The 144179-nt window shown below is 43.0% G+C and overlaps 12 protein-coding genes across 13 annotated transcripts in view; 6 read left to right on the top strand and 6 right to left on the bottom strand.

Moving 5' to 3' along the window:
- sash1b (SAM and SH3 domain containing 1b) overlaps nt 1–30353 on the top strand; it is a gene marked incomplete at both ends in the record, with an annotated part of 54726 nt that extends 24373 nt beyond the window's left edge. Inside the window, 19 exons of the mRNA XM_080545071.1 lie at nt 11654–11782; nt 12371–12421; nt 12892–12941; nt 14541–14581; nt 14900–14986; nt 15129–15241; nt 15489–15590; nt 18493–18625; nt 18898–19316; nt 19549–19626; nt 19981–20124; nt 20523–20655; nt 22749–22918; nt 23453–23656; nt 24157–24307; nt 26564–26695; nt 28173–29383; nt 29910–30041; nt 30279–30353. Coding sequence (XP_080401197.1) covers nt 11654–11782; nt 12371–12421; nt 12892–12941; nt 14541–14581; nt 14900–14986; nt 15129–15241; nt 15489–15590; nt 18493–18625; nt 18898–19316; nt 19549–19626; nt 19981–20124; nt 20523–20655; nt 22749–22918; nt 23453–23656; nt 24157–24307; nt 26564–26695; nt 28173–29383; nt 29910–30041; nt 30279–30353 — 3555 coding nt within the window. The remainder of the gene's footprint in view (nt 1–11653; nt 11783–12370; nt 12422–12891; nt 12942–14540; nt 14582–14899; nt 14987–15128; nt 15242–15488; nt 15591–18492; nt 18626–18897; nt 19317–19548; nt 19627–19980; nt 20125–20522; nt 20656–22748; nt 22919–23452; nt 23657–24156; nt 24308–26563; nt 26696–28172; nt 29384–29909; nt 30042–30278) is intronic.
- Nucleotides 30354–32265: 1912 nt separating this feature from the next.
- ddo (D-aspartate oxidase) lies at nt 32266–35582 on the bottom strand (the record flags this gene model as incomplete). Its single annotated transcript, XM_080537015.1, has 4 exons — nt 32266–32857; nt 32999–33175; nt 33285–33393; nt 35411–35582. The coding sequence occupies 4 exons, from the start codon at nt 35580–35582 to the stop codon at nt 32299–32301; spliced, it is 1017 nt and encodes a 338-aa protein (XP_080393141.1). The 3' UTR covers nt 32266–32298.
- Nucleotides 35583–38118: 2536 nt separating this feature from the next.
- zbtb24 (zinc finger and BTB domain containing 24) lies at nt 38119–42306 on the top strand (the record flags this gene model as incomplete). Its single annotated transcript, XM_080537363.1, has 6 exons — nt 38119–38941; nt 39280–39447; nt 40480–40563; nt 41018–41101; nt 41180–41261; nt 41346–42306. 6 exons carry the CDS (start codon nt 38119–38121, stop codon nt 42304–42306), a joined length of 2202 nt encoding a protein of 733 aa, XP_080393489.1.
- A 1937-nt stretch (nt 42307–44243) lies between these two features.
- On the bottom strand, nt 44244–57645 carry LOC308170196 (coiled-coil domain-containing protein 162; the record flags this gene model as incomplete). Its single annotated transcript, XM_080544958.1, has 24 exons — nt 44244–44345; nt 44866–45011; nt 45122–45187; nt 45318–45438; nt 46215–46424; nt 47141–47293; nt 47718–47852; nt 48835–48987; nt 49104–49271; nt 49525–49578; nt 49690–49839; nt 50347–50456; nt 50589–50709; nt 50918–51059; nt 51549–51970; nt 52471–52614; nt 53319–53414; nt 53951–54104; nt 54579–54717; nt 54821–54992; nt 55615–55732; nt 56147–56323; nt 56658–56707; nt 57589–57645. The coding sequence occupies 24 exons, from the start codon at nt 57643–57645 to the stop codon at nt 44244–44246; spliced, it is 3360 nt and encodes a 1119-aa protein (XP_080401084.1).
- Nucleotides 57646–72685: 15040 nt separating this feature from the next.
- Nucleotides 72686–81906, bottom strand: foxo3a (forkhead box O3A). The gene is made up of 2 exons (XM_080530563.1): nt 81148–81906; nt 72686–76556 (listed from the first exon to the last, which is right to left on the bottom strand). The coding sequence occupies exons 1-2, from the start codon at nt 81649–81651 to the stop codon at nt 75183–75185; spliced, it is 1878 nt and encodes a 625-aa protein (XP_080386689.1). The 5' UTR covers nt 81652–81906; the 3' UTR covers nt 72686–75182.
- A 934-nt stretch (nt 81907–82840) lies between these two features.
- Nucleotides 82841–90328, bottom strand: afg1la (AFG1 like ATPase a). Its single transcript, XM_080550518.1, has 13 exons — nt 90272–90328; nt 89614–89813; nt 89403–89454; nt 89203–89304; nt 88415–88545; nt 87546–87645; nt 87329–87387; nt 86825–86907; nt 86591–86661; nt 86314–86414; nt 84121–84261; nt 83838–83948; nt 82841–83397 (listed from the first exon to the last, which is right to left on the bottom strand). Exons 1-13 carry the CDS (start codon nt 90282–90284, stop codon nt 83269–83271), a joined length of 1293 nt encoding a protein of 430 aa, XP_080406644.1. The 5' UTR covers nt 90285–90328; the 3' UTR covers nt 82841–83268.
- Nucleotides 89906–98051, top strand: LOC308175945 (sex comb on midleg-like protein 4; the record flags this gene model as incomplete). The annotated part of the gene is made up of 8 exons (XM_080550519.1): nt 89906–90026; nt 92714–92946; nt 94575–94704; nt 95263–95463; nt 95726–95902; nt 96478–96699; nt 97305–97450; nt 97926–98051. Exons 2-8 carry the CDS (start codon nt 92719–92721, stop codon nt 98049–98051), a joined length of 1230 nt encoding a protein of 409 aa, XP_080406645.1. The 5' UTR covers nt 89906–90026; nt 92714–92718.
- A 4158-nt stretch (nt 98052–102209) lies between these two features.
- Nucleotides 102210–103536, top strand: vsnl1b (visinin-like 1b; the record flags this gene model as incomplete). Of its 2 annotated transcripts, XM_080550225.1 has the most annotated exons (3): nt 102210–102371; nt 102603–102818; nt 103339–103536. In XM_080550225.1, 3 exons carry the CDS (start codon nt 102210–102212, stop codon nt 103534–103536), a joined length of 576 nt encoding a protein of 191 aa, XP_080406351.1. The 2 variants fall into 2 exon arrangements, with proteins under 2 accessions (XP_080406351.1, XP_080406352.1); XM_080550226.1 differs by lacking the exon at nt 102603–102818.
- Nucleotides 103537–105949: 2413 nt separating this feature from the next.
- Nucleotides 105950–121584, bottom strand: smc6 (structural maintenance of chromosomes 6). Its single transcript, XM_080532083.1, has 26 exons — nt 121454–121584; nt 121235–121352; nt 120817–120922; nt 120526–120662; nt 120339–120400; nt 120145–120225; nt 119734–119835; nt 118904–119023; nt 118717–118812; nt 118127–118273; nt 117653–117741; nt 117284–117454; nt 116725–116903; nt 116310–116511; nt 115073–115187; nt 114673–114833; nt 114237–114372; nt 112849–112929; nt 112496–112666; nt 111854–111991; nt 111196–111341; nt 109851–109976; nt 109293–109398; nt 108218–108370; nt 107194–107291; nt 105950–106986 (listed from the first exon to the last, which is right to left on the bottom strand). Exons 2-26 carry the CDS (start codon nt 121302–121304, stop codon nt 106896–106898), a joined length of 3084 nt encoding a protein of 1027 aa, XP_080388209.1. The 5' UTR covers nt 121305–121352; nt 121454–121584; the 3' UTR covers nt 105950–106895.
- A 2305-nt stretch (nt 121585–123889) lies between these two features.
- tdrd6b (tudor domain containing 6b) lies at nt 123890–129319 on the top strand (the record flags this gene model as incomplete). The annotated part of the gene is made up of 6 exons (XM_080544843.1): nt 123890–123949; nt 124502–125916; nt 127486–127597; nt 127826–128462; nt 128803–128883; nt 129238–129319. The coding sequence occupies 5 exons, from the start codon at nt 123890–123892 to the stop codon at nt 128874–128876; spliced, it is 2298 nt and encodes a 765-aa protein (XP_080400969.1). The 3' UTR covers nt 128877–128883; nt 129238–129319.
- Nucleotides 129320–135714: 6395 nt separating this feature from the next.
- ankrd66 (ankyrin repeat domain 66) lies at nt 135715–137635 on the top strand (the record flags this gene model as incomplete). The annotated part of the gene is made up of 3 exons (XM_080547356.1): nt 135715–135853; nt 136436–136664; nt 137142–137635. 3 exons carry the CDS (start codon nt 135715–135717, stop codon nt 137287–137289), a joined length of 516 nt encoding a protein of 171 aa, XP_080403482.1. The 3' UTR covers nt 137290–137635.
- Nucleotides 137636–138199: 564 nt separating this feature from the next.
- adgrf3a (adhesion G protein-coupled receptor F3a) lies at nt 138200–139980 on the bottom strand (the record flags this gene model as incomplete). Its single annotated transcript, XM_080544727.1, has 3 exons — nt 138200–138262; nt 138492–138533; nt 138862–139980. The coding sequence occupies 3 exons, from the start codon at nt 139978–139980 to the stop codon at nt 138200–138202; spliced, it is 1224 nt and encodes a 407-aa protein (XP_080400853.1).
- Nucleotides 139981–144179: the final 4199 nt, after the last annotated feature.

The following is a 144179-nucleotide window of genomic DNA, read 5'->3' as shown; positions in this document are numbered from 1 at the left end:
CTTCTCGTTAATGTGCTATTCAATATCTAGAAAGTATCATAGAATGTGACATCTGTTTATGATATTATGATCATGTGATATCCGTTTTAGTGTATTTCTGTGAAATCGTATTTTGGAGTGTGATTTCTCTTGACGAGAGTATAATACAATAAAGACGTAGTGCTGGTGATATTTGTGTCTGATATTTGTCTGAGCTTTGTGAGGAGACTGGTTCAATATACTCAATGAATGTTTAGCAGGAGCATATCAGGATGCAGGGTTCCCGCGCTGGTCTTAAAAAGCCGTAAAGTCTAAAATCCAGCAATCCAATTTACAAGGCCTAAAAAGGTCTCATATTTCAGTTATTTGGTCTAAAAATGAGGTGCTAGGTCTTAAAAATGAGTCCCCTCAAGGAAATCAGTCCGACCACATCTATTTACGCGGAAATTAATCACTTAATCCCCAAAAAAAGCCAATTCGCTTCCTTTTTTGTCTGTATGGCAGTGAAATCCCTAATTTCATCACCTCGAGGATGACAAAAAGCTATCATATGGTGTCGCGAATAGGTCTAATATTCTATTCAACAAGGTCTAAAAAAGGTCTAGAAAGGTCTTAAAACTGACTTGTTGAAACTTGTAGGAACCCTGCTGACAGTGAAGAGGGTTTACAGTATCAAACACAACACCTCCTCTCTATCCCGTCTCTGCTTTTATCGTTTAACCATGTTTACTGTCACTCTGGGTTCTCATGCAATTCTTATGACGTAAGAGCATGTTTGGTTAGTGCTCTGCAGTCAGTAATGGATGTCGCCACGGAGCACGTCCTGGGAAGGATGGAGGAGGAGAGGGAGAGGCTGAGAGTTAGTCTGCTGTAGAAGGAAATAAAGCAAGACAGGAGAGCGTGTTGTCCGCTATGTTGGGATGCCTGCCTATCTGAGCTTGTTGTTGTCAAAGAAGCAAGTATCATCAGTGAACAAGTCTCCAGAAATGTCTAAGTACATTAGCGGGGTGTTAAAAGTCAGTGTTCTGAAAAATTTGGGGGAGAACCAAGGCCTAAGTTGGAGTGCTACCACTAGAACCTACTAGAACCACTAGAACCCTAGAGGGACTGTATCTGAGCCTGGACCAAGAAGCAGATTAGGAGACGTCTGTAATAGTCCATCATACAACCGATATAAGGGAGTCAATTAGTTTGACATGAGGGTCAATTGTGGGAAGCTATTTTTAATGATGGTTTATTGAGGTGGATTGACAAGGACAAGGAAAGGACAAAGAAAGGGGAAATTCAAGCTTGGAAGGGGATGAACACATTGGTGTGATCCCATTCATGGGTTACCTCTGTATAGTTACCTCTGTAGGGGAAATGCGGTTACTTTTACTGGGGCGGCTGTGGCGCAGGAGGTAGAGTCACCGTCTAATGATCACAAGGTTGGCAGATCGGCGGTTCGAGCCCCGGCTGGCCACATGTCAAAGTATCCTTGGGCAAGACACTGAACCCCAAATTGCTCCCAGTGAACGGGCCGGCGCCTTGCATGGTTGCTTGCCGCCATTGGTGTGTGAATGGGTGAATGAGAGGCTGTTGTAAAGCGCTTTGGAGCTGAAAAAAAGGCGCTATATAAGTGCAGTCCATTTACCATTTACTTTCTCTACATTTCCAATTGGCATCACAGCAGATCAACAATCTTAGTACCTGCTTGGTACTGCTCACACACACACACACACACACACACACACACACACACACACACACACATACACACACACACACACACAGAGGGAAAATCAACATCCTTCTCAATTTTCACACTGAATGACCTCATTCAGGAGTCCCATCATCTGTCATCCAGTTGTACATGATTGACAGCTGACCCTGACAGAAGGTGAGCTTGTGAAGATGTTGTGGCTAGGTGGCTAGGGGGTGATAGTGAGTAGCCCGACCCAATCCAAGAGGTAGTGAATGGGCCAGCCGTATACTCTCTCTCAGGGGACTGCGGTGCAGTGACACGTTGATAATTACGAGAGCAGAAAGGCAAATGGAATTATTTCAGCACCTCTGAATTAAACATGCCCCACGAGTCACGACCTGGGAACAATCCACAGGCGTCACCACAGCAACAAAGAAAAAATAACCCCATCTCTCTGTTATGTGCCTGAGACTTCTACTGCCCCCCAGCACTGCGTCTCCTGAAGACACCCGCTTTTTCCCCTTTACTGTGTCCCCTAAAACTTCTATTGCCCCCCTTGTACTGTTTCTCTGTTTTTCCAGTGTCTATATATAAAAAAATAATTTAAAAAAAGTATAGGTTTAGAAGATGGTGATAGAAGAAGATTTTCCCTTCTATCACAGAGACTGCCAATGGCCCCGGGCCTGAGCTGGATTGCTCTTCCTGCTACGACTGGTGGATTGATGATTCACTTGCTTAGTCAAATGTATTGATTGTAAGTCACTTTGGAATAAGGCGTCTGCTAAATGTCAAAAATGTAAATGTGAGTGCTGAATGTTAAAGGTGATCTCTCTCTAGATATTTTGGGGAATATCTATGCCCTGTTTGAACATTTTGAAAACGTTAGGCTCATGTCAAAATCCCTATTTCGAGGAGAGGGCTACTGGTGTAGAAAAATGGTGAGCATAACTTTTGTAAATGTGTGTGATCACTGCACTCAGAACAGGTCTGTTGACCTAAATGTAGCCTAGTAGAACTCTATAAAATAATGTAGCTTGTTCGTTCGCACTAAACAAAGAGATTTAAGGTTTCTTTTTAGTATTTAGTATTTACTTCATTCAGCGTTATAGATATACGTTTCAGCCTAAGCCTTTGTCAGTGTTGTCGTTCCTGAATAAATACTACTAAAGATTAACCACAGTGTTTCCTCCAGGATTTTTCACATTAGTGGCGGAGCGGTTATCTTTCGCGCGCAGAGCATAAAACGCGCACTGGCGCTCAAAACAAAGACGTAGTTTCACCAAAAACTAGAGGGTGGCAACAATTATAATTTCTTAAATAGCGGTTAAGTCATTAAAGCCGAGCAGGTGATTTTATATAGAAGGTGATCAAATACCAATATATCCTACAGCTGCAGCGGAACATGCGGAACGCGCATTACACACACACACACACACACACACACACACACACACACAGAAAGATCAATACGAAGTAGGCCTACATGAGAGTACACGCACAAAACCGGCTAACGTTACTCATTAACTGTTTACACAAGTAAAATCACAGTGTGACAGTCAGATGGAGCATTCGGTAAACAACAACAGCAAGGTAATGCTATCAGTTGAGTTAAAGAAAACCAACTCTTACCTTTGAGGACACCAACATGAGCCCTGCTTACCCGTACCTCCGCCGTTCTGTTCGTGGTGATTTTAGAGGCAATAGATTATTTTTGCCCTGCGCATATTGCTATGAATAGTTCGAAGCTAGGTGCTTGCACGTTAGGTGCGAGAATGCTCGGTTAACCCATTAGCGGGAACATTATTTGTTTCACAAAATAGGCTGATTTAATTGACCATGAACATCAGAGACATACATTACGAATGTTCATTTAAAATACTCTATACTGAGCACTGGTATAAGAACATGAACCAGAGAACAGCAGTAAATGCAATAACCCACAGTCGTTGCTGATGATGTTGCATTTTCGATTAGGATACGGGATTAAAGGCACCGGCGACGGGCTAAAAGAGAAATCCAAATGTCCCGCTAAATCGGACCAATCGCAAAACTGTTTTGAAAGCGCGTCGCCTCGCGCCGCGCGCCTGTTGAGAGCGATTCAGTCTCGATTGCAGTGCGAACACAAACGACGAGGTTAATTGCAACATTGTTACATATTGTAAATAACTACGCCCTAAATCGTAACGAAATGTTGGTCTGGAAGCGGCCTAAATCTAGCTTCAATCTGCTTTTTTTCTGTTCTCCGGTCATAATAACTCGCTGCCTTTCTGCGCAGCCTGAATCAAAGTGGACTGTCTGAATCAATTAGTGGCGGAGGAAATTCATTCGTGGCGGCCCGCCACGAATAAATGCATATAGAGGAAACACTGAACCATAAAGGGCTCTGCACACAGCGTGCGATTTCTGTTGCGCGTCAACATTCCATTTTGAAGTTTGAATGGAAGTCTATGAGAACATCGCATCTCAACACACACGCCCCGATTTTAATCGCACGGCGAAAATTCGATTCCATTCATTTTGAATGGGACAAAGCACACGGCGTGCGAGTTTTGTCGCACTGTCAAATTTGTGCTTTTTCCCATTCAAAATGAATGGAATCGAATTTTCGCCGTGCGATTAAAATCGGGGCCGTGTGTGTTGAGATGCGATGTTCTCATAGACTTCCATTCAAACTTCAAAATGGAATGTTGACGCACAACAGAAATCGCACGCTGTGTGCAGAGCCCTTAAGTCTCAGAGTGCAGACCAGCTACATTCTTTTTTCGTTTTCTGTCTTTTGTCATTCTGCGTCATTCCTGTCTACACTTTTTAACCTTTACTTTCTATTCTGTTTGTGTATCTATTGAAGAATTTATACTCCATTATAAATTGATGACCACCCGCTGTTTTGTGGCTCACTGGTTTACTCTGAGAAGTACCTCCCAGAGATGTGTGGCTCAGGTAGAATGTGTCTCTCTGCTGAATCTGTTGGCGTTAAGGAGAAGGTATAGTAATGTATGTCTCCGGTATTATGATGCTTGTCTACTGTCAATACAGAGTTTCTCTTTGAGGGGATGAGAGAAGGGGGAAGAGGGAGTTGGACTGAAGCATTTTTATATGCAGTGTGTGTGTGTGTGTGTGTGTGTGTCTCTAACTAGACAACGTCACAGAGTGGCCCCTCTCATCAACCCCATGCCTCATTTGGGACTTGTTGGAATCCACTTAGCAGTGAGGCTCAGCTGGTTAATAGAACAGCCTGTTTTACCTACTAAAAGAGCCGCCTCGCCCCCTCTTTACAATGGGAAGCTGCTACTTACACACAATGACCACTAGTTGGCCTACACTAGAACAGCCTCGAGGTGCCTGACTGACTGTGGTTTAACACTAGAACACCACATCACCAACTGTCAAATCTTATTTCAAATTTGAAAGTGACAGTTGAATATAAGTGACAGTTAAGCTCTGTCTCTCACTAGAACATCCGTGCCTTTTTACCTACTAAAAGAGCCGCAAAATGACCCCCTTTTTACAATGCTAAGCTGCTATTTACACACAACGACCACTAGTTGGCTGTCTTGTAAATTAGCCTGCTTCCTACACAGAAAAACTGCAAAATAGCTTCATACGAGCTTATCCTGATGTGATTTAGAAAATGTAAGGATACTGGGTGGTAGAACGCACATATCTAGGAAAAGTCATGAAAGGAGGGTCCTGAAATTTGATCGAGTGCAAAGATAGAATTTTCTTTTTACTCACAGTGGTCACCGTGACCCCTCACGGCTCTTCTAGTGTTAAGCTCTTCAACTGGTCCCTCTGTCTCTAGGAAAGCAAAGCCCCCTGGCTCCCTGACACACATGGTTAACAGGACTGTCAAGCACTTAGTTTTTTTTTCAGTTTTGATATTCTCATTCTCAACAGGCTCAGACCAGAGCAGTTGTGGATAACACAGTGTGTCCCTTTACATTAACTGTTACAGGTCAACCATTATGTTCACGTGGTCCAATGAATCTCTACTCCAACACACATCTATTATAGTACTTGTGTGTGTGAAAAGGAAACTTTAAACAAGATCAAACCACATACCCAACCCACCGTAGCAAATCACAGTAGTCATAATTGGGACTAGCCTTACCATATACAGGGTTCCCGCGCTGGTCTTAAAAAGCCTTAAAGTCTAAAATCCAGCATTCCAATCTACAAGGCCTAAAAAGGTCACAAATTCCAGTTATTCTGTCAGTTAAATGAGGTGCTAGGTCTTAAAAATGAGATCATGCAAGGAAATCAGCCCGACCACATCTATTTACGTGGAAATTAATCAAGCTGGAACCCCCAAAAATGACAATCCGCTTCCTTTTTTGTCTGTATGGCAGTGAAATCCCTAATTTCATCACCTCGAGGATGACAAAAAGCTATCATATGGTGTCGCCAATAGGTCTAAAAAAAGGTCTTAAATTTGACTTGTTGAAACGTGTAGGAACCCTGCATATACAAAACAAATGAAAATACAAAACAAACAAATTAATTTGTTGTGTAGACAAAAAGACAGATAAAGAGACAGACAGCGAAGGAGCAAAGCTCAGATGAACACACAACCTGCCTGGTCAGTGCCGATGAGGTCAGGTGAGCGCAGCTGGCCTGGAGACGTTAGATGGCCGTCCGTCCCCTGTCCTCCTGGGCATTAGGGTGACGTCCAGCCTGGCTGTAGCGAGGCAGAAAACTGGCCTTTCTGGCACTAGAGCCATGCCTGCCATGCCCTCTAGTCCTGTCTGTGTGAAGCCCACAACCCTCTCCACCTCCCATCTGCCTGGCTGCATAATCTCCATTCTCTGCCACTGATCTGATGGCATTGTAGTCCTGTTGAAGCGCTATGAAAAGTGGTTTTAAGATTAGACTCAGAGACAGTGGGGTGAAGATGAGATTTTTCCCACCACCACTAATCTCACAGCTATACTATAGAGGCAGTCAAAGGAGGAGGTCAGACAAAGACCACAGATATCCAGCTTTGCATTGGTTGGATTTCAAAATGAGATGTAATTAAGTCCAGGTGTGAAGCGCATCATAATACTTAATCTTACTCATTCAGTGTGTTATGTGTGCTATAGTATTCTCCAAAACAGGGAAATAAACCTAAATTGCATTATGTTGATTAGATGTAGCCTATAATACTGTAGATGTCAGATTTTTTCCAAGATGTTTCTTGACGTCCTTGTGGATAGTATGTTTTTCGTAAAACAAGACTGACAAGAGCAATCGTTAAGCTCTCCCTGTGACTCCTCCGCGGCAAACATGGCGAGTGAATAAAGGCCTTTTGCTGCTCTCTACTGGTCGCTAATAAGCTGTCGAGCTGAACGTTCATCCCTGAACCTTGCCCCTTTCCTGCTCTTACTTTTTACAATCTTTGCCCTATCCACTAGGAGTATCACATATTTGTGGTCAAAATAGTCTTACTTCTACTACTACTTAATGCTGAACCCATTTTCTGTGGTTACAGCTTGTGAAACATCGGGCTTGTAACATGTGCTTTATTCTCTCTATTTTTATCTCTCTTCCTATCTCACTGTCTGTCTCACTGACTTTTTGTCTCTCAGCATCTCTCTTTCTCTCTCTCATACACACACACAGGCACGCACACACGCACTCGCACACACACACACACACACACACGCACGCACACACACACACATGTACACACACACACACACATACACACACACGCACTCGCACACACACACACACACACACACACACACACACACACATACACACACATGTACACGCACACACGCACTCGCACACACACACACACACACACACACACACACTCGCACACACACACACACACACACACACACACACACACACACTAAATTAAACACACATCCTAAAATCCAGCAACGGTGGTTTATTTGAGCGAGTGACTCAGCTAGTCCCAGTGAGCTGCAGCTGCAGCAGGGAGCCCCACCCTTCCACCAGATTTAGCGTCATCTGTGGTTGTCCCCCTGGCAGACCTCCAGGCTGATTTATATGCGCTGGACACTCCACCTCTGTGAGTTAAGCGTGCATTGTTCTCCACTGAGGAAAAGTTGAGGAGAAGTAGCCTGCTGCCATTCCAGCTGTGTGGGATATGGGGAAGGAGGATATATAGGAGTCTTGCTGCCGACTCGTGGTGAGTGTACCATTGAAACCTTTCCCTTACTCTAAAACTGAAACATAAGTCAACTATTGCTGCTTGTTTTGTGTCGGTACTGTATGCTGAGGGGGACTTTTTGTTTCATTTAAGGCTAAGCCTTGTTTCACATGATATATGGCCAAAGCAACGGGATATGCTCATGAGTATTGTTGGATTTAGGAAGAATTATAGCTGTAGGCTACATAGAATGTTTAAAATCCCTCGACAGAAGAAGTTCGTTGTCAATGGCATACTTTGTGATTTCCCCCCTCACCCCATACATGAAAACATGTTGGCATCGGAACTGCTGTTGTGCTTTGTCTGTGGGTCCTTTGCTCTGATCTCTGTTTCCTACTGTTTCAACAAAGCTTAGATGTCTCAGTTGTTCACTCCAAGGCTGTGTTGATACATGTTACAAAGGGATATGAAGTGTGGGTGTTTCACAGATTGACTGTCTGGCTGCTGCATTGTCTACAATAATAGGCTTGAATGAATGAATGTGAAATTTGGGTGACTGGTATTTAATAACTCTGGTCCAACCAATGGTTTATGATTTAGGCTACTTGGAGACATTGGATATTGTTATTTATCTCCTGTAGGCTCCTCAGAAAGCCTCAGCCAGCAGTCTCATCGTAGCTACAGCGTGTGTGTGTGTGTGTGTGTGTGTGTGTGTGTGTGTGTGTGTGTGTGTTTTAGAGCAGCCCCAGTCAAAAGAGGGACGGAGAGGTCAGGTGAGGTGTTCACCATGGTATTGCCCCTTAAAGCAAAGACAGATGACTTGTGAAAGCTCCACCAGATACTCTGGCCTCAGGGCAGGAGGGCTCTTTGTCTGATCTGAGATGCTCGGTTTCCAATCATTGTCAGGATGTAATGTGACAGCGTCCTCTCCTTTTCAGACCTGGTATCAGACATGACATGTTCCAAGGTTGCCTCGCTCACGTTGCTGTGGAGTGCATGCTGCATTTTACAGGGTTCCCGCGCTGGTCTTAAAAAGCCTTAATGTCTAAAATCCAGCAAACCAAATCCAAAGGCCTAAAAAGGTCTAGAATTTCAGTTATTCGGTCTAAAAATGAGGTGCTAGGTTTTAGAAATTAGATCCTGCAAGGAAATCAGTCCGACCACATCTATTTACGCGGAAATGAATCAAGCTGGAGCCAAAACAATGCCAATTCGCTTCCTTTTTTGTCTGTATGGCATCCCTCATTTCATCACCTCGAGGATGACAAAAAGCTATCATGAGGTGTCACAAATAGGTCAAAAATTATGTCCAAAGAGGTCTAAAAATATATATTTAGATAAGAAATGGAACTTTATGTATGGTCATTCATACTCATAATAGCATGTAACAGGACAGGCAGCCTACATAGCCATAGCCTACAACAGCTATTACCAGTTGTTTTGAACAGGCACACATGTACCGTGGCTAACAAGCAGGGGCAATGAAATATCATATGGTCGTGTCACAATAGGCTGTTTATTGGAACTAGCGCTGGGCTCAGGGCCTGGACGTGGCTCCACACAGCGGTGTGCTATACAGTTGGCCACAGCCCTCCGTTCACCACTAGTGAAAAGCATTCGGATTTCAGGCCTTCTTTGACCCCAGGGCACGTCATTTAACAAATGAATGGCCTTCTTTTCTCGACAGTTGAGCCAGTCACAGAGGATCGTACCACGAGACAAGCGAGCCTACAGTGTTAGTGGTCACAGCAGAGCGCTGTTTGGGACAGACGCATTTGCATACACACAGGGAGTGCTATGACTGCTACATAACATAGCTGGTTTTCAGGGCATATGAATAACAGAGTGGCCACTTGCTCGTTTTAAGTGGAGGCATTACATTACACAACAAGGCAGTGTTTCTTTTGTAATAAAGTATTCATTCTCAGCGGTTTGATTGGCCAAAACGTTAAGGTTATGTAATCAACAGTATTCTGCTGGCATTAACTACTGTCTCATCCGGTAATTTGCTCTGACTACTCTACAGCAGATCCTGAGGACTTGCTTTAGTGATCCAGTACGTCAGCCTACCCTGGAGAGGCATACTCACGGTAGTATCATGTACATGGGTTTTTAAAAGCACACACAAATTAACTATGTTGACAGCTTTGCATTCATCTGACTCTTTACAGAGGTACAGTACAGTAGACAGATATAGTGATAATGTACAGTACTGTAGATAGACACAGAGAGAGTACTTGTTTTATTCATTTTGTAACACATATATTTATTGTTTAATGCACAATGTTTAATATGTGAACTGGTGTGATGACAGTGCTGTAGTGTATTCCTCAAAATGAGAGAAATGTTATTATATATTTATTTATATTATTGGATATCTTTAAAGCCTCTGGCAAACTGTAACCATGACGATGTACTAACGAGGAAAGATCTGAGATCAGCATTCATACGGTACTGTGAAAACAGAACACTGTCCATTCACATTTACATCTTTGACAGTTAGCATTTGACTAAGCAAGTGAATCATCAATCCACCAGTCGTAGCAGGAAGAATAATCCAGCTCAGGCCCGGGGCCATTGGCAGTCTCTGTGATAGAAGGAAAAAACTACTTCTATCACCATCTTCTAAACCTAGACTTAAAATTTTTTTAAAAATAATAATATATATATATATATATATATATAGATACTGGAGAAACAGAGAGACAGTACAAGGGGGGCAATAGAGGTTTTAGGGGACACAGTAAAGGGGAAAAAGTGTGTGTCTTCAGGAGACGCAGTGCTGGGGGGCAGTAGAAGTCTCAGGAGGAGCAGTTAAGGTGTAACCTGAAGAGACAGTCCAAAGCAGTCCCCTAGGCTCACTCTCAGTAATGCAAATATACAGTAAAACTACAAACGTATGTAAGTATACTGTACTGTATAATGTGAACCAAATATACAGAAGAAAAGGACATCATGGTCAAGAACAGCTCTTATAAATAGTTTCAGATATACTGCAAATTATGAAGTGCTTCTTTCTCTCCTGGCCACACAACAAAGGGCACATAACGTCAGGCAACACAATACCAGGAAGCGTCTCCGGGGGTAGATGTGGAGTTCTGGGTTCTGTCAGTGGAAAAGGCACCTCTCTTCCTGGTTTGATTGATGGGACACTGAACTGTGCTGTCTCAAGTTTAGCCCTGTTGACTCTAGCAGCTGCGTCACATGGTGCCCCCCTCCCTCGCCATCCTCCTTCCTCGTTCCCAGAAGTCTCAGGTCTGAAGAGAGGGAGTGTGTAGGGGTCATGGGTCAGTAGGGAGAGAGAGGGAGGGGGTGGGAACAGTAGCTCAGAGATACATACTATACCAGGGGTCTGGCTGTTGCTGGTCACACACTCCTTTGGCTCTCTGTCATGCAGACATTCGCAGGGGACTTCTCAAGGGATGTTTTAAACATGGGTTCATACTGAACATGGTCAGTATTTACTGTGCTGTGTTTTGCCTATAGGATGCACTGATTTGGGTCCTTTTGACAAACAAACAGTTTTTTTTACATATTGATGTGGAATGTACAAACCTTCCTCTCTGTTCATGGAGTATTGAGGGGCAGCTGTGGCGCAGGAGGTAGAGTCGCCGTCTGATGAACGCAAGGTTGGCAGATCGGCGGTTCGAGCCCCGGCTGGCCACATGTCGAAGTGTCCTTGGGCAAGACATACAAGCCATACTGAACCCCAAAATTGCTCCCAGTGAGCGGGCCTGGTGAGGCGCCTTGCATGGCAGCTTGCCGCCATTGGTGCGTGAATGTGTGTGTGAATGGGTGAATGAGAGGCTGTTGTAAAGCGCTTTGGAGCAGCTTTGGAGCAGCAAAAAAGTGCAGTCCATTTACCATTGTCTGGTCTCTTTTAGGACGGCCTGTTGGGGAACATTGCTGACTTGGCCCAGGAGTATTCTGAGTATTACAGCACCTCTGTCAACGACGTCTGTGAGAGAATGGAGGAGCTTCAGAAACGCAAGGTTGTACAAGACACAGAGCTGGTAATTACTGTACTCTGTTTCTACCATGTACCGAAGTGTGCATACATACCAGGCCATGTGAATATTCTATATGATAAAAGTCTACAATGATGGACAGCAGAAGAAGACTTGCAACATTTTGTTTTTGCGTTGTAGATACTGTAACCGTGATATCATCAGTAAAACACAGTAGGCTACTGTATGTCAAGATGTTTTGAAAGTTTGAAAGGAATATGCGTTAAGTCTCAACTCTCAACTCAACTTTCTTAGACACTAGTACCCGTATTAAAATGACTCAAATGTTGTCACTGATACTACTGGAAGTATTCATCATAAAAATCATAAAAAATTCTGGCCGGGGACATATCCTGCATGTCATCCCTCCTCTCTCTCTCACCCATCCTTCCTGTCTAAATCTCTACTGTATCTGTCAATAAAATTAGAAAATATGAGTGGGACTGCCCCACTCAGGAGAAAATAACTTCCAGTAAATCAGTAAACACAGGTTAGTAGTATATGTGCACTGGACACACCACCTTATGCCCATATATGCCCATTTCTATATGATGAGTCTAGTACTGACTTCCTTCCCTTGTCTCTGTGTCTCAGGGAAAGGTTGACTCAGTGGTCACGTCCCTCCAGCTCCGCTCTCAGCTCCAGGTGAGTGGCTCCTCTATTGTCTGTTTGACCTCCTGGGAAGGAGGGGCTTCCTGGGCCGTGCGTCAGTACGGGTGGGACTGCCCCGTCATGGTCATCTCAAGGATAACCAAGATGTCGTAAATCGAACAAAATGCCGGTTGAGAGAGAGTACGCTGGCGTTGCTTGTTCGCCGCTTCTCCGCCCCCGAAATCTAGGTGTAATTGCATTATCCAGAGTAGATTGTCCTACAAAGACACTTAGATTTAGATTTAGTCATCTAAAAATTAACTAGACCCCCTATACTTTCTTTTATTTATTTATTTATTTGTTTATTTTTATTATTACTACTCAATCTTTTCAGTTTGTAAAGCGTTTTTGAGTGTCTAGAAAAGCGCTATATAAGTCTAATGTACTACTACTACTACTACTATCAGTGTCTCTATTTCTTTGTGTGTGTGTTTGACTGAAACGGGGGGGGGGTTTCTTTACAGGAGTCTCTAGGCCTCAGCAGTGCGACGTCCACGCCGGAGACTGAGAGAAGGTAAGATGTCAGACTCACTCCTTCGGCAGATATGATCAGAACTCTCGGAGGCATGGCAGGGTGATCACACTGCCAGTCATTCTCTCCCTGTCAGCATGTGGAAATGTGTTGCTTTTCATATTTCCTGATGACCTGCAGTCACGTCACGTGTGTTAAGCATTCCTCAACAAAACCCCCAGGCTTCCTTCCCCCTATTGTACGTTTGGAAGGATGGAGTTAGAGAGAGAGAGAATAAATCTAGGTCATGCTGACTAACAACATCCGCAGTATTGTTATACACATCACCATTCTCAGTGATTTAAAAGGATCATTACAAATGTGCCTGATTTTCTATAGACGCCTAGAAAGTAGAGAGCTTGGACCTCCTGGAAAGTCAGAAACCAAAACATTTGGGTTACCTTACCTGTCCAGAGCAGCTGAGCTTAGCGTTAAACAGGGTTCCCACGGCTCCTTGAAATCCTTGAAAGTTTGTGAATTTGAGAAAAAAAAATCAAGGCCTTGAAAGTTTTTGAAAATAGACATGGGTCATTGAAAGTGCTTGAATTCCCCCCCCCCCCCCCCCCCCCTCTCTCTCTCTCTCTCTCTCTCTCTCTCTCTCAAAAAATAAAATATATTCAAAAATGTTTTATGTAATTATAGAGACCATCTAGTAATTTCAAGCCGCTACATTCAAAAGCCTCTCTTTTTAATTGTTGTCTGTGAGCGGATAGTTCCAATTATATAAATTCTCATCTAGATCTGTCTCACACTATGCCGTGTTGGGTCCTTGAATTTGAGGGAATTGAGTCTTGAAAGTCCTTGAAAAGTGCTTGAATGTGATGTTTCAGAAGGTGTGGGAACCCTGGTTAGAATCGCTGAGTAAAACAATGAGAGAGGTGGCACCCCTTTTAGCTTCCTCTAAACAACAAGCTTAAAGTAACACGACTCCATATGTGCTGGTCGGTCTTTTAGAGCCTTTCACCATCAGCAGCAGCACCAGAAGAACACAAGCCAGGACCATGTTTCTTGGCAAATCCATGTGTCTTTGTCCTAATCTTTGCCTAGGGGACAGGTATTTATTATTATCAGTGTTTCTCAGGTCGCCCTCTTGTGGTCGACTTGTAGACTGGCCCCGGTAGAAGCCGGATAGTCGCTAGCATCAGCAACAAGTGTCAGCTGATGTCAGAGGGGTGAGAGAGGAAAGGAATGCGGTCTGGGACCCACGTGAGCGCTGGTGTTGCAGTAAAACCCAAGGCTGAGTGTGAAAAGCCTCTATTGTTAACTAGAATGGCCACAGCGATCTGACCTCTGTTCAGAAACCCAGCGTGCATCTGTGTATCGACCACTGTGATTCGCCACCACTGTACGGGCCCTTCTGTCATGAGGGACAGAGCACGTCTGTCGTCTGTGTGGATAGGGACAAACGGGCAGGGAGGATAAAGAGTTGTTTTGTGTGGAAAATGGTGGTAGGATAGCAGCATTAACATGAAGAAAACTGCATTGGAAAACAGGTGAGGGTTTTCGATGCTCTCCATGAGTTTGTCTATGACTGTTTTACTTCTTAGATTTTTTTGCAACGGTTTGTGGCGTAGGTTTGACGCGTTATTTGATGATTTCTAGGTTGTCCATGCACAAGTCAAGCTCAGAGGATGGATCGGGGGGTATGTTTTTTTTCTCATAATCAGTTTGAATGAGTTTCTCCAAGCTATGACTATATACAGTTACCATGTACAGCTTTGTAATTACATTGTGGAATGACTCCTGTATATCGCATACCGTGTGTGAAACTTAAATGTTGTTGCAGTGCATGGTATGTGCCATACTCCAGCTCATAATATATGTGTACGTATTTTGTGTTTTTACAAAATGTTGTTTTAAATGATTAGTCTCACTTTATAGATGATCTTTACTACATAGCCATGGGCATTGTGTTTTTTCATGTCTCATTGTTTACCTAACACAACTATGCTCCTGTGTAGAAAAATGCGACGGAAAAAGGAAAAATAAGTCTTTCTGGCAGACTTTCCGGAAGCCTCAGAAAGGAGCCGTGCGACAGACGTCAAAGGGTATGTAGAGAATCGTCTCCGTCTTAAAAACGACATGTACATCACAGGTATCATTGCATAAGACAGGGAACGTTACTTAACCGTTCCTCCTCGGTTATGCATACTCATGTTGTCATGCACTTGCCTTGTTTCTGTTTATTAGGGGAGGATATCGGCTTTGTGGCCAGCGAGATCACTATGAGTGATGAAGAACGCATCCAGCTGATGATGATGGTGAAGGAGAAGATGATCTCAGTGGAGGAAGCCCTGGCCCGGGTACGATGATGTCATCCCCTCTGTGTTCTCTTCTCAGGATAGGGGCGTGTGCTGCCGCCATATCTCCTGCTCGATCGCAGTCGGTCGCAGCATCTAATCAGGGTTTTCCATACCGTCTGAGTTGATGACACGTTGGACTTCTTAAGCCGTCTCTCAAAGCCGTGTCGGACAGCCCTGCTCAGTCATGTACAGAGATATTTATTTATAAGAGTGTCCCTTATCCCTCTCTCTTCTTTCTTCTGCATAGTTGAAGGAGTTCGAGACCCAGAGCAGACAGTCCTGCAACACTGACACCACAGAATGGACTGACACATCCAGTCCGACCACGATTGAATCCTCCAACTGCAACGTAAGTGTGTTAACATATAAACTGGTGGAAACAAGCATCGTCACTCCTTCTTCTTCGTGTTGTTTTGATGTCGAGGCACGTCTTTGGGCCGCGTGCGGTGCGTCAGGGCCTCTCATTATTGCTTTGCAATAGAGCTAGAATGCTGTTGACACCCCCTCCCTCCCTCCCTCCCTCCCTCCCTCCTTTCCTCTCTCTATCTATCCATGTCCTGGGTGTGAACCGGGGCCCCTCTAACCCCCCCACCCCCCAGGCCCTCTCCCAATTGCAGGGCACCCAGGCAGACCTCTATTCATCCTGTCAAAGCGCTAACCCCCTATTGTGCTGTGTTGAGCGGGTGGATTCAGCACAGAGCTGTGTTATGCAGGCCGCAGCTCTTTTATGCGGGTGGGGTGATTAGGGGGCTCACGTTCAGACCACATTTTTCAGATTCGTCTGGATGGCCTCCCTATTTCTCTGTCCTCAGTGTCTCTCTCTCTCTCTCTCTCTCTCTCTCTCTCTCTCTGTCTCTCTCTTTCTGTGTGTGTGTCTCTCTCTCTCTCTCTCTCTCCCCTCTCTCTCTCTCTCTCTGTCTCTCTCTCTCTCTCGCTCTCTCTGTCTCTCTCTCTCTTTCTCTCTGTCTCTCTCTTTCTCCCCCCTCTCTCTCTCTCTCTCTCTCTCTCTCTGTCTCTGCATCACTCTCTCTCTGTCTCTCTCTCTCTCTTTCTCTCCTCTCTCTCTTTCTCTCCCCCCCCTCTCTCTCTCTCTTTCTCTCTCTGTCTCTCTCTTTCTGTGTCTCTCTCTCTCCCCTCTCTCTCTCTCTCTCTTTCTCTTTCTGTCTCTCTCTTTCTGTGGAATGGAATGGAATGGACTTTATTTGTCATTGCTACAGTACAGGTACCAAACAACGAAATTTAGGAGGGGTGGCTCCCCTGGTGTTAGGAAAGGGAAAAATAAATAAAAAATTAGAAAAAGCATAAAATCACAAGAAGGTAGGGAGCTGGTTTACATCAATAAAGGCTATGTACACAATCCACTGTACTATACTGCACAGATAGTCAACTAGGGTTGTCATATTGCACAAAAGTATTTTTCTCTCTCTCTCTCTCTTTCTCTCTCTCTCTCCCCTCAAATTGCAAAACTACCAACAACCAACATATTTGTGCTTTTGAGTTATGAAGCAAAGTCTTAATAATATAATCTTTTGAAATCACAGTTAATCTTCTAGATCCACTCTAGACACTAGCAGAAGGCTGTGTGAATGTACTCACACATTTAGCCATTAGTATTCTGACTGCTCTTGGCTCCATGTAGAACACCTGACTTCAAACTGAATTGTCTGCCATTCTCTCTGCTTTAAAAGAACATGCCAAACAACCACACCACATGCCGTACAGAATTGAACCTAAAAAAGTCCTCTGTACTTATTTAACACCAAACCAATTATTCAGAATGTGTTCACATAACAGGGTTCCCGTGCTGGTCTTAAAAAGCTGTGAGGTCAAAAATCCAGCAATCCAATTTACGGTGACGTGCTAGGTCTTAAAAATGAGATCCTGCAAGGAAATCAGTCCGACCACATCTATCTACGCGGAAATTAATCAAGCTGGAACCAAACAAATGCCAATTCGCTTCCTTTTTTGTCTCTATGGCAGTGAAATCCCTAATTTCATCACCTCGAGGATGACAAAAAGCTATCACACGGTGTCGCGAATAGGTCTAAAATTCTATTCAAAGAGGTCTAAAAAAGGTCTAAAAAGATCTTGAATTTGACTTGTTGAAACTTGTAGGAACCCTGACATAAGTATATGTATATATTAGGTGCATTATTAGGTGCATACAGCTCACCACCATCAGTCTGCATAGTCAACATATTGGTAGGCTATATGAAATAAATGACAACCACGGTATCCGTTTATCTTCTGTTACCTCGCTGTACCTTTCAAATGTGTTTTCTCAGTTCATGATTAGCACGTCTCTGGTCAGCCTATAAAAAGACAGTTGTGTGGGAAAGTTTCTGATCGTGTGTTTGTGGTGCAGTGCACAATGTGTGATGCATTGTGGGTAGTTGGGTATGCCAACCAACCAGATGACTATGGGCCATGCCACATTGTCTCACACTGCTTCACCCGGAGTAACACGACTGAGCAGCGGTGAATATGAAATACGAGAAACTTATTTTTAACTGCCGCTTAGAGTTGCCGTTGACCTCTGACCTTTGTTCATGAGGATAGGGGAATTCCTGCTGGCAAACCTTCTGTTTTCTCACGCAAGTAAGTTCGTCGTTAATCAGCCCTGTCTCCTTTCTGTGTAGCTTGTGTGAGGGCAAACCACAGTGTCTCTACATAGACTTCACGTCTTCACTCTGGTCTCACACTTCGATAGTTATAAGGAGCCCTGAGCTGAAAGGCTGCATGTGGTCTCCATGACAGTCATGAACAGAAATGAGGTTCCCATTGTGTATCTTGTACAACAAGTTTACAATGATGATAGATGTTAATTTAAATACTCTTGGGTCACAACAGCAGAGCTGGAGCTCCCAACTGACATTCTGAACCAACAGCTGCCTGGTCACTGGTACATACATTAGTTGTGAAGCTTTGGCCAACTTGAATTGTACTATACTCTCCTCAACCCTATGATACTTCTAGGACAGTTAATGTCAATTAACAGTGACGTGACAAACCTCTCTCCTATCATTTTTACATTGACATTTTTGGCATTTAGCAGACACCTTATTCCAAAGCGACTTACAATCAATACATTTGACTAAGAAAGTGAATCATCAATCCACCAGTCGTAGCAGGAAGAGTAATCCAGCTCAGGCCCGGGGCCATTGATAAAAGGAAAAACCTTCTTCCATCACCTTCTTCTAAACCTAGCCTTTTTTTTTTTTCTAAGCCGGTCATCTCGTTTTGTTTTACAGTCCTGCGAACTGTCAGACAACGAAGTGGAGGAATCAGTGACCTTCAAGCGGCTCCATAAGTTGGTCAACTCCACCCGCAAAGTGAAAAAGAAGCTGATTAGAATCGAGGAGTCCAAGAGGCCTGGATCAGAGGGTATGAGTCAGAGGATTAGCCAGAGTATTAGGCCAGATCTGATGCTGCTTTTACACAGTATACTGTAGTCCACATTCAACAGCCTGTTTGATACACGTTGGACTACAATTTACTGTGTAAAAGCACCACATCTGCCCTAATAGGCCTTTTTAAAGATGTTGTTTTTATCACAGGTGCACACAGTTGACTTCCATTCCACAATTCCACAGGCGTTCGTTCACCTTTCAGCAAACCTGTCCTTATCCCTGTCACCTTTTGCGTGTGTCTCGTAGAGTCCCTGAGTCTGGAGGGGCCTCCACCCCCTGGTGATGCCAGCGCCTCTCTGTTCTCTGGCCTGCAGAAGAAGCAGACTTCTGTGTTCCAGGTGGACTCCCTGGCCTCGGCTCTACAGGACCAGCTCGCCAACAGAGACAGAGACTCAGACAGCCTCACCACCTCGCCCTCCTCCAGCTCCCTGGACACCTGCAGCAGCCACAGGCTCTTCAGAGCCTTCAGCAAGTCAGGCAGCAGCCCGAGCCGTGCGGAGAAAGGCCCCAGCAGGGAGGTGAGGGCGGTGGGTGGCGGAGGAGGCAGCGGCTCGTCCCTGTCTGACACGGAGGGCGGCTGCTGCGGGGAGGAGGAGCCCAGGATCGCCCGCTCGGTGACGGACGGAGCGATTCGCAGAGCCCTCAGTCCTCCCAGCTACCATGGGGTGAGTGCTGAGTAGAGCCTTTGTTTCGGGAGAATCTATGGCCTAGTGAGGGCTCTCTCATCCAGTCTAAACGTCTACAGTACACAATGAAGTACACAGTTCCGTAATTGATTGACTAAACAGTGACGACTCTCCTGTAGAATGAACAGACTACTCTGTAGATGTTCTTTTTGATGACGACTGCTGACTAAACACCTAAGGACTGATAGATTTGTATCATTTTTCTCCTTAGAGGACCTGTAGTTTCGGAGGGTTTGATCTCAACAACAGATCTCTGCACATAGTCAACTGTGACTGTGATCACCTCACTGTAAGTACTCACATACCGTGATCTTAGAATGATGAGGTTCTATCTCCGTTTAGGGTAGTTCAGAGATATTGAGCTTCAAAGTTTTTACATTCCATTATGTTTTGTGAGATGGAACCTTTGTATTTTATGAATTACTAACTCAAAAATGTCAACATTTAAAAAATAACACCACACAGGCATTAATAAACACCTAATGGATCAGATTATGTAAAAAACTCAATTTTGACAAAAATGGAGATAGAACCTTATAATTCTAACGTCACGATACTGCATCCACTGAGATGTGATTGTCTTTGTGTGTTTCTGATCATATCAGTTCGGTTCATATCTGCATACTGTATCCCTGAATTCTAGAACAAAGATGGAGGCGGCAGTTTGAGAGAGGCAGTTAAGTCTCCGGCAATATCTCGAATCTCTTTGGGCAAGAAAGTGAAGTCTGTAAGAGAGACAATGAGAAAACGCATTTCTAAGAGATACAACAATTCTCTATCTGAACAGGTACAGTACTGTATATCTTGACATTTTACAAATCAAATGTATAAACGTACAGTATAACTTTGTTGTGCCAAAGTTACACCAGTTGCGATGAAAATGCAAACGATCCAGTGAAAACTGTACACTGCAAAAAGTAAATCTAAGGAAAATGAAATATCTTAAATCAAGCAATATATACTTGTTTTTTGTCTGACTGCACTAGTTTTAAGACATATCTAACTTTTTTAAAACAATCTTGGCAAGTGAAATGTTCCTGTTCTGTTGGCAGATAATTTGCCTTATTTTAAGTAATATTTCCCCCATTTTCTAGCATTTTTTCTTGTTTTTGAGAGCTGCCTTTTTTCAGTGTAGCTACGGTTTATGCCTCAGCTGAGTGTGAGTTGTGTCTCTGTCTCCCACAGTCGAGCCCGGGCCGTCTGTCCAGCTGCCCCCAGTCCCCTCAGACAGACAGAGACGCCCTGGAGAAGCCCAAACTGAAGGCTGGAGGGTCTGTGGAGAGCCTGAGGAGCTCCCTCAGCGGACAGAGCTCCATGAGTAAGTGTGTGTGTGTGTGTGTGTGTGTGTGTGTGTGTGTGTGTGTGGGTGCGTGCCTGTTCGCGTCTGCATGTGAATGAATTTGGGTCTAGATTTGGATCGTTTTATTTACCATACTGTAGGAGTCTCTAGGCACAGAGGGAGGTCGACACAGAGGAACAGTTGTAGAATACGTTTTTATTGCGTTCTGCACAGCTCAGCCACGTCACTGACTAGGGTTGGGTACCGAAAACCGGTACGGTACCGGTTACTTTACATTCGGTACCTACCGAACCGAATTGCAACAGAGATTTCGGTTCCTCTCTCGCCCCCTGGTGTCCGAAACGGACGTTACATGCAACCGCACATGCCTGTTAAAGTTCCACTCAGTGCATGTAATCCGAGACTGAATCGCTCTCAACAAGTGCGAGGCGACGCGCTTGCAAAACAGTTTTGTGATTGGTCTGAATTTAGCGGGAAATATGGATTTCAGGAAATCCCTCTCCTTTGCGTCTCTCCATCACTTTAACAACGTTTTATTGGCAGGGGAAAATAATTGGATTTACATGCTGGAAAAACATGCAGCTAAAATTCAGGGAACATTTGGACAATAAGAGACACACGGAAGCTGTGGTCGCATGGTCTTATTACTGGGCAATATGCGCAGGGCAAAAATTATCTAAAATCATCACGAACAGAACGGCGGAGGTACGGAAAAACAGGGCTCATGTCGGTGTCATCAAAGGTAAAAGTTGGTTTTCTTTAACTTAGCTGATGCATTACCTTGCTGTTGGTTGTTTACCGAATGCTTCATCTGACTGTCACACTGTGATTTTACTTGTGTAAACAGTTAATGAGTAACGTTAGCCCGTTTTGTGGGTGTACTCTCATGTAGGCCTACTTCATATTGATGAGCTGATAATCTTTCAGTGTGTGTGTGTGTGTGTGTATGTATGTGTGTGTATGTGACTGTCAGTCACAAGTTTATATTCTACGGATGTTGTTCAGTGCTGTATGCGCGTTCCCGGTTCTGTGTGTACTCTTGTGTACTTCATATTCAATGAGCTGATTATCTTTCACTGTGTGTGTGTGTGTGTGTGTGTGTGTCTTGGGCGTATCTGTCAGTCACATGTATATTATACGGTAACCTATGTTCAGTGCTGTAGTTCCCCATGTTCTGCTGCAGCTGTAGCATCAGGATATGTTGGTATTTGATCACCTTATATAAAACATCGCCGCTCGGCATTAATGGCGTGCACTCTGAAAATCGCGTCAGTGACCACTCCGCCACTGATGTGAAAAATCCTGGATTTCTATATATATATTTTTTTTTAAATCAAAAGTACCGATTTAAGTACCGTTTCGGTACCGTTATTAAAGTATCGATTTGGCACCGGTATCAAATAAAACCTATCACTGACGCGCTGAGCAAGTCTTTTAACCAACGAGGAACAGCAAAGAACCACGGCGTGTGGCCGTCTCTGCCATCACGGCCACCGGCTTCCCCGCTCGGGATCCGCTGCGGCCACTGCACCCGGCGCTGATTCCCCTTTCGGGTCTCAGCTGTTCTGCTGCTGCTTTGCCATCGTTATGGCTCTCTCCCTTGTTCTCTCTCTCTCTCTCCAGCTCGACAGGTTTTCCCCGCCTCCTTCACTCTCCCGAGGGAACAAAAACACACAGGTTAAATAGAACAGTAGGATAACGAGTCTGATCACTGACACCTCTCCGCAATCAGCTCGTCATCCCCCTCCAACGACAGTCTGGCTCCCTCTGCAGGCCAGAACGCGCCATGCTCCCCACACATACCATCTCTCGGATCTGGGGCGGCTGTGGCGCAGGAGGTAGAGCTGCTGTCTAATGATCGCAAGGTTGGCAGATCGGCGGATTGAGCCCCGGCTGGCCACATGTCGAAGTGTCCTTGGGCAAGACACTGAACCCCAAATTGCTCCCAGTGAGCGGGCCAGCCGGCGCATTGCATGGCAGCTTGCCGCCATTGGTGTGTGAATGTGTGTGTGAAAGGGTGAAGGAGAGGCCGTTGTAAAGCGCTTTGGATAAAGGCGCTATATAAGTGCAGTCCGTTTACCATTTACCATCTCTCGGGCGCGTGTTTCCAGGCGGGCAGACGGTGGGCACCACGGACTCCTCCAACAGTAACAGAGAGAGTGTGAAGTCTGAGGACGGGGAGGAGGACGAGCTGCCGTACAGAGGACCTTTCTGTGGACGAGCCCTGGTGCACACTGACTTCACCCCCAGCCCCTACGACACAGACTCCCTCAAACTGAAGGTAGGGGCACACAATGATCCCTCACACATTTTACAAGTTCAATGTACCTCAGTTGAAGCTTCATTTAGACTCTGATAAGGTAAATGCTAGTATCCTGAGATACCCATGCACATTCATCAGGGTTCCCAGCTCTGAAGCCTTAAAGTCTAAAATCCAGCAATCCGGTTTATAAGGACTAAAAAGGTCTCAAGTTCCAGTTATTAGGTCTAATAAATGAGGTGCTAGGTCTTAAAAATGAGATCCTGCAAGGAAATCGGTCCGACCACATCTATTTACGCAGAAATGAATCAAGCTGGAACCCAAAAAATGCCAATTCGCTTCCTTTTTTGTCTGCATGGCAGTGAAATCCCTAATTTCATCACCTCGAGGATGACAAAAAGCTATCATATGGTGTCGCGAATAGGTCCAAAATTCTATTCAAAGAGGTCTAAAAAGGTCTTAAATTTTACTTGTTGAAACTTGTAGGAACCCTGTTTCATATTGGCTGTATAAAATCCAGAGAGTGCGATAGCCGTGACTGATGTTGTGTTGCAGAGAGGAGACGTCATAGACGTCATCAGTAAGCCTCCGATGGGCACGTGGATGGGCCTGCTGAACAGCAAGGTCGGCACCTTCAAGTTCATCTACGTGGAGGTTCTGACTGAGGAGGAGAAGCCCAAACGGACCAGGAGGAGGAGGAAGGGCCGGCAACCCAAACCCACCTCTGTGGAAGAACTCCTGGAGCGCATCAACCTCAAAGTAAACAACCTTGTTGAACTGAACATTAACACTACAACAGCCGTGCCTGTTTTACCTACTAGAGAGCTAGAGCCGCCTTGGGGGTCAAATAGACCCCCTATTTAGAATGTAAATCTGCAATTTACACACAGAGATCACTAGAGGGCACTTCATTTTTTAGCCTGCCTCCTACACAGAAAAACTGCAAAACAGCTTTATACTATCTTATCCTGAAGTGATTTTAAAAATGTATGGATACTGGGTGGTAGAACGCACATATCTAGGAAAAGTCCTGAAATTTGATCGAGTGCAAAGATATATCTTTTTTTTACTCACCGTGACCCCTCGCGGCTCTTTTAGTGTTAAACTGTACATTGAATCGGACAAACTGAGCACACTTATTCTAGTTATTGACACGTTTTTATTGAAGTCTGCCACCTTTTTATGACTGAGTAGATGTTTTCTATGTTATGTTGACCATAAACCCATGTTGACCATCTCGCCCCCCTCTCTCTCTCTAGGAGCACATGCCCACCTTCTTGTTCAACGGCTATGAAGACCTGGACACCTTCAAACTGCTGGAGGAGGAGGACCTGGATGAGCTGAACATCACAGACCCCCAACACAGAGCTGTGCTGCTGACCGCCGTGGAGCTGCTGCAGGAGTACGACGGTGAGACGTACACACACACACACACACACACGTACACAGGCTTTTAGTTGCATTTCATGTACGAAAGGCGCTATATGAATAAAGCTTTACTTACTTACTTACTTACACACACGCACACACACAAACATACACATGCACAGACATACACACACACACACACACAAAGATACACATGCACAGACATACAAATGCACATACACACACACACACACCAGGGTTCCCCTGCTGGTCTTAAAAAGCCTTAGGGCCCTATTATGCACTTCTTAACTTGCCGTCTTAAGTCTTAATTAAGACGCACCGCCAGGTTAAGACCTACCGCCACCCTTATTATGCGCTTCATACTGCTATTATGCAGGTGTCGCTAGGCGCCCACACATAAGACGTAAGACTCCCGTGCATATATTACTCATTGTGGGAGTGTTCGTTATTGAAGTGCGCTAGGCGCCCTGCTATTATGCGATCTGACTTTGCGCCTAGCGCTAAGAAGTGGTTTGAAAAGTTTTTAGGCGGTAGACTTCATGCACGTTTTGAAACACGAGCGCGCCTCCGCGGTTTGCGCATGCGCGCCGACCAACTTGGGTCAGTGCGCATGCGCAAACCGCGGAGGCGCGCTCGTGTTTCAAAACGTGCATGAAGTCTAGCGCCTATGAACTGCATAATAGCATAGCGCTTATGACTTAACGCAGCCGGTTCTTAAAGGGAATGGCACCTGGCACGCTGATTGGGTTGATTGAGAAGACGCCCAAAACACACCCATGACTAATTTCTGGGCTTAGCGCCGGGTCTTAGGCGCCCACTACCGCACGCATAATAGCAAAGTGGCCTTGACCACGCCTCCACGTCTTAAGTTTAGATCTACCGCCTCGTCTTATTGCTTAAGACTTATGAAGTGCATAATAGGGCCCTTAAAGTCTAAAATCCACCAAACTTCTTTTTTGTCTGTATGGCAGTGAAATCCCTAATTTCATCACCTCGAGGATGACAAAAAGGTATCATATGGTGTCGCGAATAGGTCTAAAATTCTATTCAAAGAGGTCTAAAAAAGGCCTAAAAAGGCCTTAAATTCGACTTGTTGAAACGTGTAGGAACCCTGACATTCACACACACACATACACACACACACACACAGAGACACACACATACGTACACATTCACATACACATACACATAGCTCATGTTTTAGCAGTATGGCATTCAGTGACTGAGGCCCTGGGGTGGTGATGTTGGGCTGGTGATGTTGTGACTGATGGCCCTGGGTTGGTGATGTTGTGACTGATGGCCCTGGGTTGGTGATGTTGTGACTGATGGCCCTGGGTTGGTGATGTTGTGACTGATGGCCCTGGGTTGGTGATGTTGTGACTGATGACCCTGGGTTGGTGATGTTGTGACTGATGGCCCTGGGTTGGTGATGTTGGGTTGGTGATGTTGTGACTGACGGCCCTGGGTTGGTGATGTTGTGACTGATGGCCCTGGGTTGGTGATGTTGTGACTGATGGCCCTGGGTTGGTGATGTTGGGTTGGTGATGTTGTGACTGATGGCCCTGGGTTGGTGATGTTGTGACTGATGGCCCTGGGTTGGTGATGTTGGGTTGGTGATGTTGTGACTGATGGCCCTGGGTTGGTGATGTTGGGTTGGTGATGTTGTGACTGATGACCCTGGGTTGGTGATGTTGGGTTGGTGATGTTGTGACTGACGGCCCTGGGTTGGTGATGTTGGGTTGGTGATGTTGTGACTGATGACCCTGGGTTGGTGATGTTGGGTTGGTGATGTTGTGACTGACGGCCCTGGGTTGGTGATGTTGGGTTGGTGATGTTGGGTTGGTGATGTTGTGACTGACGGCCCTGGGTTGGTGATGTCGGGTTGGTGATGTTGGGTTGGTGATGTTGTGACTGACGGCCCTGGGTTGGTGATGTTGGGTTGGTGATGTTGTGACTGACGGCCCTGGGTTGGTGATGTTGGGTTGGTGATGTTGGGTTGGTGATGTTGTGACTGACGGCCCTGGGTTGGTGATGTTGTGACTGACGGCCCTGGGTTGGTGATGTTGGGTTGGTGATGTTGGGTTGGTGATGTTGTGACTGATGGCCCTGGGTTGGTGATGTTGTGACTGATGACCCTGGGTTGGTGATGTTGTGACTGATGACCCTGGGTTGGTGATGTTGTGACTGACGGCCCTGGGTTGGTGATGTTGGGTTGGTGATGTTGGGTTGGTGATGTTGTGACTGACGGCCCTGGGTTGGTGATGTTGTTCTGTGCAGGAAGCAGCGACCCGGAGCGCAGCGGCCAGTCTGGAGGCTCCCAGGAGAAGCTCCTCCTAGACAGGCCGGGTCTGCAGGGAGACTCCCCCCGCGACTCCGGCTGCTACGAGAGCAACGAGAACCTGGAGAACGGTAATGAGAGCCTGACTCGCCTGTGACTGTCCCTTTCAACCTCCTCCTCCTCCTCCTAAAGGCTGCTGTCTCCATGCTTGGGCATTCCACACCAACCTGAGGTTTCATGCTGTTGGGAAAGACTTGGCTTCGGCTCATTACCCTTCTTTGACGCTCATTTTTTTCTGGCCTCTTTTTTCAGTCTCACGTTTTTGTTCTGTTTCTGCAACACAGGAGTGAAGTACTCTGTTTTACAACCAATACTCCCCCCATCAACGCTATGCTTCTGTCCATCTACAATGTATTTTAGTCACCCTCTCTCTTCCAAGTACCATACCATTTTTTCTTTGCACGAATGAACTTTTCCATCCACTCAAAATGGAGGCTAAGTCTATGTCGAAGGGGAGAGAGGTCAATCTTATTCTCATTCTATTACAATTGGTAGACCCTTCTCCGAAACCTGTTCGTCTTGTAGGAACTTCTTTATCTACACAGAAATAGATCTGTCATGGTGTATTGCGTGCGTGGTGGTTTTGCGTTTGCTGAAAATGGTGACTCATGAACCAAAGGTGTGACAGAAGCTGTAGTTTAAAACAAAGACTTCTCAGTATTTCCATATTTACTGTGTATGCTTTCTTTATTGATAATTATAGCATTCTTACTGTGGTTATTTGCTTTGGTTTTAGTCTTAAAGAAAATGTATACATATATAAAAGAATTGTGCTCATATTGAAAGCTCTTGTGAATGTCAATAGCCCTTGTGGAGTTAATGATGTCAGAGTCTTTTCCACACATTATTTCTCCCTCAAGATTCTGCTGTTTTTGTGTGTATATTTTTCTAGTTCAGTACCACATAATTTTGCACAATACTTTATGATGTGCCTAAAAAGAAATTGCTTTATGCAAACCATTTAGAATATTTTACGAAATGGTTCAGTTATACTTGTTAAATGGGACGCAACAATTTTTTGTACTACCATAATTGTGGGTGCATTCAAATGCATAGTTAGGACCTTGATTAAAAAACTATAACAATGTCAGCTCTGATATGATCAGTGAAGTTATGCGTTATATAATTGAGGATTAAACCTGTGTTGAATACAGCTCATGAAGATCTTTGCCATAGGAACTTCTGATAGAAGTGATGCAGGTTTCTACTCCTCAGTCTTTGAACAGTTCTGAAGTGTGCCACTGTCATAGGAGGGCTTGGGGAATAAACTGCACAGTGGTTTACTACACTGGCCTGCCTGCTTATTTCAGCCTCCTCTCTCACTCACTCACTCACCTCTCTCACTCACTCACAATCCATTTTCTCTGGACTTCATACATCATGCTTACTATTCAGTCAGCTTTCAGAAGTCACTCTTCCTTTTTTACACTGCCTTTCCTTTCACTGATTTCCCCCTGGATATCAATGACTTCATATATGATATGACTATATGATATATACTATATGCTGTAGTTGTTCTTTATGCAAAATCACACCTGTTTGTTTCAGGGAGGGACAGAAAGACATCATCTTCCATGAGCAGGTCCTCGTCAGGTTTCGAGTCCAGTCACCTCCCGTCCCCCGAGTACCCCGCCCTTCCCCTGACCCATCCGAATACGAGCGTGCTACAGACCGGTCCGTTGCAACAGTCGTGCAAGTCGCCGTCCCTACAAAACACCATGGAAATCTTTCAAAGCCCTCTGAGCTGTCAGAGGCGCCACAGCCTCCTCACCCACACAGCCCTGGTCAGGGGGCGGAGCTGTGAGGAGCTGGGCGGGGCTAATCCCACAGCCCTGGTCAGGGGGCGGAGCTGTGAGGAGCTGGGCGGGGCTAATCCCACAGCCCTGGTCAGGGGGCGGAGCTGTGAGGAGCTGGGCGGGGCTAATCCCACGGCCCTGGTCAGGGGGCGGAGCTGTGAGGAGCTGGGCGGGGCTAATCCCACAGCCCTGGTCAGGGGGAGGAGCTGTGAGGAGCTGGGTGGGGCTAATCCCACGGCCCTGGTCAGGGGGCGGAGCTGTGAGGAGCTGGGCGGGGCTAATCCCACAGCCCTGGTCAGGGGGCGGAGCTGTGAGGAGCTGGGCGGGGCTAATCCCACAGCACTGGGCCTGAGGTGGCTGAGGCGCTGCGTCTCTCTGGGGGAACTCAACTCAGAAAAGGAGCTCCACCACCCGTTAGATCTGGAGCAGACTCACATCTCCACGTCCAAGGCTGAGGAGTCCACGCTGCTACTATCCAGCCCTCAGAAACCACTGGTCACACCCAGACCCAGCACGGTCCTGTCTAGCACTGTGGAGGTTGATATATCAGATGTTGTGTCTATCAGCACTCCCACATTGGCAGAAATTACTCCATGTGCCACGTTCCACCTCACTCCATCCCTTTCAGTGCAAGGAAGCAGGCTTAAGCATCGTTTGGCTACACCCTCCCTGCCCAACCACCCGTGTATACCATCATCGCCACCTGCAGTGACCTGTGACCTTAGTGATACCTCCAACCACACCTCTTTAGACATCAACTCTTTGGAGGATACAATCGTTACAGCAGCTGCAACCCAACCGTGGATCTCAGACCTTTCGTGCTCTACCCAATCTGAAGGCCAGAGGACACAGTCAACGGGAAGGAAAATGGTATATAGGCAGTCTGTCAGTCTGGAGTCACTTTTGGAGGAAAGGCTTGAGTTGGAGGGTATCGATTTGACAGAGGAGCCCTTCTCTGACAAGGTAAGGTGTCACTTCTACTATACTATGAGTGGTACTGTAATGTTCTTACAATATCATCTGTGTCAAATGTTATCTCTACTATTACATGAGGTATCCCACTTTGTTGTAATGTTTATGACGTTCAAAGTGTTCATAGTCACTGTGTTGCCGGCCTCACTTGTTAACACGCCGTGCCTATTTTACCTACAAGTAGAGCCGCCTTGGGGGTCAAATAGACCCCATTTTTAGAATGTAAATCTGCTATTTACACACAGAGATCACTAGAGGGCGCTTATTTTTTTCGCCTGCCTCCTACACAGAAAAACTGCAAAACAACTTTATACTGTCTTATCCTGAAGTGATTTTGAAAATGTAAGGATACTGGGTGGTAGAACGCACATATCTAGGAGAAGTCATGAAAGGAGGGTCCTGAAATGTGATAGAGTGTAAAGATAGAATTAGTTTTTTTACTCACAGGGGTCACCGTGACCCCTCACGGCTATTCTAGTGTTAAGCCCTGTCAAACCTGGTGTCTCCTGTTCTGTAGTTTGGTCGCTATAAGGTCCCCCGGTCCCTGCTCCTGAGGTTGTCTAGCGAGCTGAACCAGCCTGTGAAAGAGACCGCCTCCGCCATGGACCTGATCAGAGTTCAACAGCTTCGCAAACAGCATCGCATGGCCGTGAGTGACCTGTTTTTATATATGTTTTTATATTAACTTTATGTTCTTATTCCTGTTGTAAAGCACTTTGAGCTGCATTTCTTGTTTGAAAGGTGATATATAAATAAAGCTTTACTTACTTACTTACTTACTTTTATACCGCAGAAATAATTTACCTGATTTTTTTTTTAAAAGCCCACGATCAAATTATCTCTAAAACTCTTTTTCCATCTCCCCAATTACACCCTTTCTCTATAGATCCCGTTTGGAGGTTTGACAGAGGTTTGTCAAAGGTTGCAGTCCCAGACACACCTTGCCAATGTGTCAGAGTAGATTGTGTCTTTGAGGCTGCTCTTGTACTGTACATTAACTCCTTCACTGTGTAGCAGAGCTCGACATGCATAGACACCCTCTTCTTGAGACAAATGGTAAATGGTAAATGGACTGCACTTATATTGCGCCTTTATCCAAAGCGCTTTACAACGGCCTCTCATTCACCCATTTACACACACATTCACGCACCAATGGAGGCAAGCTACCATGCAAGGCGCTGGCCCGCTCACTGGGAGCAATTTGGGGTTCAGTGTCTTGCCCAAGGACACTTCGACATGTGGCCAGCCCGGGCTCGAACCGCCGATCTGCCAACCTTGCGATCAGTAGACAGCGGCTCTACCTCCTGTGCCACAACCGCCCCATCTGACAGGTCTGCATGACATGGGTATGTTTGACAGCATCATTGTACTCATCACTGTAGCTGCCGCTCAGGATTAACTGAGGGATACAGAGCAAGGAAGTTATATACAGGGTTCCCGTGCTGGTCTTAAAAAGCTTTTAAGTCTAAAATCCAGCAATCCAACTCACAAGGCCTAAAAATGTCTCAAATTCCAGTTATTCGGTCAAAAAATGAGGTGCTAGGTCTTAAAAATCAGATCCTGCAAGGAAATCAGTCCGACCACATCTATTTACGCCGAAATTAATCAAGCTGGAATCAAGCTCCTTTTGTCTGTATGGCCGTGAAATCCCTAATTTCATCACCTCGAGGATGACAAAAAGCTATCATATGGTGTCGCGAATAGGTCTAAAATTATATTCAAAGAGGTCTAAAAAAGGTCTAAAAAGGTCTTAAATTTGACTTGTTGAAACTTGTAGGAACCCTGTCTATAGAGAGAGGGATTGAGAGGCATATAAAAAGGAAGGCACAAGGAGGCAAGAGTGACATTACTGGGATAATAAAAGTGACTATAGATTACACTGTATAATGCTGTCGCTTACTGGCTTCTACGTTTTTGTCATAATGAGACAAACATCAGGAACATGATAAAGCATTTCATTTGAGAATATCATCTTTAATTCTGTTTAATTCTTTTTTTCACTTGTGTGCCTATATTGATAAATGAATGCTGAACATTGGCAAATAAACCCATTGTTATATGTATGTTACGTACTGTAAAACAGACGACTACTGACTAGCTTTCATTTAGATCATGAAACATGATGCTGTACATTTGTGGGCAATAAAAACATGCTTTTTTTCTTGAAGCTTAACTTTTATTTAAAATGCTAAATACATACATGAATAAGATATTATTGACAACAATTATTCAATGAAATTTCAGTACTGCCATCTGGGAGAACATGCAGTGTCTAGATGCTCATACTGCATCTAGAAAATAACACTGCACACTGGTAGTAGTGCTGGCTAAAACGGGAGGGATGTAAAACGTAAACAAATAATTTTTTTGATTTAATTGATCATGTTGTCATTGGTGTATTAAAATCAGATCCCATGTGGGGGCTCAAAATCATACCCACGTAAAACAACACATTTTCAGTGTTACTTCAACCTCATAGTGTGCAAATACCATAGAAAATAAAAAGTTTTGACTATTGCCCCTTTAACTTGTAAAGTAGCCTCCCCAGTTATCCCCCACTCATTGTTTAAGCACCACTTTTGATTTATTGTCTAGAAATATTTAGAAAATCACTGACCACCTAAATTGGAAGGTGAAAAATATTCAGATTTCCATGTCAGATTAATCGGTAGATTAATCAACTAATATGAACAAATTAATCAACTTTTTTTAGTTTTTTTGTTCCAGCCCTACTTAATACTTTCATGGCTAAACTTTGAAATTGAAATTGTAGCACTTTGAGATTCCTTATGTAAAGTGCTTTTACAAATAAAATGTATTATTATTATTATTATTAAAAAAAAATATGAGCAATGGCAAGTGTCAGTACCGGTAATTGTGACTCTCAAAGACTGCTACACATTTCCTTATAGTCTGGCCTGCGGGGGCCTCTCTTGGAGACACTTCCTCACCAGCCCCAGAGCGTCCAGGGCTGTGCCCCAGCTCAGGGTGACCCCCCAGCCCCCGTGGCCATAGTTGTGTACAACCGGCACCTGGCGGCCCTGTAGCAGAACCATCTCTCGCTCCACCCGTGGGTTCTTCCTGCTAGGCCTCAGACCCACCCACTCACCCAGGATTGTGGCCCTGCGCAGAGAGGGCTCGAGCCTGCTAGTGCGCTCCATGATGCTCTCTGTGTCCCCTCTGTCCACCTCCAGGCGCCAGTCGTCTGCCTGCCTGGTGCCGCCCACGGTGACACTGTGCGTTCCTGGGTAGATGTAAGTCAACCCGTCGCCGTCCCGGATAAAGTGCTGTAGCCAGGGAGCCTGGACCTTGAGCACCTGGCCGCGGACAGGGTAGACCTGCTCATCCCCCACTAACGACCTGGAGCCCAGGCCTGAGCAGTTGACGATGACGTCATAGCTCTGGCTCAGTGCCTGAAGATTTTCGACTATCTTCTGTTCAATTTGCCCTCCAGCTTTTCTGAATCTGGAAAACGGGATAATTGTGTTGTAAAGACATCTGTATGAATGGGAGGCGTTGAGTGTAGTGTTAAACAGTTTCAGTACATGAACAGATGACCATGATATTCGTGTAAAACAAGCTAGATTTATCTAAGGTGGAGTTTACCTTTTCTCTAACCATGGCAGGTAGGTGGAACATTCACATTTGATAGTGGTGAAAGCTTGGCCAAACTTGTGATTTGGAAACCTTTTTAGTTCACGGTCTGTCAAGGTTCGGAAACCCAGCACATAATCAGACCAGAATGGCTTTTGATTAGTAGGGACGTCCTTGAATATTTGCCACCTTGAGTAAAACACAATTAGATTTGAATTAAGCATTTTTGTCAGCAAAATATCACCCACTACAAAAGGTAGTGTAGTAAGCCAGCCTACTATACAGTTTTAATGCTTACCCTGAGCTTAACAACACCCCAGCCTCTGACGCATGTTCTGAATGAGCAATAGCCAACAGGTGATCAAACGACTCCTTAAACCAGCGCCTCTGCCGTTCCAGAGATATATCTATGGAGAGAGGAGGGGGCGACGTTTAAATCAACAGAGGCTGACCTCGGATCAAGACTTGAACACCCAGTACACTCATAGAATGTGTATTATACAGTAGATCATTCAAAGTTATTAATTAATTGGATTATATAATTTAAGTATTGTAGCGAACGGGAACTGGTAGTGTAACTCGCCCCATGCGGGGGGTCGAACCCCGATCTCCCGCAGATCGGGGTTCGACCCCCGCATGGGGCGAGTTACACTACCAGTTCCCGTTCGCTACACTGGTGTCAGTAGTGGGATGGAAGGAAGGCCATCGGAGAGCCGTGTCCACGTGAGGGACTTGACATAGTGAAGCGTGAGGGCACGCTCTCCCGAACGGTGAGGATAGTGTAATGAACCTGTATAAGGTCCGTTAGCAGCTCCACCAAGGGAGTTAACTCTCTTGGTGTTGTGGTTAGCGCGGCCGGCGGTTATGCGGGAGATCGGGGTTCGACCCCCCGCATGGGGCGAGTTACACTACCAGTTCCCGTTCGCTACAGTATAATTGTTCTCACTTGAGAGTGACGGATAGGGGCAGGACAGGATAAGCCTAGGCTTCATCCTACTCCTTTTCGAACATTGATAGGCCTGTACTCTACATATTAGTTATTTGTTCTTTTATTATTTTAAATCATGTTCGAAATAAAAGATTCATTCATTCATTCAAGTTCAGCTATATATTGGTACATTCATATAATGCGATCAGACATCAAATGTGAGTAACGATCACTGTTGGTCGACTGGTTAAAAAGAGACGGCGTGGTTGAGGCTGAAACACTGGTGCTTTTCCATCTGCAGCCCACGTTAGTGCAGTACGGATCAGTTCGAGGTCAGGTCGGGTCACTTTAGATCTGTTCTGGTTTTCCATTATACACAAACCGACCCGGACTAGTAGGAGGAGTAGACGATAGTAGGCGGAGTTACGCGTCACACGCAGCCTGGCAAAAAGCTTCCGGGTGCACACAGCAACAGCCGTGATTTTTTTGGAGAGAAAGAGAAAGAGAGAGAGGAAGCTATGTACACATAATAAAGTCATGTTTTTTGAACCCTTAAAACCACTGCCTTCACTTGTCTGCTTTATGAACTGTAGTATCATCATCGGGAAACGGCGACAAGACGCGAATCTACCGGCATTTGACTCATGACACAGCCGGTGTTATTCACAGACAAACACGGTGCCATTTGCGGGTTAATAACTTCGGTTTACCGGGGGTTAGGATAACAATTCAAACGTGTCCGGAAAGAGGAGAAGCCAGGGAATTCAAAAGTTTTTGAATGGAGTCGATCCTCCACTCCTATCACCGTGGACACAGCGCGGAGCGAATTCCCTGTTAAAACCGGCATTTGACTCATGGCTGGACAGCACAGCAGCAGCGGCCAGGTGAACTCCCGGTTCATCGAGTTTACGGTTAAAAGCATAACTTCTCGGGGTGTCAGCGCGGTGGTTAAGGGCTCAAAATGACCGTAGACAGATGGTGAAGTTAGCAAAGGAGTATTGTGTTTGTATCACCTCCACAGCCGGTGTTATTCACGGACAAACACGGTGCATAATAGCGATTTTTGTGTTGTGCTTGTTGTAAATAAAAGTTATATGATTCATTGAAATGACATTAAACTAAGATAATACGATGGTCAGCATAATTTTCCGAATCTTTATTAATAAGCTATTACAGAAAATGTAGTGACATTTTCCTAGAGTGAATGTGGTATTTCAAGATGGCGGTTAGTGAAGAAATATAATGGGATGGGACATGGGATGACGATTTCCATTGACCAATCAACGGTGTGCAGCGTCACACGTCACACGCAGCCTGGCAAAGAGACCCGGATATGAAATGTTAGACCCTGGTGTCGATGTGGAGCTAAAGAAGCGAGCTGACCTGGGACCGAAGCGACCTGGAACGACGAATGGAAAAGGGGAACGAAGCGGGCTGACCCGGGTCAGCACCAGGTCAGCACCGTAGTGGAAAAGCCCCACACGTGTTCTCCTCACCAGGGAACTCAGCGGCAAATAGGATCCCGGCAGCCCCGTCACTGGTGGTGTCTGGGGTGAACTTGTCGGCCAGGAGAGTCACAGAACAGAAGGGGAGCGCCTCTGCAATGCACACAGCAGTGGAGAACCCCACCACACCTGCACCCACCACTACCACCTTCACACTCTTCATTGTAGATCAAGTTAGCTATATAAATAAATAAATATAAATAAATAAGCATACAAAAAGTCAAATGTTTCTTGTGTATACTGGTATGCCAGACCACTGTTCATAATCTTGTTTGTTTGTTTTTCCTGATGTGAGTATAAAATCAATGTCAAATAATTCCCTCCACAGTGTTGGTGCAGACAAGAGAACCCCAAAACATGTTCTACCAGCAGGGTATTAGTATTAATTAATATTAGTATTAGGATGCGTGTCAAAAGTGTAGTCTTATATTGAGACGAAAGTCTGTTAGTATGACATTGTATACTCTATTTCATTCATTGAGTAGAAAGATAATTTAGGAAAATTAAAGATCAGGTAAGGCACACGGTTTTTAAATACATTTTGGAGATCGATTTTTTTCTGCTTTTTAGCTGCATTACTTCAATGTTAACTGTCCTTACTGCGCCTTACTACTCCTCTGCGCCCTCTGTCATAGAGACCGGAACAGCTAGGAGGGCTATGGCCCGATCAAGGATCAGTCGGTTGGTCATTATCATGGAATTACATAACAATGACATTGAATTACATAACAATGACATTGTATTATGAGACACCCAATTAACTACTCTATTTCACTCAAATACTTGAATGTGTGTTATGTGTATTTACATCATTAACCCTAACCCTTGAAAATAAAGATCACTTAGGATATGCATTTCTATGCAGATTACTGCACTTTACATGATGTTTGCACCATTGATTACAATCTTGATTGTTGAAGCCAGCAGCAAGTGCTGAAAAAAGCTGCAAACGGAAAAGTTTACAAGCTACAACTCTGTCTAATATCTGCTGAATATCTGTCTGTACAGAGATTTATCATATGTAGACTTACCCGTATACAAGGTTTCAACATTGATTTCCCACATGCATAGTAAACTTGTCCCTCTACTAAACGCCTCTAATGAATGACAGCTCTGAGTGACCCAGTCACTAGTCTGTGTCTGGTCGCGTCACCGCGCAATAAACACAGTATAATAAACAAGACACCTGTGGTGGGGGAGGGTGTGCTTTATTTTCTTTGCCCCGCGACCCACAGATAGATGGCCAGTCTATTGCCCCGCTACTGTCGGGGAAACTGTCTGACAAGTGAACACATCTGACAGATTCTGACCCGGTGTTGTGCCGCATTCTCACTCCCCCGCAGACAACTTGCTAGTTTAAATCTGGAACCCAAGCTATTCAACAGGTAACTCAAGCCCAACACTCCATGATAATGAACTACGAGAGCACTTAAATGCATCATAGTTTACAGTAATACATTGATGTTTAATAATAATAATTTTGACAACCTCTTCTTGGTACCCTAGAAAGCACATGCGTGTAGTTAGAACAGAGAACAAGCGATCGTATATTTTAGGTCATAAACGTTAAGACAAACACATCGCAATGCTAAGCGTATAGGGAGTGAGAGTCTGCGGGGAGTGAGAATTGGGCACAACACCGGCACCGGGAGTTGAACGAGTGCATCCACAGTGCATTACAGATTAGTGGATCTGTACAGCAGCTCATGCGGCCGCAGGCAAGCTTCAAGGAGTCTCAATCGGTTTTGAGACCATACGGTTCGTGACGTCACCATACCTCAGCCTTACTACGGTGGCTGAGGAACCCCAAATAACCACTTTCAACATCTCGCGAGATTTTTTTTTTTTTTTTACGACAACAAGAGAAGGTAAGGTCCTGAAAGCTTAGTATCTTGTTTAAGGAAGTGCTGTGGCTACATTTATCAATGTATTTCAGAGATAGTTTCTTAGAAATATCTTTTGATCGGTTCAATTTGTTTACATTTCACATATCGCTGTAAATGCTGTTTAATAGGCCTGTTTTCTGCTGCTTAATAGGCCCATCGGAATGAAAACGATGTAGCACTCATTGGGCTTTGTGACCGGAGTGTTGTAGCATACGGCGCTGTCCTGTGTACTGTTATTACTGTTGAGTTGATCTGTAGCTGAGCAGTTTATGTGCGTGTATCTGTAGCTGTAATATATCAATACCGAAGTCAATCATTTTGTTTCGGAAAGTACGATAGCTACAATCTCATTAAGGGTTCTCTTGCAACCACAGTTCAGTTGCTCGCACTGTGTTTCTCAGCTTGAATCTCAACATGGTGATGTGCTGCACACTACTCACTTCCACACACATGAATGAATGAATGAATGGTCTTTATTGTCATTAATATAGTACAGGTACCATACAACGACATTTGGGAGGGGGGGGCTCCCCTGGTGCTAGGAAAAAAATACTAAAAACAAGAAGGGAAAAGAGCTGGTTTACATAAATAAAGGCTATATACACTATCCACTATACTATACTATACAAATAAAACACTGTGCTGTACTCTATGCTATGCTATAAATATCCTAACATTTCCTATCTTATGGTGATGTGCTGCACACTACTCACTTCCACACACATGTTGAGATTGAGTTACACTTTGTATTTACAGGTTTTTCTCTTCTTCCCAAAAATGACTGAACACACACCAACCACAACTACTTCCCTCATGGCCCTTCATTCAGACTCCCACAAGGACACAATCCTGAGCAAATTTGACACGCTGAGAAAAAGGGACTTGCTGTGTGACATCACACTGATTGTAGAAGACGTGCACTTCAAAGCACACAAGGCCTTGTTGGCTGCCAGCAGTGACTATTTCTCCCTGATGTTCACCACAGAATGTCAAATCAGCCAGTCCATCTACAGGCTCGACGGCATGGCAGCAAAAACCTTTGCGGCAATGCTTGAGTTCATCTACAGTGCCAAAGTGTCTGTTGAGGAGCGTGAGGCGGACCAGCTCCTAGACATGGCCCATATTCTAGAAATCAGTGACCTGGTTAAGGCCCACACTGACCACAGCAAGGATATGAACACAGACAGAGGAGAAGGAGGGACGGTACTACTGCCAAAACGGAAAAGGGGCCGTCCGAAGAAAAACGGGGACATGTCGGTAAAGGTGTCAGGGGTTCTTCTGGATGAATCCAGTCAAGTGGAAGGAAAGCCTATCAGTAACATCCAGGTTTCAAAGCAGGTTCTAGTCGACGCCACAGTGGACGGTATAGAGTTAGTAGTGGAGTCGAACCATAACAATGACGATGCAGACTATGATCCTAGAGCAGCGGCCTGTAGCCGGCAGAGTAAACGGAAGACCAAGCCGCCTGTGAAGTACAAGGGCTACAGGGTGGGAGAGGAGGCCGCTGCTGAGAGCAGAGAGCCTGGGAAGAGGGGCAGGAAGAGGAAGTACCCCAACACAGAGGCACGGTGTGAAGACTGCGGAAAAGTGTTCAAGAACCACCTCTTTTTAAAAATACACCAAAGGACACATACAGGTGAGCCCTTGGCTTGCTGTGACTTATCTGCTAAATCCCTCTAGACCAGTGGTCCTCAAACCTCTCTTTGGGGACCACCAGCCGTTCCACATATTTGATCTAGCTGTTCCACCACCAGCACACCTGATTCAACTAATCAAGTGCAAAGCAATTATGATTTGTACTTGATTAGTTGAATCAGGTGTGCTGGTGGTGGAACAGATCAAATATGTGGAACGGCTGGTGGTCCCCGGGGAGAGGTTTGAGAAACACTGCTCTAGGAATGATCATGTCATTACAATGTGGGGCTTTATTTTGCATGTCGTCTAAGTGATTCTCTTTCCAAATGTCCCCAACAGGTGAAAAACCTTTCAGGTGCCTTGTCTGTGGGAAGGGCTTTACCCAGAAGCACACCCTCCTGGTTCACCAGCGCATGCACACTGGAGAGAAGCCCTTTGTTTGCACTGTCTGCTCAAAAGCACTCTCCACCAAAAACTCACTGATGGAGCATATGAACCTCCATACAGGTAATATACATATCCATGCAACCAGTGTCATATATGAATGAATGAATGATCTTTATTGTCATTGTAACAGGTACAACGAAATTCAAATGCAAACCCTAGGTGCTAACAAACAACCACAGTCCTAAGATTAAAAAAAAGAAAAAAAAGAATGACATAAATAAAAATAGGGGGATAAGTGATCGGTAGACATCTGAGAATGTATCTATTATGTGAACTTCTATACACTATATGGCCTATTCACAGGGGGGTATATAGACAGGGGGGAGTTAGCATGTAACTGTGTGCTATTATAAACATATGAACATATAAACATATGGACTAGTAGACATATATACAGTATATGATCCTTATCACAAGAATGTATAATATACAATCCATACAACCAGAGAAAACAATGACGTCTAGCTAGCTTCTGCAACAACTCTGGCCTCTTTTCATAAGTTTATTTCAATTCATTGAATAATGGCTCTGTCCAAAACAACCCCTGTTCTATTCTATTGTTGTTGTTGTTGTTGTTGTTGTTGTTGTTGTTGTTGTTTTTTTAACAATCTGCTTGAAATTTTCCAAGTAGAACAAATATACAACAACAATAACATTTGGTAAATACAAGTGACAAAGTAATAGTGCAAGTTTAAGTTAAAAAAACAACAAGCAAAAACAAGACAGGACTAAGACAGGACAAATACAGCAAACTAAAAATAGAATCCAAGACTAAGACTAAAGACATGAAAAAAAAAAAGAAAAAAAAAAGAAGATAAAAAAAGAAACAGTGTGTGTAATGTAAACATAAATCACTGTTGGTCAGTCAGCTGCCTATATGTCACAATTCAGCATTGCTAAGATACTTCACTACCGGTACTATCATTAAGAGATATCTGGCATGTCCAGCTCTCGTACATACTGGAAGAATGGGTCCCACATCTTATAAGATTTCTTCAGGGAGCCTGTTGTTATTGTTAGGGTTAGGGTTATGTTGTTGTATTAAGTGCATTCAAATGTGAGATGCTATTATGTTTTTTTTCTCAATCTCAGAGCAGAAATCTTTCAGCTGCGATAAATGTGGGAAGACTTTCAGCCAGAAGAGACAACTGAAGAGCCACTACAGGATTCATACTGGTAAGAGCCCATGACTGAATCATATGACTGAATCATATGACAATCATACTGGTAAGAGTCCATGACTGAATCATATGACTGAATCATATGACTGAATCATACTGGTAAGAGTCCATGAAGAGTCCATGACTGAATCATATGACTGAATCATACTGGTAAGAGTACATGACTGAATCATATGACTGAATCATACTGGTAAGAGTACATGACTGAATCATACTGGTAAGAGTCCATGACTGAATCATATGACAATCATACTGGTAAGAGTCCATGACTGAATCATATGACTGAATCATATGACTGAATCATACTGGTAAGAGTCCATGACTGAATCATACTGATAAGAGTACATGACAGATATTACATTATAAATCTTCATGAACCTTTTAAGACTGTACAAGGTATGGCAACCCATAATACATCAAATTATACTTTATTTGTTCTTCTTTTGCAGGTAAATCTCTACCAGAATGTGCACACTGTCATCATAAGTTTATGGATGCAGCTCAACTAAAGAAGCACCTAAGAACTCATACAGGTAAAGTGTTCTGTTAATTTTTTTTTTTATTAATTTATTTATTTTACTCCAGGTGTAATAACAGTGTTATTGTTACAGGTGAGAAGCCATTCACCTGTGAGATCTGTGGGAAGTGTTTTACAGCCAAGAGCACACTGCAGACCCACATCAGGATCCATAGGTGAGTCATGAGTCATAGGTCAGAGGTTAACTTCCTCCACATGGCCTTGTTTTCACGTTTGCACATATTCTTTTGTCTTTGCAGAGGAGAGAAGCCATATATCTGCAGCTTCTGCAACAAGTCTTTCTCTGACTCCAGTGCAAGGCGGCGGCACGTTGCTTCCCACACAGGGAAGAAGCCCTTCACCTGCTCGTCTTGCAACCTGTCATTCGCTCGCTTGGACAATCTGAAAACGCACACCAAGACACACAACAAAGAGAGAGTCACCGACGTCGAGGTCCCGACCGAGGCTGCGGTGGTGGATGCGACCGGGGCTGGGGGGTCGTCGGAGGAGATGCGCAGCATCCTGCAGCTGCAACAGTACCAGCTGCCTGGTACTCACCCTGAGCAGGAGATCCAGCTGGTGGTCACAGGAGAGGTGGACAACATGAACTTTGACCCAGCAGCAGGGCAGGACCAGGGCATCAGCATCATTTCCACGGGCGGCGGCGGCGGCTCTGAACCCGTGAATCATCAGCAGGCCCACTCCAGACTCACTCTTCTGACCCAGCCGTCGGGACACATGCAGAACGTGTCGCTGGTCACACAGAGCGGGGGGGTGGGGGCGGATCAGAGCCAGCAGATCCAGACTATCAGTGTGATGGAAGGCGGCCAGCCGGAGCAGATGCACGTCATCACCTTGAGCAAGGAGGCCATGGAGCACTTACAGGCCCACCACGGCCCCCCTCAGCCCCTGCAGATAGGAGGACAAACACGGCACGTCCAGCAGCTCCATGTGATGCACCAGAACCAGCACCAACCCCCCATCCCACAGCTGGCTGTCGCCGCCCAGGACCCTGGCCCCTCACAGGGACACATGAGCAGAGAACAGCAGGGCCAGGTCGTTCACATCAACCAGAGCCAGAGCAGCCAGCCCTCCATTGCCATCAGTCAGCAGACCAGTGAGCAGATCCCCGGCCACCACATCCAGGGACATCAGACGTTCCAGATCCAGGCAGGCTCTGTGTCTTACCTCTACACCACCAGCCTCACTCAACACAACTGAGGGAACCTCCGTCTTAGGGACCGCCATCTATGGACCTCGCGCTCTGGGGTCGGACGCTTCAAGTCATACGTGAAGAAGTGGGGGCCTGTCGGACAGTGCGGCACGCGAGTGTGGCGAGCCTGAACAGACCGCTGAGCACATAATCTCCGGCTGCCCCCCTATACAGCCCACCCTCAGAAGCTGCCCCCTATACAGCCCACCCTCAGAAGCTGCCCCCTATACAGCCCACCCTCAGAAGCTGCCCCCTATACAGCCCACCCTCAGAAGCTGCCCCCTATACAGCCCACCATCAGAAGCTGCCCCCTATACAGCCCACCCTCAGAAGCTGCCCCCTATACAGCCCACCCTCAGAAGCTGCCCCCTATACAGCCCTCCCTCAGAAGCTGCCCCCTATACAGCCCACCCTCAGAAGCTGCCCCCCTATACAGCCCACCCTCAGAAGCTGCCCCCCTATACAGCCCACCCTCATTGTTTCATACTGTACTAATGTCCAGTTGCTTTATGATCAGATGGACATTGGTGCTAAAAGGATGATCTCAACACACTGATGCCTGATGCAGTAGAGAGGTTTTTAATCCCGAAAAACAATTTCGTTTTCATGACGGCCTTCAGAATAATAAGGAAATTAAGGACTCAAAGGACGCATGTGGGAAATATGTTTATTTGCCAATTAATGTTATAAAAAGGTGTATACAGTCAAAACAATTGCAGTGTTTAAAGGAGACCTATCATGCTCTTCCACAAGTTAATGTAGGTCTCTGGGGTCCCCAAAACATGTAGCCTAATAGATTTTTTGGCCGTAAATACCACTCAGATTCTAAGCTAAAGGCATTCTAGCATGCCACTAAACCAGTGGTCTTCAACCCTCCAGCAATTATGGTTTGTACTTGATTAGTTGAATCAGGTGTGCTGGTGGTGGAACAGATCAAATGTGTGGAACGGCTGGTGGTCCCCGAGGAGAGGGTTGAAAACCACTGGTCTAAACACCTCTGTTTCAGTCCTTTTCTCAACGGGCTGTTTCACGGGTAGGGCATTCATCAGTGGTCTTCTGGGCACACGGTTCTTGGGGGGGGGGGAAAGAAAGAAACTGTGTTCCTCACAAAAGAAGGAATCCTAAACCATTTGAATGGAAACGATCGAACCTGACACCTGAAAGTGACATGAGGATACACACGGATCAGGAAATCATCTGCGTTTTTCTGCCGATTTGCTGTGTGGCAGCGCGGTTTCCAGGGGAATAAAATTAAAAACCCAATATCCCTGTGTTCCCCACAAATCAAGGAATCCAAAACCATTTAAATGGAAAAGATCTGAGTTCTCCTTCCAATGTAGCGGACGGATGAACGGGGGAAATGTTCAACACAGCACCCGGTTTAATACGACCGATGTCAATATGCGGTGACTCCACTCAGTGTGACGTAAGGCCGAGAGGCAAATCTGAATGGCTCGTTGAATCGTGTATTTTCTGCAATACACAGCCCACAAAAAACTGACTTCATTTCACAGTTTCTGTGTTAGTAGGGTAATCAGACACAAACACTAAAAAAGTGAGTTTTTCATAATGTGGGACTTTAAAAACAACACAAAAAATATAATGGAAGGGCTCAGGATGACATCAAACTGTTCTACTGCTTCTCTTCATGAAGACTCATTTCAGTCATTTAAGGAAATAACCAAAATAAAACTGCAATGAAAAACAAGTATGTCAAGGGAAAGCTAACCATGCACATTGACAAAATAAAAGACCTTGTTCAATTAAATAATTATACTCTCTTTAGCGTTACTAATTACTTCTGGATTCAGGATAATAAAACGGGGCATCAATGCTTGTATGTCACAAGCCTGTATGGTGAGAATTCAGTCATGATGATCTGTTAGACTGGAGAGTCTACTGATGGGCTTTGACTGCCTTGTCCTGAATGGGTATCAAATAGTCTCTAGTGCTGAAGGTGTCTGGGGAGACTTGGGGGGCCTCCATCTCCATCAGAGAGTTCTGGTAACAGCATCTCTCTGGTTAGGATACGCAGACGAGAGGGGACCTGTCAACACACAAACAAGAGATAAGGGACCATCGCAGACGATATGAATCCAAGTTTCAAGATGATATCATTAGCATTATATATACAGGGTTCCTGCGCTGGTCTTAAAAAGTTCATTAAGTCCAAAATCCAGCAATCCGATTTATAAGGCCTTAAAAGGCAACACAGTTCAGTTGTTAGGTCTAAAACAACTAGGTGCTAGGTCTTAAAAATGAGATTAGCTTGTCCTGCAAGGAAATCAGTCTGACCACATCTGTTTATGCTGACATTAATCAAGCTGGAACCAATATTTATTTTATATTAATTATCCTTCAGACTTCAATCCCTAATTTCATCACCTTGAGGATGACAAATAGCTATCATATGGTGTCGCGAATAGGTCTAAAATTCTATTCAAAGAGGTCTAAAAAGGGCTTAAATTTGACTTGTTGAAACTTGTAGGAACCCTGTATATAGTCACGTAATGAGAAGGCATGGGAAATGATGATGGTGTGTTATGACAAGATAATACTGTACTTACTGTTTTGGGTCTCTCAAGTTGGGTGTCTGAACACCTCTTGGTGTCTGTGAGCTGTTGACCAGACTCTGTGTTGAGGTCTTCCTGAGTCGCGTCTCTGATGTGGCAGCAGGGAGGGTGGGTAGACTGCTGCCTTGATCTGGCTGGAACTGAAACAGACACAACAGCTGTGTGTGACGTGTGAAATCGCTGAAATGTACTCTCCTTCACAGATAACTTAATGAGGGCCTGAGGAATGCTTCAGCTAAAGATACAATACCTGCAGAGGAAACTCTGATGCTAGATCTGCTGTCAGCTAAAGTATAGGAGGATATCTTCCTTTGGCCTGTGAGAGAGAGGAGAGAGAGACAAGCAGAGATGGAACATAGTGAAGTAAGGCTTTGCTGGGGGTGTAGTGGAGTTACTGCAGTCAGAAAGAGAGTGAGAGGAATCCAGTTTGCAGCTTATGCACATACCAGGTGTGGAGGTGCATCCGGAGAAGGCAGTCTCAAAATCGTACACCTGGCTCTGCAGCTTGTCAACCTGCTGAAAAGCCTCTCGCTTGAGGCTTCGCTCCTGATGAAGGCGGCTCCTCACCTACATCAATTCAATTCAACTTTATTCGCCATGTGCAGTGCACTAGGAACATGACTTGGTATTCTACCATGCTGAACAAGCTACAGTACATACAACAGCAAGACGACAACACAACAATACTCAAGACAAAATATACAGTACCAATATGAGTGAATAAATATACTGTACAAGAACATGTAAAGTGCAAGGTGCAATGATCAGGAGTTATTGAAACTGAGCCACTGGAGGCAGTGTATGTACTGTATGTAAAACATACATTAACATACATACAGTGTGGTTAATGACTGTTGGTTAATGACTGTTGCCGCTTACAGAAATGCTCTAAGTCACATGGGGAGACATGTGGCACACCACAGATCTGAGAAATCACATCAGAAATGATCCACATTAATTTACTGTAATAGGTCGATATTCTGTATAAATACTGATGATGGCAATGTTACATTTCGTGTACGTTTGTAAGCCGATGTTCCACAGGATCATGAGATGGTAAATGGACTGCACTTCTATATCGCCTTTATCCAAAGCGCTTTACAACGGCCTCTCATTCACCCATTCACACACCAATGGCGGCCAAGCTACCATGCAAGGCGCCGGCCTGCTCACTGGGAGCAATTTGGGGTTCAGTGTCTTGCCCAAGGACACTTCGTGGTCAGCATGTGACCAGCCGGGGCTCGAACCGCCGATCTGCCAACCTTGCGATCATTAGACGGCGGCTCTACCTCCTGAGACACAGCCTCTACCTCCTGAGACACAGCCGCCCATGAGAGACCTACTTGTCTGATGTCTTTGCCGCTGCGTTGTTGCTGTAGCTGTGTCTCCTGTCTGCTCCTGTCCAGCTGCACGCTGGCGGCTCTGAGCTGTCTGTCCTTGTCCCCCGCGTCCTCCCTCAGCTGCTCCAGGCTCCGCAGGCGGAAGGTGTCCAGCTCCTGCCTGCTCCGGGCCTCCTGGGCGGAGCGATGCCTCACCTCATGGAGCTCCTCATTCTGTATGTGATGAACGCCCATACAGGGTTCCCGCGCTGGTCTTAAAAAGCCTTAAAGTCTAAAATCCAGCAATCCGATTTATAAGGCCTAAAAAGGTACCCCAAAAATGCCAATTCGCTTCCTTTTTTGTCTGTATGGCAGTGAAATCCCTAATTTCATCACCTCGAGGATGACAAAAAGCTATCATATGGTGTCGCTAATAGGTCTAAAATGATATCCAACGAGGTCTAAAAAGGTCTTAAAATTGACTTGTTGAAACTTGTAGGAACCCTGCCATAGCATAGCAGGGTTAAGACAAAACTGCCAAAAGTATCCCTCTCTTTAGACATGGTTATCATGTGTTCTAACCTTTGATGGGGGACTGTGTCGAATTTGAGATGTTTATTTATATTTGATATGGTAACAATTGTATTTCAACACTATGAATATCACTATTTACACTTGCAGGAAATGTGTCAACGAATTATATGGTTCTATCTAAATTTTTGGTTAAAATTTTGTTTTTTACATAATCTGATCCAGTAGGTGTTTATTAATGCCTTTGTGGTGTTATTTTTAAAATGTTGACATTTTTGAGTTAGTAATTAATAAAATACAAAGGTTCCATCTCACAGAACATAATGGAATGTAAAAACTTTGACGCTCATTATCTCTGAACTGCCCTAAACGGAGTTAGAACCTTATAATTCTAAGTTCACAATGTTACTCTACCGTACCTGTTTGAAGAGCAGTCTCTTGGTACAGCTGTACTCAGTCTGGCACTGCGTCACGGCCCTCTTTGTGGCCTCCAGTTCCTCCTTGAGTAATGCCACTTCCTCCTCTGATGTCATCTTCACCTTCAAGGCCTCTCTCTGACAGGCCATCTCCCTCTGGACACAAATTACCGTAGGCAGAAAGGAAGCAATTTACCATGAGAGGAAGGGGGTTGTGGACTCATTTACCACTGGTACAGGGTTGTGGCACGACCCTGTATTTACAATCATCAATCGTTTCAGAATACATATATCCTTCCGCCACAGAATATAGTCCCATAAACAAGATCAACCATTGCATTGTAGGTCAGCACAGGTGTTCTTAATCAGATTGATTGGGAGGCGCATTGATACTGGAAATGCGGTCTGAACTGTGGGTTGTTGGGATATTTACCACTGTTGCTAGCCAATCAGAATCCAGTATCCAAACATGCTGTTGTAGAAACGTCCATTTTAAATAGGAAGCGCTCTCACAGCTGCTCTGCTGAAAGAAATGGTGTGATATGATTGGGGGATATTCTTTCTTCTCTGTCGTACCTACCTGCTGGCTCTGCAGCAGCTCAGAGTGCAGCTTTCCCTGGCCCACCACCTGCCTCCAGTGGCTCAGGGCCTTCACCTTACACAGCAGCCCTGTCAGCTGCCTGTTCTCCATGCTCAGTTCATGCAGGCCCTCGTTCTGGTGGAGAAAGACCGTGGTAGAGAGCAGTGTTAATTTTGGCAGGCTTTTTAGTCACTTAGTCTTTGGTGTTTAGATGAAGATGCACACCAGTTCTAGTCACACCAAGTCACCTAAGTCTCAGAGTTTTCGTCGCTGACTACGGCTAGACTAACATGTTTTGGTGTTTTTGTGGACTGAAACTGCACTGGAATGTTTTCAGTTTTTATCAACTGGAACTGGACTGGAACTAAGAAAAATGGAGGTGACTTGAACTGGTGTGCATCTTCATCTAAACACCAAAGACTAAGTGACTAAAAAGCCTGCCAAAATTAACACTGGTAGAGAGAGACTCAGAGTAAGTCATGTAACTGGATGAGATTAGATTAGATTCAACTTTATTGTCATTGCAGAGTACAAGTACCAGACAAACGAAATGCAGTTTAGCATCTAACCAGAAGTGCAAATAGTGATATAGGAACATGATATAAAAATATGACAATGTTAGTGATAGGTACAGTATGGCAAGTACAGTAGATTATACAGTTATGAGTTATGTACAGTTAAGGCAGCTTATGTACAGTATGTAATGTACAGATATAAAAGAGGCTATATCAAAGAGGTATGTGCAATGTGCAATAATACAGTATGTGCAAAGGTAATATCAGTCAGGTACTTGCTTTGGATTACAGATACTGTACTTCTCCAGATCATCTCAAATGGTAAATGGTAAATGGACTGCACTTATATAGCGCCTTTTTTGCTGCTCCAAAGCGCTTTACAACAGCCTCTCATTCACCCATTCACACACACATTCACACACCAATGGCGGCAAGCTGCCATGCAAGGCGCTTGCCCGCTCACTGGGAGCAATTTTGGCGTTCAGTGTCTTGCCCAAGGACACTTCGACATGTGGCCAGCCAGGGCTCGAACCGCTGATCTGCCAACCTTGTGATCATTAGACGGCAGCTCTACCTCCTGCGCCACAGCCGCCCCATCTCACCTTCGACTGAGCCAGAACCAGAGCATCATCGTCCTTGGTGGAGCCAAACTTCCTCTTCAGCTTGATGATGCTGTCCACTCCTTCTCTCCTCACTTTGCTCACTAACTGTCTTACATCCTGGTCCATTCTTGCATGGTACTCATCAAGTCTGGCCTGGGATCCATACACAGATAATACAAGAATCAAAAGAAGAAGTATCCTATTTTGAACTGTTGTTGTAGGGGGGGAAACATTATTTACTTGAAATGGCTGTTAAGAAGGTTCCGGACCTTAAGTTGAATGCAGGTGGAGAAGAGTTGACGGACCAAGGAGTCGTAGCGTTGTCTGTGTTGGAGGCTCAGCTGTTGCTGCTGGCTTTTATGCTTCTCCTCCAGCTGAGCGATCCTGGCACGGAGGGCTGTGACCTCCACCATCATCCCACGGCAGAGTGCAGTGACCTAGAATACAGTACCAGAGAAACACTGGTCATCATGGATCTATCATCAGCATTGGCTTAACATTAGCATTGTCTGGCTATCATATAATGGCGACTAGCACTAAAACTAATGGATGAACATCTTTTCTTTTTTTTTGTTCTTCATTTTGTCAGAACTGTCTTTTCAAACCTGCTGTCCTATGTGCTACTTTGTCCTCTGTATCACATTGACATAAACTTAAAGTGCTTCAGGAATATTGAAAATCATATACAACCTCATTGTAAGGGTCGCTTGTCTGACTCTGGGATTCCTCTAGGTTCTTCACGTCCTGAGGACAAAATGTTTAAAGATACAAGAGTAAGAAATTAAAGAGTAACTTGTGTGTGAATGCAAAACATAGAACGTCACTGTATAACACCTGCCTGATTGGCGGAGGTACCTGTTCTCTCTGGTAGAGCAGCTGACTCTCTTGCTGCAGAATTTGTTCGTAGAACTGGGAGTAGAACAGGAAGCTGCTGCGCTCTCGTTTCATCACGGAACCGCCCAGAGAGGTCAGGCACTGCTGCAGGTGGGTCTTGGGGAACATCAGCTGTAGGAAATATTCCTCTTATTACATTATTATTATCATCATCATCATCATCATCATCATAATCATCATTATCATGGTAAATGGTAAATGGACTGCACTTATATAGCGCCTTTTTTGCTGCTCCAAAGCTGCTCCAACGCGCTTTACAACGGCCTCTCATTCACCCATTCACACACACATTCACACACCAATGGCGGCAAGCTGCCATGCAAGGCGCCGGCCCGCTCACTGGGAGCAATTTTGGGGTTCAGTGTCTTGCCCAAGGACACTTCGACAGCCGGGGCTTGAACCGCTGATCTGCCGACCTTGCCACATCATTAGACGGCGACTCTACCTCCTGGGCCACAGCCGCCCATCATCATATAGTGTGTACTTGTCAAAGGTATTCTTAGTGTATTCTAAGATGGTTGTTTAAAATCAAATGTTATATGCCAAGGGACAAAAGACCATTATATTTCATACAGTGTAAATCCTCCTGCCTCTCTGTTATGTGATGAGTGTCTTTACCAGTCCGTCAGCCTCCTCAGCCCCTTCCATCAACTGCTGGATGAAGTTTTCCACTATCTGAGGTCGTTCTGGGGACAGATTGTGCTTCATGGGGGCTCTTTTCCACAATTCTGAGCACAGAAATAGTAAAGTAAGAAAAACACAAATCACACAAGAGTAAAGAATTCATATCCAGTCCAACATTGCTTAACATATTTTCCAAGTTCAGTGAAACCACCACAGTCTGACGGTGAGGTGTGTACCTGTAGGGAGGCCTGTGTCCTGCCGGGCCCTCTCTGATATCACCAGGGTCAGCTCCTTGGCGATCCTCCTCTGCACCGCTTGGATCATATCACACTCAGTACTCTCCAGCAACCTGTGGAGCTGCCATGGAGTCAAATCATATTGTTCATCACACACAAGCGCTTAATACAGGACAGACCCCAACCAAAATGTTGGATTTAGTCCCTTCATGTAAGGTATCCTTTCCAGCACTCCATCAGAAGATGCGTCCCAAGGCCAGCCCAGCCCAGTGCAGTCGTCTCCCAAGTATAGTTAGGGTAATAAAACCCTGAATAGTGCAGTGCAGTACCTGCCATGTCTTAATGTCAACCTCTGTGGCTCCAGCAGGGGGCAGGAGAGGCTGGTCATCAGACAGCAGGACAGCCTCATAGTCCTTCTCTCTGCCCATCTGTTGGGCCAGAGCTCTCATGCTGGGCTGATGAACCTCAGCTCTGAAATTCAAAAACATGAGAACATATATCACAGCAAGGATAAAAAAAAGAAAGGTCAAGTCTATGAAGAAATGTGTTTAATGTCTCTCTTATCAGTGCCATAAAAGCAACATTCTACAACAGCATGTTTGGATACTGGATTCTGATTGGCTAGCAACAGTGGTAAATATCCCAACAACCCACAGTTCAGACCGCATTTCCGGTATCAATGCGCCTCCCAATCAATCTGATTAAGAACACCTGTGCTGACCTACAATGCAATGGTTGATCTTGTTTATGGGACTATATTCTGTGGCGGAAGGATATATGTATTCTGAAACGATTAATGATTGTAAATACATGAATTTAATGTTACAACGTGTATTTATTTTTTAATATTATGTGGGGGCTGTTGTAGAAAACGAATTTACCATTCGAGGGCAGGGGTTGTGGACCTGTGGTAAATTGCTTCCATTTAAAATAAAAAACGTTGTGTGGGTGGTCACATACCTGTACAGTCTTGAAAAGTGTCTATAGAGCTTCAGGGTATTGATGTGCTCGACACCTAGTTGTCTCCTGCCCCAACTCTCCTTGAAGAACTCCAGCTGCTTGGTCAGCACCAGGAACCCCTTCAACACAGACAGGACCTGGGTCGGATCCTTCAACACAGATAGGACCTGGGTCGGATCCTTCAACACAGACAGGACCTGGGTCGGATCCTTCAACACAGACAGGACCTGGGTCGGATCCTTCAACACAGACAGGACCTGGGTCGGATCCTTCAACACAGACAGGACCTGGGTCGGATCCTTCAACACAGACAGGACCTGGGTCAGATCCTGGGTCGGACTGGAGGCGGCTACCTTCCCTTCATCTCCTCCACCATCCAAACAGTCAACCTCCTCCAGGGATAAAGACGCAACGCTGTCAATCTAGTTGTCATAAATGCACAGTGCCTGTGTATAACCAGGGTTCCCATACCTTCTAAAACATCAAATTCAAGCACTTTTCAAGGACTTTCAAGACTCAATTCCCTCAAATTCAAGGACCCAACATGGCATAGTTTGAGACAGATCTAGATGATAATTTATATAATAGGAACTATCCGCTCACAGACAACAATTAAAAAGAGAGGCTTTTGAATGTAGAGGCTTGAACACTAGATGGTCTCTATAATTACGTAATAAAAAAAATATATATATATATATATTTATAAGAGAGAGAGGGGAATTCAAGCACTTTCAATGACCCATATCTATTTTCAAAAACTTTTAAGACTTTATTTCTTTTTCTCAAATTCACAAACTTTCAAGGATTTCAAGGACCTGTGGGAACCCTGCTGTGTATAACACCAACATTTTAATTTAAAGATAAATATCAAAAGTCATGATCATACGAAACATCCATTTCCTCTGTCAGGCTTGCCACATACATGTAGGTCTTGCTTGTTGTCATGGAGACGAAGCGGAACCGCCTCCCCTCCGCTATTGAGGACGTCCTCCATTAGGAGAGAGACCCCGAGGAGAGCTCCGTTGGCCTCCATCCTGCTCCGGCTGCTCAGGCCGCTCAGACACAGCTGGAGGGTTAGGAGGATCAGGTCATTTGTGAATTCGTGACGTTAGAATTATAAGGTTCTATCTCCATTTTTGGTAAAAATGTTGTTTTTTTACATAATCTGATCCATTAGGTGTTTAATGCCTGTGTGGTGTTATTTTTAAAATGTTGACATTTTTGAGTTAGTTATTCATAAAATACAAAGGTTCCATCTCATAAAACATAATGGAATGTCAAAACTTTGACGCTCAATATCTCTGAACTACCCTAAACGGAGATAGAACCTTATAATTCGAAGCTCACGAATTGTATCAAGCCATTAAACTTTAATATCATTAATAATAATAATAATAATAATAACAATAATAATAATAATAATACATTAGACTTATATAGCGCTTTTCTAGACACTCAAAGACGCTTTACAAACTGAAAAGATTGAGTAGTAATAATAAAAAGACACAAAAAATAAATAAAAGAAAGTATAGGGGCCTAATTAAGGTAGTGCTGGGGACACATGGGAAGGGGAGAGGGGGAGAGGGTTAACTGGTGAAGGCGAGCTTGAAGAGGTGGGTTTTGAGGGCCTGTTTAAATGTTGGGAGGGTGTTGGCCTGTCTGATGTGGTTTGCTTCATTTGTGGATTAATAAATTAATCATTCTCTCCTAAGTGCCATAATGCCATACAAGAGAGAGGAGAAGAGGGGAAGCAAATATTAGGAAGTATACCTGCATGCAGTTCTCGATGGGTGGGATGTCCCATATGTCCACAGGATGTAATCCATGACATGCCAGAAAACATCTCCATGGATACATCCTTCGGGCCTAGAAATCATAAACAAATCATAACAGTTGTTTTTTAAGGTAAAAAACTTGCAGCCACAGGAATCTGTTGTCAATGCTGGTGTTCTCTTGTAAACTATCGATGTTTCCTGGGTTTCAACAAAATAGCTTTATTGTCTGTCACACAATGACAGAAATTCTCCTTTGACAGGCAGAAGTGCAGCTCAAGAATACAGTTTCCACATTAAAAACACACATAGGTCACATACATACAATAAAAACAGACAGACATAGCAGTGTTTAAAAAATGTAGTGCCTATTTAAAATGTCCAGTCATTTAAAAATAATAGTAAAAAACAGTGTTATGGTTTAAAAAGCTAAAATGTTGTGGTTTAAAAAGAAAAACAATGCGCTTTCTAATTTAAAATGTTCAGGGCGGTGGTTGCAGTTGGGATGAATGATTTTTTGTATGTGTTTTTCCGGGCGAGTGGAATTCTGTAACGGCGGCCTGATGGAAGTAGCTGAAATGATTGGTGAAGGGGGTGAGAACAAACTTATGAACAAACTTTGCTACAAACCTTGGGGCAGTGAGGTTCCAGTGACTGAGGTAAGGGCAACAGGCGACCGTACACATTGGCTCTGACGTTGTCACTCAGCACAGGGAGGGCGTGCCCCATGTTGTCACTCACACTCTGATAGGCTGCGACGTTTCCAGAGGAGAGGAATGCTTCCCTGAGGTAAATAGAAACATGACAGAGAGAGAGAGAGAGAGCAATATTGATAGGAATATATAAGATAAGAGAGATTAGAGAGTAAATCAACCCAAAAACTAAAAACACGAGGGGATAGAGCCTTTTCCAAAGCAGCCCCTAGGCTCTGGAATAGTCTCCCCCTCCACATCAGATCCGCCCAGAGCATTGAGGCTTTTAAAAAACTAGTCAAAACACATCTCTTCTCCCTGGCCTTTGACCTGAGGTGAGCCTGCCTCCCGACACTGCCCTTTTTGCACTTTTATTTGTATTGCACCTTGTTTTTAGTGTATTTGATCTATTTTATGTTTATTTTTTAATCTGTATTTTATCTCTTTTATCTTGTTTTTCTCTTTATCCTTTTATCTGTTAAGCACTTTGGGCGGCTGTTGTCGTTGTAAATTTGTGCTATATAAATAAACGTTACCTACTTACTTAGTTACAAAACAGCACTCACCTGATGAGGTGACGCACCGCCGTGTCAAACTGCAGGAAGAGCACCTGCCTGCGCAGCTGCAGCAGACGGCCCACAGCTGCAGGACTGGCAGGGTCACACAGAGTCTCAACCTGCCGCTGTATCTCCCATAACTCTGCCCCTGTAAATACAACAAGTCCAAGACCTCACTCAGACCAAGAGACTGTTATGCTCTACAAGCTATTCAAATAAAGGATGATAGCGATGGAAATAAATATGTGTACCTATGCCTTCTGCGCCCCCCCAGTCAGCTGTGAGCTCCGGCCCTTCTCGTCCTCTCCTCAAGCTGAAGTGGGCTCCTGAGTTTCCCAGTCGGGCGAAGCTGACCAGGTAGCAGACGATGTCATGAAGGGCTGACACGATCCCCAGAGTATGATGAAGAGCTCTGCTACATTCCTGTAACACACAGCAGAACCACATCCTGATCTTCATTAACATACAGCATGTTTTCAGTCTAGGAAAAACAATGCATTGGCCTGGATTCAGCCTGCATGTAGGAAGAAAACATAATCTATTATTATTTTTTATTTGTAAACTGTAAAGTGCATTGAACTGCTTCCCACGGCTGTCAGAACTGCAGAGTCACTACCCATATTCCGTCGGAGACTGAAGACCCATCTCTTCAGGTTACACCTTAACTGCTCCTCCTGAGACATCTACTACCCCCCAGCACTGTATCTCCAGAGACACCCGCTTTTCCCCTTTACTCTGTCCCCTATGACTTCTACTGCCCCCCTTGTACTGTCTCTCTGTTCTCCAGTGTCTATACAGTATATACAAATATATATATATATATGTTTTACTTCTATCACTGAGACTGCCAATGGCCCCTGGCCTGAGCTAGATTACTCTTCCTGCTACGACTGGTGGATTGATGATTCACTTGCTTAGTCAAATGTATTGATTGTAAGTCGCTTTGGAATAAGGCTAGGTCTGCTAAATGCCAAAAATGTAAATGTAAAATGTGTGTGTGTGTCTGCATGTGGTTGACAGCAGGTCAAAGGTCAGAGTCTCTCACCTCGTCCTCCAGGGTCCTGTACATCAGGAGAACCTCAGTGAAGTGGGGGATGAACCACAGGTTGAGGACTGTTTTGCCGTCTGCAGACAACAGGTGTCTGGGTCGACGGCTGAAGCTCCTATTTAACAAATCAAATCAAATCAAGTCAGGTTTTATTTGTATAGCGCATTTCTCATAAGATGCGACTCAATGCGCTTTACATACTGACAGAGCCGCAAGCAGGCAAAAGTAAAAACCTGTACACTATGTAGCCAGAATATACGTTTCCACACGTTTTGCCTTCCATTCATACTTGAATGAAAACTCTTGATATATCCCTGTATATTGTAATGTATTTAGTTTTGCTGTATTTATAATTCTGTTATTGTTTAAACATCTTCATCTACGTATTCATAAGTGAGATAAAATGATCTTGACGTGATCTTTACTCTTTTACTCACAAACATTTCACTGTGAACTTGTGCTGGGGAGAGGGATTTGGATATATTTTCATGATATGATGCTATGAAAGCCTCCCTCATACTGTTCCTACCTGGGGTCAGGTCGAAGGTCAAATTCGGACTCCAAATCACCTTTCCACTCACTGGCCTGTCCAATCATGAAGTGGGACTGGCGAATGGCAGGCAGATCATCCAATAGGGAGGTCAGGCTGTAGAACAGGGCTATGATCTGCCCTCTCACACAACACTGGGACATACGCAGGCTAAATCTGAGAAAAGGTCGACAGACACAAAACAGGTGACATGCTACACAGGGAAGAGCCTGTTGTGAAGAAACTGGGTCATGCAGTAAGCTTCGCCATACTGTGTCTGACCACAGCAAGTAACTGCGATGAAATCCTTTTTTCATAATCCTTAATTCCTGTTTTTGTGTTAAACATTTGTGCTACAATGAAGTTTGATTTGATTCAATTCAATGAAACTTGAGTAAACAGTCAGCCATGTTGGAGCAGCGTAGCTGACGACACACATCACATACAGGAAACACATCACATACAGGAAACACATCACATACAGTAAACACATCACATACAGGAAACATACTTCTGACAGAACTCAAGAATCAGCCTCCTCTTGATTTTTGCCACTTCGTCCTATGGTGGAAAAGAGGGTAAATGTTACTACAGTAATGTTACCGGTAACCTATGGTAACACGGTAACCTATGGTAACACGGTAACCTATGGTAACACGGTAACCTATGGTAGCACGGTAACCTATGGTAACACGGTAACCTATGGTAACACGGTAACCTATGGTAGCACGGTAACCTATGGTAACACGGTAACCTATGGTAACACGGTAACCTATGGTAGCACGGTAACCTATGGTAACACGGTAACCTATGGTAACACGGTAACCTATGGTAACACGGTAACCTATGGTAACATGGTAACCTATGGTAGCACGGTAACCTATGGTAACATGGTAACCTATGGTAACACAGTAACCTATGGTAGCACGGTAACCTATGGTAACACAGTAACCTATGGTAGCACGGTAACCTATGGTAACACGGTAACATATGGTAACACGGTAACCTATGGTAGCACGGTAACCTATGGTAACACGGTAACCTATGGTAACAGGGTAACCACAGGAGCAGCTGAGACTCAGGGAGGAGGGACTCTGTGGCCTGAGCACTAGAAGAGCCGTGAGGGGTCACGGTGACCCCTGTGAGTGAAAAAGAAATCTATCTTTGTACTCAATTTCAGAAGCCTCCTTTCATGACTTTTCCTAGATATGTGCGTTCTACCACAGAGTATCCTTACATTTTCAAAATCACTTCAGGATAAGATAGTATAAAGCTGTTTTGCAGTTTTTCTGTGTAGGAGGCAGGCTAAAAAAAGAAGCGCCCTCTAGTGATCTCTGTGTGTAAATAGCAGATTTACACATTCTAAAAAGGGGGTCTATTTGACCCCCAAGGCGGCTCTACTAGTAGGTAAAATGGGCACGGCTGTTGTAGTGTTAACTTACAGGGTTCTTCAGGAGACTGCCCGCCATCTGCCTCTTCTTTATGAAAGAGTTCAACATTTCGTCTCGTGGACCCACTTTCTCCAACTGGACGGATACAAAAGCCTCTGCAAGCCTACGACTCAAACCCAAAAGATATATCACACTTTCTATATGACTTAATAGTAACAATGACATTTACAATATAAAATCGCTATCAACCCTCCAGGTCACCTCTCCCTGGTCCCAGGAGCACTTGTCTTGGGACCTCTTGTGGATGAAGGGTCGGCCTGTTGGAGTAAGCTGTTGAGATCTTCACAAGCTTTGGGACCCAGCCTGGCTGACGAGTTTGTATCACCACTTGATCGAAGACCCTTCTAAACCAAGAGAGAGAGAGACAGGGTTCCTACAAGTTTCAACAAGTAAAATGTAATACCTTTTTAGACCTTTATTAGACTCTTTGAATATAATTTTAGACCTATCGCGACACCATATAATAGCTTTTTGTCATCCTCAAAGTGATGAAATTAGGGATTTCACTGCCATACAGACAAAAAAGGAAGCGAATTGGCATTTTTGGGGTTCAAGATTGATTCATTTCCGTGTAAATAGATGTGGTCGGACTGATTTCCTTGCAGGATCTCATTTTTAATTAAGACCTAGCACCTAATTTTTAAACCGAATAACTGCCATTTTCAGACCTTTTTAGGCCTTATGAATTGGATTGCTGGATTTTAGACTTAAGGCTTTTTAAGACCAGCGCGGGAACCCTGGATCGAAGACCCTTCTAAACCAAGAGAGAGAGAGAGAGGGAATTTGATCTCAGAAATCCAATCCATTGGTTGTACGAATATGAATTTGAGCTCTGTGTGATGTATTGCTGATATACTGTACCTCCTCAGGTGAACAAAATGTCTCTGCCCAATAGCACAGACACGCCAGCTTCACTGCCCCAAAGAAAGCATTCTTCTGTGTCACCTGACAGCCCAGGGTCACCTGCAGGTTCTCGATGCCTGCCCTGGTCATGAGCTGAGTGAGGAGAGGCAGGAAGAAGAGGCAGTCATGTGACGCCTGTAAAGTCAAGTCGTGAGCTTAGAATGATAAGGTTCTAGAATCTCCGTTTAGGGCAGTTCAGAGATATTGAGCGTCAAAGTTTTGACATTCCATTATGTCTTGAGATAGAACCTTATAATTCTAACGTCACGAAGTGTAAAGTATAGCGATTAATAGCTAGGCTAAGCATTTAATTTGAGTTTTACAAACATGCACTACTGCCTCTTCAGTGCAGAAGCTGAATTTTCCAATCTGGTTCTCGTCCAGCTCCTGGATGCTCAGGGGCAGGCTGGACGGAGTGTACCTACGTATGGGATGGGAGAACAACATCAGAATGACTGTAAACAACCATGTCACTCATGTTAAATGAAATCTGTAAGTACAGTATACCAGGGCTCTCAAGTCTCACGCATTGGGCGTGAGACACACGCGGCGTGTGAGCGTGTGAACGGGTTGAAATGTGTGTGTCTCACACCCAATGCGTGAGACTTGAGAGCCCTGAGTATACGGAAGCAATTGATCATGAGAGGAAGGGGGTTGTGGACTAATTTACCACTGGTACAGGGTGTGTAGGAAAACCCTGTACAGTGGTAAATGAGTCCACAACCCCACCACCCTCCAATGGTAAATTGCTTTTCTACAACAGCCACCACATAATATTAAAAATAAATACACAGTTGTAACATTAAATTCATGTATTTACAATCATTAACCGTTTCAGAATACATATATCCTTCCGCCACAGAATATAGTCCCATAAACAAGATCAACCATTGCATTGTAGGACAGCACAGGTGTTCTTAATCAGATTGATTGGGAGGCGCATTGATAATGATACTGGAAACTGAACTGAACACAGTCTGAACTGTGGGTTGTTGAGATATTTACCACTTTTGCTAGCCAATCAGAATCCAGTATCCAAACATGCTGTTGTAGAAAGCTACATTAGTATAGACATACAGGAGAGTACCTGTCGACACTGCTGTTGTCCTGCAGTAAGGCTGTGACAAACAGAGGGCGCTGTTCTGCCATGTCTCTCTGTACAGCAAACTCAAACTGGACCGGCCGCACATACAGATGGAACTCATCGAAGCCCAGTTCTAGAGACAGCGTTTTGTATAACCTTGAGACACACAGGGTATAATGTTAATATCACTAGTCGTGACGTTAGAATTATAAGGTTCTATCTCCATTTTTGTCAAAATTGAGTTTTTTACATAATCTGATCCATAAGGTGTTTATTAATGTCTGTGTGGTGTTATTTTTAAAAGGTTGAAATTTTTGAGTTAGTAATTAATAAAATACAAAGATTCCATCTCACAAAACATAATGGCATGTAAAATCTTTGACGCTCAATATCTCTGAACTACCCTAAACGAAGATAGAACCTTATAATTCTAAGCTCACGTAGTACCAAATAAGTGACTAGAATCCATATTGCCAGCGGGTAATAATAATATGAGCTTAACTGTGCCAGATGTGCAGTCTCTGCTGCTGACTCCATCAGGCGATGGCGTAAAGTCACCAGCTCCAGCAGTTTGGAGAAGGTCTCTACAGCGAAGAACTGCTTTTCCTTCCCCTGCTTCATGTCCTTCTCCTCAGCAGAGCAGATCAGAGACATCCCCACGTCTCTGACCAACGAGGGATCCCCCAAAAGCACGTCTGAAAATAACTGAGGAGGAAAGGAACACACGTGATGTGGTGCTACAGGACGTTTTATTTGTGATATTTTATATCATTTTATACTGAGAAATTGAAGTCTCTCTACAGTTTGGCGAATCTAGCAGTACTCAAGGAAGGCCCATTTCCTTCCTGGAAGGGATGGGCCAAGATCTGTGGCGCAGTGAATAATTCTGACTATGGACAGGGCCCATAACTTGTGTAATCATCGATTTGTATAATATGATTGGTTCCCAAGAATAGTGACCTCATGACCTAGGACAGTTAGTTGGGGGCTTTTTGCTTTTTTGCTTTTTGGCTTTTTGCTTCTTGCTTATAATTGGTCTGCTCGTTTCTCTCTGCGCTCATGTAACTTTGCTTAATAAAAGGCCTCTTTGGAGACAATTGATTGATTTAAACTCTTTGTGCTTTATAGGTTTTACTCAATCTATTAAGAATCAATTAAATCCACAACATTAGCGATATTGAGGAGAGAAAACCCACATCCTTCTGTGTCTGAGTGCTGTAGGAGGCCCCGGGCGCAGCCAGGGAGTGCCAGTGATCCAAGGCCTGCTGTAGGAGTCTCTGTTCCAGGGAGACTCTCTCAGCGACCCCAGCTGCCTGTTGAAGCTGAGTGAGCTCCAGGTGAGCCTGGGTGAGGGCCTGGTACACTTGAGAGGCGAGGCATAGGGAGGGGTGAACCTCTAGCAGGTATACGTTCATCAAGGCAGGCCTACAAACACACACACACACACACACACACACACACACACACACTCAACATAGATGGATAAACTCTAAATACTATAACAAAGATATGACCATATCTTTCACCTATAACGACAGAATAACAGTAGCACTTGCCTGCCACCACCCAGTGACACCAGATGCTTGGGGACATAGTTTGGTGGCAGTCCGTATTCATGAACAGTGCCTCTCTGACACCCCCTCCACACACGCTCCAGGTACTGCCGCTGCTGATCTATCTGATATTTAGGACAATATCATTGGAGGAGAGAAACGCATCAGAGGTACACAAGAATAAACACTGATAATAAATCATTAACAAACACAATAGAGAGCTGCTATTGTGTACTATTTGATGGTCTTTATGGCATAGAATAACAAATGATGCATTTTGTTTTGTTCACCAACGATAGTTACCTGGCAGTCCAGCACTGCTCTGATTAGCTGCTGGTGGCTTTGCAGACAGGCCGTCTCTGCTCTGTAAGCCTGTGCAAAGTACCCCGCGCCCAGCTCCAACCGTGGCCTTCTGTGCATGATGTCTGTGAGGACCTGGGCCAAGGCAAACCGCTCCTCTGACCCTGACACATGCTGGTAGGCTTCAAAGTAGCAATTCAAGAGCTGAAAAATGTTATATAGATAGAGTCATGGCTACAATAAAGTAAATCTACAAAAATGCGGAAATACTAAGTGTTATTGTGGCTGAAAATACTTTGTTTGTTTGTGACGTTAGAATTATAAGGTTCCATTTCTGGTCAAAATTGAGTTTTTTACATAATCTGATCCATTAGGTGTTTATTAATGCCTGTGTGTTGTTCTTTTTTAAATGTTGACATTTTATAGTTAGTAATTAATAAAATACAAAGGTTCCATCTCACAAAACATAATGGAATGTAAAAACTTTGACGCTCAATATCTTTGAACTACCCGAAACGGAGATAGAACCTTGTAATTCTAAGCTCACGCGTTGTCATTCATCACCTGAGCTTTGTTCTCCAAAAAGGCTGCCTCACACGTCCACAAGTCCAGAAGAACTGCAACACGGTCTACGTCTGTTCCGGCCCATGAGTGGAGGTCTGTTGTAGAGTTGTATGACGCCTCAGATTTGACCCCCTGTTGACTTGTCGTGCTCCTCTGGATGTAGTGGGAGCCCAGCAGGGTCAACATGAGCTCCAGTTCCTCAAAGTCCCTCAGAGCGACATCATACACTATGTACAGCCCTCTCTGGTCCTGGGTGTGAAGTAACCCCTCCTCACTACTGTAGAAATCGTGTAAGTTCTCCACCTCTTGAAACTCCATGAATTCCGAGCAGTGAACCTGTCGTTATAAAAATTAAAAATAAAGTATCTAAAAAGCACATTCCCGCTTAAACCTTCGACAAATAGCCCACAAGAATCCCAGCACGAAGGTTTAGAATAGAATTTCCTCTCAGATAATGGCATTGATGTCATATAGTACTGTGGGGAGCATGGAGCGTTCTGGCCTGCAGGTGGAGCCAGACTGTGGTGGAGGGTGGATGACGGGGCTGATTACGGACATGTGTCAGTAATCAGCCTCAGCATCCAGCCTGTCTTTTTAACCTGTGTGTGTTTGTTCCCCCTAGCAGTGAACGGGAGAGAGAGTACATGCCCAGGAGAGAGAGACACTGTACCGAGCGAGCGAGCCGAGCCCGAAAGGGGTGTATGCGACCGAGTCCCGAAAGGGCGTATAATTATTTGTTTGTGTTTATTATTTTTCCAAAGTCAATTCCGCCAGCAAGTCAGTGACGTGCTGAGCTGTACAGCGCAATAAAACGCTTGTCTCAAACCAGTCCTCTGTGTCGACCTCCCTCTGTGCCTAGAGACTCCTACAAGTACACAATGTTAGTGATGCCTCCTCACCTTGTAGTCCACAGGAGTGTTATGGCAGTATTGCTGCGACCCCAGGCCACCTGCTGTCCCCCCTCCCCCTCTGGCTGCGTTCATCCAGCCTGTCTCCTCCGCACTGCTGACCAGCTCTCCTCCCTCCATGCGCAGGCCAGCCGTGTCGAAGGTCAGGCTCCTCTCCACAGAGTGCAGGTAGTTCAGCACCCCCAAAGAGACACGCTACGGGGGACGAGGAAGGCTCAAAATCACGTGAGAACGGCAATAGTTTATCCTTGTTGAAGCAATACATGATTTGCTTTGAATGCAGAAAAGTGTTCAACATTTTGTGTTAATGAACAACACTTTCTGTTGAACATGACTGGACAATGAATGCAGTTTTAACATCACCATCATTTGGTAGCAGACTATGCTGTGTGCCTCACCTGCAGCTCCCTGATCTTAAGGTGGCGGAGGTGAATGAGGGACAGGTATGCACCCTTGGTCATGGTAGGATCTGTGGGACCCTCCTCTGGACATTCATCCAGTCCCAGTAGCTGCATGCTGCTCATGTAGCTATAGCTGTGGATGGAAGAGGACGAGAGGTTCGATGGAAAGCAAAGGAATGATGTTTCAAGATGTTTCAGAATAGATACGATATACGATATCAAACAATAATGCAAAAACGAAATCATTTTAATTGGATGAAACTAATGTTTAAGATGAAACAAGCATTCCCTGAGAATAATAATAACAATAATAATAATAATAATAATAATAATTAGGTGAATAATATAATACAGTACCTTTCATTTTTTGTCACTAGTGAAGGGGTTTTGCTTTTCCTTTTATCCTGTCCTTCACTGCCTCCACGTCTAGATGATGAACCACTTACATGATTCACGTTGGATTCCTAACAGGAAAAATGCACCTGACTGTTATTATAAACCCAGACATGCAAAATGCAAAAAAAAATTAAGATGTTTGGCTCTATATAACTTTTTAAATAACTTATATATAACTTAATATACTGTATGAATATGTTAATATAACTTCTAACTTTTCTTTGTAGAGAAAGAAGCACCCATAACTTAAGACTTAAGATATACTGTATGGCAGTGTACAGAATATGGACCTGGGAAATAGTTGCATTGTTGTAAATGCTTGTCCAGATCTGAGAGGTGTTATGTCCTGTACTGGGATGAGAGGTGGCTGATGAGGCCCCAACGACCTGCGGGTCACAGATTTGGGCAGCATGTCCCCGCAGGGCTTCTGTCACTCGGACTGGATCTGACACCTAAGGCTCAGAGAGAGAGGTCAGAGGTGACGCTGGGTAATGTGTTAAGTAAAGTGAATATGAACATATATTCTTCTTTTGTACTCAAACATTGATGCATATTTTAATTTTAATTTTTTTAATGTAGAGATGCTTAACACTAGAACAGCCGTGCCTTTTTTACCTACTAAAAGAGCCGCTCTTTACAATGCTCAAGCTGCTATTTACACACAACGACCACTAGTTGGACGCTTGTAAATTAGCCTGCTTCCTACACAGAAAAACTGCAAAATAGCGTTATATTAGCTTATCCTGATGTGATTTTGAAAATGTAAGGATACTGGGTGGTAGAACGCACATATCTAGGGCAAGTCATGAAAGGAGGGTTCTGAAATTTGATAGAGTGCAAAGATATAACATTTCTGTTTACTCACAGGGTTCAAATGGCCCCTCATGGCTATTGTAGGGTTAAGTAAACTGTATGGGGAGTTGTGGTGGTTGTGATTGGCACATCTTTACCTGGAGGAACCTGCCGTGCATTCTCAGTAGCTCATCAAAAGACTTCAGTTCCTTCAGCTTTGTGGCTATTTTCTGTTGCCAGGGATCACGCTTGGGCTTAATCTGTTTGTTTATTGTTATGAGAAGAGAAACCATTAGCCTCATCAACCACTGCACTCTTTTATCTGCCTAAAATGATGTGCAAAAAGATGTATTACTAATATGACAATACTTAGTTCTAATTAACACTGGTACTGGTTAACTCTGGTTAACACAAGAGGACCTAACTAAGAATTTGCAAGTACTGCACAGGAGAGGACGGGACAGGGGCCTCTCACTCCAGACCTGAATGAAGGAGGTCCAGTTGGCTTCTTTCCTGAGTGCCATGTTGGCGCCCTTCCTCCCCCACTGAGCCTCCAGGGCCTGAGTACCATCGTACTGGAGGAAGGTCTTCCTCACCTCCTGCTTTCTGAAGATGATCTTGAACTCCCGTAAGACCTTACAAAACACAAAGAATATGGAATACATTGAATCTTCCAACAGGCGGTCCACAATCCAATAGGACAATCTAATAGGTATATCGTGACGTTAGAATTATAAGGTTCTATTTCCATTTTTGGTCAAAATTTTGTTTTTTACATAATCTGATCCATTAGGTGTTTATTAATGCCTGTGTGGTGTTATTTTTAAAATGTTTAGTTAGTAATTAATAAAATACAAAGGTTCCATCTCACCAAACATAATGGAATGTAAAAACCTTGACGCTCAATATCTCTGAACTACCCTAAACGAAGATAGAACCTTATAATTCTAAGCTCACGATATGTGCAATAGAGGATTATTGTGAAGCTCAAACAATGATAGTACCATGCTAAAGAGCTCCATCTCATCTGCAGTGGTATTGATGTTGTGGGTGCCGTAGGGCAGGTGGAAATAAGAGAGCAGGGATTGGAGTTCTGCACCAAACTCCTCCAGTTTCACAGAGTGCATAGGAACGTCATTAGCCATCTCTATGGGGAGAGGTCATCGAGATTAAACAATTATACACCCATAAACACACGCAAACACACACACACACACACACACACATACACACACACACACACACACAAACTGTTGTGGATTTAATAAGACTCAAGATAGTAACTTTAAATCTAAGTATTGGTCATTTATTGAAGTACACATGGTCTGCAACTCCGGAGCTGGGCTTATCCAACCTCAGATATGGAATCGTAACGCAACTCACAAAGTACAGCTCTTACAAAAACCAGGTTCCAGGAACCCTATGAATTTAAGGAGGATAAAACACAGACAAAGGAGGCAATGTACCATGAGAGGAAGGGGGTTGTGGACTCATTTACCACTGGTACAGGGTTGTGGACTCATTTACCACTGGTACAGGGTTGTGGCACGAGGCGAAGCCGAGTAGGAAAACCCTGTACAGTGGTAAATGACTCCACAACCCCCGCCCTCCAATGGTCAATTGCTTTTCTACAACAGCCACCACATAATATAAAAAATAAATACACAGTTGTAACATTAAATTCATGTACTTACAATCATTCATCGTATTCAGAATGCATATATCCTTCCGCCACAGAATATAGTCCCATAAACAAGATCCACGATTGCATTGTAGGTCAGCACAGGTGTTCTTATCAGATTGATTGGGAGGCGCATTGATACTGGAAATGCGGTCTGAACTGAAGGTTGTTGAGATATTTACCACTGTTGCTAGCCAATCAGAATCCAGTATCCAAACATGCTGTTGTAGAAACAGTGATGAACCCTCTACAAGTCTACATTCTGTATGGAATGGAATGGAATGGACTTTATTTGTCATTGCTACAGTACAGGTACCAAACAATGAAATTTAGGAGGGGTGGCTCCCCTGGTGTTAGGAAAGGGAAAAAAACACATTTTAGAAAAAGCATAAAAGCATAAAATCACAAGAAGGTAAGGAGCTGGTTTACATCAATAAAGGCTATGTACACAATCCACTGAACTATACTGCACAGATAGTCAACTAGGGTTGTCATATTGCACAAAAGTATTTTTTCACATTATTTTAAAGTGTCACAGTTTGCAGGCTTGAAAATGTACATGTTTGTGCCTCAGCACTAGCTGCCATACAATCCGTCCGGACTGTCCTGGGCCCAGAACTTAGGCCTTTTCTGTGTTCAGGGCCTTGACGGCCCTGTGGTAGAAGCAGTCCTTCAGTCTGTTTGTCTTAGCGGCCGGGGTCCTGTACCTCCTGTTCGAGGGCAGCTTGACAAAGTGTACGTGCCCAGGGTGGGTTGGGTCCCTGGAGATCTTGGAGGCCTTCCTGAGACAGCGTGTGTTGTACAGCTCTTCCAGAGAGGGGAGGGGGGCGCCGGTGATCTTCTGTGCTGTTCTCACGACTCTCTGTAGCGCGTTTCTCTCCGCTGTTGTGCAGCTGTGGAACCAGTTGGAGATGCCGTAGGTGAGGATGCTCTCCACTGCGCCGTGGTAGAAGGCCACCAGTATCTCCTGCTTGTTGTGTTCTTTCCTGAGGCATCTCAGGGTGTATAGCCGCTGTTGTGCCCTCTTGATGGTGCCTTTTGTGTTGTCCTTCCAGGCCAGGTCATCCCGCATGTGGTGTCCCAGGAATCGGAGGGTTGAGACTCTCTCCACGCTCTCTCCGTCGATGAGCAGGGGCTGGATCTCGGTCTTTTTCCTCCTGAAGTCTACGATGAATTCCTGGGTCTTTGACTTGTTTAGCAGCAGGTTGTTAACCTTGCACAGCTTGCTCAGTTGCTCTACCTCATCCCTGTACGCCGCCTCGTCCCCCCCCGAGATACATCCCACCACGGTGGTGTCGTCTGCAAACTTTACGATGTAGTTGCTGGGGTGGACGGGGGTGAAGTCGTGGGTGTAGAGGTTGTAGAGGATGGGGCTTAGCACGCAGCCCTGGGGGGACCCAGTGCTGAGGCTGAGGGCTGTGGAGGTGTGGGGGCCCACCCGCACCCTCTGGGGGCGGTCGGTCAGGAAGTCCTTGATCCACGCACATATAGAGTGTGATAGACCCAGGTCTAGTAGTTTGGTCACTAGCCTGTCTGGAAGGATGGTGTTGAAGGCGGAGCTGAAGTCCACGAAGAGCAGTCTCGCGTAGCTGTTTCCCCTCTCCAGGTGGGATAGAGTGGCGTGGAGAGTCGTCGCTATGGCGTCCTCTGTGGACCTGTGGGCTCTGTAGGCGAACTGGTATGGATCCAGGTTGGGAGGCGTGTGAGTATGTGGGCCCGGACTAGTTTCTCGAAGCACTTCATGATGATTGGTGTGAGTGCCACCGGGCGGTAGTCGTTTAGGCAGCTCACCGTGCTTTTCTTCGGGACTGGGATGATAGTTGAGGTTTTCAGGCAGGGTGGGACGGTGGCCTGGGACAGGGACTGGTTAAAGATGTTGGTGAAAACCCCGGCCAGCTGGTCGGCGCAGTCTCTCAGCACCCGTCCCAGGACGCCATCCGGCCCCGAGGCTTTCCTGGGGTCCACCGCCTTCAGTACGCGTCTCACCTCATGCTCTGTGAGGGTGAGGCTGCTGAGAGCTGGAGAGAGTGGTGTTTGTGTTGTGGTTACCTCCGTTCGCCCCTCGTCGAACCGGGCGTAGAAGGTGTTCAGCTTTCCCGCCAGCAGGGGGTCGTCCTCTGCGGCTGTGAGCCTGTTGGCTCTGAAGTTTGTCATCTGCTGAACCCCCTGCCACATCCGCCTGGAGTCGTTGCTCAGGAGGCATTCCTCAATCTTCTCTCTGTGCTCTGCCTTGGCCGCTTTGATGCCGCGCTTTAGGTTGGCCCTGGTGGAGCTGTACAGCGGTGTGCGCTTCCCTGCGAAGAAGGCGTTGTCCCTCTCATTTATCAGTTTTTGGACCTTCCCAGTCATCCATGGCTTCGTGTTGGGGTAGACCCGGACCCGTTTGTCCACGGTGACTGAGTTGGTGCAGTTCACTATGTGGTTCAGAACCGACGACGTATACTGTTCCAGGTCCTCTGTAAATGCCCATGTGACAACAAAACGTCCCAGGGACACAGGAGAACAGAGTACAGACAAAACAGTGATGTGTATGCTGAAGTTCCACCACAACACACACACACACAAACAAACACACTACTGCCACCTACGCCATTTAAATCTAGACATTGAGGGGTAAGGGTTGGTTCTTACCTGCTGGATATTGGCTTCTGGTCGGAGTTTCCCCAGATGAGTTGGAAGTACAGGTCACATCTGTCCTGCTGTAAACCTCCCTGGTCACCCTTGTCTCCTCCCTGGTCATCCTTGTCACATCTTTATCCTTCCTTTCACAAGCTGGAATATAATGGAGTACCTGTAACACACCAAATGGTAAATGGTAAATGGCCTGCACTTACATAGCGCCTTTATCCAACGTGCTTTACAACGGCCTCTCATTCACCCATTCACACACACATTCACACACCAATGGCAGCAAGCTACCATGCAAGGCGCCGGCCCCGCTCACTGGGAGCAATTTGGGGTTCAGTGTCTTGCCCAAGGACACTTCGACACGTGGCCAGCCGGGGCTCGAACCGCCGATCTGCCAACCTTGCGATCATTAGATGGCAGCTCTACCTCCTGCGCCACAGCCACACCATATAGTGTGAACTTGATTTGTAATCCGCAAGGCATCAAATGTACCAATTTGTCTACACATGTAAGGAAGCAGACTGAGCCGTGGTCTCTCTGAACAGCCTTACTTACTCGCAAGAAGTGGTGGATGGTCTTGACCGAGTGGAGGTGGCAGACCAGCCATTTCAGGTAGATGACCACATCCTCCTGGGTGACCACGTTGATGGGGTTCCCCCGGCCTGTCAACACCTTCTCCCTGGACACGGCCAGCCTACGAGCCCGCTGAACTGCATCCTCGTATTCACTCACCAAGTATGAGACTTGGTCCTGATGACGAAGGCAAGGGAAAGGCAAGTTTATTTCATGACGTTAGAATTATAAGGTTATATCTCAATTTTTGTCAAAATTTACAAATTTCATACAACAGGGGCAATTCAAAGTGCTTTACATACATTATTAAAAAATACAGCAATTTGATCGAGTGCAAAGATATAAATGTTTTCTTTACTCACAGGGGTCTGTTATAGTGTTAAAAACTATATGTTACCTTGTAACTGGGGTACAGCTTGTCAATGACGTGAGAATGGCGACAGAACCTCCTCCATCTCAGCATGAGGAGATATTTGTTCTGTGCCAACTGATAGGATCGGTCTGCATAAAACTAGAAGAAAAAGCATTTGTGTAAATGGTCAGTATTTAACACTAGAAGAGCCGTGATTAACCCCTGTGATTAATTCTTTTTTTATATCTTTGCACTCGATCAAATTTCAGGACCCTCCTTTCATGACCTTTCCTAGATATGTGCGTTCTACCACCCAGTATCCTTACATTTTCAAAATCACTTCAGGATAAGATAGTATAAAGCTGTTTTGCAGTTTTTCTGTGTAGGAGGCAGGCTAAAAGAAGAAGCGCACTCTAGTGTGTAAATAGCAGATTTACATTCTAAAAGGGGGGTCTATTTGACCCCCAAGGCGGTTCTACTAGTAGGTAAAATAGACACGGCTGTTGTAGTGTTAACTCTGTGTGTTACACTGTCAACCCAGACTGAAAGAGGCTATGACTTTATGTACGTACAGTATATAGTACTGTATTTACAGAGGAAAATATCAACAATATCAATGCAATCCATAAAAGATATTGGATCATCTCAATGACACAATATTTGGGTATGTATGTGTTACGGTACATGTGGGAATACGGTACATGTGGGAAAACTAGGGTTAGGGTTAGGTGCTACGTCGACTTGGTACATGCTGGCATGTCTAACCCTAACCCTAATCCTAACCCTACCCCTACCCCTAACCCTAACCCTAACCGTAGCACCCTAGCACCTAACCCTAACCCTAGTTTTCCCACATGTACCGTATTCCCACATGTACCGTAACATATGCACATCTACTGATTGTACTGTACTTCCATGTGTTTTCAGATTACCTGGTGTAGCAGAGGAGGCAGACTCTCAGGTGTGTATTCCAGGCTGAGGCAGCTGTCCAACTCCCTCTGCATCACCTGAGCCTGTGAAGCCACTGGCAGCGCTTCAGCCACCTGAAACTCACAGACAAACCTGCGTATAACTAATCAAACAAATCACAACTGGTCCTGAGGTCCAATAATGACAGTTGGTTTTTTGTGGTTTTATTTGACACGCAGACTGCAAATTGTGTAGATTCATGTTTATTTGACAAAACCGAAAGCTAATAGACAGGTTTCTGGTGGGTCAGCAAACTTTGAATATAACTAGGCAGTGGTAATAGGTAGCACAGGGTAAGTCTGGACTCCTTCAAATCAGCCCTTAAAACCCATCTGTTCACCAAGGCTTTTGGCCCCTAGTCACTGTTTCTGTTTTGTTTTGTTTGTTTTCTGTTTTGTCTGTCTGACCATTTTCCTCTAGAATTGTAAAGCGTCCTTGGGTTTTATGAAAGGTGCTATACAAATCCAAGTTATTATTATTATTATTATTATTATTATTATTAAGTCTTGCAGCTTCCAGACAATACGACAACTTATAAATGTCTCTAGTCTCACCTGCAGGCCTCTCCTGAGGACCTTCTCTCTCTCCATGCGGAAGTAGGACACATCCTTTGGAGTGGGAACAGAGCTAGAAAAGATAATGCCCAAATAAGTAACGATAGAAAAGAGGTCATCCAAAAACATGCAAAAGCCAATAGATCATTTTAAATTATTCAGTGTCAGTGGCCACATACCAATAAGATTTTGAGGGTGTTCCCTGCGAAAATCCATTCTCTTCTAACTCTGCCCTGAGAGCTGAAAGTTGGGCCGACAATTCTGCCTCCTTCTGCTCCACCTTAGCAGTGGAGGAAGGTTTGTACACGGACATACTACCCGTAGCTCCTGGAGACCCTCTAAAGGTTGCAATGACACAATCATAAAACTAAATAAAAACAAAAACCACCACTACACACATTTCAGGATAAAGACATTGTAGTTTTGAGTGTATGTAGGATTTAATTTGATGCTTAAGTTTCTGTAGAAGACTAGCAAAATGAAAGACTTGCCTTGAATGGAAGCTCTGGGGAAGGGCAGCCAAGTCATTCCTCACTCCAGCTTGTTGCCATAAGTATCCATGGAGACTGCAGGCATCTCAACAGGGCTTCCCCTCCTCCCCCTCCTCCTCTTCCTTCCTTCAGCTGCACCCATAACGTAGACTGCTCAAAGCAGAGAACTAGAAGGCATCCAAAAGAAAATACTGAAGTTAATGTTACTTTTGCGCCTATGTTCTCAAATCAAATCAAATGTTTCTACTGTAGAGGGCTCTAGAACTCCATCAGGGACTTTATTCTATCATGATGTTATTTTTCAGGGTGTTTAATTTCTTATGCTCTTACAATTTAATCAGTGTTTTTTTTGTGTGCATATATAATAAGTTGTTGTTTTTTCCTACCAATATTTACCTTTCTGTATTAAATAGCATAACATGCACAATTTTCATATCCAATATGATTTTTTTCACCAAGGTGCATCTCCTACCAATAAGTGCACAGGACATTATATTGCATAATTCCTTGGCAGATGGAAGGAGAGATGCTGTGATAACCATGAATGGCAATGCCAGTACAGGAGATCCATTTCATGGCTGAAAGATGACTCGTTACAATAATGAATTTAGTCTGCTGTGAACAGGAGCACTTGAAGAGACTGAATTTCAACAAAATCTGGTAGCATTTAAGATGACACGTCACCCTAGCAACCATTTCTTTGCAGGATATCTCTAGTGTATAGGTATCTAGTGTACAGGTAGGTGAGAAACAGAATACAGCTCTTACAGACCGGAGTTTCCTTTGTGTCTCTGAAACCCTGAGATATTTTGGACTACTGAAGGCTACTCTGTTCTATGGGCAGCAACAATGGATTCCTATGTAATGGCATTTAATTTAATAATAAACAATCAAGACAAAATAAAATGATATTAAAAAACCCAAAGACAATAGTGCTTCACCAAGCTTTATTTACATGCACCATTTCTTATACAACCTACATTAAATCCAAAGTGGAAATACACAAGGAAATGTCAACATCAAGTAGTGACACAATGTGTAGGACCAGCGGGGGGAGGGGGGGGTATGGCCATTGGCAGTGAGGGTTGTTCTGAGATCTGGAAGTCTCTCTTAATTTTCACATGAATTTGCCAACATTTGTAATAATCTGTGCAATGATAACACACCCAAACTGTAAACTGACGTTTTTGGAGTAATATGTTTTGAATAACTCAAGTCAATAATGTTTGCCACACAACAGCAATTACTGTATGAGCTGTGTTATAATTAATATGCAGGGTAAATGACTAGTATTCTGCAGAGCCAAGAACTTGTGTCTTCTTCTTGGAAGGCTGGAGTATAATATATTGCTTCTGGTTCAGTATGGAATCTTTTAAATACAATCTGATTAGGTAAACATTCTGGTAGAGTATTGTGCCATTTCTGTCATTCATCAATGCTCTTTCATTTGGTCTATGATGTATGAGTGGATGTTCAAACACAAACAAATGCAAACACAAACCTATCCATAAATATACACAGTATCCACATGTATGATGTGTAAATGCTTAATTTCCTATTTATTAGGTAAACATATTTTCCCTGGAATATCAGTTTAGGGTGTAGTAGCTGTAATTTTTTTGAACAAAATAACTAATGATACTAAGTAGACCGATTGGTGATTCAATTAAACTCAATGTTCACGTTAATCCTCTTGTTTTTATAGGAAAACCGTGACAGAAATCCAGTACCATTTCTGCTGACAGTGATTGTTTCGCCATCAACTATTGGAGCAGTTGCATACAGTGTCACCTATTCCCACCAACACAACTTGAAAAGGACATTTTTGTGATTCCACTGGATTTCTCAAACACAGAATGAATTTGGCAACATTCAAGACATTAGTTTTTCATTCCTTATACCTAAAATGGCCATCTTTTAAATTTACCATGCACCTTTTGCTCATTGAAAGATTGTTTTATAGGATTAAACACTTCTTTCAGCACCTGTTATAGTACAGATATCAAAGGGAGGTGAACAATGCGGCCCTAGAGAATATTAAAATCATTTCTTCTTTCATAGCACCACACATCATTTTAAAACAGAATCTTGGGGTTTCACATTTGAGAATAAGAAACTGCTAATGTAGCGTTCTAAACCACTGTACCGAATCTTGTGTATTCTTTATTTTTGTTGATTTTTCCACTATGAAGGAGGGGCAAGGTAGGCAAGGACCTGCAACAGAAACAGCTCAAAAACATGAGCTAACAAAATGCACCTTTTGAATGAGGAACATTTAACACCAAATCTGTATAGGAGGAAATGTCTACAAAACAAAACTTAAACATTACATACAATATCACACATGTAGATAATCTCACACCTCACAACTAAACGTTTAGAACATTGGTGCATGAAATGGTGCATTGATGCAAGGCGTTTCATAACATAAAATTCTCTCTTTTCCACTTATTTTGCTGATGGGAACTTAAAACATGAAAGCTTTTTATCAAGTATCATCTATAATAGTAACATTCTCTGACACTTGTTCTGTAAACACTCGGCCGTCATCCTCAAAAGACAGACAGCTGGTTTGGCAAAAACATTGTGTTGGTTCATCCTGTATAGATAAGAATATAAAATGGAAAGCAGGGTAAATACAACACTTTCATATCAGTGTTACAGTTCACCACGTCATAAGGATGTCCCTGAGACTTGTCTTTTTCACATTTATTTCACAATTACCCCTAATATCCCACTTATGATAACACTGATGGTTACACTGTCCTGACAGTTAAGTACTACAACTCTTGTTCAAACCTCCTGTTCTGAAATATGGGTTACAAGAACTTCATCACCATGCGTTTTAGACACTTCAAAAATACAGTACCAAAATTGTAACGTCTGATAAAAGAAAATCATCACACTTAGCCCTGCTATACTACCACACTCCCCCATATAAATACATTTTTATTCCCTTCAGTTGCTCTATGCATGACAGTGAAAGCTCACCTGCATTGCTATATCCACTCTCTACTGCTCTACTTTAAGGCTGGGTTGCACCAACATGGATTAGATTAATCCTGGTTTAGGCTTAATCTAGGTTTAGTAAATCTAGGTTCAAAATTAATCAGAGAGGCATTGCACAGGGAAGATATGCGGCCATGTTGTAATTAAAGCAAATAAACCTAACATAAACCTCCTCCAAGGGTGGTTTAAATATAATTGCTAATCCAGGTTTAAACTAGGTTTAAATTTACTGGTGAATTTAATCTAGGTTTAAGTGGAAATTAAACCTGGATTACCAGAGGTTTAGATTTAAATCAAGATGAAATTCAAACTACATTTAAGATAGGTTTATAGTTTGGTGCAACAGGATTAGTAGATAAACCTTAATTTAATCCAGTAAATGTAATGCAGAACCATGTTGGTACAGCCCAGCCTAAGAGTGAACTCCTCAGCTGGGAACCCAGCTTTGGGATGAGGTTTGTTTGGAGCTGGAGAAGCTCCCTGTGCTAATGTTAGCATTCTGGGCAGACATGAGGTGAGTGTCAAAACTCAAGTCTAGGCAATCAGCATCCATCAGTTCATTACGGATTATGGTGTCTATATCACACTCAAGACTAGCATTAAAGACATCCAGGTCCAGCTCCGTGGGGAAGCCAACCTGAGCAGCCATGTGCAGGGGGCTCCTGCTGTTATTGATACCAGAACCAAGCTGCATAGAAGTGGTCTTGCTGGGAGACTGCTGTAGATTCTTCTTGCCATCCTGATGGTCCGCGTCACAACTTAAGGCCAAGCCTCCGTTGACAGAGGTTGACAAGCCAGCTCGCCAACCGGGCATCGAAGAACTCGGCGCTAGCTGACCAGCAGCGGCACTAGCTGATGAGTTCAACATCATCGGGTCCTTGCGAAGCAGCATGGCGTTACGACGGAAGTTCTGGGAAGTGATCGAGGCGCTCGCTTGTGACATGAGCGGATCGGACTGGGTGAGCATGACATCGTTGTGGCTGTGGGACTCCAGGCTGAGCAGGTCATGCAAGGTCTGGTTGCCGAAGCGAGAGATGCAGGAGAAGGTGGCCTGCTTGTTCTCCTGGATGGTCTGCATGGGAGACTGCCGCAGGCCTGTGACGGACGGAGGGCTGAAGACGGTGTTGGGGCCGTAGCTGCCGGCGGGGACGCCCAGACTGCTTCCTGAGCAGCTGAAGGTAAACGCTGAGCTCCCCTGCACGTTGGCTCCAATCTCATCATGGCCTGGGGGGGGCTGCTGGGACGCCGTCAGGCTGATATTGTCCAAGAGATCGTCCATAAGGTTATCGGAGAGTGCATCGTTGAGGTTCATGGTTCCAGCCAGGTCAGACAGACCTGTTGGGCCAGTGGAGGGGGACATGCTGCTTGGACTAGAGTAGAGCATGGGGGAGAGAGGCGAGTCGTCGTCGGGCACCTCGTCCAGCTCTAGATTGGCCAGTATGGGGGAGAGACGGCCACTGATGGTGCTGGCGTTGGAGTTGGTTCGTGAGCGAAAGTCTGTCCAGGCGTCCAGCTCATCGCTGCTGCGGGAGGTGGGGCTTCCGGTCCACTTACACAAGCTGGAAGAACTCTCTGAGCTCCCGTCTTGGGCAGCCTGGAGAGCAGCCTTCTTCTTGGTAGCTCGCCCTCTTGCACCCTTGATGTACTTGTTGCTGTTGTCCATGGATACGGCCCGTCGCCGTGGAGCTTTTCCCCCTTTCCCGCCCTCTGGGTTGACCATCCACCAGGAGCTTTTCCCTGTTCCTTCATTCTGGACCTTGGAGAAACGACTATGGAGCGAGAGGTTGTGTCGGATAGAGTTCTGTTTTTTTAGAGAAAAAGAGAATTTGTTTAGAATGAGAATTCCAGAGTTTCATCAAGAGTTTTTTCATAAAAAAACGTTCATGGTTAAAAACGACATTTCAGTGGCCTACAGTGGTCTAGCACCACAGTATACAGTGCACACATAATATGCCCATGTGGGCATGGGTTCGAATCCGGTCCATGCCCTCTCTCCCTGCTTCTCCTTACTTTTCTGTCTGTCTTCACAATATCTGTCCAATGAAATTAAAGATATGAGTGGGACTCAGAAACCCCCCCCCCCCCCCCCCAAATTTTAAAAAAATAAAATAATACATTTCATGTAAAGAGGAATAAACATAAGTAATCAAACTAGACTTGCTGTACACCGTTAGCATAACAAAGTAGCTTCCTGCCAGTGAGGGGGCTATGCACAGTACCATACAAATACCCGTCACAAATATGGCTGAGAAGAGGTCATTTTAACTTCACTTATTCAGCCTTCAGTCACCAGCGTTTTTTGGAACATAAGAAAGAACATGCCATCTGACCCCTATATGTACCTCTCTGCCACTAAACTGTTGGAAGGGGATGTCTTTTATGTTCAAATTTGTTGATAAATATGACAACCAAAAGCAGTTTTTCTTTATTATATTATATAGTATATTACATTTAATATAGTTTAAACACAGTATTTCTCAAGAAACCATATCATATAAAAGAGGCCAAAAAATACAGAAAGAATGAGATAAAAGCAGTGGCTACACTGCAGTTGTGATGTGTCTTTAGTCCTGCTCCTCTTCTACAGACGATATCATACCCATCTCTGACTGTGACCTATTTCTGGCTGCAATGAATGGTCTGATGGATTTCCCTGGAGATATTCTGAACCATGTACAAAATTAAAGAGATTGAGTCTGTGCGTTCAGGCTACACTAACTGAGAGTGCTGCAGCAGCAGAGGAACTGCAGTCATATCTGCAGGAAAAGGGTGAGTTGACGAGATGGTTGGGAGTGGTCCTGTGTAGTTCTAGTCTAGATCCTCTTCCATTCTGGCCAAACAGCCATTGACATTTTGATTACATTGTATTCTGACATGACATACCCACAGGCAAAATGGAATTTAGACAAATAAAGGAGCTACACATGAAACTGGGTACCCTGAGGCCGCCTAAGTCTAAATCGTAATTACAATGAGCTGTTTATTTACAAATGATCAAGTACTGGCTAGCTTCCATCGCAAATCAGCTATCCAGATCAATGAGATAAAATCCCATGTCACGTCATCAGATAATAATAAATATTTGCTATGGATAGTTTTGGTTTGCCTACTTTCTGTAATGAGCTACGATTTGACAACAAGTGGCCATACTGGGCAGAAGAAATCAAATGCGCTAATACCATAGCCATTCTAAACATTTGTGGGGAACTATTACTTTTAGACACTATCGTTTCAATCCATGCTTCGATCTGCGCAACGATCCATGCTTTCCTATGGGTCAATAGGCTGGCTAACTTCCAGCTAAACCCACCCTCCAAGCCAATTACCGGATTAGATCAACCACTTTCATCACTTGAAAGTGAACACCCATCTCTTGGCTCAACGTACATAAGTAGTTCTCTCTTCCACTCGCTTTTGTACTTTTCAGGACCAGCAAGGTTGATTGGATTTCACACCATCTCTGTGTCAATATGTATGGTTAGTTAATTAGATTGCATCCAATGAATCTAAATTTATTTTTATCTTTCTGCAATGTCTTGTATTTCAATCAGACTGAACAGATGTATGAAATTGCATATTCTACTAGGGAGTTCGTAAACATGTTAGTTATTATCTGTAGTACATCACTAATACAGGAGTTGCTATTGTAAACAATGTCAAGTGTGTGCTGTTGCTACAACAAAGCAGAGCACATTTCTGCAGCCATGAGTTCATCCTCACTATAGAGGATACATTACATTAACATTACATTAACGGTGAATTCCTGCCTGTTTTGTATGGATTTGTTTATGGAGATTGCTTGCTATGTTATGTGCATGTTCCCTTTTTATACTTCAACCAGGTCTAGTCCTGGTAGCTCACAGAGATATTTGCTATGTCATTTGATTGTTATGTTGATTGTTGTGCATATCTCAGCAATAAAGGCTTCTGGATGCTTTTAGTTCTGAGCTGCGACATAGAAAGATAATTCACTCTTTATGGTTGACCTGGTCAAAGGGGTAAACCTTCATGGTCACATTCTCTGAACATTTTGTGTTTCCCCCTAATTTAAGAACGTGACAGACAGACTACAGTAAAATGAATGCTTTCTATGTCAAGCCGTGTAGATGGACTCAGGCCATGGGGAGAGTTGGAACAGCATATTTTTCTACAACCCTCTCAGCTTCAAGCAGTGACAAGTCACAACACATTTAATTAAAAATATCCCCAAAAATTTAGCCCAAGAAAAACTGTCTCAGGCAGAATTCAGAGGCTTTACATGTGTCTTCTCCCAGTTACCTTCTTTTGTGAAGAGAAACAGAGAAACAGTGGCACATTGTACTGCCAGAAATGATTTACTGAGGTCTGGGGGGGTGTTTCTGTAGAACTTGCCAGTCAGCCTACTGGTCTGACAACATCTAAAATAAGGTTCAAGAGTTTGAGTTGGCTGACAAAGGGATGGATGTGCAGTGCACTAGACAGCTTTAAATAAATTCAATTCGATTCTGCACATATCTCTTCGCATAGATTTGTAGCCTAACCCTAAATTGAAAATGTAAATGCTCATGTATTTCACTGAATTAAAAGACAAAAGTGATCAAATGTCAAATGTGATCTGTACATTTATTGTATGTAAAAAAGACCCAACAGTACAAACTGTAGTGTTCCCTTCCCCCACCCCCACAGGCTTACAGCAGTGCTGCAGCACCCTTTGAGCAAAGCCTCGTTCTGAACAGAGGCTGGAGCGCTGCCAGTTTACACAGAGCCAGATCCAGAGTGAAACGGCGAAGCTTCTTTCACATTGACCTACATAGTTACCAGTCAGCTGATGGATGCTTGTGCTCCAATGCGCCAATGAAAGATGGAGGTGGGGAACACAGCAGCCAATGGCAAATCTACCACTGTTTCCAAAGCTATCAGTATTAGGCCTCGTAAAACTCATGATAGATATGCATTATATTACACGTCAGTAGGCTATATGACATGGGGTGTAGGCCTAATGTCTGATTTGCATTCTTTTGGAATGAGAATGAAAAAAAACATTGAATACTATCGTATTCCCACAGGGAATAGTCTCTGGACTTGATTGCATTTTTTTCCATAAGGAGAATTATTCAGACAGTTCAACCTTCCCCTATCCCCTACAGATGGACGACCTTAATCTTGCTGAATGCCACAACTCTGCCAAAAAAAAGAAAAAAAAGCCTGTCTAATAACTGTTGAACTGCTGTGGTCAGCAGTTTTTAAAACCCAACCTTAACCCTTGTCCTATAATGTGCTGAGTATAAATTCTCATCTGTGTGTGTCTGGGTTCCATGTATCCAGAAGTGACATTTAGACTATTCTATTCTGTATTGATCAGTTTATTTATATTTCTGAACTTCTGATGTGTATTAAAAAAAAATGTGTTGCAATAATTATGCAATTATCTGATATTACAATAAACATGATCATAACTATCATCATCATCATTATTATTATTTGATCAGTGAGGAAAACCCACACATTTCTCACACCTAATAGTTTCACAGGATTACAAAACCATTTCCAGACTTTTTTTTTTCTTCTTTTTTTTAAAAATGTAAATCCTGCAGAGCTCAGTGCTTTCATTAGACTCGATTCCATGACGGATGAATTGGTTTTCCAGACCAAACTAATCCCTGGAATCAAACAGGGGCAGGAGACACTAGCATGGAGCGAGCCCTTTGCACACCAATATAACAGTCTAGGCCTATACTGGTAGGGTCTAGTCTAAAGTCTAACTACTCTATGAAACTACTACTCTAAGTTACACTTATGTAGAAATGCTGTAAGCACATGTATGTTAATTAGCCTATGGCTATGTAAGTACCGTATATACATTGAGTTGGTTGATTATTGTTATTACTCAAGTGGAATTGGGTTGGTTCATATTTCAACTCATTCCACTCAACTAACTCAATATGTAATTACACAGATAGACCAACTCAATGGGGTGTTCTTGCACAACCTAATGCAGCTCTAAAGGGGGCCTGTCTGTCCTAGCACCTGTCCTATCTGAAAGGGCCCTGTGCAACATTGACCTGGGCTCTATTGGACGTGACTTGGCAGCGATACATGGGCTCACCCTATTTCTAATCAGGCAGCCCACAGATCTTCTATTCCCAGCTGGTTATCACTACAAAACACACCCTTGCCTTGTGCCATTCAAAGCCCAACTATGGCCCCTAGTAGTATGACTGTAAGAAAATAACCTCCAAAATATCTATTCATTCTAAATGATAGCATTGCATATCCATTTAGGATGGTTCCTGCAGATGATACTGTCGTCTCCTTTTCTGCAAGATACACCTGAAATGCACAATGAGCTCAAACTAAAAAGGTCGTTATTTTGATGACAGTCACAGAACACTATAAGTCACTGCTCTGCTCACCTTCCATCCAGCAGAGCTGTTGCTGTCGCCTTTGTCCTTGAAGTATGGCACGGACCTCACCATCCAGTCATAGATCTGAGACAAGGTTAACCTTTTCTCCGGGTTGCTCTCGATGGCCTGGGTGATTAGGTCTGCATAGGAGTAGTTGCCCCAAGCATTCCTGCGGGCACAGGACTTCCTCGGCTGTTGGGACGCAGCAGGGCCGTTGGGGACCGTGACAAGTGCTTGCGTAGATGTGGGGGAGCCATCGTTCACCTCCTCTTTGGAAGTGGGGATTGCTGTAGTGCAATTTTGGTCTCTTGGGATCTTTGTTTTGTTGCCTCCTCCTGTTTCGTTCTCATCCTCCTCATCTTCGGGGATTACGTCATTGTCCGTGGATTCGGCCTTTCCTCCACCCGACTCCGGACGAGGCAGAGGCCAAGTGCAGGACCTCTGCCTCTTCTGAGGCTCGAAATCCGGATCTATTTCAACACCTAGAGGTTCATTAAGCGATGCTTCAGCCATGTCCCTCTCGTCGTCTTTCTTGTATCCGTTACACAATGATGGTCGTAAAAGTTACGAAGCAATATAGCATTCAAGTTGCATTCCATTAATAATATAATTTGGTTATTGTGCGCGGTATAACATCATTTCAACTTCTTTGCATGCTTTATGTAATGCATGTTAAGCTCAGTGGCACATTTCATTTCACACCTCCAACAGATTTGTTAAACTCAGTCCACGTGCGCCTGCTTACTGCTGATCGTTCAACCTTGCGATCCAAACGGCCCGAGGTCTTACATCATATCCAGCTAAATCATATGTAGGCTACAGTAGATGCTTTTCCCCCCATTTCCTTCGTATCAAGAGCAGTGAATCAATGCGATCGCGAAGCTGTTTTGGTAAATGTGTGGTGACGAAACGTCAGCGATGAATTAACCAGGAGGGATTCTGCGCTCCAGCCCCTTCACAAAGAACAGTCCCCCGATCCCATTCACATGTACATATAGGACATTAAAACAAGCAATGCATATCCACACCTTGACATTCCGAATGTAGCTGCCATCTTGACCATTTCCCTTTTAAGTCCTTTATCCGTGTAGCGATGAGGAGACAGACAGTCGCCAGCCGCGAGCTCGAGATTTCATCAAGGCGGGGATTATGTTCATTCTAGCCAGGCCCGACGGAGAAATTATCTTTGTCCAACTTCAACTCTTACTGTCAGAGCAATGTTGCATTTCGAATAAATACAATTTCGTATGATCCTCTTACCCCCGAGATCCTGCAAAGCCAGCACATCCAACCCCACCAGTGGCTGCGTGCAGCAGCGCCGTGGCAAATAGCTGATCCCAGCGGAGGAGAAAGACCTGCCCCCTGAACTGCACTGAAGGAATCGTCTTTTAAAGTGACAGTCTGAAACATTAAATAAAAAAAGTAATCACTGATGACCAGATTGTTGCATCTTGTCTTAATGTTTGTGTGACGTAGTAGTACACAATACATATTTGTATTTGCAATGAAAACAACAACTAGTACATTCCTGGTGGTGTACAATGTTCTGGTCACTGTGACTGCAGTAGGCTGTAATACATTCCTGTAGGTGGCAGGTGGAGGCCTTCCTCAATAGACAGGCAGCATCACATCCTAATCCATAACTTTGTTACGATAAGAAGAAGGCTGTATTTGTCATGTCTTCATCAATCTTTTTTTTTTAATTACATACATCACTTCATTAAAAAACAATACGTTTTTTGTTAAATGTCATCATTACCATCTCATCACAATCTCAATAAATTACCATTCCACCTCTTTTACCAACTGGAACTCCATTTCCACATAGCTGACAATTCTCCATTCACACAACTGACCTAGTACGTTATTGGAAATCCAACATGCCGATAGGTTCAACTAAAACATTGTCTGTAATATATGGTCAGATTCTAAAGTGCCATGGCAAATTAAAATCATAAAAAGGCTTTAAGACAAAAAATGTCTGAATAAATATGTTGCATTGATTCGCTTTCGGTCCTCCTACAGTATGTGGTTCAGACACATCCATGATGATCCTTGGGCTTGGATAAATAAGAATATAGTGTTCTGTAGTTGGCTGTCCTCTGAGGTATAGGGTTCATGGGAGTGCTGCTATTTGGTGCTCCTGTCCCCTTCCACCCAGTACTCCTCTGTCTGCATCTCAGTGAGACGAGACACGGTCCTCTGGAAGGCAAACACCTCCTCCTCCCCGGTGAAGATGGCCATGCTGCTAGCGGAGTCCTGTTGCACCACACGGTAAGTAAGTCAAAGTAAAATGTATTTATACAGCACCTTTCCCAGACCAAGGGTCACAAAGTGCTTTACGTAACAAGGAAGAAACACAATAAAATATAATACAAGAGCGAAAGCCACAGCAGGTTAAAACAGGCAAACAAGTGGAAATAAAAACAAGTAACAGACAACAGGTGTAAAACAACATCAACAGGACAGAAAGACAGGCCCTTGGGGCTATCCAAAAGCCTGTCTATACAACACAGTCTTTAGCTGTTTTTTTTTTTTTAAACCTCGACCGAGCCAGCTAATCTAAGATCCAAGGGCAGGAGCGTGCATTAAATAACAACTACATCACTAGAAAGGAATACTCACAGGAAGTACACCGAATATAAAACATAGTTAAACCACAAGAAAACAATGGCAGGACAATTGGCAGCAGATCTTACCCTTTTTAGTCCCAGGTCATCCATAAGGATGTGACTCTCATCATGTCCATCATGCCCGTCGTGTACAAATATACCATCCAAAGGGTTATCTGCAAGAATCACCACTCGTACCTGGAAAACAAAACAACAAAACAGGCAATTTTAATATATAGTACATCACCATCAAGCTTGGCAGATATACAGTAGAATGTATAGAGCTGATAGATTGTGAAGTAATGGCGAGGTAATAAGTAATTTAATAACTTAAATGAGCCCATAAATGGAAAAGCTCATACAAGTTTACCTTGTGGTCATAAAAGGCATCTATGAGTGTTATGAGGCGCCTAGCTTGAGTTTTCTGATTCAGAGTGAGCAGGGGAATGTGTCGAATTAAGACCGTGTCAAACAGTCTGGATATCTCCAAGTAGTCGCTGGCACCCAGTGGCTGAAACAGAACAGAATACAAATGATCAATCTGAGATAACTTTGGTGGATCAACAGAATTGTACAATCACAGACAGGTCTGAGAGCAAAACATACTGTACAGGGTTCCTACAAGTTTCAACAAGTCACATTTTTAGGCCTTTTTTAGACTGAATATATTTTTGGACCTATTCGTGACACCATATGATAGCCTTTTGTCATCCTCGAGGTGATGAAATTAGGGATTTCACTGCAAAAAAGGACTGATTTCCTTGCAGGATCTCGTTTTTAAGACCTAGCACCTCATTTTTAGACCGAATAACTGAAATTTGAGCTATTTTTAGGCCTTGTAGATTGGATTGCTGGATTTGAGACTTTAAGGCTTTTTAAGACCAGCGCGGGAACCCTGCTGTAGAGCGAGAGACCAAGCCCACTTACTCTGTCGCACAGCTCTTTAAAGGTACAGTCTGCTATGGTCCCACTTACTCTGTCGCACAGCTCTTTAAAGGTACAGTCTGCTATGGTCCCACTTACTCTGTCGCACAGCTCTTTAAAGGTACAGTCTGCTATGGTCCCACTTACTCTGTCGCACAGCTCTTTAAAGGTACAGTCTGCTATGGTCCCACTTACTCTGTCGCACAGCTCTTTAAAGGTACAGTCTGCTATGGTCCCACTTACTCTGTCGCACAGCTCTTTAAAGGTACAGTCTGCTATGGTCCCACTTACTCTGTCGCACAGCTCTTTAAAGGTACAGTCTGCTATGGTCCCACTTACTCTGTCGCACAGCTCTTTAAAGGTACAGTCTGCTATGGTCCCACTTACTCTGTCGCACAGCTCTTTAAAGGTACAGTCTGCTATGGTCCCACTTACTCTGTCGCACAGCTCTTTAAAGGTACAGTCTGCTATGGTCCCACTTACTCTGTCGCACAGCTCTTTAAAGGTACAGTCTGCTATGGTCCCACTTACTCTGTCGCACAGCTCTTTAAAGGTACAGTCTGCTATGGTCCCACTTACTCTGTCGCACAGCTCTTTAAAGGTACAGTCTGCTATGGTCCCACTTACTCTGTCGCACAGCTCTTTAAAGGTACAGTCTGCTATGGTCCCACTTACTCTGTCGCACAGCTCTTTAAAGGTACAGTCTGCTATGGTCCCACTTACTCTGTCGCACAGCTCTTTAAAGGTACAGTCTGCTATGCTCTTACTCTGTCGCACAGCTCTTTAAAGGTACAGTCTGCTATGGTCCCACTTACTCTGTCGCACAGCTCTTTAAAGGTACAGTCTGCTATGGTCCCACTTACTCTGTCGCACAGCTCTTTAAAGGTACAGTCTGCTATGGTCCCACTTACTCTGTCGCACAGCTCTTTAAAGGTACAGTCTGCTATGGTCCCACTTACTCTGTCGCACAGCTCTTTAAAGGTACAGTCTGCTATGGTCCCACTTACTCTGTCGCACAGCTCTTTAAAGGTACAGTCTGCTATGGTCCCACTTACTCTGTCGCACAGCTCTTTAAAGGTACAGTCTGCTATGGTCCCACTTACTCTGTCGCACAGCTCTTTAAAGGTACAGTCTGCTATGGTCCCACTTACTCTGTCGCACAGCTCTTTAAAGGTACAGTCTGCTATGGTCCCACTTACTCTGTCGCACAGCTCTTTAAAGGTACAGTCTGCTATGGTCCCACTTACTCTGTCGCACAGCTCTTTAAAGGTACAGTCTGCTATGGTCCCACTTACTCTGTCGCACAGCTCTTTAAAGGTACAGTCTGCTATGGTCCCACTTACTCTGTCGCACAGCTCTTTAAAGGTACAGTCTGCTATGGTCCCACTTACTCTGTCGCACAGCTCTTTAAAGGTACAGTCTGCTATGGTCCCACTTACTCTGTCGCACAGCTCTTTAAAGGTACAGTCTGCTATGGTCCCACTTACTCTGTCGCACAGCTCTTTAAAGGTACAGTCTGCTATGGTCCCACTTACTCTGTCGCACAGCTCTTTAAAGGTACAGTCTGCTATGCTCTTACTCTGTCGCACAGCTCTTTAAAGGTACAGTCTGCTATGGTCCCACAGGTTAGCCCACTTACTCTGTCGCACAGCTCTTTAAAGGTACAGTCTGCTATGGTCCCACAGGTTTTATTCAGAGTAAGTTTCCTGCCCAGCAACGTCAGCACCCTTGGTCGTGTTACTGTGGGGAAAAACACAATGCAAAATTGGTATAACTAAATACTCTCTTACAAAAACTAGTAGTAAACACCACATGAAGAACAGTGGTTCAATTTAACACGGTCATAAACCTTACAAATCCTTCATCCTCTTAGCTCTGCATACTGTGCACACTCAAGAACACACTGACCAACTTACTGTCATTCTGTTTGAAAGCCAACTCATCGAATATCTTGTCCATCGTGGCCTCCGCATCAGGTTCACTTGATCTATGTTAAAACAAGAATACATTAGAAAATAGAAAGACCACAGTTTGTTTGTTTTTCTATTCAAAGAAAGCCAATTTCTATGATCCAGAACACATATACTGTAGTAATCACAAACATAGGGGTGTCGATTGAAATGCAATAGTTTGCACCATGCCGTTCCTACAGGAAGTAAAGTTTTCCAGCGGAGGGTCTGTTTCTCCTCCGGTAATCTATCCCGGAATCCAGGCGAAGTTCTTGGCAATAGTTCTGTATGTAAGAGAAGAGGCAGAGAAATTATATGGTCACCTTTTGACTACATACTTAAAATCCTAGTTTTTCCCACGTACCTCAAATCGTGACGTTAGAATTATAAGGTTCTATCTCCATTTTTTTTCAAAATTGAGTTTTTTTACATAATCTGATCCATTAGGTGTTTATTAATGCCTGTGTGGTGTTATTTTTAAAATGTTGACATTTTTGAGTTAGTAATTCATAAAATACAAAAGTTCCATCTCACAAAACATAATGGAATGTAAAAACTTTGACGCTCAATATCTCTGAACTACCCTAAACGGAGATAGAACCTTATAATTCTAAGCTCACGAAATGGAGAGGAACTCTTAGCAATACATTTAGTAGCAATGTGACCAAGTAAAAGTGTGACAAGTAAAGAGTAGTGCTTCTTTACCTTCAACACAGCGATGAACGGCACAAAGTTAACCCTCTGTAGTCCGTTCTTATACAAATCTAGAAGAGAGGAATGATACAATGATTACATCATTTGAGTATGCTTTGCCTGGAAGTTGAGAAGATAGAGTGGGTACACAAAAATGTACAGAAAGGTTTGTGAAGTGACATTTGTGGTGTGATCAGTTCTTGAATTAAAAGTGACAGCACCTACTCACCTTCAGGGGGACGATTGGATGTCGCCACGACAACAACCCCTTTCATAAAGAGGTTCTCAAACAGCTGCTTCAGTATCATGGCATCAGCGATGTCAGTGACCTGTGGTATTGAGTTACAACCAATTCATCACCACATTCATTTTTTATTTTCTATTTCATTTCAGGCTTTTGTGACTACATTTAGAAATCTAGAATTAGATTATTGCACTAAATGCCAAACGGAATGTTATATCACCCTAACAGAGGATATCCAAGCAATTGTGTACAAAGGCCTGGACTACACGTATATGGATATTTTTTTAAGCAGGATAATTTCATCCTCGTTTAAAAAAAATAAAAATAACTCCACACACCACAAAAATATCTCGATCTGTCAAATACCGTAGAAGAACGTTATGGGCATGCACAGTCAGCTGTAATCAAACGGCGGCAGTGATTCAAAACATAAACAGACCAAACTCTTTGAATCAGACAGAAAAGAAAAGTAGAAAACAGACAGAAAAGCAAGTTATGGCGACCAAGAAGAAAGCAAAAACTGATTATTTTGTGTGGACCGGCAATGAAGTTGAGCCATTGTTGCTGTTGACAAACATTTTGCTTCAATGCGCATGTGTGAACGGCTTGACACTTGACGTCTTTGCATCAACACCAGCTCCGTTTAACATAACCACACTGATCCACTCAATCGGATATTTGTTTTATTTCTTCACTTTTTTTAATCAGTTTAGAGAAATCTCTGTTTATGTGAGTGAAAACGCCGTGTTCATATGGTTGAGAGGCCCAATTGTACAAAAAAGTGTTAAAAAAAATAATCCATATACGTGTAGTCCAGGCCAAAGATGTATAATAAGAAACAGCATCCCTCTAACCTGAAACTCATCAAAGCACAACAGACAGGCCTCCTCACTGATCTCCTCTGCCACTGGGGCGATCGGGTCGTAGGATTTGGCCATTTTCCCAGCCTTCCTTTTGGGCATGCTCTGTTTAAGGCGATGTATCCCTGAGAACAGAAACAACAAGTATGCGCTTACTTACTCTGGGGGCGGCTATGGCGCAGGAGGTAGAGCCCCCGTCTAATGATCACAAGGTCGGCAGATCGGCGGTTCGAGCCCCGGCTGGCCACATGTCGAAGTGTCCTTGGGCAAGACACTGAACCCCAAATTGCTCCCAGTGAGCGGGCCGGCGCCTTGCATGGTAGCTTGCCGCCATTGGTGTGTGAATGTGTGTGTGTGTGAATGAGAGGCTGTTGTAAAGCGCTTTGGATAAAGGCGCTATATAAGTGCAGTCCATTTACTCTGGACATAAATCCAATATATTGTTTGTCAGGACGAGTTTACGTTCTGTAAGAATCCACTTATAGAAAAGCGCTCTTTCTCTTAATCATCTTTTTATAACGGTTCCATTGTGTGAACTGAAAAAATCTCAACTCTTGATCGGAACTGCTTGATCATGAGTGGCTATTATGACAGCACTTTACAGTAGAGTAGATACAGGCCGAATGTCAATAATCATTGAAGTAATCTAGTTAAATAGCAAAGGACAATGAACAAATCATACCATTATCATACACGATTAGAAAATGGCAGTTAGACTAATTATTGACGACATTGTTACAGCATGATCAACTGTAACACATGGGAACACCATGGGAACTTACGTTTATGTACATCTAACATGAAGCCATGAAAATGGACCCTCTTTTTCCTTGATGTCTCTACATGGTCATAAAACATGTCCATAACCATCGTTTTTCCTGTGCCTAGAAACAAAGCATAAAACATGATTACATTTGAAAGTAATCACCACAAACTCTCAACAACAATGATATGTCACAAGGAAGCACAAATATAAACATACCGACGTCTCCATAGATGTAGTATCCTTTTGGGGGCTTGGGCTTTGAGAAAAACTGTAAAATAAAATAATAATAATAATAATAATAATAATAATAATAATAATAATAATAATAATAATAAAAACAAAGAAACCCTTTTATAAATACCATGTAGATGTGTCTAAACTCTAAAACCAGGAATAGTTCTATGACATTTAGGCCATCTTCTATCACCTTGGAGAACAGGGAGGCAGGCTGGTTGCTGTAGCCCCTCATGGTCTTGTGCATCTGATCCAACTTCTCGATCGCAGCTTTCTGCTGCTCGTCCTCGTGCAGCGCTCCCTCCCTGATCAGCCCGCAGTAGTGATCCATCGGACCGCTGAACCCGGTGACATGGCTGTTGTCCTCATCTGTCTGAGCATTGGCAGTGTAGTCTTGAGATGAACAGAATATCAGGGAATTATTATTGATTATTGAGATCATGATAAATACACCCTTCTGGATGACTTGTCGTTACGTTAAGGGACCGACTCCGAGCTGTCAGTTAACATGAAAGTTAAGTAGCTGGTGATGTCAAAGGGAATAGCGACACAGCTAGGCTAGATAAATCACTTCAGCGACTCAGGATTCCCAATTGTTATTCAAAGGTAAGTCTAGAGAGCCATGTCCACCTGTAATGATGCGATGACTGATTGATCAGTATTGCTACGTGTCGTCATCTTCTTCTGAGAGAAGACAGGACACACACGGGACAGTTCAACCTGTTATGTCACTGACACTGACTCAGTCCAAACCTGAGAGCCTTTCGCTCTTTCGCATTCTCTGTCGGAACAAGGCTACGGAAGAACAACAGAACACTGATAGACTTCACTCACCAACATCATATTCTCACCTCGTCTTGTCATTTCGGTCACAGTCTTTAATATCGATCTCGTGGGATATTGTTCTTTCAAAAGGGATCGTATTTTAGATGCCGCCGCCACCAAGGGCGACATCTTTGACGACATGCACGTCGCCATCTTGCTTTTCAAACAAATACAACTTTATTAAATGAGGAGGGACAGACAGACAGTCAGTGAGCCAGGCCTGGTCAGAAGAGGGCAACATCTCAGCATTTCAGTATAATTCATTTAGCCGCTGCAGTCAGTTAATTCAGTTTGCTTTAGTGTATGATTATTTCATATCACCTCACTTTGTAGATAGAATGTGGTTACTTCTCGTTATTAGTGCATATTTGTGATTTAGTGCAGTTTTTGTGAAGAGAATTATGCCTGCATGCAATGTGGATTTTACCATGGCCTACACAGTACAAGCTGAGCCAGCATGAATTGATCTTTTCTTTTTTAGCTGACATGAATGGAATTTCCTATATGGATGGCTTTTCAAATGTCTATGGATGATATAGGCAGTATGCATACCCTAGGAATAAACCCTGTAAAATGGGCAATGGTCACTGTTTTCTTTTTTAAAAACTGCCATACTGGGCACATACTTTTGTCTTTTTATCTGGTGGCCTGACTTATTGTTTAACAAACCAATAACAATAGGCCCTAATTATATTTCGGTGCCACAATGTAGGCCCAATTATTAAACATATCAATGTCACACAACTAACACCATAAACCCTTTTATACCTGAATACAGAGCTCACTTGGCCTATAGTGTCTAGGTCCAAACAACTTGATGCAAGGAACAAAATATGTTGTAATGCTGCCATGTTTGGTTGAATTACATGGTTTGCTTGTCCAGTGGTAAACCAGTAGTGTATATATATATATATACAGTCACACACACACACGCACGCACACACACACACACACACACACACACACACACACACACACACACACACACACACACACGCACACACACACACACACACACACACACACGGTATGGATACACTCACACTTTCAAATTAATTTCCTATTGTAATTAGCAGTTTGAGGTTGTCCTACTCCTCTGTCTAATTTTATCCCTCCCAGTTTTTGAGCACTGAGTTGCAAGGCAAAACATCAGATATCGCCGCCAGGGTGTTACAGGCTTGTTGCCATGACAACAGAGGAACGTTTTCCCAGAACTGGCACACACACACACACACACACACACACACACACACACACACACACACACACACACAGACACCCATGCACAATATTACAGTGGAATCCGCCTTGCTTGGAGATTCCACTGAGTGGTGCGGTTAAAGACATTGGAAGCAGGAAAATACAGGGAAAGAGCTGAGGGAGACCCATAGGACACAGCACTGAGGGAGAACCTTAGGAGTGACACACAAAAAGGGATATACACTAATCCTTATTGATTTATGGTGAGTGTATTTTCACTATTTAGACTTTTTTTTCTTCTTCTTCTTCTTCCTATTGTCTTTGTCTGCTTGAATGATAAAAAGAAGGAGAAATAATAATAATAGTGCTCCCGTCCCGTTCTATCATTACAAGAGCAGTTCAGTATCATTCCAGTACTATAGGCTGCGCTGGCTATGTGAGTTGCATGCATGTTGTTGTGATTTTCCAATAGTCGGCACTTGAGGCTGCTTTTTTAAGATTAGGGTGAAAGCTGTCATCGTAATGGTAATTCATAGCTTCGTAGCCATGGTGAAGTCAATTTCCCCCCTCCCTCTGCCAGTGCTGAATGCATTAGTCTAATGAGATGTCTGCAGCCTGCCTGCGCGCCGTGCAGCCGCACAGACCACAGAGACGCGGAGAGTCGGGGGGAAACAGATACAGCAGGGGCAGCAAGATGGCTTTCCCAGCATTTTGAGGGATTTTATTTATTTATTTATTTATTGAAAAAACACACCTACTACCATTCAAGCTTCTGGGGATCTCAGAGAAAGGGCTTGATTATCCTAAAAGAGAAGAGATCAGGTAATGTTTAAGCCCTTAGCTGTCCAAATCCTCCAGGTTCAACAATGAGCAGTGGATAGGATGGTGGTGGAACTGTTTCATCCAGAGCTTATGCATGGTTGCCTTTGTTTTGTTGCTCCACTAAACCATGTCTAGCTAACTGCATTGCTCTGCTGGATATATACTGTTAGCTGCTTCTATTTGCTGATGTTGTTGTGGTGGTAATGTTGTACGTATCCTGAACCTTTATTTCAAGATGATTCTCTGATTCAGTAATAATGGAGGCTCCTGAATATGATTATATTCTTAGATGTGTCATTTGTTTGTTATGATTACGAATATGTTAAAGTGGTTAATAAACACAAACAAATCAGATGCAGACTTCCTGTGTTTTATCCACAGTGGTTTTCCATAATTCAGTTCGATAAATGGATTTATCTTTCCTTTGTTATTTCCTGTGTCTTCAGCTCCAATGAGTGTACCTGCAGCCACAGCACAGAAAGCAGACAGCAACAGTGAGATGCAGTCGCCTGCAGTGACTCCCTCCTTCATCCCCAGCCAGGCAGGGAAGATACCAGGCAGGAAGAGGGGGAGACCCCCACTCCGCAATGTTGCCAAAATGGATTTTCCAAACCGTTACCCTGAGTCTCTCCCTCCCTTAAAAGTGCCCAAGAAGAGAGGGAGAAAGCCAGGTTTCAAGGTCAGCCATGATGGGAGGGGGGGGGGGGGGGGGGGAGAGTAGGGAAGTGGGGATGCAGGTTGTTTAAAAATGCATATGATGTCTACACTGTAACAGTCCCCATGTCCTGCAGATCTAGTCATGTTTTAGAGACAGGCTTGCAGATCAGTGGGTTAGGCCTTTGTTCTATATTTGACTAGGTTTACCTCACTGTTTGGTTAAATATTTGCAACCTTATTGCCATGGAAAGAGTGGATTCTTGCAGTTAAAGATTTTTTTTTCAAAGATGATAGTTGATTCGCTTGAAGTCGCTACTTCGAATAATGTTAAAGTGTGTATTCTTGATACTTAATTATTAATAATGTTAACGTGTGTCTTGTATTCTTACAATACCAAGGTTTCTATGTGAGGTCTACACAGTAGCTCTTCCTGGGTTAATTAATCTTACATTAAACATTGTGTTTTATGTATACATAGTGTGCCATGAACAAATGAGTACCAATGACTTTCAAGGCCCTTCACAATCTTGCACCCCCATATCTCTCTGAACTCCTTCACAATCTTGCACCCCCATATCTCTCTGAACTCCTTCACACCTACACTCCCTCTCACACTCTCCGACCCTCCACTGCCTTTCAACTCATTATCCCTTCTGCCCACCTGACCACTATGGGGTCTAGAGCCTTCAGCCGTTAATGTTAATGTTAATGTTAATTTTATTTATAATGCGCCCCCCATCCAACTTTTACATCGGCCCGGGGCACAGCCCGGGTAAAGGAACAGATAAAGACAAAGACAAGGAACACAGAAAGCAATCAGACACAGACGACTTAAACGTAAATCTCAGGCATACAATTCACAACAAATAGGGAGTAGACTTAGGGAATATCATTTAGGAAGAGGTGGGGTTTTAACTTGGCTCTAAAGGAGTCCAGAGTGGGGGCAAACTTGATGGCAGAAGGGAGCGCGTTCCACAGGGTCGGTGCTATCACCGCAAAGGCACGGTCACCCATCCTCTTGAGGTTGGTACGTGGGACCCTCAGGCTGAGTTGGCCGTCGGATCTGAGCCTGGGTCTGGGCCTTGAGGAGGTAGACTGTCCAGGAGGTCCTTGATGTAGGGCGGGGTGAGACTGTTGAGAGCTTTAAAAACAAAGGTGCAGATCTTGAACTTCACTCTCTTCTTCACTGGGAGCCAGTGAAGGGAGATGAGGACAGGGGAGATGTGGTCCCTCATTTTGGTGCCTGACACCAGCCTGGCAGCGGCATTTTGGACTAGCTGCAGGCGGTAGATGGTCTTATCAGGAAGTCCAGCATAGAGTGAGTAGCAGTTCTGCTCCGTTCTGCTCCCCGCCTTAGGAACTCTCTGACACCTAACACACGCAATATTGACACTCTCGCCACTTTCAAATCCAGTCTTAAAACACACCTTTTCACAATGGCTTACTTAGTTTGATCTCCTGTATTTTGTTTGTTGTTATATCTGATTTTGCTGTTTTTATCAGATTTTGCTTTGTTGATTTTAATGTTTTGATATGTGGTTTTAAACTGTCTTGTAAGGTGTCCTTGAGAGCCTTGAAAGGCGCCCATAAATAAAATGTATTATTATTATTATTAATGAGCAGGCACCTTCTGTGCGTCTCCGTCTACAGCTCAAACCCAGGATGGTGATGACCCCCCTGGCCATCTCTCCGCCCAGCAGTACCCCTGAACCGGACATGAGCTCCATCCCACAGGACGCTGCCACCATCCCCCACTCTGCCACACCCCAGATGCTCACAGGTAGGACAGGAGACACTTGCCTCTAGCAAGAACTTTGTACAGTTATCATTTACCATCCTTTATCATTTATTATCATTATCTAGGATGTTCTATGAATGCTGAATGTCACCTAGGGAACGGAAAACTGATATGATGTGAAGGCAATTAGTTCCCTAGCCAGAACCAGTTCCTCATTCACTCAAAAGGGAATAAAGTCCACAATACAAACACTTGTTGATACTGCATGTCGTGAGCTTAGAATTATAAGGTTCTATCTCCGTTTAGGGTAGTTCAGAGATATTGAGCGTCAAAGTTTTTACATTCCATTATGTTTTGTGAGATGGAACCTTTGTATTTTATTAATTACTAACTAAAAAATGTCAACATTTTTAAAATAACACCACACAGGCATTAATAAACACTTAATGGATCAGATTATGTAAAAAACTCAATTTTGAAAAAGATGGAGATAGAACCTTATAATTCTAACGTCACGATGTGTTATAATCATTTAAACCACAAGAATAACACATTATCAAAGAGATTAAATGCTTTCCTCCCCCCCTATTGTGTTTCCAGTGTGTATCTACATAAACAAACAGGCCATCATGGGCCCTAACCTGGACAGAAAGAAAGTGCAACAGCTCCCAGATCACTTTGGGCCAGACAGACCCTCCGTGGTGCTGCAGCAAGCCGTCCAGGGCTGCATAGACAGCGCCTTCCAGCAGAAAGCAGTGTTCACTCTCCTCACGCAGGGCTACGGAGGGGAGAAAATATCAGGTACAATTGAGACCCAATTGAGCGCCTATGTTCGGCAGCTTAGTCGTCTTGGCTCTCCCTTCTGTTTGTCATTGTCTAATCATTGATGTTTCAAATTATATGTAAAGCACCCTGTGCATTCGTGCTGAGAAGGGTGCTATATAAATAAAGTTTTACTTACTTACTTACTTACTTAGACCTCCCGTTTATCTGCTCAAAGTTCGTTATCTTACAGGCATCGACAAATAATGGTTGTCACATTCATATCGTTTTGTTTTTTCAGCCACATTCGATGGAAAGCAACACCTCTTGAGTCTACCGGTGGTGAACAGTATCGGCTACGTGCTCCGCTTCCTGAAGAAACTATGCCGCAGCTTGCACTGTGAAAACCTCTTCAGCGACCAGCCGATCACCCAGCATAGTGTGGCCTCTTATCAGTCAGATGGTATTGCACTCTCCTGTACGTACTGTAAAATAGAGACTTGGGCAGTGGAGGACTCAGGCTGTTTGAAGGGCAGGGGCGAAAATAAAAAAAGGGCACTTACTGCACAACATGGGACCCCGTCAGTGCACATGGTCAAGTTTAGACCATTGGAAGGGCAGCCAATAGGGCACGTCCTCTAATTTTGCCACTCAAAAGGGCACTTTAGTGCGACGTCTTTCAACTGTGGGGGCACATGGTCAAGTTTAGACCATTGGAGGGGCACCAATAGGGCACGTCCTCTAATTTTCGCCACTCAAAAGGGCATTTCTGCCACTTAAGAGAGACATTTTTCAACCGTGGGGGCACCAGGAAGGGCGGTCGCCCCCCCTGCCCTCCCCCTGAGTCCGCCAGTGGACTTGGGAACAACTAAACAAAACAAAATGTCCTTTGACAAACTAGGGTCCAGTCCGAAACAGAGCAGCAATTTAGTAGAATAGCCTACACACTTCATCTATTCAAAGACTTAATTCCACAGAGGTTACTACTCATCCATGGTTTATCACTCATATGATATAATCCCTGTCACTATCGATGTCTTCTGACACCAACAGCTGACACCTCCATGCCAGAGGAGTACCTTCTGGACCCGTCAGACTCCAAGCGGTATTCCGTGGACCCGGGTGATTCTGCGTTCAACTCCATCAGCTCGTCCTACACACCAAAGCCCTCCTACGGGTTCCGCTCAACCCAGCAGTTCCCCAACAGCTCGGCCCCCATCGGCCTCTGTAGACAGACGTCCAGTCCCAGCGCTTTCCTGGAGAGCAACAGAATAGGTACGTATAGAATAGACACAGGATTATATACCGGTAGATACATTTTCTATCATCTTTGAAAAACATTTCTTTAACTGCAGAATCTACTCTTTCCATGGCAATAAGGTTGCAAATATTTAACAAACCAGTTAAAACAGTGAGGTAAACCTAGTCAAATATAGAACAACGGCTAACCCACTGATCTTTAAGCCTGTTTATAAAACATTACTATTGATTGATATTTAAATCATTTGTTCTGCTAAGTAACAGACTACTGTATGATATCATCATGATTCAATCATTGTTAAATTCAGCCATGATTTATTTTATTTATAATTGTTTGGGGAGTGGGGCAGTCTGACTCTGCAGTCTGATTTTTATTGGATAGAGACAGTGAAGATAGACAGGAAAGGAAGGGCATGTCAGCAGGGCATGGGCCGGATTCAAACCCATGTCCACGTGGGCACACATGTGCACTCTAGGTCACGGACCACCACAGGCCACCCAGCCATGATGTTATCACTATTATAAAACATTGAATGGTCACTAAGCATAGATTTGGACAAGCAGTTTTAAATAAAGCAGTGAACATTGTTGCTCTCTGCTTTTCTGTCTTTTCTCTTCAGCTTATAATCCGTCTCCAGAGTCTCAGGAGTCGAAGGCCCCCCCCAGTAAGGACCCGTCCACCTGGACCGTAGAGGACGTGGTCTGGTTCATCAGGGACGCCGACCCCCAGTCCCTAGGCCCACACGTAGAAGTCTTCAGGAAGCATGTAGGCTTTATCCCCAGGTTTCACATACTATTGGGATAATTACTTTGATATTATTTGTGTTATGGCAAGGCAAGGCAAGTTTATTTGTATAGCACATTTCATACAACAGGGGCAATTCAAAGTGCTTTACATACATTATTTAAAAAATACAGCAAGAGGAGCATAAGAAAATAAAAATGACAATGATTAAAAGCAAATATAAGAAGTAAATAGATAAAACATTTAAAAAGACAATAGTTAATGGAAAAAATACATTGATAGAAGTGTTTGTGTTTAATCATAACTGGTTAATTGATATGGTTGGCTGGGGTATATCTTGCAGTGAATTTTGAAAGGAACCTAACCCAAATCACTGATCTGAAGGAGGGGATATAATGTATGTTGATGTAATGCTTAGTGATGTTAAAAAATATATTAATTACAGTGTTACATGTTTCTCAATTTATGTTGAACTTTCACTTCTGCTTTCCCACAGGAGATAGATGGAAACGCGTTGTTACTCCTAAAGAGTGACATGATCATGAAGTACTTAGGGCTGAAGCTGGGGCCTGCGCTGAAGCTGTGCTACCACATCGACAAACTAAAACAGACAAAGTTCTGAAAACAGTTTTTTTTTCACTCTATCAAATTGTATTTCACTGATTGTTTTCGCATTTCAAGATGTCATCTAGCTAAAAACATGTGATAAAGTGATCTTCTTGACAGAGTCAATCCAAGTTTGTGGATATCCTTTTTTTACGGTTAAAGCTAGGCTTTGGAAGTAGCAATATGCAAATTATGGGAATTCATAATTGACACACTGGTACAAATGAACAGGGAACATGGAGGACACTATTGTCCCGTGAAGAAGTTTAACAAACCACCTCTCTGCCTCCTGGTTAAACTAAGCTGTCCTGGCAAGTTGATTATTGGTCATGTTTATAATTCTTAAAGAAATGTCATTGAATTGAGTCATTGAATTGAACTATTTAAGATGTACATTTTTATTTATACATCAATATGATCTGTTACAAATTCAATGAAAGATATACGGTAAGCATACAGTATGCCAAACCTTGAACCTGTAACTTATTAAAAACTGGTAGCTTTCCCTCTTGACACTGTATGTTGTGCCAATGACGTCACTGCCAGATTTATTTAATCCATAAAACAACCAAGGAAACTGATTTGGTTACACATGATTTTGGTAATCTTGATTGATTTTATTTCACTCTGGAAAAAGAGGTAAGGAAACAAATTTGATTTAATATGTCTAAACATTTATAATTGTCTTACACAATAATGTAGCCTACCCCAAGCAAGATGTAGAAATAATGTGACTTTATAAATGATATATTGCTTTGATAGGATAAACAATATTGTGAATGTGCTCCAATACATTACATATTTGAATATGCAAGATTGCCACATAAAGAGCAACTCCATAGACTCCTCACACAGTTATAGAAACTGGATTGTGCAGGTATACAATATCAGTTTTTACCATGCTGTCATTGTGGAAACAGAGGTAGACTACACAAATGTAAATGGCCTATATGAGGTTGTCGTATAGCGTATAGTGTACTTTTTAGCAACCTGTGTAAGTGAATGTTGCTGTAAAAGACATTACACTCAAGCCATGCCATGTGAGATCACGCTGGGACAATGTTTTTTTTAATTTTGAAAATCATAATGAAGAATATAAGAGAATAACGCTGACTGCTCAATAACCTGTACTGGTGCTAAAGTTCTTTTTGTATTTAATATCTCTTGTTTGCTTTTGTGTTGTGAGATTTAAGTGGAGACCATTCATGTGTGTATTTAACCTGGCTGTGTATCCTATGTGAGTATTAAATCAAGAAAACAAGACATTCTAACTGAGTTGATGAACATCTTTCTTTGTCATATAATTGAACCACTTGTCAAGTGAAATGATGTGATAGTTATACTGCTGAAACTGCAAATGTTGTCTATCAGTCAGTGTTATTTTGATATAGAACCAACACATAATTCAGAGATAGAGAAATAGCACATAATTCAAAGAAGGCGATCACTTACTTTAATTGATGAAAACGAACCATAGCCTTTGCTACGTGGCTCATTGCATTGAGATTTTACATTGGTAGATGGCAGCTGAACACACAGAAACTAGGCCAACTGTAAATTGCTGCATTAGGCTATACTTGTAAATGTTATTTGAACTGATTACAATTGATATGTTTATTGCACTCTTATGAAACATCTTGCAACAAGAGACTGAAATCCTTAGTAAAACAAACAGCAAATATTCCTATATTGTTGGATGTTGTGTGCTCTGGTCCTGTCATAATGATATATAGCCTACCTATAATGTAATGTCATTGTTTATGATGACCCGGGCTACAAGACATATAAAGGATATGCATTATTTTTTTATTCACGTAAATTAATAAACCAAACAGTGGAGCAATGTAGGCTACATTAGCAACAGTCAACATAAGATCAATTTGTGATGCACATTGCACACGGGTGACGCCGTGTGTCTGGAGTCGCATAACCAAAGACTCGCGTGGGATCGGTCCCTGCTGCGCCTCATCTGGAAAAGCATCGGAAAATCCTTATTTTTCTCTCTGCCTTCTTGAGAGGGAGAATTTGGGGGGAATAATCCCATTTGGGTAAATTTGATAACCGGAGGAGTTTTTTCTGATTATTAGGCTACACGACAGTACAGACTTTCATTTGCAATATCATCACCAAAATTGTATTAAGGTAAGAAATATGTGTCTGCAGATATACAGAAAATGTCTTTTTTTTTGTCGGCATGGGATGTATTTCCACTTCTGTCTTGATTAGAGATAACAAAGCGTCATTTATATTCACAATGTACACCTTAATTAGGGTTTTTCCTCCTCTTACACGTTTGAGTGAATGAGATATGGGGAAAGGTTAGTCTTTCTGTTTGGGGAGAGGTTCGCCACCTGCGCAACCGTTAATGAAAGCATTATTGCGTAAAAAAAAAAGAAAGAAAAAAGAGGAATTTCACGAATTCAATCATTGAATTAAGAAAAATATCATTAAAATACATTCATGTCATTGTTTTTTTCCCACCGATCACGAAAATGATTAGCCTAATGTAGAACAATCTATATCGTTTGCTATGTCGTCCAATTTTTTCATATTTTTGCATATTTTTCACACGATGCGCATGGGAATATGTAAAGAGAAACAGAATAGGAGAGTATGGTAGGAATCTTACAAGGATAATTCATACACCACTGCGTCGTTTCTATCGGAATGCACTTGCATCCTATCCGAGCAGTGGTTGATGGCATGAACTGGATCTGAGATATGACTGTCTTTACTGGGCTATGTGCAATTGAATTATACATTGTTTCTTTACATATGTGCCTATTGAGCTTGTGTCAACACATCATGTTTAACGGTAGCATAACGACACTAATTAAAAAGGAGATATTTATAGAAGCCCTCCGACTCTGAGCCAAACGTAATCAGCTTCCTCTGAACATTTCGTTTTGTCATCTTCGTGCAAAAATGTTGTCCTCAAGGTCATTCGATGCATAGTAATGACTTGGGCACATTCCTATTATATAACGGCCAATTCGTCTCGGCAGAGGCTTATTAACGCATCATCTACGTCTATGTCATTTGAATGAAAGAACAAATATATATTTTGCGCTGAATTTTAGGTTGCACAACCAAAATGGCACAAGGCCTATGTCAGTGTAGTGTGTTTGTATGAAAGCATAGCCTATTACCTCTGCAGAGAGGTGTGGACCTTTGTAGATCAAGTGGTAGTGCGCCTGTGCCCTGAAATCACATTTGTTGGTTCAAGCATGATTCTCTGGCTTCTCTCCCTCATTCGCTACTAATGTACATAATCAAGAAGCAACATGCAAACAACAAAAGACTGCATCTCTGCATGATGAAACAGTATCTGACCATTAATGATTTGAATAGGCCAGACCGAGTATATAGCTCACATGTTGGTAAACACAGGTCATACTAGTAATTAGTAATTAGTCAGTGTTTGGTCTGTGAGGTCATTGTTGCCTATGATTAGCTGATTAGCCGAGGTTGCTTCATTACCTAATCTTTGGCTTTTTCACATATGTGTGCTCTCCACTGACAGGGGGACACACAGATATCGTAATCACTCATGCCATTCATCACCTTTTTCCTTTAAAGGCCTACTCAATTTTCATCCATGAGGTGATCTCTAGTGTAGTGATCAAACTGGAAGTGCTGAGAGAGCCCAGACATGCTGAGGTGTTGTTGTCACTGTCAGGCCACAGGTAAAATAGATTAGGAAAGATGATAGTATAGCCAAATGATCAAGACACTTGATGAACTCGTCATGCTGACAGGGGATCCAGCTCAGCGTGTGAAGTCAGTCCAGAGACTGTGGTGCAAACAGATTTTAGGGAACAGAAATAGAACACTGACATCAGGGAAATCATTGGTGCCTGTCAGATTCGTCGAAAGGACTAGTTGTTACAATCCCTAGTATTGCACCACTTCTAATGGGGAGTTCTTGAAAGGCTGCTATATATAAGGCTTTACCTCAAAACCAACCAAAGATGTATTGAGGTATAGCTATGTAGCGCTGAATCCTCTTACCATTACGCATGTTGGTCACACCTGACATGAAGGTTGCCCCTATACTTGTGTACTAACTCTGTAATTACTCTACTAACATGATTGTATTAACATGTTAACAATGTATGTTCTATTCCCAGTAAGTATGAATGCGTTACTCATGTGTTGTCACACCACAGGAATCATGGGGAAACAGAATAGCAAGCTGACTCCTGAGGTAATGGAGGACCTTGTGAAGAGCACTGAGTTCAATGAACATGAGCTCAAGCAATGGTATAAAGGCTTCCTAAAAGACTGCCCTAGTGGCAGGCTCAACTTGGATGAGTTCCAGCAGCTCTATGTCAAGGTGTGTGTGAACTATAGTTACTGTGCTTTCTCTATTTCCCATTTTTACAGATGCACAAATCAATGGCTTGATCGTTTTAATCCTGATAATCCTTATTGTTGTGTTTGTATTGAATTTTATTAAATGCTTAGGGTTAATACTTACTGTATAATACTTGAATAATGGCTAAATGTTGCTTGTTAGAAATGGCTGAATTGTTGGTTGGAACGGCTGTCTCTCTCTCAATTGCAGTTCTTCCCTTATGGAGACGCGTCCAAGTTTGCACAGCACGCTTTCAGAACCTTTGACAAAAATAGTGACGGCACCATCGACTTCCGAGAGTTCATCTGTGCGCTGTCCATCACATCCCGCGGCAGCTTCGAGCAGAAACTCAACTGGGCCTTCAACATGTATGACCTGGATGGTGACGGTAAAATCACCAGGGTAGAGATGCTGGAGATCATTGAGGTACGGAATCAAACCAAAGGTTTTAATTTGTAAACGACTGTACTGATTGATGCTCAGACTATGAAACAGTGCTCGGCAGTGTTATCATGGAGCAGGTTAACCAAGACTATACACTCTTCTTACAACAGTTATTATTATTATTATTATTATTATTAATCCTTTATTTAACCAGGGTAGTCATATTGAGACAGTAGCCTCCTTTTCAAATGAGCCCTGGCCAAGAAAAGCAGCACTTCATTAAAAAGACACCACATACAGTATAAAAACTTACAACATACAACATAAAATAACAACAGAAAAAGTGAGCAGATACCCTAACCACATAGATAACCTATAAGCACATTTGCATGTATGATTCAAAGTCTCTGTAACATACAGTTTAAAGTCAGAGAGTGGAATGAACATGTTAAGTTTCAACTTTTCCTGAAGTACATTCCACGTTGATGGAGCATTGTAACAGAAGAACTACAGTTATTCTCTCTGGTATGACCTCACTTACATGTCTCATCCCTGTCGGTAGGCTATATACAAAATGGTCGGCACTGTGATCATGATGAAGATGAACGAGGATGGCTTGACACCGGAGCAGCGGGTGGACAGGATCTTCAGCAAGATGGATAAGAACAACGACGACCAGATCTCATTGGATGAGTTCAAGGAGGCAGCGAAGAGCGATCCGTCCATTGTGCTTCTCTTGCAGTGTGACATGCAGAAGTGAGAGAGACCGCCCTGCGTCGACACACTTTGGACAGCAGCACACGTTTTAAATGTCTTATTAAGTTCTCAGCCATTTCCACAGGAAAAAAAAATATGCTTGGACTATTTTTAAATGGACTCGCTTCTTGTGGTTGTATGCATGAGAATGTCAATAGCAGAATCATTTTGAATATAGCTTATACAATATCATACATTTATATTTTCAAACCTGCCAATGTGAATTGTGCAAAGTAATCCTATTCATTCCCATTCAACTTGAGCTTGTATATCAGTGAAGCGCTACATTATGAATTATGTTCCTGCAGTATTTAGAATCCATGTTCACTGCTGCAGCTACTGTATGCTACATGGTGGTAACAAACAATAATTCCTATGATAATTGTAACTGTCTCTGATTCTGATCCAAACTTCTTGAGCTCTTGGAGAATAGACAGATTCCTGTTTGTTCCAAATGTGTTCATACTTTGGAACTTAAAATGTAGGTTCTTTGCATGCATATGTTATGTGTTAAGACTATACTCTCTTAATTTTTTGCATCCTTAGGTGGGTATAAAAAAAGAAGCCCTCCAAAAAGCGTTTGGTATTGTTGCATGGGACGTACAGTAGTGATTCATCAGACCATTTAGATCCTATCCTGTGGGAGCATGCTTCCCTCCTTAATACTTAAGTGTACATGTGCCACTCCAGTTCTTGAAAGACAGCTACGGTATTTGGTTCCAGGCAGTTGTCTCTGATGGAGAACATTTGCTTAAATTTAGGCCCAGAAATATCTAACAAGACTACAGTTAATCTGCCAATGATATGCCATCTCTTACATTGTATTGTACTGTTGACATCAGAATTAGGCCAATGCTAATTCATCACAACCAATATTAGGCACTGTATTCATTTCAAGGCTGATATTACCCCATGATAATTCAGAATTGGTTGGATTTGTCAGACTGCCCGTATTATTTACGTATAATGAAACATCATGCATATCAATATGTTTACAGTTATGAAGAGCACTGCAAAATGTAACAATCTTCACTTTCAAGCTTGGTGTTTCTGAGCTCAATCTCTAGGGAATCCTGTGAACGCAGCTCTTTTTCCAAAAGCAAAAGCCTTACATATGTTTACTGGACACACTGCATTCCTACCTACAGTACGGTACTTTTGTAAAATAACTTTTTATTGAAGGTTTCATCTTCTAATCTATTCAAGTTTTCAATTATCTTTAATGATGCAGAATCCTCAAAGAGAGTAAGACAATAGATGTTACATAAAGCTTATGAAACAAACAGCTTCCTCCTGTTTTCAAATGTACAATTCAAGACTATTATGGCTTACGGCTATTGTGAAAATGTACTTTTCTTTTAACAGTTTCTATTTGCTATTCCTAGGCTATGCAAGCATGGACATTGCGTCTGCTTGTAGTCCACTCATGAAAGTGGAAGCTGGCACAGTTATTTAACAGTTCTGGAAACAGTGTACTTGAGATTAAAACGTCATGGTTGATCAGTCTATATTATTTGTACAGTATGATCCAAACTCAATGTCAAGAATCTTTGTCTGGTAAATGTTTATACTACATATGAAAAATCTGATTCAAAAGATAAGCAACAGAGTTTCTTTGATTATTTTATACATGTGGCATGTGTTGCACCCTAAATTACATGGTTACATTACTTATGTAGTGATTAAAATCAATAAAAACATCTACGGGCTTTTTCAAAAGGCATGGTCTGATAAGTGTGCTGCAATTTATGGTTCACTAAAGAATACTACACTGATGGTTGATTCTCTGTGTTGTCTAGATTAACCAAAATAAAAACGATGCAGGTCTAGACACGGCTCAGTGTCTAGTCAATGTAAGTCCATGTAGGCGTGTTGCTTCAGGTGACCTACTCAAGACTGTTCATTTCCTCTGTGTATTTTCTTTCATTGTCTGTTTAATGTGTGGGTCATGTGACTATATATACTGTATATAGTATATATATATTTACAATAGGTTGAAGAATCTTCTCGTCGGTAGAGATGGAATGGATCAATCTATTGAGGATTTCTCTTTTTTTTAAATCTTAAATGCGTTGTGTCGTCTCTATAGATCAGGTGTGCAGCATACACGATTTGACAAGGAATAGAGATCCAACACAGGTCGTAATGTTCCACCAAGGTACCTCCTGACCTTAGCCTGATACTCTTGTTAAGAGAGAGAGAAAGAGTGTGTGTGTGTATGTGTGTGTGTGTGTGTGTGTGTGTGTGTGTGTGTGTGTGTGTGTGTGTGTGTGTGTGTGTGTGTGTGTGTGTGTGTGTGTGTATGTGTGTGTGTGAGTGACATGAGAATATATCAGAATCCAACAAGGTCAACTAAGATTTGTAATTGATTTTTATTGTAACAGCAAGAATTCAATAAATTATCAGTCACACAATACAGTAATACACGTAAATGACTTATATAAACGTAAGTCACATCAACTTATTTTTAAGAATTTAAATTCAAAATGCAGTAGCATACTTCAGCATACAGTACTTGTGTAAAAGCAACTGAAAGCAAGAACAGTGAACACATGTGAGTTGGATCACAGTAAACTGAATGTAAAACCACAGCACAGTTATGATATGATGCAGCACAGTTATGATCAGGAAGTACAGTAGGTGGAGTTTGTGGACATAATTTAAAAAGATATACATCTTGATGTACAGTATAACAATGACACATTATTACAGACTAAAATCAAAATATACATCCTGATGTTTTTCAAAATTACACAGTATAACTGTCATGTAAAAGTAACTGTGTTGAAAATAAAACATGAATAAAACATGTGAATGCACACAGATAGTATGAGATATTTACAGCACACAATATTCCTTATGATTTGTTATGGTGCATTGACCACAGCATCCATAGCAGTAATGGATATCTATCCAAATCTAACTACAGTACAACATAGTTTATATAGGCCTATGGGGTGCTAGCAGTATGAATGGACTTTATTGTCATTGCTACAGTACAGGTACCAAACAACGAAATTTAGGGGGGGGGGGGGCAAGACTTACCCCTGCCCATAGCTAGTGCAGGCATTGCAAGCTAACCTTACCACCCGCATAATTCCTTCGAGAATAGGTTGCTTACCGTGAGTGTGTTCTCCACACTGCCTGTAAGTGTAGCTGCTAAAACGTATTTCAACTTGGCGGCACGAGACAGGTCTATGGAGCAGCAGCAGAGTTTAGCCGACAGGAAGATAGCTCACGTTAGCTCATGCATCATGTGATGATCCAGGGTGAAATAGATTCAAGGCACAACAGAAAATGTGTTATGCCTACTTGCAGATGACTTGGATGAGATGTAGACCCCCCCCCCTCCCTAGGCTAAAGTTACTCAAGGTCTTCATCCCCAGTGTTACTCCTGTCCCTCTCTGGATCCTGAAGTTGATGGATTTTGATATGGCTACTTTTTGGCAGATTGCTGAAAGACATTAAAACAGCACAGAAAAATCATCAAGATCAAATACTCAAATCAAAGTGTACGCACCGTTTCCAAGCAGGACATTTTAATATAACTTTTCTCACAAATGCAGATGGAAATTGGACATTGAGTTCTTACAGACATATGCCATTAGGATCAATTGTCTTGGTATGGGAATGTTAATGTCTGCAGACTAAAAAAGGTTACCTGGTGCTGAGGGGGGTGATGAAGACGAACTGACGAAGATGTTGCCGTTCTGACAGCTCCAGGAGGAGATCCAATGAGATCCGACGGTTGTGCATATCCTTTGTATAACAGGAAGTTCATTATTTGGCTATGGTAAATGGTAAATGGACTGACTTATATAGCGCCTTTATCCAAAGCACTTTATAACGGCCTCTCATTCACCCATTCACACACACATTCACACACCAATGGCGGCAAAGCTTCCATGTAAGTCCAGCCCACTCACTGGGAGCAATTTGGGGTTCAGTGTCTTGCCCAAGGACACTTCGACATGTGGCCAGCCGGGGCTCGAACCACCGATCTGCCAACCTTGCGATCGTTAGACGGCGGCTCTACCTCCTGCGCCACAGCCGCCCCTATGGTCATCTTTAACTTTGAAACGTATGATTTGAGGAAACATGCATTGAACTCAAATAGGATTCAGCCAAATCGTAAGCTTAGAATTATAAGGTTATATCTCCATTTAGGGTAGTTCAGAGATATTGAGCGTCAAAGTTTTTACATTCCATTATGTTTTGTGAGATGGAACCTTTGTATTTTTTTAATTACTAAAAATAATAAACACCTAATGGATCAGATTATGTAAAAAACTCAATTTTGACAAAAATGGAGATAGAACCTTATAATTCTAACGTCACGATATGGCTGCTTCTGGGTGCTGAGAGCAGAGTGGAGTTTACATAGTTTACATAGTTTACATGGTTTACATAGTGTTGACGGTCTTTAAATCTGCAGTCAGGTATGTGAAAGAAAAAGAAAATAATAAAAATAAAAAATAAATAAAAAAAGGTTTAGAAGAAGGTGATAGGGAGAAGGTTTTTCCTTCTATCAGTGGCCCCGGGCCCGAGCTAGATTACTCTTCCTGCAACGAATGGTGGATTGCTGATTCACATGCTTAGTATTCAAATGTATTGATTGTAAGTCGCTTTGGAATAAGGCGTCTGCTAAATGCCAAAAATGTAAATGTAAATCAAAGGCAGCTTACCATGTAGACGTCAAACTCGTCCAGGCACCTGAAGGGCGACTCGGTGATCTCCCACAGGGACAGGATGAAGCAGACGGTGGAGAAGGAGCGCTCCCCGCCAGAGAGGGACCGCATGTCACTCATGATGTCATCCTCCCGGCCTGGCGGCTTCACCTGCACACGCATGTTCAGTTAGATCAGGAACGCCACAACAGACAAAAGCCTAATAATAATAATAATAATAATAATAATAATAATGTTTTATTTGTATAGCGCTTTTCCTGCAAACGTTGCAGCTCAAAGTGCTCCAATCATGATATAATCATAATTTAATTATTTAGTCATTTAAAGGCAATATTAAAAAGATAGGTTTTTAGTCTTGACCTGAACATATGTGCTGAGGTTGCATCCCTAATGTAAACTGGCAGTGAAGACACAATCTGGGTGCATAAAATGAGAATGCAGCCTCACCAAATCTCTTCTTTTGTATGTGGTACACAGAGAAAACCAGCGTCAGAAGACCTGAGAGCTCATTTTAATTAATTAATTAATTAATTTTGCCATTTAGCAGACGCTTTTAATCCAAAGCGATTTACAATTACGAATTACAGGGACATTCCCCCTGGAGTAACTGAGGGCTAAGTGCCTTACTCAAGGACACACTAGTAGTGGTGTGGTTTCAGGCGGGATTTGAACTCACAACCTTCCGATCACAAGTCCAACTCACTATCCACTACTAGACCATCACTACCCCCAGCTCTATTGGGCTGATATGCTAGCAGAAAGTCTTTCAGATATTCTGGTGCTGTGCCAGTGAGAGCTTTATAAACAAGCAGAAGGCTCTTGAAATCTATTCTGAACTTAACAGGAAGCCAGTGTAGAGTTTCTAAAATAGGAGTTATATGAGCTTGTCTGCTTGTTTTGGTTAAAACTCTCACTGCTGCGTTTTGGACTAATTGCAGCTGGATGCAAAATAGACTTATGGGGAACTAAAACATGTTGTACAGTTTTGATCAAATATACTCAATATATTGATATAATGAATGCATTTCATTATGATGAAGATGTAATAAAAGAGGAGGATTAACACACATACCGAGATTGAAAGAGTCTCATTGTTGTGATCAAACATCATAGACCCACAGCAGTTCATCTTTATCAGGAAATTATTAAAGTACAACTTGCATCTTACAGAAAGGGACCTATATTAGAAAGCCAAAAACAGAGGGAAAAGCAGTTATACAGTTTTTAATATACAAAACAATTTAGACAATGGTGTTTACTTTCTTAACATTATTTTTTTTAGCACTGATGACTTATAAAATGTGGTGTCTTTATAATTGGACTGCCCTTTTTTGTGGGGCGGAAGAGTCGCCGTCTAATGATCACAAGGTTGGCAGATCAGCGGTTCGAGCCCCGGCTGGCCACATGTTGAAGTGTCCTTGGGCAAGACACTGAACCCCAAAATTGCTCTCAGTGAGCGGGCCAGCACCTTGCATGGAAGCTTGCTGCCATTGGTGTGTGGATGTGTGTGTGAATGGGTGAATGAGAGGCCGTTGTAAAGCGCTTTGGAGCAGCTTTGGAGCAGCAAAAAAGGCGCTATATAAGTGCAGTCCAATTACCATTTTAAATACATCAAATTATTGACAGTTACCTCCGCATTATCTTGTAGCGGCTCTGCCTGTCAGACATGATGTTGTCAAGGCGATCGATGAACCTCTTCAGATCCTTCACCTGGCTGGACTTGTCTTTGTAGTTCGCCAGGGCCTCTGCATACTCTCTAACGAGGAGACAAGGACAGTATACAACTTATATTACAACTTAAATATCAAAGTGATGTATGCATTTAAACCAACACAACAGTTGTAATAGCCCTATTTACCGGTATTTATATTTTCACAAGCTGCACCCCGCCTCAGGAACTCTCTCCCTCAACCACTCAGAGACTCACCCTCACTCTCCACTTTTAAATCCCACCTCAAAACCTACCTGTTCTCCCATGCTTACAACCTCCCCTACCCCTACCCATCTCCCCTAACCCTGCCACACCCCCTCCCCCCCGGACATGCTTCCAACCTCCCCTACCCCTAACCATCTCCCCTAACCCGGCCACCCCCCCTCCCCCCCTGGACATGCATGCCACCCCCCCTCCCCCCCTGGACATGCATACAACCTCCCCTACACCTAACCATCTCCCCTAACCCCCCCCCCCCCCCCCCTCCCCGTTCGTTAACTCTGTGTTCTATGTGCCCATGTTATCTGTTGCTTGTTGTTTCTGTGTTTTTCGTTTCTCCCATATTGTCAGCGTCTTTGAGCCTCGGAAAAGCGCTATATAAATTGAATGAATTATTATTATTATTATTATTATTATTATTATTAATCCAAACCGCTTTCCGGGTGTGTTTCCAGAAAGCAATCCTAGACTAATTGAATTCAGTCCAAGACTCTTAATTAAGCTTAATTAATCTGTGTCCTGGAAACTACCCCAACAAGACAGAAACCTGTTACTGCTAGTGTAAATTCATCATCTTCATCATCTTTTAAAAATTATTTTTAAAAATGCATCGATTGGATTGATGCATATTCCTGTTTGTAAGTAAGTAAGTAAGTAAAGCTTTATTTATATAATGCCTTTCATACATGAAATGCAACTCAAAGCACTTTACAATCAATGATTACAAGAAGGGGGGATGGGGGAGGGGAAACGAGACAACAGTAGGGGAGGGGTGAGGGAAGGGAGGGGAGGGAGGGGTTACAACCCTCCACTTCTCCCACGAGTCCATCACGTATCCCGCCGCGAAAGTGCCATCCGGGCAAACAGGTTCGCCGTATCCTGAGTTTCTTGTAGAATTATTTTTGTCAATTGTGTTGAGAGACCAGCTTATCAATTCCATGTTTGTAGTTTCGAAAACACTGTGCAAAACTCCGGAGGCAGAAAGCAGACAAGACAAGAGGTGGTGGGAGGGTATAGAAGGAGCGAAAAGTGTGCAAGTTTGTACCTGACCACCTTCTCCTGGTCGCCATGGCTGCCCTCCTGCAGACTGATCCTCTTCCTCAGCCGTGTGATCTCCGTGTCTAGGCTCTTCGCACTGCGGTCGACGTCCTGACGCTCTGGACTGATCTCTTTGGCTTTCTCCACAACCTCCTGTCAACCATTTCATATTTAAATACGACAGATTTAGAATGATAGTGCATGAACAGTCATCTCCAAGGGAAAAGCTGTTATACTGTTTTTAATATACAAAACAATTCAGACAATGGTGTTTATTATTTTTTTTTTATTCTGATGACTTATAAAATGTGGTGTCTTTATAATTGGACTGCCCTTTTAAAACCCATCTGTTCACCAAGGCCTTTGGCCCCTAGTCACTGTGTCAGTTTTGCTTTGTTTGTTTTCTGTTTTGTCTGTCTGATCATTCCCTTAGAATTGTAAAGCGTCCTTGGGATTTTTGAAAGGCGCTATATAAATTAAAGTTAATTATTATTATTATTATTATTATTATTATTATCTCAAGACAATGTTGTCACCTTTTCATATCGTCAAAATAAAATGCAGATTGAAGATAACTAGAGCACATGGAGGACACTTCAATTGATAAAAGGTTTCTTGGCAAACATGCTCAAGTTCTATATTGTTCAGTGAGCGGACTATGTTACCTGGACCATCTCTGCTTTCAGACTAAGGTCACTTCTCATAGCTTGGATGGTGTCCTGATGATCCTTCAGCCTCTTCTCCAGGATCTTCAGGTTTCGTTCATGTTTGCTACACTCAGTCTCCACCTTCGCCTCTTCTTCCTGTCACAAGTCAACAACAATCCACACTTTTACTGACCTTTAACCCTTTGGTTGGAAGTTATGTTCCCTATGTTCATGTTATTAATCAAAGCAACCGATGTAAGTTTGAAAGCTAGCTACGTCTCTGAAGTGTGTACAGTTTGAAGTGTGACACTTCAACTATTTCAGTATGGATAACTTAATTATATCAGACAACTGAATAATAATGTGTGTAACATTTTCTATTATGAACTGATCGAGTAATAGCATATCTCCGTTTAGGGTAGTAGAGATATTGAGCGTCAAAGTTTTTACATTCCATTATGTTTTGTGAGATGGAACCGTTGTATTTTATTAATTACTAACAAGAAAATGTCAACATTTTAAAAATAACACCACGCAGGCATTAATAAACACCTAATGGATCAGATTATGTAAAAAAACTCAATTTTGACCAAAAATGGAGATAGAACCTTATAATTCTAACGTCACAAGTTTCATAGCAGGCACTCACAACATTCTTACCTTCAGGGGCTCCATCTCTTCAGAAAGCTGCTCTATTCGGTTTCTCACATCAGCATATTTGCAATCAATATCCACTGCCATTTTCTCACTCGTGTCCAGTTCTTTATTTGCTTCATCCACATTTTGTTTTTCAGATTCAATCTTCAGCAGGTTCTCTTGGGCCACTTCCTCCTATAATGTTTTATGAATATACAATTTTTTCAGTTCATTCTAAACATGCAACAAATAATAGATAAACAAATAAACAGGCTACAAAGAGCCACATGATTGTGACAGTTGAGGAACAATACGAATCTCTGAAAACATCGTAACTGGACATTTTAGCTTTTAGTGGGATGGATTAAAAAACTCACCAAGGAGTTGATGTCATCAGTCTGCTCCTCCTCGACGTTCTCCAGCTCCGTTAAACTTGCCTTGACCTGATTCACAGTAGCCTACATCGAAACGACAGGTAAGTATATGCAGATACTATAAATATGAAATGTCATACATCACTCAGAGATGCAACAGATAACATGCAGCACCAACACACAGGAAACGATCACGGTATAAGTACAGTCATAGACAAAACTATTGGCACCCCTGCACTTCTGTCAGATAATGCACCACTTCTCCCAGATAATGCACCACTTCTCCCAGAGAATTGTTGCAATTACAAATGCTTTGGTATTCACATACTCCTGGAACAACACAAAAACGCAGAGTAAAAAAGCCAAAACAAATAGTAAAAAAAACATTGTATTTCAAGCATGTAATGCTCCTATAATTTGTATTTAAACACACCTGTGGCAAGTTACAATTGCTGGCAATGTGGAAATCACACTTGCAACCAGTGTTGAGAAATTGAGAAAAGTGTTGAGAAATTGAGAAAAAGTTGTAGCATGGAGAAACAAAAGAAGAGCCCAGAATTGTCTGAGGATTTGAAAAACTAAATTGTGGAAAAACATCTAGACAATCTCAAGTCCATCTCCAGAGATCTTAATGTTCCTCTGTCCACTGTGCGCAACGTCATCAAGATGTTTACAATCCATGGCACTGCAGCTAACCTCCCTGGATGCGGACGGGGAAAAAAAAGATTGCAACGAAGGATTGTTCAAATGGTGGATAAAAAAACCTCAATCAACTTCCAAACAAATTTCAAGCTGACCTGCAGACACAGGGTACAACAGTGTCAGCTCGCACTATCCGTCGCAATCTGAATTAAATGGCACGCTATGGTAGGAGACCCAAGAGGACCCTACTGCTGACACAGAGACTTAAAAAAGCCTGAGTGGAGTTGGAGTGAACAGAAACTGGGGAAGCCTAAATCATTCTGGGAGAACATTCTGTGGACAGATGAGACCAAAATAAAGATTTTTTTTGGTAAAGCACATCATTGTCCTGTTTACAGAAAACTAAATGAGGCCTTCAAAGAAAAGGACACAGTCCCTACAGTCAAACATGGTGGAGGTTCACAGATGTTTTGGGGTTGCTTTGCTGCTTCTGGCACCGGATGCCTTGACTGTGTGCATGGTATCAAGAAATCTGAAGACTACCAAAGAATTCTGGGGCGCAATGTAGTGTAGCCTAGGGTCAGAAAGCTGGGTCTCCGTCAGAGGTCATGGGTCATCCAGCAGGACAATGACCCAAAGCATACTTTAAAAAGCACCCAGAAATGGCTTAAGACAAAGCGTTGGAGAGTTCTGAAGTGGCCAGAAGTGGTGCATTATCTGATACAAGCACTAGTGGTGCAACACATTACCAGGGTCTTCTTCAGGGTCATGATGGTGCTGTGCAGCCGGCCCTCCATGCGGTGGATGTCCTCTGTGACAGAGCTCAGGTGCAGCTGAAACCTGTTGAGTTGAGCCATGTAGTTCTCCAGCTCTGATTCCACCATGCTGTCAAACACCAAAGAAATCCATATACTATATCAATAGGGAACTTATATGTGACACAGTCTGATCGTTTGGTCCGCATATCGGTAACCAATCAAAATGTTTGGACTTTTCTTTTGAAACACGGAACTACGTTTCAACGTTGTTGAGAATCACAACACAAACTCGCTAGTCAAGCCAAAATACTCAATGGATTGGGTGAGTAATCCCCACTGCTACCTAGTTAACTATAACACTACTTTACATTCTTAGCAGGCTCACAAAACTAAAACAAAATGCTGCTTTAATTTCTTATTCACTTACCTAATTTCTGTCTCCAAGTCTCCACTGAGGTACTTAGCCATGCTGAAGTCTGGGGTGTAGTAGCGGTTTGTGTAAACCTGGTCTCCATCAGCGGTGAAAGCCTCCCGGCAGTTTTTGGGGGGCCGGCTTTGCTGCATCACCCTCCTGGCCACATCTTTTTCCTCCAATCAAAACAGACTCAGAGATATTAGTCTACATCCAAATATGTTAAAAGTTCAAACCATCGTCATTTTGTACTTGGGACACATGCAACGCGCAAAGATACTTGATCAAAGATCCTGATACGACTGGTGGATTGATGATTCACTTGCTTAGTCAAATGTATTGATTGTAAGTCGCTTTGGAATAAGGCGTCTGCTAAATGCCAAAAATGTAATGTAAATGTTTATGAGAAACTCACTTTGATGATCAGAATTGTCTCTATGCCCCTCATGTCAACCAGACAGTTGGTGATCACTGGGTTGGCTATGATAAGGGTGTCCAGCACTGACGGGTAGTCGGGGTGATGCACTCCCCTGGAACACAAGAACCAAACAGAATATATAGATAGTTATACAACAGTTAGTTCCGACCAAGTCATTTGATTGGATTTGATTGGACAAGAGGCATTCCATGAGTGCTGATATACAGTATAACAGCACTGGGACTTTTAACTGTATGTATCACTCCGCCGCACAGATGTTCTACTAAATGACCGTTAATTACTACATGTTTGTGTTCAGGTTACTAGGCAACAGTCCATTTGAAGTTCTGTTGCGGAAGTATTTTTTGTTTATTTTTATGATTCAATTAACAAACAAATCATAATCTGTTGTCGCTTATTACTGTTAACTAATAAATGGCGCTGTAGAACTGTTGTATAAAAGCAATATCACACTCGAGATCGTGCTGTTATACTGAATATCAGCACGGCTGTGATTGTCTTCAAAATGAGGTTTACTGTCTTATACTATAAAAACAAGATATTGGGCAACATAAACAAAAACTTCCCAAGCAGTCTATAAAGTTTGTCCAATACCAATTAACCAAAACATACAGTGGCTATCGAAGGTCAACACACCCCTTCACCTTTTCCACATTTTGTTGTGTTATATAGACTCAATTTAAAATGGATTGAATAAATAAAAATTGGCATCAATCCACACACAATACCCCATAATGACAAAGTGAAAACAAGTTTTTAGAAATGTCTGCAAACTTATTAAAATTGAAACACAAGAAATACCTCATGTGCATAAGTCGTCATACCCTTTGCTATGACACTCAATAAGTTGAATGTAGTCCATCTTAATGCAAGGATAATAGTTAATGTAATTTTGGAATCAATATCTGTTATATAGGGTCTCTGATTGTTAATGACATTTTAGCTTTTTAGCTAATTTTAAGAGTGTCATAGCAAATGGTGTGAAGGCTTATGCACATGAGGTATTTCTGTGTTTCAATTCGAATACATTTGCAGGAATTTCTAAAAACTTGCTTTCACTTTGTCATTATGGGGTATTGTGGGTAGATTGATGCCGATTTTTATTTATTTAATCCATTTTAAATTGAGTCTATATAACACAACAAAATGTGGAAAAGGTGAAGGGGTGTGTTGACCTTCGATAGCCACTGTAGGTATAAATCTTGGTGCTCACCGGTCTCTGACATTGTACACACTGTCTGTGTAAAGGCTGACAATGATCTGCGGCCTACTGCCCTTAGGGTAGAAGTGAGACATCAGCTCCTGCAGGACGGCCTCGTCCCTGTAATTGTCACAGCAAAAGGTTTTCATGAAGCTTCGCAAACAGCTCTCCACCGCCACCGCTAAGGAGGGATCCTTCAAGTTGATGCATGCACCTGCAGGAAGAAACATGCAGATGCAATGTTAAACGTTAACAATTTGTATTATAAGAGTTAAAATGTTTGTAAAGAACGTCTAAATAATATGTTTGTAGACGCCGATTAACATAATGTTTTTTCAGTGTACTGTCATTGAGATGGTTTATCAGTAAAGTTGTAATGGAAGAGAATTTAGCCATTTTAACCGACAGAGTGAAATTAAAATGTCACCTATTGGGCCGATAGGTTTCTTGATAAATTGTCCTTTGATGTGCGCTTTATTAATGGTGTCCAGCAGGTCAGGCATATGATCTCCAAACCTCTTTAGCTTATTGGATCGACTGGCTAGGAGCTGGTTCTTCCTCTTCAGTTTGGACTCAAAAGAGACCTGGATATTCTTCTCCTCCAGTCTAGCATTAAAACAACACTTTTCATGTCAATCACATTTGTTAGGCCACATGTGCTGTTCTACTTTGTGCTTTGTAGTCTATTCTTAACTTGGAGGGACGACAACAATTACATGGCACATTATAGTATTGGACTTTTGCAGAAAATAACCTAGCTAGACTATTTTTGCTATGGTCTTCAAAGTGACTCACTACACCACTTCAACATTAAGACTCAACACACTATGAGATGTGGTTCTAAAGTAGCTAGTGGGGTATACTGCATGTGTACTGTAGGTGCCTGTCGCACTACAGTTTCAGGGGCAAATGTCATGCATCTCTGACCAAACAGTAACAGGCAAACTGGTGAGGTTACATTCAAGAATAAGAAATAAAGTGTTTACCGTAGCTTCTCCAGCTCCTCCTTCCCCTTGAACAGTGCCTGTTGTTTGTCTTTGATCTCCTGATTGAGCGACGTACACTCAGCCTCGTGCTTCTCAAGCCGTTCTCTCAGAGTCGATATGTTCTGCAGTCGCATCGTGTGCTCTGCCTCTGCCTCAGTGTTCAGACTCCCACTGTTGGACGGGGTCAAAGGTTATTTCAACCATAGTCAAAATTACAAGAATGTGATTGGGCACAACTTTCAGTACAGTACTACCATTATAAGACCACAGCGCATGGATTTATCATGTCTATTATAGCATCACACTATACAGTAACAGTGTACAGTGTAGCTTTCAAACATTGAGTAATGCTTCCTAAATAACACTTACCATTCTTTCACTTTGTTAATTCTTTCCTGAAGAAGGCTCTGTTCTTTCTCTGATTGTTTCAGTTTGTTCTGAGCACGAAAGTAAACCACCTGACAAGAGTTTTTGAATAGAAGGTAAAAACTCAAACAAACTGTTACGTTTTAGATGTCCTGTGAATACGTTACTAACGGCTAATCGTGATCTTAGAATGATAAGGTTCTATCTCCGTCTAGGGTAGTTCAGAGATATTGAGTGTCAAACCTTTTACATTCCATTATGTTTTGTGAGATGGAACATTTGCATTTTATTAATTACTAACTCAAAAATGTCAACATTTTAAAAATAACACCACACAGGCATTAATAAACACCTAATGGTCAGATTATGTAAAAAAACTAAATTTTGACAAAAATGGAGATAGAACCTTAGAATTCTAACGTCATGTAATGTGAGACACTGTGTTGACCCTGTAAAGCAGCCTGGGACGCTTCATACCTCCTGTTCCTTGTGAGCTTTACTCTTTGCCTTGACTTGCTCTTTCAACTTCCGACTGTCCTCTGACAGAGACTCTTCCTCCTCTCTCAAAGTGTCGAGCTTCTGCTGGACTTCCTGGAGTTTCTGCTCAGCTAGCGTGACTTTATGCTGGGCAGGAGGGAAGGGGGGGCGGAGGAGAAGGTTAGGGCTAGGATTAGGGTGAGGGTTAGTTAACTGAAGGGGGAGCGGAGGAGAAGGTTAGGGCGAGGATTAGGGTGAGGGTTAGTTAACTGAAGGGGGAGCGGAGGAGAAGGTTAGGGCGAGGATTAGGGTGAGGGTTAGTTAACTGAAGGGGGAGCGGAGGAGAAGGTTAGGGCGAGGATTAGGGTGAGGGTTAGTTAACTGAAGGGGGAGCGGAGGAGAAGGTTAGGGCTAGGATTAGGGTGAGGGTTAGTTCACTGGGTTAGTTGTTACACAGATCATGCTTCGAAGAGCATGCATTATAATTTGAAACACTAATTACTGACAGTATCAATCAAAAGTGAACATTGATAACATAAATACACAAATAACTAAACATTGATTGATATTGATATTCTACCCAAAAATACCTGACAGAGCTGAAGGTTATCTTCATGTTTATGTTTATTTTCCTCTGTTTCGATCTCTTCGTGTAATAGTTCAACGAGCCGCTCCTTTTCTCTGACCTGAAATGGCATTGCAAATAAACATTATTCAAAGAATTTAAAAAGTGTTGTATTTGTGTCACTGGTAAATGTCCAACATAGGACAACATACCAAACACCATGCCATCTTTTTCTTCAGGTCCTCCAAAGTTGCCTTCATCTCACCAAGGGATGCCATGTTTTCATACTTCTCTTTCTTCTGCAGAAACTCCTGTTTGAGGTCCTTGAGACACTGAAACCAAATCATACATTTCACTAAATCAATGAACAACTGCAAAAAGTGCCAATTGCCTCTACTATGACACACTACTGTGCAAATCAAACACCCACCAAGATGCAGTCCAAAAACTGCTATCTAGCTACAACCATTTAATTCACAGTCATTGGTATTTAACATTGAAACATACACAGCACATTTGTAATGGTTTAAAAGGACCCCAAAATATTTTAAATATCAGAGATAGAGTTGAAAGCATAGTCATGGCTGTCAGTTTTCTATTTTGTTGTTTCTAATGCTGATGAGTAAAAATGTCTAGATATAATATAGAACACTTAAGTGTAAGACAGGAATATACAGTATGGTTTGACCAAATGGGTTGAATGTAATGTCGTGAGCTTAGAATTATACGGTTCTATCTCCGTTTAGGGTAGTTCAGAGATATGGAGCGTCAAAGTTTTTACATTCCATTATGTTTTGTGAGATGGAACCTTTGTATTTTATTAATTACTAACTCAAAAATTTCAACATTTTAAAAATAACACCACACAGGCATTAATAAACATCTAATGGATCAGATTATGTAAAAAACAACATTTTGACCAAAAATGGAGATAGAACCTTATAATTCTAACGTCACGATGTGGTGTTTTATTTTCGTTGACATGAACCGATGAAGCAGTTCAATGAAGATAATATACTGCATTTCCATTCAGTAGTATTACCTCCTCTTGTCTCTCGACCTGCTCTCGCGTCACTGCCTTAGTCTGCTTGATGTGGATGTAATCCCTCTTCATCTGCTCCAGTAGAGTCGCCTTCATGAAGAACTGGACATAACGTACCCACACAGAATTAGATTAATACACAGAAAACAATTTTGATTTTTTTTTCAAAGACAGTTTGAAAAAAATGCTTCTTTTTTTTCGCCTCAAACTCCCTCCCTCCCCCTATCCCCCCCTCTCAACGTTGTAACGTATGACACTTTTTTATTCATTTATTTTTTTATTCTCCCTCCCTCCCTCCCTCCCTCCCTCCCTCTACCCCCCCCCCCCCCCCCCCCCCCCCTCCTTCAAAGACAGTTGCTGGGAGGGGGGGGAAGAACCACAGAAGTTATATGAATCAAATTCCAACTGTACCTTATACTTATCTCCTTCACTTTTCGAATGCAGAAACTGTTTACTCATTTCTTGGTTAAGAATTGAGACGGGGTTATCCACCTGTGATGTACAGTAAACAGCTCAGGAGATTTTCAATAACGGACATCCGTGCAAGTAGTAAAAGTTTTCCATACAACCAAAAGATTGACATCCAGTTTGACACATCGACATACCTGGATGTTGAAGTGGTCTAAAATTGATGTCAATTCCTCCTTTCTATTCGAAATTAACTGCCCTGGAATACAAGGTAAATAATCGAGACGTAGAACACATTAATTGCAAAAAGGATAGATGGATGAATGAATAATAGACAGACCAACCGCCAACAGTCGAACAACTTATATTTCAGGCACAAATTACCTGTTTTACTTTTCAGCCGACATGTCCGACAACCATCACTCGATATCCGCTGCTCAATGATAATGCAGTCTCCGTACAAACCCCCTTTGTACGCATCAAGTCCTCTGTTCCGCAGTTTTACTGTGACAGTTGCTGTGCTAGAGACAATTTATCCAATTAAACATCATTCTATCATTTTGGTCATCCATCTCATAAGAGGCAGTCTTTACAATTATCATAAAACAATTGTTTATGAGGTATTGGCATGATTGACTCTCATTTGACACACTATAATACTACACTGTAACTTACTTTTCTCCATTCTTCACAAAACCCTTCAAAGATGCTCCTCTGTTTGTAATGGTGGCCTTTCCACCAAGACCCACAATAAGCGCTGTCAGGATAGCACTTTTCCCACCTAAAAAGCAAATAATTTCACATCATTGGATAGATATTTACAGTATCATAATAGATGCAATAGCTGGTTCACTTTTAATCATAAGATGAATTCAGAATACATGACTAAAGGTAATTACATTAACTGGACTGTTCCTTTCGAGTCGAGTCTCAATATGGAACATTATTTTATAACATCTAGTTGTCTGTATTACTGGAGTTATGGTAAATGTTGTGGATGGGATATAGGAGTAAGACCAGGCATAAACAACGAACAATAGACGAGACCATATCTTTATGATTAGCCAAATATTACAAAATGACACTCTCTTACTTCCATTGTTACCAACAATGAAGTTCACATTGGGTCCGAACTGGAATGGACCAAGCAAATGGTGACACATGAAATTCTTTATGGTGATGTTTTCGATGACACCAATATCTCCCAGACCCTTAAAGATATTGAGAAAACAACAATGCAATCATAAGAACGTTGAAGGCAATTGCAAATGAATCCCTAGTAGTAACCACATTATTCACGAGAGCCACTGACCGTAGGAGATGTTGAGTGGTCATTGAAAAATGGTCCATCATGGTCTACCCTCTCATCTTCTTCCTGAGTAGGCAATGCTTCCACTTTACGGTTCTTGATGGGTGTCGCTTCACAAAGAACTCTGCCTCTTCTCTTATTCATTCCAACAGTTTTCTGGAAAAAAAAGAAAGAAAAACATCTGTGATATTAGTGATAGTAGTTTATACCATGTAGCTCTGTGGAGACACATAATAACTTGGAGTTCATCAGTGATATTAGAAGGCTACAGCCTACGTTGCACATGTGTCTAGTCAGGAAGCCATGAATACTGATATTGTTGACACATCGTTCCTGCAAGCATCAGGTGTGTGAGTGACAGCTTTAATAAACATTGACACGTCTTAACGGGTTTGCATTGTGTATCTTGAGTTTCCAGGTTCCATCCACGACATAATATAATGCATGGGCGAATTCTTTCGTCGACATAATAAAAGATTGCAAGGTCAGTGAGTGCAAAAGTTCAAGAGGATCAGCATTTAGAGCTCAGTTTCGCTCCATTTCATGACTCTCTCGTGGGAGAATGACATGAAATCTCGCATTCTCTCTCGCATTACGCTAATTTAGACTGCTGTACGTTTGAAAATCAGCTATGCAAAGTATATTTAGGATATATTTGAGGGGCAGACAAAAAAAAGATTATTGAGCATACGCACCCGTGTCAGTCGCTGACTTCCTGGAGAAACATGTTGTGAAATGTGTGGGTGTGTCTTAGCACAGTTTGTAAACGAGGAACTAAAGCCATTTTGGCTTACCTGATTACATTTCGCTATCTCTTCTACCATTTGGTGGCCCAGGGCTTCCACGAAACAGGTCATGTCACGTGCCTGTCTAGAACTTTGACTGAGGTATTTGGGCTGCATTCAGAACCGCAAAACAGGTGCACGTGTCCACCTCTACCAACGTCCGCGTTGCTACATAGAACAAAAAGAAGCCAAATGTAATAAAGGTGACGCAATGCCGATTCCAACCATTGCGGCCCGTTGTGTCTCATTGACACACTTCATTTCTGAATTATGGAACGTTTCAATTAACGAATAAGCCCTACCTGTCACGAACACCCCTTCCTTCACCCAACCAAATTCCAATTCATTAGTGTGCAGAGTGTGGCGGCGGGAAGGTCCACAGCAGGCACCAAACAATGCAGATGGAGTTCCAGAGACGTGCGTACAACATCAAACTTGGTGAGGAATTATTTTGCAGTTTGTTACATGAATTTGGGCTTTGTGTAAGTCCGTGTTTTTGTGCTATGTCTTGTCTGCCACTATTGATATTATAAATTTAGCAGAGTATGTTGCGCAGTCGTGTTTTAGGCCCTATACTATTTGGGAGAGAACAGACTAATTCAACAATACATGATTAGGGTTAGGGTGAGCCTTCTGCTCGGCTGCTCCCAGGCTTCGGAATGCTCTCCCTGACCACCTAAGGGCACCACAGTCTGTGGATGCTTTTAAACGAGGCCTTAAAACCCACCTTTTATTAGCCTTTTAATTGAAAATGTTTATTGTTTTATCTTCTTGTTTTTAATTGTAGCACTTTGAGATGTCTTATGTAAAGTGCTTTTACAAATAAAATGTATTATTATTATTAATTCGATTTGTCTGAAAGAGGAGCAATCTTCTTTGTGGTAGTCTTTTTGTGTTTTTTCTTGGCTACACTGAATGTGATTCTCCTGCATAGAAGACCCAAGCCTTACAAGAGTGTGATTCCATATCACCTATGCCACATAATGCCACCCCTCCTAAATTTCGTTGTTTGGTACCTGTACTGTAGCAATGACAATAAAGTCCATTCATTCATTCATTCATTCATTCATTCATTCATAACTAGATGTATTTCTGTTTGTAGTGTACAAACTCGGACTCAGCATAAATATTCCCAGCAGCAAATCTCAAGTCTAATAGTATATATATATAAAATACTGTATTTTAAAAATGTGTTTCGACAACAGCATGTTTGGATACTGGATTCTGATTGGCTAGAGACAGTGGTAAATACCTCAACAACCCAAAGTTCAGACCGCATTTCCAGTATCAATGCGCCTCCCAAGAACACCTGTGCTGACCTACAATGCAATCGTTGATCTTGTTTATGGGACTATATTCTGTGGCGGAAGGATATGTATTCTGAAACGATTAATGATTGTAAATACATGAATTTAATGTTACAACTGTGTATTTATTTTTAATATTATGTGGTGGCTGTTGTAGAAAAGCAATTTACCATTCAAGGGTGGGGGTTGTGGACTCATTTACCACTGTACAGGGTTTTCCGACTCCAGAACCCCCTTCCTCTCATGGTAAATTGCTTTCTTGAACACCAGTTCAAACTATCACCACCATGTCCTTGTCTGAGCTGTGGTTTTCTTTTTACAGGTGAATTGTAGAACTCCTATTGAAAATGTGTTCAATTCCTGGACTACCATCACCAGGAACAGAAGTAATGGTACACATTACACGGGTAAATCTAAATCCTCTTTGTTCTCTAGTGGAAATTTGGGGTAACTTCAATCAAGGAAGGAGTAATGCTTATTATCAGCATGTGAAAAAGGAAATTCAGATTCCCAGACTGAAGTTTTCTGAATCTGAGGGAAATCACGGAGGCTTGTGTCTAGTTCATCTGAACGAAACCTGGCACAGAGCTAGGATCATATCAAGGAATGGAAACAATTATAATGTATTTCTCATTGATGAGGGGAGAGCACATATCACTAACAGTAGCACCTTAGCATGGGGTCAGAATGACTGTTTTCTCTTGCCTCCTGAGGTGGAATTCTGTGTTCTTGCCAATGTTTCCCGCCTTTCCCATGCAGACAGATTGACCTCAGAGTTTTTGAAATCTTTTTACGGTGCAACTGTTAGTGGGTATGTTCAGGATGTATTGATGCCAGATAGAACCATCCTCCTTCACATTCCAGTTATTTCCAAATATATGTATGAAGCTGGATTTGCCATACTGGTACCCACTGACCAATTTAAACTCCTTGTGTTATCCTCTTTACAATCACCAAAGGGGGAAGCAGAGGCATACTCTTCAAAGGCACATAACCAGAAGGCTCCTGGGAATGAAAATGAAAAGTCCCAACAATACTTGTACCCAGAATTGCAAACGGAAATTGTCGTGACTGTGGAAGTCACGGAGGTGATAAATCCACAGCGTATTTTCTGTAAACTCTCAATTTTTTCGCAAGAGTTGAAGAAATTATCTGAGCAGATTCAAGAACATTATGAAGAAAGATCAGCTTCTCTCAAGGAAAGACCATGGGCCGCAGGTGCTCCATGTGCAGCTAGAGGGCACAACAGCAAGTGGTTTCGATCTGTACTGCAGCAGGATATTCCGTCTGAGGGCGTTGTCGAAGTACTACATGTTGATTATGGAAAGACAGCCTTTGTTCAAGTGGGTGACATCAGACCCTTGGATGCCAAGTTCCTCCGACTGCCAGTTGTAACTTATCTTTGCTCCCTCCATAGCATAAAGGACAAAGGCATTGGATGGAGAGTGAGTCAAATTGATTATCTGAAGTCTGTACTCATGCGCAAGACTCTCATCGCCAGATTTGAATACTATGACATCACAGAGGGTATCTACCATGTAACACTCTACGGAAAAGACAATGTGAACATCAACCTCCTTTTTGGAGAGGAGAAATGCATCTTGGAGTCAGAGTTTCACGATGATTCCAGTGTCCACAATGGCACAGCTGTGTCCACCAAATCTCTCAAAACACTTGGATCGGATTATCAGAACCCATGTTCTCCCACGAGAGAATTACAAGGCACTGGGTGTCTCTCTCCACGCTCGTCCTCTACAACAGAAAATATCCTTGATGTGCATCTATTCCCAAAAGGGAGTTGTGTTGAGGTGAAACTATCTTGTATTGAGAATCCAGCAAAATTCTGGTGCCAAATGGCAGAAAATACGGACAGTCTTATGCTCCTCATGAAAGACATGCAAGACCACTATGCTTCACCTCATCCCCAGCAGCCTGTCGAATCCATTTGTGTTGCACGTCATCCAGATAATGGCATGTGGTATAGGGCATGTGTAGTTGCAAAGCATCAGTCTCCTCTAGTAGAGGTGAGGTTTGTGGATTATGGTTACACAAGGATGGTCCCACTGCAACATATGCGTTCCATCCATCCAGATTTTCTCAGACTGAAAGCCCAGGCCTTCCAGTGTTGCTTGCCCAATCTACTCAATCCGTCCGGACCTGCCCCAGCTGCATGGAGTGATATCGCCTCAGCAGAGTTCCATTATTTTATAGATTCTGCAGTTTCCTCAAATGTAGGCTTGAGATGCATCATAAATGCAGTCACGTATGACTCCCAAGGTGTGGTGCTAAATGTGGTAGATATTGAAACTCCATTTCAGAGCGCATGCAAGCTATTGGTTCAGAAAGAAAGGAATGCTCCAGCTCATTTGAAAAAGTATTTACTTTTTCCTGTATTGCCTGAAGATTGTGCAGTGGTCTCTGTTTTTGAGCCTGACCCATACAATTACTCTGCACATAATATTGAAGTGTCTGGAACAGAGTCGGTGTGGATATCATGTGCCAAAGGTGTTGGCAAGTTTTATGGCCAACTTGGAAGAAATGCTCATGTGATTAAAGAACTTGCAGAAAAGGTGCAGCAGTTATGCCACCAGCCACAGAGCACAGACTTTCCTCTTGTGCTTGAAACTGCCTGCTTTGCTAAATACACTGATAACCAGTGGTACAGAGGTCAATTAAAAGCAACTCATCCAAACCTTCAGGTGCACTTTGTGGATTATGGCGATATACGTGAAGTGAATCATTCAGACATTCTTCCATTTCCTGTTGAAGCAAACATTGTAAGGTCAGTTCCTGTGCAAGCCATCCCATTAGAATTGTTCAATGTTCCAGCGGATGTATCTCATGAGGTCAACAGCTGGTTCGGACATCATGCCACTGGCCATTCCTTTACCATCTCAGTGGTGGCAAAAGACTCAAGTGGAAAGCTAATAGTTGAACTTTATGATGGAACAGTCAATGTCAATATGATTGTCAGAGAGAAATGGAAAAAGGAGATACTAAAACACGGTTTAGTCCGAGGGACTGTCAATACAGTTCTGACACAACAGCCTTCTTGGGTCTCCAAGCAACAGACATCTTCAAAGCTCATTGAAGAAAAGAATCCAGTATCACAGAGTTGGGGTGTGGGAAGAACAATGGAAAATGTGTCTCAGCAAAGGAGCACAAGAAAAGTTGGACAGTCAACTTCTGAAATCTCACTATTGGAGAATAAACCTGGAGGGAAGGCTATGACTGACCATGGTATTGCTAAAATCTTAGACCTTGCAAAGGCTGAATATAAATGTTCCACACAAGACCCAACCCATTTGTGTCAACCACTAGGTGAAGTTCAAATCAGTGCAACTCTAAGATCTAAGCCAAGTATTGCAAGTTCTCTATTGGATTATACTGAAGACGGTCCTGCAGTCAGCATGTCAAGGCAACAGATGGATTCTTACCCTCCATTAGAGTCTGGTGTTGAAGAGGCAATATGTTTTGATGATCTTGTAGAAGACTGCCCAAGTGGTTCTAATGTGTCAATAGAGAGCTTACCCAAACTTAAAAACCTTCCCTCAAAATCCATAAGGCCAGGTTTGGTAACGGATGTCTATATTTCAGAGTGCAACAGTCCATCAAGTTTCTTTGTTCAATTAGTAGAGGATGAAGATGATTTGTTCTCTCTTACAGAAAGACTAAATGCTGGTAAAACTGGTGATGATGCACATGTTAGCATAGCCCATCTGCAGCAAGGTGATGTGGTGAATTCAGAGTTTCCAGATGATAGTTCCTGGTACCGCGCAGTTGTTTTAGAGACAAACGGAGAAGAGATGGTACATGTGCAATACATAGACTTTGGAAATGAAGCAACAGTGTCTTCCCTCAAGGTTGTCAAGCTCGACACGCAGTCTCTGGAACTCCCGAGACTAAGCATTCATTGTTCTCTAAGTGGACTCTCTGACATTAGTGCCAAAGTCTTGGAGCAGGAAGTGGTTTGTCAGTTTAAAAAAGTTGCCGGTGATGGTGGTGAGAAGAAATTGACATGCAACTTCATTAAAGAGACTGGATCAGTGTGGGAGGTCTGTCTGATAGACCAAAACATCGTAGTAGCAGATTTATTAAAGCTATGCTCAAATGTAGAGGCTCCCCGGCTTGATATCAATGACCCCCAAAACCCAAACTCCGGAGAGGTACCCTCTCAGATGGAGACGGACAGAGAGCAAACTGTTCCTTTGCAATTCAGGAAAACTGCTATTTTACTAGGACAGTCTGTAGATATGCATGCGTCCTCCATTACTGGGCCACAGCATTTCTGGTGTCAGTATGCAAACAACAAGGAGCTTAACAAAATAGCTCAAGTTTCTCAGGAAATTGGAAACACTGAAGAGGGCATGATTTGCATGGCCACACTGAACCCTGGAAGTCCATGTCTGGCTCTCTTTGCAGAGGACAAGCTATGGTATAGAGCTCAGATAATTCGGAAAGCGGGTGATGTTTTCACTGTTGTGTTTATGGATTATGGAAATGAATCTGAGGTGGATCTCAAGGCCTTGAAATCCATTCCACTTACGCTATTGGAGAGCACCCCTCAGGCGTTTTTGTGTTCATTGGAAGGATTTGAGGAGGGCACCTGGGATGACAGCGCTGTAGATGTATTCTATGAGCTTTTGGTTGATAAACCACTGAAAGTGACAGGTCTTAAAATGGATTACAATGCTGAGTACCTCATTCCACAGTATAAAGTGGAAATTGAGTGTGAGGAACTGGTCTTGAATGAACTGATGAAAAAATACTGGAAAATCTCCACTCCTGAAGATACCAAAGCCAAGGAAAGTGTACTTTCCAATGATGATCCAAGCCATTCAGTTTCAGAATGTGAAGATAGAGGGCAAAAGCATTCCAGGGAGAATCCAAAGGACAATATGGAGGCAGTGTTTGATTCCGGTTAGTATATACTGTATACAGTTTATCTAGGCAAGTGTCTTGTTTAAAAACGTTTACTTTACCCAGACCCGCGTTCAGTGTTCATAAATGCGATATTTATTTCAAGGCATCTCATTACCCGATCGCTACCCATTAAACATAGTCATTACAACCATTAGGAAGCTATTAGGAAGCTTGGTTGCTACATACTGGACCTTTTAATGCAATGTAATTAGAGCAATTACATAATTACTACACACACACACACACTATCTATAGAGGCAACTTAATGTAAAGTGTGACCAAGTTTGAGTGTAATTTTTGTGTATAGTTATTACAATTACTCTTTCATTCCATTCAGATTTCTCAACCTCTATTGGCATAAAGTTGGACAATGAGAATGCCGGACCTGGAGTGACCCACCACGTCTTTTGAGGAAACGGTATACATCTGAAAAACAACTGAGATCTCAGCTTGTAATGTGTTACTAGACTGTAATTGTTTTTCAAGGGTAACTACACATTGCAATTAGTATACCACAGTGCATGTTTGTGCCCTCCCAGACATCGGTAGCGGGCAAATGAAGCAAAGGATTAAATGAATTAATTGGGCTGACATTGGTCTTCTGGAGTATCAGCAACAAGACAGTAGAGGGGTTGAAGGGTGGTACTATATTGGGGAGACTAGATATAACACATGTCCCCCCTGCATTAAGCAGACCCCTCCCCCCCCCCCCCCCCACACACACACACACACACACACACACATAATATTTGTTCCTTAACCTTCTCTTTAGGAAAGAGGAGAGAACAGTCAGCCAATGAAAGAGGAGGACCTCATAAGCCTTATTGACGACGTTCTGCGGGACGACAATAAAAACAACGACGGCTACATAGACTACGCAGAGTTCGCTAAGTCGCTGGAGTAGAGGAGAAACGCTGCCTACCTGCTGAGGGCAGGTCTCAGTGCACTTAACAACACCCCTTTCTCAAAATAACGCCAGTGTTTAATTTGCCTCAGCCGGTGTTTGTGACTTAATGTTTGACAGCATTGTTACCGATACTGTGATTAGATTGTTATTGCAGAAACTGCCAAATCTGTCTACTGTTCTTACAGCTCTTGGTGAAATGAATATTGCGCAAGCATTTACTAATAACTGTTGTCCATTGCTCTATGAAAGCCAATATGATGGACGAAAAGATTCATAATGTGAGTCTATCATGCTTGACCGTTGATCATAACAACATATGAAGGTAAACTGTAAGCATTTGTTGCATTTTGTAAATTGGATGTTTGAGAACATGGACAATGGTACATGGTACATATTTGAATACATGTTAAATACAAATTAAAAAACAACTAAATAAAAAACAAATGAATGTGAAATGTTACTTGTACAATCGTGTTGTCCTGTTGTGTCTGCCGTAGCTGCTTTTCCGGGTTCAGAGCACCGCTGGCGTCCGCGTTGCGACTGCCGCTTCTGTTTCTCTGTCCTGTCTTTTTGTGTCCTGTCTTAAAGTGTCTATAGTTTCTTGTTTTCAACGTCTACCTTGTTTTGTGTGCCCGCCTTCCCCCAAAAGTCTCCTCTTTTTCTTTTCTTTTCCAAGTATTTTTCACTTTATATTTATTTAATTTTTTCACCGACCTCCGCTGCTTTCCCCCCCCGCCATCTCCCGCCTCTCACTGCCTCCACTACCGGACTACAGTATTCACCGCCACCACTAACCCCATCACTGGATAACTAACTCCCACTGGATTCACACTTCTCGACACCATCGTTCCTGTCCCCCGGCTCTGTGTTGCTGACCGACCCGCTGCGCGCCGCTCTCAGACAACGCTAGCCTGGCCGTGCTGTGCTACTACCCTCGTCCTGGGAGGTAGCCACCACTCCCTCCCCAGTTTGGGGGTTGCCATCTCCGCAGGTGAGTGTCAGTCCTTCCCAACCTTCACTCACTACTGCGGGATTTGGTCGCTGGCACGGCTAGGCTGGCCGGCCGTGCGGGTTCAGTCCCAAGCTAGCAATACAAATGACAACAACAACAACAACACCACGCTGCCACTCTGGTTCACTGCCATGTTTACACAACTCACTGCCCACCAACTACTAGTCACTCCCAACCTATCCACTGAACTACTCCCACCTGTACTCTGGTTTCATCTCCAACTTGGACTCACCCTCCTGCTGCTCCTATCGTTTTGCCCTAGACTCCCGCCCATCTCACCTACCCCCCACCTCCCTCTGCCCTTCTCTCGTCTCACCTATACTGCCACTGACCTTCACTCACTGAACCATAACCATTGCCTCACTGCTGCTGCTGCCACCGCCGCCACCAAGTCAGGCATTCTCCGCCGCCGCCGCTACATCCACCGAGGCTCCCAGCAACATCGACACCGGACTCTACACCACCCTGAAGGCACAAACATCCCCTCATTCTGGACTAACTCTCGCTCACCTGTCATCACCACACACCGCACCGCTGACCCCTCAAACCTCCGCTCTCTCCCCCCTGCTCCCCCATCCATCTCCCTTGCACTGTTGAACACTCGCTCTCTCTCCAACAAATCCCCTGTCATATCTGAACTGATACTGGACAACAACCTGGACATACTTCTCACTGAAACCTGGCAACAACCCTCGGACTACTACTCACTCAACCAGGCCACCCCCCCTAATTACACCTACATCGCTAAACCCCGCCTCTCTAAGCGAGGGGGTGGTCTCGCTGCTCTCCACAAACACACCCTAACTGTACTGGACCTCAACCTCCCACCCATGTCATCCTTCGAATACCTCGCCTTTTCACTCCCCAACTCCATAACTGCACTCCTACTCTACCGCCCACCGAAGCCACACCCCACTTTTTTTTCTGACCTCTGAACTCCTCACCATTGCCTCTTCCCTTTCTACCCGTCTCTTACTCACTGGTGACTTTAATATCCATGTCGACCAACCCAACTCCAACCTCACCTCTGACTTCCTCTCTCTCCTTGATTGTTTCCACCTCACCCAGCACATCAACTTCCCCACCCATGTAAAAAGCCACACACTCGACCTTGTCTGCTCTGCCTCCCTACCCATATCCAACCCCCACCCTCTTTCATTCCCACTCTCTGACCACCACTGCATCCTCTTCTCTGCCCCCCTGCCCCTACCGCGCCACCCCATCAAACGCACCATCTCTTTCCGTAACATAAAATCTGTCAACCCACTCCCTCTATCTCAGTCCATATCTTCTGCCCTCCCCACTGACTCCACTCCCACCAACCCGGAAGACTATGCCACCATGCTCAACTCCATTCTCTCTGACTCCCTTGACTCACTGGCCCCCTTGAAAACCATCACTGTCTCCTTCACCACCTCCTCCCCCTGGTACACCCCTGAACTACGCACCATGAAACAGACCGGCCGCCAACTAGAACGACTCCACAATAAAACCCACCTCACTGTCCATGCCGAAGCCTACAAGCAACATATCTCCTCCTACCGTGACGCACTCCAAGCTGCCAAATCTGCCTACTACTCCACCCTCATCAACACCACCAATCGAAACCCCCGCACCCTCTTCTCCACTGTCAAGACACTACTCCAACCCCCGGACAACAACACAACTTCCTCCCCTGATCTCTGCAACTCCTTTCGCCACGCCTTCAACAGCAAGATCGCCCACATCAACAGCTCATTGACTGCCTCCATCTCCAACTCCACCACCCCCGCCCCCCCTGCTGTCACCTTCCCCCCTCCTGATTACCCTCCCCCTACTCCTCTCACTACTTTCTCCCCTGTTGACTCCTCCCTCATCACTATCATCACCGCCTCCAAAACAACCACCTGCTCCCTCGACCCCCTCCCTACCACCCTGACCAAGGCCTGCCTCCCTGCCCTCATCCCCCACCTCACTGCCCTCTTCAATCAGTCACTATCCCAAGGCCACGTTCCCTCAAGCTACAAACTTGCCGCTGTCACCCCCATTCAAAAAGCCCACTCTTGACCCAGCCAACCTCTCCAACTACCGCCCCATCTCCAACCTACCATTCTTTTCCAAAACCCTAGAGCGCGCTGTCGCTGCCCAACTTCACTCCCACCTCCAATCCAACAAACTGTATGAACCCCTTCAATCTGGCTTCCGCCCACATCACAGCACTGAAACAGCCCTGGTCAAAGTAATCAATGATCTCCTCACCTCTGCAGACTCCGGTGCCCTCAACATCCTAGTTCTACTAGACCTGAGCGCAGCCTTCGACACAGTGTCCCACTCCATCCTCCTTCAAAGGCTGCGCCAACTGGGTGTTGAGGGCACCGCCCTGGACTGGCTCACCTCCTACCTCACCAACAGACAACAGTTCATCTCCCTCTCCGGTCACACCTCCTCCTCCTCCTCTGTCACCCAGGGGGTCCCACAAGGCTCAGTCCTCGGCCCCCTGCTCTTCCTCTGCTACACACTCCCCCTCGGTCACATCATCCGCCAATTCAACCTGGACTTCCACTGCTACGCCGATGACACCCAGATTTACATCACCACAAACTCCACCCAGAACCCACCCCTCAGTCACATCGAAAACTGCATTTCAGCAATAAAAACCTGGCTCACACACAACTTCCTCAAACTCAACAGTGAAAAGACCGAAGTCATCCTCATCGGCACCAAATCCATCCTCAATAAAACCGGACCCATCACACTCACCATTTTTTTTTTGTAATCAATTATTTATTGCAAAACAGTACACATGAAAAACTCACATTATTACACCAAACAAAATAAGTGTCTGTCCTGATTTTTTTTTCTTCCCTTATCTTACCCCCCCCCTCCCCCCCCACTATAAACACATGAGTAACCCCCCCCCCCATGGCGATAACATCCCTTCCACCCCCCCCCCCCCCATAGTTCTTCATTACACTATATTTGGTATATCATACAATCATAATAATACAACAATTACAGGTTAACTTCACATACAACACAGCCCACAAACACAGTCACTCCATCAACTCTTTTATCCTATGTATTGCAGAGGTCCATGTTTGAATTGTCCTTTCTTTAGCTCCATGTATTCTGGCTATAGATTGTTCCATGTATAGTATGTCCAGGAAAGACAGCAGCCATTGTTTACGCGTAAGAGTATGTGGAGGATTCCATCGTAATGCTAACATCTTTTTGGCTGCGGTAAGACCAGCAAATAAAACACGAAACATGGAAGCTGACAGATCCAATGATGAAGTATCATTCAAGATCAATAATCTCGGACAACAAGGTATATGGATCCCCAATAGATTAGATAAAGTGGAAGATATTAGTTTCCAAAATTCACTTACACTAACCATAACAATAGTATCAAAATAGAAGCAAAGTTTCATGTAATCACGTAATTTCAATGTAATTTGACCTTTACCTAAATGCATTTTCTTGAATTCTGGCGATCTCAAAAGTATCACCAAATGAATGGGCAGTCCTAACTTAGTTGGAAAGGACACCTAAAGTGTTTTTCTACTCTGTTTGGTTCCAAAATTAAGCGTGTTTGAACATTAGACACGGTGGCCTGGTGGCCATCTTGAATTTGACCTCTCCCGGGCCTCTGGGGTCAAATCTGACTTCCCTCCACATCTGAAAATAAACCTTATGGTATGTACTAACTATGATAGAAATGTCATGCTTTCTTCAAAAAGTGCACAATTATTCTGCTAAGCCGCTCTACTATGCCCATTTCTCTGAACTGTGTCAGGGAAGTTGTTTAAATGGCAGGAAGTGAGGCTAGCAGGGAGGAGTGCTGGCAGGCCTGGGTAGGGGTACAGTTTTTTGACCTCAACTCAAGGAAACAAGGAAACTCAAAGAAAGACACTATTCGGTTGTTAAGTCGTGACGTGTTTCCGGGTCCAACGTTGGCTGAGGCGTTCTCTTCAGAATGCCGCGTTAATAATAATTCATTATATTTGTATAGCGCTTTTCCGAGGCTCAAAGACCCTGACAATATGGGGAAAACGGGAAAGTGCTGTGTCCCTTGTTGTATGAATAGATCCGAGTCTAAAAAAACGATTGAACTGTCATTCTACTGCTGTAGTACACTGGTACTCTGGTGCGGGGAATTTCTGGTTTGGACCCGGAAATTGCTAAACGTCACGCGTGACGTCAGACTTAACAACCGAATAGAGTGAGCCAGTACTGGAATGATATTTTGTTAGTTCTGTTTTCTAAAGATGCAATTGGATCTGTGAATCTTATGTTTATATTTAAAGGAGAATACATCCATGTTTTTGTTGCAATTCTACCTGGTCCTGAATATACGACTTTGTTTGTTTGAAGATTTGGATGTGCGTCACAATCCCTGCCTTGCCTGAACAGTGGTTACTACGGTAACTGTTTGAAGCCACAACATTACTTGTAATTTCTATAACCAAACTCAGAGATTGGGGAGTTTTCCCCCTTATCGTTCACATACAGTACATACTTTAAATACTGCACTCTGTTATTTGTTGATAAGTGATTATTTCTTTAGCAATGATCTCATACCAGTCTCTCAGTGGTTGTTAAGCAGCCCTAACTACTTCCGCGTGTAACTACTCCTGCATAATAATAATAATAATAACTTTTATTTATAGCGCTTTTCCTGCAAACGTTGCAGCTCAAAGTGCTCCAATCTTTATATAATCATAATTTTAGATTTTTTTAAATTTAAAGGCAATATTAAAAAGATGGGTTTTTAGTCTTGACTTGAACATATTTGCTGAGATTGCATCCCTAATGTAAACTGGCAGTGCATTCCACAATCTGGGTGCATAAAATGAGAATGCAGCCTCACCAAATCTCTTATTTTGTGGTACACAGAGAAAACCAGCGTCAGAAGACCTGAGAGCTCTATTGGGCTGATATGCTAGCAAAAGACCTACTAGTTGAGCCTTCCACAGAGGTCTATGGAATGATAGAAGGCAATCCACATAGGATGTGACTTCTTCCAGCCTTTTGCCATCACAAAGTTGATGTGCCAATATTTTTCAATAAACAATTTAGCATGGTTATAATTCTGGCGGCTTTGTTTCTATTTCACTGATCATCATTTTGAATTTCGTTGTACCTGTTACAATGACAATAAAGATCATTCATTAGTTTGTGTGGGGAAAAAAAACATATGTCCACCTGGCCATCAGGTGGCAGCCATGGTTCCTGCTTCATGTCTTGACTGTCTAGTTTAACCTTTGAACTCTGTAGTACATTTGCAAGACTGCCACAGACCTGTGTTTGTGTTTGTGCCTGTTGCTTGGCAACCAACCCCTTAGTCAGCAATGTCGGAGCTGCACCAGGCAGCAGCAGCTGGGGACTTTGATCTTGTAGAGGAGATCCTGAGGAAAAATGAATGTAATCCCAATCATAGAGACATAGACTGGAGCTACAAGACACCACTTCACTGGGCAGCAGCAAAAGGTAGTCGGCATTCTCTAACAGACCATTTAATTCCTTACTTTTTAAGGCTGTTGGTGAGCCTTGTCCATTTGAGGATAGCAATCCACGTCATGAGTTTGGGGGTGAGTGAGTTACACAGTTACAGTACCTGAGTCCCTGAAACACTAAGATAGCCTTACAAACGCCCTACAAAAAGATGATCTTAGCGCTACAAATGTCTCCTCCTGGGACTTCTACTGCCCCCCAGCACTGCGTCTCCTGAAGACACCCGCTTTTTCCCCTTTACTGTGTCCCCTAAAACTTCTATTTCCCCCCTTGTACTGTTTCTCTGTTTCTCCAGTGTCTATATAAAAAAAAAGTCTAGGTTTAGAAGAAGGTGGTAGAAGAAGATGTTTCCTTCTATCACAGAGACTGCCAATGGCCCCGGGCCTGAGCTGGATTATTCTTCCTGCTACGACTGGTGGATTGATGATTCACTTGCTTAGTCAAATGTATTGAGTGTAAGTCGCTTTGGAATAAGGCGTCTGCTAAATGCCTAAAATGTAAATGTAAATAATGTATAGTGCTTTAAATGTATTGTCACATTTAGTCCCTATTTCCCAGGACAGACAGAAACAGTCAGGATCTTGGTTGAGAATGGGGCGAGACCCTGCCTGCAGACGGACAGCGGATGGACACCTGCCCACTTTGCTGCCGAGGCAGGGAGGCTGGGGGTGCTGCGTCTGCTCCACGCCCTCCATGCCCCGATAGACAAGGAGGATGTGTCTGGTGACAGACCAGTCAGGATAGCAGACATCTACGGACATACCGACTGTGTTCGATTCCTTGAAAAGTATGACATTCTTAAAGTTCCATTATTATCACAACAAATATCTTACATAGTATGTAAGGAATCTGTTATGGCTATTTGTGCCTTCGTTCAGAAGCTACTGTATTATGATTTCACCAAACATCTTGACATGTTATTATGTTTGAGGTCCATAAATGTAACAGACCTCATTATGTGATTTTTTAAAAAATTACAACTCTATACTTGCGAATCTGTCATCTTTAAACCGTATGACAATCTACACTTTGTGACGTTAGAATTATAAGGTTCTATCTCCATTTTTGTCAAAATTGAGTTTTTTTTACATAATCTGATCCATTAGGTGTTTATTAATGCCTGTGTGGTGTTATTTTTAAAATAACAATATCTCTGAACTACCCTAAACGGAGATAGAACCTTATAATTCTAAGCTCACGACTTCCTGGTGTGATACCTGATGTGATATGTGACTGACTTCCTTTTGTTGTTTCTGAATGTCAGTGCCGAGATGGAGTGCAGGAGCTACCGCCAGGGGGCAGTGCATAAAGGCATTTCCCTGGACGACACAGATGAGGAATGGGAAGAACAGAGAGGAGAGGTGGAGGCCGCGGAACAAAACAGGGCTACAAAAGGCAACACAAGGGGTTAACACATTTTATAGAGGAAAAACTAAATCAAATCAGACTTTATTTAAAGAGCATTTAAAGTCACAACACACTCTACATAAAGTAAAAAACAGGGTTCCCGCGCTGGTCTTAAAAAGCCTTTAAAGTCTAAAATCCAGCAATCCAAGTTATAAAGCCTAAAAAGGTCCCACATTTCAGTTAATCGGTCTAAAAACTAGGTGCTAGGTCTTAAAAATGAGATCCTGCAAGAAAATCAGTCCGACCACATCTATTTACACAGAAATTAATCAAGCTGGAACCCAAAAAAATGCCAATTTTCTTCCTTTTTTGTCTGTATGGCAGTGAAATCCCTAATTTCATCACCTCTAGGATGACAAAAAGCTATCATATGGTGTTGCGATTTTAAAACACTGTGTAAAAATGTGTTATTTACACTATGTTAAAACACTGTGTAAATATGTGAGTACAGGTTTGCACTACCATGGTTAAAGTATTATTTGGAAGAAGAATGTAGGCAGCACATACATGCATTCATTCATGCAGTATGCTTTGTATAAAAACTGAGATAACAAATAATGAAAATACATTGTAGTAACAGGTGTGCACACAATTAATTAATTAGTTTCCTATTTAATAATTGTAATGCTTTAAGGACAATATGGAGACTGATTGATTTATATATTTTATATATTGAACACTTGAAATGTGATAGTATATAGACCCTAACCATAAGTTCCCTAACACCAGACAAATGAAATTACAACATTCACAGATTACAGTTTTCAAAATGTCAGTTTCAGGTTAATTTACAGTTTGAATATTTTTAAAAATCTTACTCAGGAGAAACCTTGACCTTGAAATGTTTTAGACATATAAACTGATTAAATGTATGCATCAATAAAGAAACAGATTTCTAAAACTTCATAAACTTTTTCATTTCTTCTTTGTTGAGGATGTGAGTTTTGAAGAATTGTCACTGTTCGATGAGTCATTACGCTAGTTCAGAGAGAATAGAGAAGTACTCAGTTAGCCAACATCTCACATCACATCTTCCTGTGATTCTAGACTTCAATTATTCTCGTATAAACTCACCTTCCAGTTAAGATGTTTCAGAAGTGTATCTCGAACCTGTTTGAAATAAATAAAATAGTGACTATAATGTTTGCCACTACATACTTTAAGTGCTATACATTACAGGACCCAGATCTAATAGTATATACTGTACCAGTTTTTCTCCCAAACATGTTGTAAGTAAAATGAAGAGGCCCTGCAATTTCATACAAAAGTGTTAGCCCTGTGACCACAAGAGAATGAAGTCAATTAAAGAGTTTGTATCAAGACAATGTTTGACGTTAGAATTATAAGGTTCTATCTCCGTTTAGGGCAGTTCAGAGATATTGAGCGTCAACGTTTTTACATTCCATTATGTTTTGTGAGATGGAACCTTTGTATTTTATGAATTACTAACTCAAAAATGTCAACATTTTAAAAATAACACCACACAGGCATTAATAAACACCTAATGGATCAGATTATGTAAAAAATTGAGATAGAACCGTATAATTCTAACGTCACGAATGGAATCTGACTCATACCTGGAAGGCATTCAGCAGTGTGAAGGCATAGTTAACAATGATGGCGATGGGTCCCATTGTGAGGTCAAGCAAGAAAACCAAAAATCCGAATGCCCAGGTCACTCCAAAGATTGGGGTCAGGAGGACAATAGCTTTCAGGATACCTTTGGTAACATTCTTATCATCATGAGTGTTGACTTCTGACAGAGTGGGTTTCAAAAGCCTCATGACCACAACCACCATAGAGAACACATTGATTAACACGATAGCACCAACAGGTATAAGAAACGCATGCACCGACCCCTTTAAAAGGCCAACATAAATCAACCAACAGGTGTCAGGGTCGTAGTAGACCTTTTCTCTGCCATTACCGTAGGAGATGAATGTACATGCAACGATCAACAAGGGGCAAAGGTAGCCACAGAAAAATGAGAATATCAGGTAAGCCTTCTTGCTCAGGTGATGGAAAACAAATATCATTTGATGGAGAAGCATTATACTCAGACACAGCATCCAGAAGAACATGGCTAGGTAACCGAAATGCTTCAACAGCACACAGACCTGACACCAGTTGCTAGTGACCTGGTCTGGGAAAGCTGAGGCGAAGAAGCTACAGTCTGCTATCAGTAAGCACACAGAGATGTTGACATGGGCTGTGTGGCGAAAATACGAGACGTTCGACTTGACGACAGAATTCCACACTAGAAATTCAATCACCAGGCACAAAACAAGGGAAATGATTGAGACAGCCAAGCCCATGTAGGTTAACTCACTGATAAATTCAAGGTGCTCTGGATGCTTTGACATGAGAATGGTGAATGAGGTCAAGTGGTCGCACTCGCAATAGTTTTGGTTATCAGGACCACCCCATCGACAGCCTTGGCCAGACCACTCCCTTTTTTTAACATCCCAATATACACACTTTAGTTCGCGATGACGGGGCCTTTGAATGATCAAGTCAAAGTTTATAGAGATTTTTTTGTTGAAGTTACTCACTGTAGTCACAGACACTACGATGCTATTTGGCTGAGTGTCGTTGTCTCGGTGTGGTAAATATCTGCTCAGATGCTTAAACCCCACAGTTTTAACAACCCCAAGGGATGAACTATCCATAACGATAGTGACATTAAACACCTCCATGGTCACTGTGAGTCCTGAGTTTGAGTCCTGAGTGGAAGTAATTAGTTCTACATTTGGTTTAGATAAAGATGTGTTTTTTGTCTCTGTATTGCTAATCAATCCGTCAACGGAATCCAGATATCTTTCTGCAAGGGTTATGTTTTCATTGTCAGGTGTAGAAGTCCATGCGTTTTCAAGGGTGTCACTCAGAATATTGCTGGATGACTCTACCAGATCCTGAAAAACGGGGGTAGCCTTTAGTCATGTATGTCAAGTCTACATACTGAGTAATACTGGGCACATACTGTAAATGTAACAAAAGCTAAGTTTAAAGTTAAGTAACCTTAATCTACAGTACCAATTTCTGTCAAAACGTTCATAGATTACTATCCCAAATTAACATTAATGTTAGTAAATGTTAGTATTAGTAAAGATTATTTTAGATTATACTTACTTCTAATACAGACCACTTCAACTTGTTCTGCCCCTGAGATACAGTGCGCATGGCAGTGAGAATTGTCACAGATGCGTTCACATTTGAGTAACTGTTAATACTCTTAGAATTATTGGTGGAAATTTTCAGCCGAGAAAATATCTTGCCAGACTCTTTCCTAACTGCTCCAAGTCCTCTCCCAATGTTCTGTAACCACAGACAGACAGACAGACAGACAATACCACTTTTATACAACAGTTAGTTCCGACCAAGTAATTTGATTGGACAAGAGGCATTCCATGAGTTACGATATACAGTATAACAGCACTGGGACTTTTAACTATATGTATCACTCCGCCGCACAGATGTTCTACTAATTGACCGTTAATTAGACTACATGTTTGTGTTCAGGTTACTAGGCAACAGTCCATTTGAAGTTCAGTTGCGGAACTATTTTTTGTTTATTTTTATGATTAAATAAACAAACAAATCATAATCTGTTGTCGCTTATTACTGTTAACTAATAAATCGCGCTGTAGAACTGTTGTATAAAAGCAATATCACACGAGAGGTCGTGCTGTTATACTGAATATCAGCACGGCTGTGATCGTCTTCGGTACTGGGCCTGCGGCCTCGAGTACCGATAACGTTAAAAAGATGGATATTCAAGAGCAAGGGAGAAAAAACAAGAAAATGATAAAAGTATAGCTTACTAGTGTATCCTGTAGAATATCATTTAGATCATTATTTACACAGAAAGATACTTCCTTCTCCCACTCTCCATCAGGTAGTAAACAACGCCTCTGTATTTCCCCAACACTGTTTTTGCATTTCAACACTGCAGTAAAGCCAGCTCTTGCCGCTGGCCAATTGCCCTCTTCTTGACAAAACGGAGTATTGTCTGTTTTGAAAATAATTGCATAATCAGTCTTTTACAATGGCATATCCATCATCTCCTTAGCTAAACAAGAAAGCAATAACACAATTGAAATTATACTTGGTTGGGACACATTACAAATGGGGGTATACATGGGGCTTAACTTTGTACTGTATGTCTCTGTACCCTTTAATATTGTTTTCCTATGGTGGAATAAACTCTGTTTTATATGAACATAGTACTGTAAACTTACAGTAGATAACATGTATATTGATTGTGGCATTTTTTGTTTGTTTCAGGCTGTTCATGAATGTGCAAACTGGAGGTTTTACTTTCTCATTTTCTCTGCAGCTGACCCTTGTTTCAATTTCATAAATTATTTCATCATTAGGGCCATCTGAAGGGGAATAAATGACATGATTTAATTCTCAAATATTTGACATTTGGCTTTTCTCTTGAATGGCTAGTTGTACAGTCTCAAACCAAATCCTTAGGCAAGACTGAGAGCAACAACTTACATTGTATTTGTCCCTCAACAAGTGGAGTATGCCATGTCACAGTGTAGTTTTCAGTGCTGTTCCTAATCTCACACCGAACTGTTACAGGCAAGTAATCAGTTGACTCTTCCTTACAGTGAGGAAATTGAGCGTCGCTACTAATTTCAATAGCTGGCAGCAGTGCTACATCCAACACTTTACTGGCTTTGTGAATTATGGACACATTGGATGAAATTGGCTGGAAGAGACACGTGTACCTCCCTTAAGCAAATGAAAAAGGGCAATGAGTATAGAGGTTTTAAAAGCAGTTAGGTTTGTAAAAAAAACTAAAAACACACATTTAGTAGGATTTACTGTGGTTTCCAAGATTGCTCATTGTGAATTATGAATTCAAATAGGTCTTTAATCCATCTACTTTATGCATTGTTATTTAATTGAATGTATTGTTTATTTTTAGATGTACATATTTTGACAGAATTGTCAGCACAACAGAGAGAAATTTTGTTTTAAATTAAATGCATACTGTAGTCGTTAAGTGAACGATGCATGCCTAAATGGCCCTCTGACCACTATGTCATCTTCTAAACAACACAAAAATGTAACACACCTGCCCAAACCTCTGATATCTTAGCAACGACAACCTCAGTGCTCTTTGGCGTGGTGTTCACCGTGGACTCTGTACCAGTTGTAACATCAAACGTTTTGCTATTTTCCCCTTTTTTCCCGTATATTTTTTCCAATTTCCAAAATTCACTTGGTTTCAAGTTCTCCTTTGTTGTGCAGCGTAATGTTTGAGAAGAGTTATAGGGCACCTTGCCTGATGGCACCTCAATGTCAACAACTCCTATGAGGGAAATGGACACACATATTATGTGGTACACGGTACAGCATATAGCTAGGACAATATATATATTGAATATATATATATATATATGTTACGGTACATGTGGGAAAACTAGGGTTAGGGTTAGGTGCTACGTCGACTTGGTACATGCTGGCATGTCTAACCCTAACCCTAATCCTAAGCCTAACCCTAACCCTACCCCTAACCCTAACCCTAACCCTAACCCTAACACCCTAGCACCTAACCCTAACCCTAGTTTTCCCACATGTACCGTAACATATATATATATTAAAAAAGTGATTATATGTTAATTGTACATTGTGTTAGGTTTACCTGCTGTCACCAGACTGAAGTGAGTGTCCAATAAGCTTTCCAATTCTAATGTTTTGTCGGCAAGGTCAGCAGTTGTAATGATGTTGTTACAGATCAATTGAAAATCAACAATGACACTACCACGGCTTTAATTACATGAAAAAAGAAACAATATTATAGTAGTATTATATCAGTAGTACTAAAGAAATAATATTGGTAACACATTCTAGCAGGTATAACGCATATTTCTCCAGCCCCATCCCTCAGCTGTTTACCCAAAAAGTGATGGAGCACATTCTGTTGTTGTTTAAATTAAAAAATTAAATAAACATAACATGATAATGACTTTGATAATACGACATTATAAAGGCCCATATAGTACATGTTTAAAAGTAATAAAGCAAGCTGAAATACCTTAACTTTGTGATGTGTAGGTTGTCAAACTTAAGGAATGTGCTGTATACCTTTTTCATCTGAGAAGAAAACGTTGGTTATTGATTGGTTATTGATTGGTTAAAAATTGGTTATTTGCACCAAAAACACATTATGAGATACAATACTGAACATCATGTCATTTTTTAGCCATAGACCAACACATGGATGAGGTTGCCAATTTAGCATTTTGTAGTCAGATAAGTGAATTAATGTCTAGGTAAATCATTCATGTCTTGATTTGATTTGTGATCACAATCTCAATGCTATTGTTATCTTTTGCAAACCTGGGGGGTATTCCATCAATGTCCCTAAATGAAAATCCAGGCTTATTTTGTCTTAAAGGGCTCTGCACACAGCGTGCGATTTCTGTTGCGCGTCAACGTTCCATTTTGAAGTTTGAATGGAAGTCTATGAGAACATCGCATTTACCCACACACGGCCCCGATTTTAATCGCACGGCGAACATTCGATTCCATTCATTTTGAATGGGACAAAGCAGTGCGACAAAACTCGCACGCCGTGTGCTTTGTCCCATTCAAAATGAATGGAATCGAATGTTCGCAGTGCGATTAAAATCGGGGCCGTGTGTGGGTAAATGCGATGTTCTCATAGACTTCCATTCAAACTTCAAAATGGAACGTTGATGCGCAACAGAAATCGCACGCTGTGTGCAGAGCCCTTAAGTCTCCCGAGGCTGGATTTAAAAAAAATAAACCTGGATTGTCCTTTAGCGACGTTAATGGAACACCCCCTATAATCCATACATACATACCTTTATCAATAACTCTGCGCTTAAGTTTTTATATTGTACAGAGTTTGTAT

This window comes from Nansenia antarctica (genome assembly GCF_963989245.1).
Source record: "Nansenia antarctica genome assembly, chromosome: 1".
NCBI classification, from domain to species: Eukaryota; Metazoa; Chordata; class Actinopteri; order Argentiniformes; family Microstomatidae; genus Nansenia; species Nansenia antarctica.
The sequence above is the reverse complement of the archived record's forward strand: the minus strand, read 5'-3'. Positions and strand labels throughout refer to the sequence as shown.

What these genes read in the sequence shown, in the direction of transcription:
- foxo3a (XM_080530563.1), bottom strand. Translation starts at nt 81,651, where the DNA reads ATGGCTGAAGCATCGCTTAATGAACCTCTAGGTGTTGAAATAGATCCG. An exon ending in ACAGCTCTGCTGGATGGAAG is followed by an intron (nt 76,557 to 81,147) that starts GTGAGCAGAGCA and finishes CTAAAAAAACAG; the next exon opens with AACTCTATCCGACACAACCT.
- afg1la (XM_080550518.1), bottom strand. An exon ending in GGCTTTCAAACAGAATGACA is followed by an intron (nt 86,415 to 86,590) that starts GTAAGTTGGTCA and finishes TTTTCCCCACAG; the next exon opens with TAACACGACCAAGGGTGCTG. An exon ending in ATGACCTGGGACTAAAAAGG is followed by an intron (nt 83,398 to 83,837) that starts GTAAGATCTGCT and finishes GTGGTGCAACAG; the next exon opens with GACTCCGCTAGCAGCATGGC.
- smc6 (XM_080532083.1), bottom strand. Translation starts at nt 121,304, where the DNA reads ATGTGTCACCATTTGCTTGGTCCATTCCAGTTCGGACCCAATGTGAAC. An exon ending in ATTAACAAAGTGAAAGAATG is followed by an intron (nt 117,455 to 117,652) that starts GTAAGTGTTATT and finishes CCCGTCCAACAG; the next exon opens with TGGGAGTCTGAACACTGAGG. An exon ending in ATGAGACTCTTTCAATCTCG is followed by an intron (nt 108,371 to 109,292) that starts GTATGTGTGTTA and finishes ATGCGTGTGCAG; the next exon opens with GTGAAGCCGCCAGGCCGGGA.